Below are 144179 nucleotides of genomic sequence, written 5' to 3' on the forward strand. Positions count from 1 at the left end.
CTTTACACAGCGCTCAATTAGCGCTATGTAATGCAGAGAGATTCTGGACGGCGATCACGTGACCGCCGGTGTTACCTGACCCCCAGCAATCACATGAATGCCGAGTCGGGAGCTTGAAGGCAGAAGTATTACTTCCGCATTCTGCCCGGCGATCATGTGACCGCTGGGTGCCACCTGACCCCAGCGGTCACATGATTGCCGAGTCGGGAGGCAGAAGGGAGAATGCGGAAATATTACTTCCGCATTCCCCCCACGGTGCAGTGAGGACCTGCACCCTCCTGAACTCTGTCAGTTCAGGAGGGTGAAGGGAAAATGTATTTTTTTCTCATCCATTCTCCCCAGCTCCAATTTATTTGGAGCTGGGGACAATGGATGAGAAAAAATAAATGGATTGGAAAGGGTTAAAAAAAATCCGTAGACATAGCCATATGAGGGCTTGTTTTTTGCAGGATGAGTTGTATTTTTTAATGGTACCATTTAACATGCCATATAAGTAAAAAAAGTTAAAAACATTTCTAAGCGAGGTAAAATTTAAAAAAAAGCATCTTTTTGGGGAGGTTTTGTTTTTGAGGCATTCACGGTGCGGTTAGTATGATTATGGCAATACCAAATTTATACAGTTTTTTGGTAAATAATTGTTTAAAAAATAACTTTTGGTTGTCATATTCTGAGACCCTCAGTTAAAAAAAACATTCATTCTATTGGCCTGCATTATTGCTTGTTTTTAACGAGGCGAGCTGTAGTATCTCCTAATTAGAGATGAGCGAACACCAAAATGTTCGGGTGTTCGTTATTCGGAACGAACTTCCCGCGATGCTCGAGGGTTCGTTTCGAACAACGAACCCCATTGAAGTCAATGGGCGACCAGAGCATTTTTGTATTTCGCCGATGCTCGCTAAAGTTTTCATGTGTGAAAATCTGGGCAATTCAAGAAAGTGATGGGAATGACACAGAAACGGATAGGGCAGGCGAGGGGCTACATGTTGGGCTGCATCTCAAGTTCACAGGTCCCACTATTAAGCCACAATACCGGCAAGAGTGCCCCCCCCCTCCCAACAACTTTTACTTCTGAAAAGCCCTCATTAGCATGGTATACCTTTGCTAAGCACCACACTAGCTACAACAAAGCACAATCACTGCCTGGATGACACTCCGCTGCCACTTCTCCTGGGTTACATGCTGACCAACCGCCCCCCCCTCCCCTCCACAGCGCACACCAAAGTGTCCCTGCACAGCCTTCAGCTGCCCTCATGCCACGCCACACTCATGTCTATTTAGAAGTGCGTCTGCCATGAGGAGGAACCGCAGGCACACACTGCAGAGGGTTGGCACGGCTAGGCAGCGACCCTCTTTAAAAGGGGTGGGGCGATAGCCCACAATGCTGTACAGAAGCAATGAGAAATAGAATCCTGTGCCACCGCCATCAGGAGCTGCACACGTAGGCATAGCAATGGGGAACCTATGTGCCACACACTATTCATTCTGTCAAGGTGTCTGCATGCCCCAGTTAGACCGGGCTTTTTAATTCATAGACACAGGCAGGTACAACTCCCTATTGTGAAGTCCCTGTGGACCGACAGCATGGGTGGGTGCCAGGAAGCCACCGGCGGTACATAGAAATATCCCATTGCATTGCCCAACACAGCTGAGGTAGTAATGTCGTGCGTAATACAGGTGGGCTTCGGCCCACACTGCATGCCCCAGTCTGACCGGGGTTCTTTACAAGTGGACACATGTAGGTTACACTCCCTGTGGACCCACTGCCTGGGTGGGTGCCAGAAAGCCACCGGCGGTACATAGAAATATCCCATTGCATTGCCCAACACAGCTGAGGTAGTAATGTCGTGCGTAATGCAGGTGGGCTTCGGCCCACACTGCATGCCCCAGTCAGACTGGGGTTCTTTAGAAGTGGACACATGTAGGTTAAACTCCCTGTGGACCCACTGCCTGGGTGGGTGCCAGGAAGCCACCGGCGGTACATAGAAATATCCCATTGCATTGCCCAACACAGCTGAGGTAGTAATGTTGTGCGTAATGCAGGTGGGCTTCGGCCCACACTGCATGCCCCAGTCAGACTGGGGTTCTTTAGAAGTGTACAGATGTATTAAAAACTCCGTGTGCACCTACAGCATGGGTGGCTCCCTGGAACCCACCGGCGGTACACAAAAATATCCCATTGCATTGCCCAACACAGCTGAGGTAGTAATGTCGTGCGTAATGCAGGTGGGCTTCGGCCCACACTGCATGCCCCAGTCAGACTGGGGTTCTTTAGAAGTGGACACATGTAGGTTAAACTCCCTGTTGACCCACTGCCTGGGTGGGTGCCAGGAAGCCACCGGCGGTACATAGAAATATCCCATTGCATTGCCCAACACAGCTGAGGTAGTAACGTCGTGCGTAATGCAGGTGGGCTTCGGCCCACACTGCATGCCCCAGTCAGACTGGGGTTCTTTAGAAGTGTACAGATGTATTAAAAACTCCGTGTGCACCTACAGCATGGGTGGCTCCCTGGAACCCACCGGCGGTACACAAAAATATCCCATTGCATTGCCCAACACAGCTGAGGTAGTAATGTCGTGCGTAATGCAGGTGGGCTTCGGCCCACACTGCATGCCCCAGTCAGACTGGGGTTCTTTAGAAGTGTACAGATGTATTAAAAACTCTGTGTGCACCTACAGCATGGGTGGCTCCCTGGAACCCACCGGCGGTACACAAAAATATCCCATTGCATTGCCCAACACAGCTGAGGTAACGTCAGCTGGAATGCAGGTGGGCTAAAAATTAATTTGATTACACTGTAGGCGAGGGCCCACAAAAATTGCTGTATCAACAGTACTAATGTACATCCCAAAAATTGGCCATGGCCAGCCAAGAGGGCAGGTGAAACCCATTAATCGCTTTGGTTAATGTGGCTTAAGTGGTAACTAGGCCTGGAAGCAGCCCAGTGTAACGAAAAATTGGTTCAAGTTAAAGTTCCAACGCTTTTAAGCGCATTGAAACTTATAAAAATTGTTCAGAAAAATTATTTGAGTGAGCCTTGTGGCCCTAAGAAAAATTGCCCGTTCAGCGTGATTACGTGAGGTTTCAGGAGGAGGAGCAGGAGGAGGAGGAGGAATATTAGACACAGATTGATGAAGCAGAAATGTCCCCGTTTTGGATGGTGAGAGAGAACGTAGCTTCCATCCGCGGGTGCAGCCTACGTATTGCTTACGTATTGCTGCTGTCCGCTGGTGGAGAACAGAAGTCTGGGGAAATCCAGCCTTTGTTCATCTTGATGAGTGTTAGCCTGTCGGCACTGTCGGTTGACAAGCGGCTACGCTTATCTGTGATGATTCCCCCAGCCGCACTAAACACCCTCTCCGACAAGACGCTAGCCGCAGGACAAGCAAGCACCTCCAGGGCATACAGCGCTAGTTCAGGCCACGTGTCCAGCTTCGACACCCAGTAGTTGTAGGGGACAGAGGCGTCACCAAGGATGGTCGTGCGATCCGCTACGTACTCCCTCACCATCCTTTTACAGTGCTCCCGCCGACTCAGCCGTGACTGGGGAGCGGTGACACAGTCTTGGTGGGGAGCCATAAAGCTGGCCAGGCCCTTAAAGACTGTTGCACTGCCTGGGATGTACATGCTGCTCGATCTACGCACATCCCCTGCTACCTTGCCCTCGGTACTGCGCCTTCTGCCACTAGCGCTGTCGGCTGGGAATTTTACCATCAGCTTGTCCGCAAGGGTCCTGTGGTATAGCAACACTCTCGAACCCCTTTCCTCTTCGGGAATCAGAGTGGGCAGGTTCTCCTTATACCGTGGATCGAGCAGTGTGTACACCCAGTAATCCGTCGTGGCCAGAATGCGTGCAACGCAAGGGTCACGAGAAAGGCATCCTAACATGAAGTCAGCCATGTGTGCCAGGGTACCTGTACGCAACACATGGCTGTCTTCACTAGGAAGATCACTTTCAGGATCCTCCTCCTCCTCCTCCTCCTCAGGCCATACACGCTGAAAGGATGACAGGCAATCAGCCGGTGTACCGTCAGCAGCGGCCCAAGCTGTCTCTTCCCCCTCCTCCTCATGCTCCTCCTCCTCCTCCTGTACGCGCTGAGAAATAGACAGGAGGGTGCCCTGACTATCCAGCGGCATACTGTCTTCCCCCGCCCCCGTTTCCGAGCGCAAAGCAGCTGCCTTTATGGTTTGCAGGGAATTTCTCAAGATGCATAGCAGAGGAATGGTGACGCTAATGATTGTAGCATCGCCGCTCACCACCTGGGTAGACTCCTCAAAATTACCAAGGACATGGCAGATGTCTGCCAACCAGGCCCACTCTTCTGAAAGGAATTGAGGAGGCTGACTCCCACTGCGCCGCCCATGTTGGAGTTGGTATTCGACTATAGCTCTACGTTGTTCATAGAGCCTGGCCAACATGTGGAGCGTAGAGTTCCACCATGTGGGCACGTCGCACAGCAGTCGGTGCACTGGCAGCTTAAAGTGATGTTGCAGGGTGCGCAGGGTGGCAGCGTCCGTGTGGAACTTGCGAAAATGTGCGCAGAGCCGGCGCGCCTTTACGAGCAGGTCTGACAAGCGTGGGTAGCTTTTCAGAAAGCGCTGAACCACCAAATTAAAGACGTGGGCCAGGCATGGCACGTGCGTGAGGCTGCCGAGCTGCAGAGCCGCCACCAGGTTATGGCCGTTGTCACACACGACCATGCCCGGTTGGAGGCTCAGCGGCGCAAGCCAGCGATCGGTCTGCTGTGTCAGACCCTGCAGCAGTTCGTGGGCCGTGTGCCTCTTATCGCCTAAGCTGAGTAGTTTCAGCACGGCCTGCTGACGCTTGCCCACCGCTGTGCTGCCACACCGCGCGACACCGACTGCTGGCGACATGCTGCTGCTAACACATCTTGATTGCGAGACAGAGGAGGAGGAGGAGGAGGAGGAGGGTGCTTTAGTGGAGGAAGCATACACCGCCGCAGATACCACCACAGAGCTGGGGCCCGCAATTCTGGGGGTGGGTAGGACGTGAGCGGTCCCGGGCTCTGACTCTGTCCCAGCCTCCACTAAATTCACCCAATGTGCCGTCAGGGAGATGTAGTGGCCCTGCCCGCCTGTGCTTGTCCACGTGTCCGTAGTTAAGTGGACCGTGGCAGTAACCGCGTTGGTGAGGGCGCGTACAATGTTGCGGGAGACGTGGTCGTGCAGGGCTGGGACGGCACATCGGGAAAAGTAGTGGCGACTGGGAACTGAGTAGCGCGGGGCCGCCGCCTCCATGATACTTTTGAAGGACTCCGTTTCCACAACCCTATACGGCAGCATCTCAAGGCTGATGAATTTTGCTATGCGGACGGTTAACGTTTGAGCGTGCGGGTGCGTGGCGGCGTACTTGCGCTTGCGCTCCAACAGTTGCGCAAGCGACGGCTGGACGGTGCGCTGAGCTACACTGCTGGATGGGGCCGAAGACAGCGGAGGTGAGGGTGTGGGTGCAGGCCAGGAGACGGTAGTGCCTGTGTCCTGAGAGGGGGGTTGCATCTCAGTGGCAGGTTGGGGCACAGGGGGAGAGGCAGGGGTGCAAACCGGAGGCGCTGAACGGCCTTCGTCCCACCTTGCGGGGTGCTTGGCCATCATATGTCTGCGCATGGTGGTGGTGGTGAGGCTGTTGGTGTTGGCTCCCCGGCTGAGCTTTGAGCGACAAAGGTTGCACACCACTGTTCGTCGGTCGTCAGGCGTCTCTGTGAAAAACTGCCAGACCTTAGAGCACCTCGGCCTCTGCAGGGTGGCATGGCGCGAGGGGGCCCTTTGGGAAACACTTGGTGGATTATTCGGTCTGGCCCTGCCTCTACCCCTGGCCACCGCACTGCCTCTTGCAACCTGCCCTGCTGATGCCCTTGACTCCCCCTCTGAAGACCTGTCCTCCTGAGTAAGCGTTGCACACCAGGTGGGGTCAGTCACCTCATCGTCCTGCTGCTCTTCCTCCGAATCCTCTGTGCGCTGCTCCCTCGGACTTACTGCCCTTACTACTACCTCACTGCAAGACAACTGTGTCTGATCGTCATCGTCCTCCTCACCCACAGAAAGTTGTTGAGACAGTTGGCGGAAGTCCCCAGCCTCTTCCCCCGGACCCCGGGAACTTTCGAATGGTTGGGCATCAGTGACGATAAACTCCTCTGGTGGGAGAGGAACCGCTGCTGCCCAATCTAAGCAGGGGCCCGAGAACAGTTCCTGGGAGTGTTCCCGCTCCTGAGCAGGTGTTATTGTAGTGGAGTGAGGAGGCTGGGAGGAAGGAGGAGCAGCAGACAGAGGATTCGGATTGGCAGCAGTGGACGGCGCAGAACTGCGGGTAGACGATAGGTTGCTCGAAGCACTTTCTGCCTTCCAGGACAGGACCTGCTCACACTGCTCATTTTCTAATAACCGTCTCCCGCGTGGACCCATTAATTGGGCGATGAATGTGGGGACGCCAGAAACGTGCCTCTCTCCTAATCGCGCAGCAGTCGGCTGCGACACACCTGGATCAGGAGCTTGGCCTGTGCCCACACCCTGACTTGGCCCTCCGCGTCCTCGGCCGCGTCCACGTCCTCTAGGCCTACCCCTACCCCTCAGCATGCTGTATTACCAGTGATTTGATTTCACAGGCAGGAAATAAATTGGCGCAAGACTGCAGGCCAAATATAATTTTTTCCCTTTTTTGAAAACGAAAGGCCCCACTGCCTCTAGTGAATGAATAATCTAAGTTTAATAACTGTGCTGTTTTCCTGCTAATGTGTCACAGAACGTGAGGGTAGCAGAGTTATTAACTGTGGCAGAGCAGGTATTTTTTTTCCCAATTAAGGAAAGCAAATGGCGAAGCCAGGAGTAAAACGTAGCTGGGTGCGTATGATTTTTACAGGTTGCAGACGCAGCCGACACGTGTCCACCGCCCTTAGGACGGACAGAGGCCGGACAAATAGAATTATTTTCCGTTTTTTGGCACCAAAAGGCAGCACTGCGTATATTCTATGAACATGAGAAGTTTAATAACTGTGCTGTTTTCCTGCTAATGTGTCACAGAACGTGAGGGTAGCAGAGTTATTAACTGTGGCAGAGCAGGTATTTTTTTTCCCAATTAAGGAAAGCAAATGGCGAAGCCAGGAGTAAAACGTAGCTGGGTGCGTATGATTTTTACAGGTTGCAGACGCAGCCGACACGTGTCCACCGCCCTTAGGACGGACAGAGGCCGGACAAATAGAATTATTTTCCGTTTTTTGGCACCAAAAGGCAGCACTGCGTATATTCTATGAACATGAGAAGTTTAATAACTGTGCTGTGTCCCTGCTAATGTGTCACAGAACATGAGGGTAGCAGAGTTATTAACTGTGGCAGAGCAGGTATTTTTTTTCCCAATTAAGGAAAGCAAATGGCGAAGCCAGGAGTAAAACGTAGCTGGGTGCGTATGATTTTTACAGGTTGCAGACACAGCCGACACGTGTCCACCGCCCTTAGGACGGACAGAGGCCGGACAAATAGAATTATTTTCCGTTTTTTGGCACCAAAAGGCAGCACTGCGTATAATCTATGAACATGAGAAGTTTAATAACTGTGCTGTTTTCCTGCTAATGTGTCACAGAACGTGAGGGTAGCAGAGTTATTAACTGTGGCAGAGCAGGTATTTTTTTTCCCAATTAAGGAAAGCAAATGGCGAAGCCAGGAGTAAAACGTAGCTGGGTGCGTATGATTTTTACAGGTTGCAGACGCAGCCGACACGTGTCCACCGCCCTTAGGACGGACAGAGGCCGGACAAATAGAATTATTTTCCGTTTTTTGGCACCAAAAGGCAGCACTGCGTATATTCTATGAACATGAGAAGTTTAATAACTGTGCTGTTTTCCTGCTAATGTGTCACAGAACGTGAGGGTAGCAGAGTTATTAACTGTGGCAGAGCAGGTATTTATTTTCCCAATTAAGGAAAGCAAATGGCGAAGCCAGGAGTATAACGTAGCTGGGTGCGTATGATTTTTACAGGTTGCAGACGCAGCCGACACGTGTCCACCGCCCTTAGGACGGACAGAGGCCGGACAAATAGAATTATTTTCCGTTTTTTGGCACCAAAAGGCAGCACTGCGTATATTCTATGAACATGAGAAGTTTAATAACTGTGCTGTGTCCCTGCTAATGTGTCACAGAACGTGAGGGTAGCAGAGTTATTAACTGTGGCAGAGCAGGTATTTTTTTTCCCAATTAAGGAAAGCAAATGGCGAAGCCAGGAGTAAAACGTAGCTGGGTGCGTATGATTTTTACAGGTTGCAGACACAGCCGACACGTGTCCACCGCCCTTAGGACGGACAGAGGCCGGACAAATAGAATTATTTTCCGTTTTTTGGCACCAAAAGGCAGCACTGCGTATATTCTATGAACATGAGAAGTTTAATAACTGTGCTGTTTTCCTGCTAATGTGTCACAGAACGTGAGGGTAGCAGAGTTATTAACTGTGGCAGAGCAGGTATTTTTTTTCCCAATTAAGGAAAGCAAATGGCGAAGCCAGGAGTAAAACGTAGCTGGGTGCGTATGATTTTTAAAGGTGTCACACGCAGCCGACACGTGTCCACCGCCCTTAGGACGGACAGAGGCCGGACAAATAGAATTATTTTCACTTGTTTTACAAGCAAAAGGCAGCACTGCGTATATTCAATGAATAATAACTGTGTTGTGGCCCTGCCTATACAATTCTTTCCCTGCAGTATCAATGGAGGGTGCAATGCTCTGCAGAAGCGATTTTGAGAAGCAAAAAAAAATGCAGCACAGCTAACAGCAGCCTGGACAGTACTGCACACGGATAAATATGGCCCTAGAAAGGACCGTTGAGGTTCTTGAAGGCTACACTCACTCCTAACACTCTCCCTGCCTATGCAGCACTTCTGTCCCTAATGCCGGGTGCAACGGTCTGCAGAGGCGATTTTGAGAAAAAAAAAATTGCCACTGCTAACAGCAGCCAACACACAGCTATCAGTGGCCCTAATAAGGACCTTTGGGGGGTCTTGAAGCCTACACTAACTACCAATTCTTTCCCTACAGCAGCTCCGGTACAAACAGCACTGTCCCTCATCTAACTCACACCGCATCTGAGGCGAACCGCGGGAGGGGCCGACTTTTATGTTCGGGTGACACCTGATCTTCCCAGCCACTCACAGCAGGGGGGTGGTATAGGGCTTGAACGTCACAGGGGGAAGTTGTAATGCCTTCCCTGTCTTTCAATTGGCCAGAAAAGCGCGCTAACGTCTCAGGGAAGGAAGTGAAAATAACCAGAACACCGCATGGTGTTCGTTACGAATAACGAACATCCCGAACACCCTAATATTCGCACGAATATCAAGCTCGGAAGAACACGTTCGCTCATCTCTACTCCTAATTCAATTTTATTTTAGAGATGGGGTGACCAAGAAAGCCCAATTCTGGCACTGCGTATATTTTTCTGAAAGCATTCACCATGCGGGAAAAATAATGCTAATTTTAATAGATCAGACTTTTACAGATGAGTAAAACCATTTCTACCAGTGTTACATTTTTTTATAGGGGAGTTTCTAAAGTTTTAATTTATATTTAATATTTAACCCGTTAATGATGCGGCCCCTTTTTTTTTTCCCATTTTCGATTTTTCCTAACCCCTTTAAAAATATCGCAACTCCTTTATTTATCAATCGACGTCGCTGCATGAGGGCTTATTTTTTGCGGGCCGAGTTGTATTTTTTAATGGTGCTATTTAATGTACCATATAATGTACTGAAAAAACTTTTAAAATATTCTAAGTGGAGTAAAATGAAAAGAAAATGACATTCCGCCATCTTTCAAGTGCGTCTTGTTTCTACGGCGCACAAACTGCAACAAAAACGACATGCTAACTTTATTCTATGGGTCAGTACGATTGCTACGATACCAAACTTATATAGTTTTTTTTACTGAACTACTCTTTTTTTCAGACATTTAATTTTTTAAAAATTATTTTCTGCCGCCATCTTCTGCGCACAATAACTTTTTTATTTTTCCGCTAATATAGTTGTGCGAGGGCTCATTTCCTGCAGGATGTCCTGTAGTTTACCAATTCATAATACATACGACTTTTTGATCGCTTCTTATTGCATTTTTTCTGGGAGACGGTGCCTGAAAAAGTGCATTTCTGGTGTTCTTTTTTTTTTTTTTTTTTTTTTAAACGATGTTCACCATGCGGGGTAAATAATGCGCTACTTTAATAGATCGGACTTTTACTGACGTGACGATACCAAATATGTATTTTTTTTCAGGATTTAGATTTTTTTTATTATAGTTATGGCAAAAGGGGGGTGACTTAAACTTTTATAACTTTTTTTTTTTTTACAATTAATAAAACTTAATTGCTCTTATTTTCACTTTTTTAAAGCCCCCTTGGGGGACCACAACATGCGATGCTTTGATCGCTCCTGCAGTATGACGTAATAGCATTACCTCATACTGCAATTTGACAGGCAGTCTATCAAGCCACCCCACGGTGACGGCTTGATAGGCAGTCTGCTAAGGCAGACCTAAAGGCCTTTTAGAAGGCCCCCGGCTTTCATGACACCTGTACGGCTCCCTGCGATTTCATGCAGAGGGGCAGTACAGGAACCCTGAACATAGTTCGGGGGATTTAAATGCTGCTGTCAGGAATGACAGCGGCATTTAAAGGGTTAATAGTAGGGATAAGCGAGCGTACTCGGAAAAGCACTACTCGCTCGAGTAATTTGCTTTATCCGAGTATCGCTGTGCTCGTCCCTGAAGATTCAAGTGCCGGCACGGAGCGGGGAGCTGCAGGGCAGAGCGGGGAGGAACGGAGGGGAGATCTTTCTCTCCCTCTCTCCCGCCCGCTCTCCCCTGCTCCCCGCTGCGACTCACCTGTCAGCCGCAGCGGCACCCGAATCTTCAGGGACGAGCACAGCGATACTCGGATGAAGCAAATTACTCGAGCGAGTAGTGCTTTTCCGAGTACGCTCGCTCATCTCTAGTTAATAGCCGTGATCGGCCGCACGGCCGATTGCAGCTATTGCCCGCGGGTGTCAGCTGTAATAAACAGCTGACGCCCGCGCTGTATTAAGAAAGGTTGCCCCGCAATCTTTCTTCATAAGTACCCTGACGCTCCAGGATGTACATTTACGGGAAAGGGGTTAAACATAATTTAACTTTGTTTGTTTCACTAGGGGACTTGAAATTGTGATTATTTAATTACTTGTACAATATACTGCAATACGTTTGTATTGTAGTATATTTAACTTTTTATAAGAACTTCAGTTTGTATTCGCACAGAATATATGCGCTATTCTCACTTGTGCAAATACAGCCCAGTAGGCTGAAATCCATAGCAAGCCTTTGAGCTTTCACGATTCCCCAGGATGCAATGGCAGCCGAATGGCCCCATGCAATCTGGTCATTAGCTTGACTATGTAATTTAAATTGTTGAACAACCAAGATCAGTATTATCTCAGCAGCTTTCCTGTATTTTACAGTTGATATTCACCATGTATGGAGCAGGTTTGGATCCTGAAGCCACTCCGCACCCACCCTGCACACATCTAATGTACAGTAATATTGGATTGCATGAAAGTGTTAATGCATGCAATTTTCTTTTATTTATAAAGGTATGAAAATTCAATGTGTATTAAGTCCAAAAAAAAAATATATATATATATATATATATAGATATACACATTTTTTTAGTATTAGCCTTTGACTAATTTACCTTTTTTTTGTTGTTGAAAAGCACTTCTAAGAAATCGCAAAGATGGTAGCGATCAGAGTGAAGCACTCTGAAGCCCTCTGACAGAACCCACCTGGCAGCGGAGTACCCGTCCCGAAAGAGATGACCCCACTACTTCCACAAGGATTGGCCCAAGGGCAGAGGGGAACGAGAATACCGTGAACCAGGGACAAATAGAGACTGACAATAAATAAAAGATGAGAACACAGAATGCAGGACAAACAGAAACACGGACAAGAGCACTGAGCAAGCTTACACTAAAATATAACCGGCAGCTCCCAGCCAGGAATAGCTAGGTTATATAGGGAGTGGGAAGAAACTGATTGGCTGACAGAACTGTCCATCACCAGCCACTATCTCAGTCTGCGTATTAAAACATGCGCGTGTCCTAATACAATGCCTGCAGAAATACCATATACTGCAATGGTGAAGTAATACAGTATAAAGTATAAGCGATCACATGATCAAAAAATCAAATCCCTTTAGGGGAGTCAAAAAAGTAAAAATAACTGAAAAACGTTGTAACAAATAAAAGTATATTCAAAGTTAAAAATAAACCCTTTTCTCGTATGTATAATAAAAAAAAAATCAAAAACATATTGGTATTGCCACTGCCGTAAATATGTGCTCTGTCATTATTCCAAATAGTAAATATCATCAGAAACAAAAGAAATAACGCCAGAATTGCACTTTTTTGATTACCCAGTCTCCAAGAAAAATGTAATTAAAAAGCAATCAAAAAGTCGTATATGCCCCAAAATGGTACCAATAGAAACCACAGCTTGCTCTGCAAAAAAGGAGCCCTTAACATTATAGAACGTACAGCTACATCCTGCAAGTTCGGGTTTTGTATGGAGGGGGATCGCAGGCTGATCCCGATTCATACAATGCGGGTGTCGGTTGTTTCTTAGAGCCGACACCTGCCCCCAACTGCTCCGATAAGCCGCCCTGCTATTCTGAGTTGTTAACCCTTTAAATGCTGCCATCAATTCTTACAGTGGCATTTAAATGCCTGACCAATTCTTGGGGGTCCCGTACGCCCCCCCAGCGATCAGTTTGCGGGTTGCCGTGCGGTTGTCATGGCAGCCAGGGGCTTTCTGAAAGCTGCAGGGCTACCATTCCAGAGTCCTTATCAAGCCATGCCATTTATCACGTCCCCTATTATCACAAGCTGTGCCAACCCCTGCTTCTTCTATGGCTGCTGCCCCCTTATTACAAGCTGTGCCACCCCCTGCTTCTTCTATGGCTGCTGCCCCCATAATCACAAGCTGTGCTAGCCCCTGCTTCTTCTATGGCTCTCCCCCTTATCAGAAGCTGTACCAGCCCCTGCTTCTTCCATGGCTGTCCCCGCTTATCACAAGCTGTGGCAGCCCCTGCTTCTTCTAAGGCTGTCCCCCTCTTATCACAAGCTGTGCCAGCCCCTGCTTCTTCCATGGCTGTCCCCCCTTATCACAAGCTGTGGCAGCCCCTGCTTCTTCTATGGCTGTCACCCCCCCCCCCCCTCCCTACCCTCCTCTCACAAGCTGTGCCAGCCCTTGCTTTGTCTATTGCTGTCCCCCCCTTATCACAAGCTGTACCAGCCCCTGCTTCTTCTATGGCTGCCCCCCCTTATTACAAGCTGTGGCAGTCCCTGCTTCTTCTGTGGCTGTTCCCCCCTTATCACAAGCTGTGCCAGCCCCTGCTTCTTCCATGGCTTCCCCCCTATCACAAGCTGTGAACCTTTGCCCACATAGTCCTGAAGGCATGAGGAGATTCGCCTTACATCAGTGAAATCAGAATATTAGCAGAAACGGCCGTGATTCTGCTGTACTGTTTGTTCGATAGCTAATAAAGTTATTTGCGGTGATCTCTGTACGCTTCCCAAGAGGCCAGGAAGCGCACAGCATGCTGGTATTTGTAGTTTGTTAGACCTTTGTTCAGCACTATTATTCCAGTGTGCTAAAACTACATTTCCCAGCAGCTATCTTAGATTGATGACATGCATAATAACCTTTTCCACCCCACTTCTGCCCTAATCGGCAATTCCAGCAACCTGATGGGTTGTTTGGGTTGGCTGGATGTGCATGTGAAGCACATGCTGAGCCGTCAGTGGCTGTGATGGGAGCTCGGTGCTCAGTTTATGACTTACATATGGTGCATATTAGCATGTGGTGTGTTATGTGTCGCATATTAGTGTGTGGATATGTGTGTATGCAGGTATGAGTGTTAGGCTACTGCGTGGTGATGTGTTAGCATGTGCTCATGGGTGTATGTAGTTTGAGTGTATGTGTTGTGTTAGTGTTTTTATACAGTACATGTGGTGTGGTCGTGTGTATGTGGTACATATTAGCATGTGGTTCTCTGTGTATGCGGTATGTGTGGTGTACTAGCATGTGATTGTGTGTATTCAGTACGTTGAAGCATGTGTAGACTGTGTATGTGTTGTGCAAGTGCGTGGTCCTGTGTACGCAGTACGTGTGGTGTGTGTTGTGTAAATATGGCACTTATTTGTGTGCGTGTGTGGTGCATATTAGCGCAAGTGTTTGAGCGCACACTACATATTAGCTCATGTGTTTGAGCACGCGCACTTCATATTAGCGCATGTTTGAGCACGTGCACTGCATATTAGTGCATGTGCGCGCGCGGTGAATATTAACACGTGTGATACATAGCGCGTGTGCGTGCAATGCATATTAGCGCGTTTGGGCGCGCATATAAGTGCACGTTTGCATGCGCACATTAGTGCGTGTGTTTGTGCACATACCTTAGCGTGTGTACATTAGCGTGCACATTAGCATGCGTGTTTGTGCACATGTATGTGAGCATGGTGCATATTAGTGTGCAGGGTGCATATTAGGGTGTGTGCGTGAGTGGAGTGCATATTAGCATGTGGTTGTGTGTGTGGCGGGTGCCTGCTAGCGTGTGGTTGTGTGTGGGGGTAATAGACACGCCACACACAACCACAAGCTAACAGGTACCCCCCCCCCACACACACACACGACCACACTCTGATATGCACCCCGCGCACAAACGTATGAAAACACGCACGCTAAAGTGCGCGCTAATGTACAAGCTAAATTGTGCGCACACACGCGCTAATGTGCGCACGCAAATACGCTAATATGCGCACTCAAACGCGCTTATATGCATCGCACGCACTAATATGTACCACACATGCTAATATGCAGTGCGCGCTCAAACACTTGTGCTAATATGCAGTGCATGTGCTCAAACACATGCGCTAATATGCACCGCATGCTCACAAATGTGCCATATTCACACAACACACGCCACACGTACTGCATACACAGGACCATGCACTTGCACAACACATACACAGCCTACACATGCTTCAACGTACTGAATACACAGAATCACATGCTAGTACACCACACATACCGCATACAGAGAACCACACGCTTATATGCTCTGGCTACACCACACACAGCCTACACATGCTAATATGCACTGTATAAAAACACAACACATACACGCAAACTACATACACCCATGAGCACATGCTACCACACCACCATGCAGTAGCCTAACACACATACCTGCATACATATATATCCACACACTAATATGCACCATGTTCACACAACACACTATATGTATGGCATAAACATGAGCACCGAGCACATCTCTGTAACTCTATCCTCGTGCACATCCCAAAAGGGGGCAGTGAAGGGGCGGTGAACCAGCCAAACAACCAATCAGATTGCTGGAATTGCTGAACAGGGCAGAAGTCTGATGGAAAAAGTTAATATGCTTTCCAAGAGATCGGGATGCGCACAGCATGCTGGTATTTGTAGTTCGTTAGACCTTGTTCAACACTATTATTCCGGTGTGCTAAAACTACATTTCCCAGCAGCTATCTTAGATTGACGGCATACACAACAAAGATGGCGGCTCCCAGGTAGCAGATCTAGTACTTGGAATCATTTCTGCCCGCTTGGCCGAGTAACTGACAGGTAAAGCATTGTGCGGTGTAGTCGCGCATCGGTTTTGTATTGTGAGTAGGAGAGTTTTAAATGATTTCATGTATCTATAGAGGCACATGTAGTCGTTGTACTTCCTTTATGTCAGTAGTGCTGTGATTTGCCTGTAGCAATGACTGCTGACCACTACACAGCTTTTTCTATGATCATCTTATCATTCAGCATCATGAAAGTGTATACAGGAAACCCTGCCTTCTGTTCCCCATTGCAACCCATCACAGCGCAGCTTTCATTTTTAATTGGGCTCCTGCAGAGCGAAAGCTGCGCTGTGATTGGCTGCGAAAAGCAAACAAGACAGATTTTCCTACACGCAGTTTCCTAAATCGGCTCCATTGTATCTGTTTTTTTTTCCTCCTTGTCCAATAGTGACAACTTTCTATTATTTCTTGAATATTCCTGTTTACTTCTGGGGCTTCCATTGTCCTAGGCCCCATTCACACCAGCGTGTGTGAGTGCATATTACATGTGTTGTTTTCATGCCAGAGTAGGTTGTCATAAGGGTGGCTGATAACATACTAGCCATGGTTTGATTTACACCGGTGTCACCCGGGTGTAAGCGCATTTTGTGCACGCATTTGTACCACGTATTTGCGCAGCACAGTATAGATATTCCATGACAAATGAAGAGACGTTTAATATAAATATAGTAAATCACGTTTAGAGTTGGGTTACTTGTGTTGATCAAAGTTAATATTCAGAAAATTCACGTTTTTTTCTACCTTGTGACTGCGATCCCCACTTCTCAATACTGTTACTGATAGATAATCAATATTGGGGTGGTCTCACACCTGGGATTCCACTTACCTGCTCTATTCGGGGAATCCCCGTGACTGAACGGCTCTGTCTCAGAATGGAACCGAACAACGCTGAAAGGACTCCATAGGGTCTGTTCGGTTTCCGCTCAGTTGCCCGTCTTTAAGGCTGCCTGTCCATGGGCAAATTTTCATTGCGTTCCCCGTGGCGATAATCCGGCCGCGGGGTACGCAGTGAACGCTTTCCATAGCGTTGCTATGGAAAGCGCCGCCCCCTGTCCATGAGCAGAGAATCATAGCGATTCTCCACTCACGAGCGGCAAATTGCAATAATGTTGGTAATCAACGATAGGCTATCAATAGAGATGAGCGAACGTGCTCGTTTAGGACAATTACTCGATCGAGCATCGCTTTTTTCGAGTAACTGCCTACTCGGGTGAAAAGATTTGGGGGGCGGGGTGGAGCTAGGGGTAGCTCTCTTACTCCCCACCGCAACCCCCCGCTCACCCCAGCGCCCCCCCAAATCTTTTTTGTCCGATTAGGCAGTTACTCGAAAAAAGCGATGCTCGATCGGGTAATTGCTCTAAACAAGTACGTTCGCTTATCTCTAGCTATCAATTGTTTACAACTAGACAACCCCTTTAAGGCAGCCACTGAAAACTGCAGATGCTAGCCATGGTTGCTTTCTCTGATAGGCACTGTGGTGGTAGTCCCCTGCAATCATGGCATGTTATGTCAAATAATGAAACAATCCTATTTGGGTTGTCCTGGCTGTAAAATCCTAAGCGGCGCCCAACGTGAACCCCAACCTGGAGTGTAATGAATGAGGCGGGAGTTGTAATAGCCGGAATGATTACCAATGAATGGATATAGCCTCCTGTCAGTGGTCGCAGAATATCCTCAATGAGATATACAGTGTTGTTCTTTTACATTTTGCAGGCTCACAGTGCTCTATCAGAAATGTTTGGGGATTTGTTTGAAGAAGATGAAGACTTCTCATTCCTATCAAACAGTAAAGCCACTAATGGGAGTAAAACAAAATCCAAAGATTCTGACATCCTGGAACCACGGGGAGAAACCAGATTAAGTGGCCTCAGGAACCAAGGAAGCACCTGCTACCTTAACTCCCTGGTGCAAACTTTACTTTTTACTCCAGAATTCCGAGGTATTTTAGGAATATTATCTATGATTCTGTTAGTAATTCCATGTAGGAAACATTTGTTTTATGGTTTCACTAGGTGATATATCCATGTGGTGCACAACGTTTTTATTAGAGATGAGCGAGTATACTCGTTAAGGCGATTTACTCGAGAAAGCATCGCCTTTTTAGAGTACCTGCTGGCTCGTCCCTGAAGATTCGGAGGGCTGGGGGGGTTGTGGAGGGGATCGGGAGGGAGAGAGAAAGATCTCTCTTACTCTCCACCCCGCTCCCCCCCCCCACTATACAAAGTGGCCACAAAAATGAGCCGACCACCCCACTGTTATGAAAGCTGTCCAAAAGAAAGTATGTGTTGCCCATAGCACAGCTTTCATTTTACCTCAGCAGTATAATATATAACAACCAATCACAGTGCAGCTTTTATTTTACCTCAGCAGTATAAGAAATGAAAACTGAGCTGTGATTGGTTGCTATGGGCAACTAAAATTACAGGTGAGTTTTCGATTTTTAATTATGCCAATAATCATCACTTGGTGCTGAAGAACGCTCATGCAAAATGTCACTCAAATCGGACCAGAACTATGGATTTGTACACGAAACAAACAAACAGATTTTGTGTTTTATACATAGGATGAACGTTAGGCCAGGGCGATGCTGGATATGTCGACTTCCATAGGAGTGTTTCAGGGAAAGGGAACCTGTTGCCTCCTGTTAGCACCATAAATGAAGTTATGATGCTTCTAGGATAGGGCCTGCCGAGTCCGGAGGGGGTGATTATTATACTTACTGGGCTCCCCATTCCCACATGGTCACCCGAAGAGGTTGGTACTTGGTCAGTCAGTTTGGCTGTTTTTCATCCAGTCCGTGCACATGCACCCCCGTAGATAACAGTGGCATGCGTGTGCACAGACTGAATAAAAAGGGTCCCACTGACTGACCAAGCGCCAACTTCCTGGGGTGATCGTGTGGGAATGAGGAGCCCGGTAAGTATAACAATTACACCCTGGACTGAGCTGAAGCTATTCTATAAGCACCATAACTAGTAATGAGCGAGCATACTCGCTAAGGGCAATTGCTCGAGCGAGCATAGCCCTTAGCAAGTACCTGCCCGCTCGAGAGACAAGGTTCGGTTGCCGGAGGCGGGCAGGGAGCTGCGGGGAAGAGCGGGGAGAAACGGAGGGGAGATCTCTCTCTCCCTCCCCCCGCCCCCCCTGCTGACTGCCGCAACTCACCGCTCCCCTGCGCCGGCACCCGAACCTTGTCTCTCGAGCGGGCAGGTACTCGCTAAGGGCACTGCTCGCTCGAGCAATTGCCCTTAGCGAGTATGCTCGCCTATCTCTAACCATAACCTAATTTATTGTGCTTATAAAAGCAGCCAGGTTCCCTTTAACATATCAAACTACTAATGACGACCTGTCTGTCCTTGCGTGAGTGAGTGAGGGGGTTTGTGAGTGACTTGCATGCTCTGCCCCTGATCACATGATGGTGACATCATCAAAGGTCCTTCATCCCCAGTGAGGGAGTTACATGCTCCGCCCCTGATTGCATGACAGTGACATCATCACAGGTCCTGTACGCACACGGCTGCTGTCTGGCTAAGTGTTCCTTAGTATTCCATAGCAACTGAGACCGCAGGGGGTTTGTAGTAGGCCCGTAATCTGCACAAGGAGGCAGGACCTTTGATGACATCACCGTCATGTGATAAGGCGCAGAGCATGTAAGCCATTCACTTGGGATGAGCATCACAGTTATATGGTATTGGGCGGTGCATGACCGTGACGTCATCACAGGTCCTTCATCTCCACTACTGTGCTGCGCCACCAGAAACACTGCTACTATAACTTCCTAATAATAACATATATACTGTTTTACAGACAGAGTACAAGGTGTCATAAATGTCAGTCTATATTCTAATGTAATCACAGCAAATTAAATCAGACTTCCAATGATGAGACATACAGATCACTGATGAACACTTATGTAATGGTAGCAAACCATTAGATCACTGTTTCCAGAGATCTGTATATCAAACTGCTAACGATCACTTCTCTATCAATTTGTGTGTGTATGTGTGTAACGTGTGAGTTACATACAGAGGCTGACAGCACCTGGGATGTCAGTTACCGGCTCTTAGCTCCACCACCCTAATCACATGGCAGTGACATCATCACAGGTCTTTTATCCTCCTGCACTGAATGCGGAATTATGGGCAGACTGCATACCCCACAAACCCCTGTGGCCTCAGTTGCTATGGATACAGCAGTACGCAGTCTGCCAATTTGTACCTGGTTGTTATACAGCTGGACACCTGTGTGGAGACTCCAATAAATGCATCTCACAAATGTACACATACATAGCTGGCGGTGCATACTGACCCAGAACATTGAAGCATAGTCCTTTCACACTATCTTCACATCTCCTGAACGTGATATCATGTCATCCCATATAAAAAAAATAGTAGTCCCACCTTACTCGTTGTCTCTGGCTCTTAATCTGTAGATATAATAATAATAATCTTCATTTGTTTAGCGCCAATTTATTCTGCAGCGCTTTTTAAGCATGGGAGAAATGCAAACAATACATCAATTACAGGTGAAATGCAATCAGTTAGAAACAAATGGGGTGGGGGTGATACAGGAGGTACAAGGGGGGGGGGAGCGAGGCATGGGGAACACAGGCAGTAGGGGATTTCATGTGGAAATCAGTTATTAGAAAGCAAATGGGTGGGACGTTAAGTAGGTGCAGGGGTATAGCTCGTATGTGATAGGCAGGGTGGAAGGTGTGGGGACCCGTAGAGAGGGTCACGAGATTTGTTATGCAACTCTGAAGAGGTTTGCTTTTAAGGCGCGTCTGAAATTTCGTGCATTGAGAATTGTCTGGCTGCCTTGTGGTAGAGCGTTACAAAAGTTGGTTGCTGCTCTGGTGAAGTCCTGTAGGCAAGCATGGGAGGTTCGTGTAGGAGGTGTATTTAGTCTGAGTGTGTTAGCGGATCGGATTGAGCGGGCTGGGTTGTGTACGGACAGGAGAGGCGCAATGCATGGTGGTGCGGGTGAGGAGTTTATATTTAGTTCTGCAGTGAATGGGCAGCCAATGCAGCAACTGGCATTGTGCAGAGGCGTCTGAAAAACGGCTGGATAGAAAACTGATGTCAGTTTTAGGCTGGCTTCACACGAGCATGTATGCACGCACAAAAACACGCTTCTATTAGAAACAATGCATTCCCTATGGTGTGTGCACATGTCTGTGCTTTACAGGCGTGTGCCTGCTAAGATAGGACATGCGTGCGCCATAGGGAATGCACGCATTGTCTTCAATGGAGCCGTGGCTGCTGCTGGTGGCTCCATTGAAGACAATGGTCTGCTGGTACCCTGTAATTGTTTTTCAGGGAAGAGCTTTAAATGTAAGCTCTTCCCTAAAAACAAGAATTTTAGTGTTAAAAAAAACTTACCTGTCTGCCGCTGCCGTGTCCCCGGGGGGGGGGCACATCTGCCATTTCCTTCATCCCCACAAGGAAAAAGAATTTCCTGCTGCACTTGCCACATCTGTGACAGATGCAGTAAAGGAATTCTTCATCCCTGCAGGGAATAAAGAATTCCCTACCACAGCTGTCTCTGGATCGCAATGTTCTCCCATTGCTTTCAATGGGACCGGCACTTCTGCAATCTCATTGAAAGCAATGGGCTGCTGCAAGTCCTGTAGTGATTTTTAGGGAAGGGCTTTAAATATAAGCCCTCCCCTGAGAATCATCCCTAAAATTTGTTAAAAATAAAAAAATATATATACTCCCCTGTCCTCAGCTGTGTCCAGCTTGTCTTTTCCCTGCACTGCTCTGAAGCTCTTTCAGCAGGCTGGGATTTAAAATCCCTGCCTGCTGAAAGAGCTGTATCTGATTGGCTGAGCACTCAGCCAATCACAGGCAGCTCTCAGCTTACCCGAATCCCCGCGCTCCGGCGACTTCTGACTTACCTTGTGAAGATGGCCGCCGGGATCTTCACCCTCGGTGGACCGCAGGTCTGCTGTGCGGTCCATTGCCGATTCCAGCCTCCTGATTGGCTGGAATCGGCACACGTGACGGGGCGGAGCTACGAAGAGCCGCTCTCCGGCACGAGCGGCCCCATTCAGAAGGGAGAAGACCGGACTGCGCAAGCGCGTCTAATCGGGCGATTAGACGCTGAAGATTAGACGGCACCATGGAGACGGGGACGCTAGCAATGGAACAGGTAAGTGAATAACTTCTGTATGGCTCATAATTAATGCACAATGTACATTACAAAGTGCATTAATATGGCCATACAGAAGTGTATACCCCCACTTGCTTTCGCGGGACAACCCCTTTAAGTTAGAGAAAAAGAGAGGACATACTATTAGAGACAGCGGACTGACAGTCAGTGATATTTTGGAGAAATGATTCAAAGATCTCACGGGGTATAGTTGGGTGTCGTCAGCGTAGAGATGGTATTGGAGGCAAAATTTGTGGATGGTTTGTCCAATTGTGGCTGTATAGATAGAGAAGAGGAAGTGGAGAAGAGATAGAGCCAGCAAATGAGACACTGAAGGAGCGGTCAGAGAGGTAGGAGGAGAACCAGGAGAGAGCAGTAACCTTTAGACCGATAGAGCGGAGCATAGTGAGAAGGAGGTTATGGTCGACAGTGTCAAATGCAGCAGACAGGTCAAGGAGGATTAGTAGGGAGTAGTCACCTCTCGGCTTTGCTGTCATCAGGTCATTTGATACTTTTCTGAGGGCAGTTTTGGTCAAGTGTAGAGAGCGGAAACCAGACTGGAGGGGGTCAAGGAATGAGTTGTCGGAGAGAAAGCCTGTGAGACGGGAGTAGACCAGGCGTTCTAGTAATTTGGAGATGAAGGGGAGGCTTTGAGGAAAGATAAATTTACTAATAGTGAAGGAGATAGAGAATTCAACATTAATAGCTTTATAAATTGTAACTCCGTAAATATAATATATGTAATAACGTACTGCATGTGGTATTTATTATGTGGCATGTACCACAAGAAAAATCAGAACGCGCATTGCAGAACATGTTAGACAAATGAAAAGCTCCAATCCTAGTAGTTCAGGAGCGGTCAGATATTTTTTAGAGGTACATTTAGGAGATCTAATTAATTTGGCATTATTTGGTATAGAAAAAGTTAGAAAGTCCAGAAAATATAAAATAAACCAGGAAATGGTTCTCAAAAGAGAAACCTACTGGATCTTGACATTAAACGCTAGCTTTCCAGTAGGAATAAACACTTAAACAGATTTACCATATATACTCGAGTACAAGCCTAGTTTTTCAGCACATTTTTTTAATGCTGAAAAAAAAACCCTCGGCTTATACTCGAGTGAGGTAAAAAAAAAAACGACAACAAAAAACCTGCAATACTCACCTCCCAGCTGGCGTCTGTGTCCCTGGCTCGATGGTCTCCCCGGTGGTGCGGCAAACTGCTTGAGAATTCCCTGCTGTCATCTCCCTGCTCAGCATTGAATTCTCCCACCATCAGTGCTGTGTAGGTAAGCGCTGTGATTGGATTGATCGCCAGCCAATCACAGCCGGCACTCGATCATTCACAACCATTCAGTGAATGACATCACTGAATGACTGTAAGTGGTTTATCGAGCGCCGGCTGTGATTGCCTGGCGCTCAATCCAATCACAGCGCTGATGGCGGGGGAATTCAAAGACGAGCAGGGAGATGACAGCGGGGATAATTCCCAAGCAGCATGTTGCACTGCCGGGGAGACCATCGTTCTGGGGGACACAGAGGCCGGCTGGGGGGTGAGTATTGCATTTTTTCTTTACCTAGTATATACTTGAGTCTAGCTAGGCTTATGCTCGAGTCAATAAGTTTTACCAGTTTTTTGTGATAAAACTTATTGACTCGGTTCAGCTAATACCCGAGTATATACGGTACTTTATATTTATTAGATTCATTATAATAAAAAATAATTAATAGGTAGTTTTAAGGGAATTGTTAAAGTTTATTATAGAGATGAGCGAGCACGCTCAGATAAGGCAGTTACTCAAGCGAGCATCGTTCTTCTCGAGTAACTGCATTCCCGTCCGAGCAGGCTGGGGGGGGGGGGGGCAACGGGGGGAAGAGTGAGAGAGATTTATAAACCCAGTTACCAGGAAGCGAGCTTGTGTCAGTAAGGGAGGACTGCTAACACGTGTGCCGAAGCACCGGAGACAAGCAGGAGGACCAGGACCGTGTCTGTTAGGTACTGTGTGTGTGTATATATATATATATATATATATATATATATATATATATATATATATATATATATATATATATATATAAAATTTCATTCAGCTAGGGGTTATTTTCGGGGTAGGGCTTATATTTTGAGCCTCCCAAAAATTCTGATACATAAGAGTAGAGTTTGTTTGGGGTAGGTCTTACTTTCAGGAAAAATAAGACCTACCCCCAAATCACGGCAAAATGCAGTATCCCCGCAATAAAACTATATCACACAAAATTCCTGGGAACACAGTTGTGATATTGCCGCGATTTTCTTGGGGTAATATCGCTGTCACTCATGTGAAAGAGGTCTAAAGGAATGGTACTGTATCTGGTGGATTGCAGAAATTATTGTAGTAAATGAGCTTCTTTAATTAATAGTCATTTGTATTTGTTTTTCAACAGAAGCCCTTTTTGCCTTGAGCCCTGAAGAGCTGGGATCTCTTGATGAGAAAGATGTCCCCGATTCCAAGGTGCTGTATTTTTTTTTCCTATTTATTTATTCTTCCTTCTTGGGGATTTATGACCTGTTTCAGAATAGGATTGTGTAATTAAGGTGCACTAGATTAAAGGGGTTCTGACATGAATAATTTTTTTATGCTTTAGCAGCCATTGTTCCCTGGTCTGCCTAATGGACACAGGGAACCCATGGGTTAATGGCTGCTAAAGCATAAAAATCTTATACTTACCTGTTCTTCTGTTGTTGTTGACATCAGGGGGTCATCTCCCGGCAGCATATTAGCACTTTCTGCTTAGGTTAAGCAGCCTGACTAGAGCCACCTGATTGGTGCACGCTGTGCAGTCACGTGGTGCCGAAGAGCCAATCAGGTGGCTCTAATCAGCAGCGCTGCTTAACCTAAGCAGAAAGTGCTAGTATGCCTCCCGGCAGGCAGTCTTCTTCCTCCAGCAGCCGCGCCGCTCCGGGATCGCGCGCATGCGCAGTGGAGAGGTGCCCTCTGACAGGAGTCAGGACGGGCTGCGTCTCCACTGCGCATGCGCAGCACTACGGAGTTCAGCCGGACGGACGGGCCGCCCACAGCAAGCACTGCTTGTGACGTGCTTGCTGTGGCGGTCCGTCCGTTGACCTCGGAAGTGCCTGACGGACGGACCAGAGCAGGAAGCGGTCTTTTTGACCGCTCCTGCTCTGCTTTAAAGGCACAGAAGAAGATGCCGGCTGGAGGGGACATGCCTGGCGATCGGGCCAGGCCAGGCAAGGTGAGTACAATTTTTTCTTTTTCATGTCAGAACCCCTTTAAGTATAAAAGTGGAGGTTTAAAGTGTAACCATAGGGACATGTCAAGAGTTTTGATCAAAAGCAAGTGATTCACCATTGGTAGTTTACCACTAACATGTATGGTAATTCATTGCAAAATGATGTAACTTGACTTTAATCAGGGAAACTTGTAAAATTATGGTTCAAAAATATTGCATTATTATTATACCAAACGCCAAAAATCACTGGTTCAATCATACACTTTGTGCAAACATAATGCAATACAAATTAATATAACAACTTGTAAAATTAGTAGATAGAAGATTATGCTGCTACACAGGTCTGGAAATGGAAACGATAGAAATAAGACATTTTACATGTTTTGTCCTTTGATCCATAAATCATTTCACTTAATTTATTATTCTTTTCCAGGTTCGAATCATTCCATTGCAATTACAGCGACTGTTTGCACAACTCCTTCTCGTGGATCAGCAGGCTGCATCAACCTCCGACCTTACAAGCAGCTTTGGCTGGGATAATAATGAGGTCTTTCCTTTTATATATTACTTGTATTTTTTTTATTTCTACTAACCCTTTCCAATCCAATTTGTATCCTGGTTTTCCTAGGGGGCTTACTCTTTTTCTGCCATTATACAACAGCGCTATCTGCTGGGTAAAGCCAGTACTGCATGAGGTGACACGTTTAATAGGCTCCGACAGCAGAGAGGCTGGCAATATACAGTAAGAGAACCCTGACGGAGATCTTCCAACATCAGAGCTGTACAGCCTTAAATCATAATGTCTTCAGAGGTCAGACAGTGGATTGGAAAGGGTTAAATAGAAATCCCTACAATTACTTTTTAAATATACAGAAACCTGTACAGTTTCTCTGTTCATGGCTAAAGAAGGTGAAATGTATGTTTCCAGTGTCCATATGCTTTAAGGACCCAGTAGTAATGCATGCATGGCACTTTTAGTTTAGTTTCTGCTTGATGATACAGTTTTCCTTTCTATTACATGCTGGTATTCTTGCTTACTTTCTTATATATACACATACAGTTTGGAATATAAAACCTTTAGTTTGATCTCGCTGTTATATTTGGGAGGTTTGAGCTGTCCACTTTTGTATTTTAATGGTGATGTGGTCAGTTCTAACAACTGGCTGGCGCCTTATCTTATTATTGATTAAAGTTTGTTTGCTAATTCTGCATCTCTCAAAAGTATTAAAAATAGCGGGTTGAGTTGTAATAAATAAGCAGATTTATGATGTCATTCATTATTTAGAGCATTTTGAATGTTCACATTACTTCTTTGTTATTGATCCTTCTATACCCTTGTTTTACGACTGTGACGCTTACAGGAAACTGGCCAGCAGGATGTCCAGGAGTTAAATCGCATTTTGTTCAGTGCCTTGGAAAGCTCTCTTGAGGGTACTTCTGGCCATGATCTCATCAAGAACTTGTATCATGGAACAATTGTTAACCGTATCCAGTGCCAGCAATGTGGACATGTCAGTGAGAGGCAGGTGAGGTCCTGGAACCCTCTACTTCCAACATGCCCTGTCAAAAATTGCTACTAATGAAAACAAAGAACGATCAGGTTTCAGTATTGACGTATCTTCATACGTGTCAGGCCTCATGTCCACGGGCAAATTCGGATTTTAAATCCACAGCGTTTTTCCTCCACGCGGATCCACGCCCCATAGGGATGCATTAGACACCCGCAGGTAGTTAAATACCTGCGGATGTCATTTTTCCCGTCAGGCGCAGGTCCTGCGTGCAGGAGAAATCCGGACATGCGCCATTTAGGTGCGGGTCTCCCGCGGGGACGGCTCCCGCAGGCTTCTATGGAAGCCGTCCGGATCCGCAGGAGACCCGTGCCTGAATTAAATTAACCTGCTCCGGGCGATGCAGGTCTTCCTTTCTTCGCAGCCGGAAACTTCTCTCTTTGGCCCGGTGGATGTGCCCTGCACATGCGCGCGTCATGCAGCCAGCATGCCGAGCACATCCGCCAGGCCAAAGAAAGAAGATCCGGCCACAAAGGAAGGGAAATACGCACGGCCCACAGCAGGTGAGTTTATTCCTATTTTCAGCCCTCATGTCCGCGGGACAGGAGGGACCCACTACAGATTCTCCATGGAGAATCCGTAGCGGGCCCGATTTTCTCCGTGGACATGAGGCCTCAGAGCTAAAATCCGCGCTAAAGAAAAGGGCTGCTGACCTTGTCACTTGCGTCTGATAGACTCCCTTTTCTATGCACCAGTAGTATGTGCAGTAGTTAACAATATCATGGACAAGGCAATGTGTGCAAACTATGCGGCATGTTCTTTCTTCCTGACTGCTATATTCCTTCTACATTCACACAGGAAGATTTCCTCGATCTTACAGTAGCTGTGAAAGACATGAGTAGTCTGGAGGAATCTTTATGCACTATGTATGTGGAAGAAGAAATCTTTGATGGAGACAATCTGTACCGCTGTGGAGCCTGTGACAAGCTTGTCCCTGCCGCCAAGGTGCCTTACTCTGTTTCTTCTACTTAAGTTTTGTTTACGGGTTCCCTTAAATATAAGAATTTGCTCCCCTTAAAAAGCATCCTACCTGATGATCACAGGGCAGAAAAATCAGGAAAATGTGTCAAGCCTTTCCATCATCGCTGACTCGGGGAGTGGGGGGGGGGGGACAAGAATAAGATTCAATTTTAGATGTGCAATAGGATGAAAGTTTAACTCTTATGCAGTGTTGGCCTTACAGTTAGATGGCACCCTGTGCCTCCTCGTCGTTAGAAAAAAAAAGATATATGATATATAATATATTGCAATGACAGACAATCTGCCTGTATTCTGTTTACGTGGAAAGCAGCAAAATAGAAGCTTATCCACTCCAGAACAGCTCAGTAAATAAATAATGTATGAAAGTAATTTGATAACATAAATACGGCACCAGAACCAAGCTCATAACATAAATACAGCCCTAGAACCAAGCTCATAACATAAATACAATAGCAGCACTAAGTGATTGGGGTGCTGATGGGCTGACAACGGCACCTTGGAATAGCAGAGAAAAGACTAAACTAGGAGGATTCATGTAGCTTCACAAGATGCTGCCCCACAGACGTAGTAGATCATCTGGCCAGGCAGACCTAAGGAGAGTGACTGACCCCAGCCTACAGGCTGGTGGTCGCCCCCCTGTGTGACCACACAGGTTGCACATAGCTAAGGCAGGCCACGTACTCACTAGACACTTTACATACCTACCTCGGAAAAATTGTCTATCAGGGAGTAACTAAATGACTCCTTAGTTCAGTAGTCACACTGCTCCACAAATTGCATTTAGAGTACAGGCTGAACATTACTTCTGTATTTCTGCTATATCTGTCAAGCCGGGCAATGTGCCATGCGGGAAGCGCCAGCCTATTAAATTGCTCCCAACCAATCATCTTTGTAGGGCAATCATTCCAAAATGGCAGTTGTCCAAGAAGAATGTAATTTGCAGGATTTCCTTCAGTTCCACTTTGTGCTTAAAAATTAAATGTTCCTTTTTTGTCTCTACAGTCTGCCAAACTGGGAAAATTGCCACCCTTCCTCACGTTTTCTCTGTTGAGGTTCAACTTTGACTTCACAAAGTGTGAGCGGTATAAAGAGACGTCACGATACACCTTCCCTACACGCCTCAACATCCGCCCATTTTGTGAGCAGGTTTGAGAGGGGTTTACCTTTTTATTTTATAAATGTCTATGTGCAAACACCTGTATACCTTATGCTAAACTGCCAGGGAACATTCCTTAGCATAATTTATTTGATTGCCTGAATTAATACTATTATTTTGTTGGTAGACATTTCACCATGTAAATCGGATACATTATGACTGGAGATGAGCGAGCGTACTCGCTAAGGCAAACTACTCGAGCGAGTAGTGCCTTATAAGAGTACCTGCCCGCTCGTCTCTAAAGATTAGGATGCCGGCGGGGGAGAGCGGTGAGTTGCGGGAGTGAGCAGGGTGTAGCGGGGGCAGAGAGTGAGAGAGAGATCCCCCATTCCTTCCCCGCTCTCCCCCGCCGCTCCCCGCCAGCACCCGAATCTTTAGAGACGAGCGGGCAGGTACTCGCATAAGGCACTACTCGCTCGAGTAGTTTGCCTTAGCGAGTACGCTTGCTCATCTCTAATTGTGACTCAATTGGTCTCTGCCTCCTATTTATTTATTTTTTTGCTCAGAGTGGTTAGTAGTGAAACCGTGTTTTGGTTAAAGGGGTTGTCCCGCGCCGAAACGTTTTTTTTTTTTTTTTTTCAATAGCCCCCCCGTTCGGCGCGAGACAAACCCGATGCAGGGGTTAAAAAAGAAAACTGGATAGTGCTTACCTGAATCCCCGCGCTCCGGTGACTTCTTACTTACCTGGTGAAGATGGCCGCCGGGATCTTCTCCCTCGGTGGACCGCAGGTCTTCTGTGCGGTCCATTGCCGATTCCAGCCTCCTGATTGGCTGGAATCGGCACGTGACGGGGCGGAGCTACAAGGAGCCGCTCTCCGGCACGAGCGGCCCCATTCAGAAAAGAAGAAGACCGGACTGCACAAGCGCGTCTAATCCGGCGATTAGACGCTGAAAATTAGACGGCACCATGGAGACGAGGACGCTGGCAACGGAACAGGTAAGTGAATAACTTCTGTATGGCTCATAATTAATGCACAATGTACATTACAAAGTGCATTAATATGGCCATACAGAAGTGTATACCCCCACTTGCTTTCGCGGGACAACCCCTTTAATATTACTAGAGATCAGTTCCGCTTGTCAAGTAATATCAGAGGAAATGAAATGCAAAGAAAGAAACCTCACCTATCCGACCTCTATAGGATATCTTGTAGATATTTCATAGTTGTTTCAAATTGGAAATATAACTTTTAAACGTTGTGTTTTTTTTTGTTTTTTTTAAAAACCATTTTCTCCGCTTTTTAAAGAATCTGCTTACATTGTGCTTCCTCATGTTTTCCTCTATTTCCATTGTCATTCACTGCTTCTCCTCTCTCTTTTAGAATCACTTGGAGGATTCAGTGCAAATGTATGAGCTCTTTTCAGTTATCATACACAAGGGAGGATGTTATGGAGGCCATTACCATGTATACATCCGGGACGTAGACGAACTGGGGCACTGGAGTTATCAGGTAATTATGCCTACTGCTAATCGGAATTTAATTTAGTTTTTATTTGAAGGTTTAGTCCAATTTTTTTTGTCTAGATGATTATAGACTTTAGATTTTCTGAAGAGCTCATAGACATTAATGGCATCAGCTGCCAATCAAATATTGATGAAGCTGGTAGATGTTTCCCGAATGCAAAGTCTGTCAGAACCTTATTGCCCCCAGGAGATAAGTAGCACCAGAGGTATCTGTCAGCTCTTTATTTCTCCAGCACTTTTTAGCATGAACTGATAACCAAACGTATACATTATATTAGTAAGGAACCGATCTCATTGATTTCTTTGACTATGTCGCAAAAGTGGTGGATGAAGGTGAGGCTGTGGATATCGCCTATCTGGATTTTAGTAAAGCCTTGATACAGTTCAACGGTATTATTGTATCTTGTCACCACCAGGAAATTAGAGGTTTGACAGGGCTTTGGTGCTGGAGCGCCCCTGTCACACCCCTAGCTCCCCATTGGGTGACTTCTGTAAGGTCCTAGCAACAGTGTCTGTATAGATTGTTGCCGGGGCTGGACGGTTAGGGTTAGTGGTTGGTGCTCAGGTGAGGCTTAGATTATTTGCTGTAAAGACTTCCATGTTCCAGGGGTAACATGGAAGTATTTACAGTAAATAATCTAAGCCTAACCTGAACACCAACCTCTAACCCTAACCATGCAGCCCAGGCAACAATCTATACACACGCTGCTGTTAGGAGTTTGGCCGGAGGTGCCGTTTCCCTTGCATGTCCCCTGTAGGCAGAAGCTCTGCGCTGCAGTAATCCCCCTGCGCTGAGGCTCACCCTCAGCTGCCTAACTGCTGCGGCTGTGCTTGCTGCACTCCCACTGTCTCCCATGCCGCCGTTGATCCGTCTCTTGGCGCTAATGTTCCTGGATTACGGATTCTTTGCCTCTCCTGCAGCCTGTGGCTCAGCATGTCCTGGCAGCACTGCCAGCGGTTGCAGGCTTATCGCTCTCCTCCCCTGACGGCTCAGCCTCTGGATCGGCTTGCGCTCCTCCACGCCACCACTCCCAGGTTTGCCGCTGTCCTCCGCTGCACGCTGACTCTGGAAGCTTAGTGTCCTTCCAGGACCTGGACGCCAGGCAGCTGAACAGCCAATCAGCTGCAGGGGGGGCGTAACCAGCCTGTCAGTCTTGTCTCCACTAGTACTTCCTGTTGGTGACAAGATACAATAATACCTAGTTCAACAGCTGTTAAGTTTTTGAAAATTAGACTTAAAGGGGTTGTCCCGCGAAAGCAAGTGGGGGTATACACTTCTGTATGGCCATATTAATGCACTTTGTAATATACATCGTGCATTAAATATGAGCCAAACAGAAGTTATTCACTTACCTGCTCCGTTGCTAGCGTCCTCGTCTCCATGGTGCCGTCTAATTTTCAGCGTCTAATCGCCGGATTAGACGCGCTTGCGCAGTCCGGTCTTCTTCTTTTCTGAATGGGGCCGCTCGTGCCGGAGAGCGGCTCCTTGTAGCTCCGCCCTGTCACGTGCCGATTCCAGCCAATCAGGAGGCTGGAATCGACAATGGACCGCACAGAAGCCCTGCAATCCACCGAGGGTGAAGATCCCGGCGGCCATCTTCACCAGGTAAGTAAGAAGTCACCGGAGCGCGGGGATTCAGGTAAGCACTATCCAGTTTTCTTTTTTAACCCCTGCATCGGGTTTGTCTCGCGCCGAACGGGGGGGCTATTGAAAAAAAAAAAAACCCGTTTCGGCGCGGGACAACCCCTTTAATCCTTTTGATTGTCCATTGGATTCACAATCTGTTAAAAGATAGATGTCAGAATGTTGTTATGAAAGTGTATTATGAAAAGGGACTAGTTACAAGTCTTGACCACAAGGGTCTGATCTGTGTATTCTTTTTATTATGTTGGTAAGTGACATTGAAAGGTTAATGGGTAACGCCTGTCTGTTTGCTGATGATATGACTGTGCACAAGTGTGCAATAGGGTTGATATTCCTGGAGGTGTCTTGAAATGGAGAAAGATTTTGCCTTAATGGTGAAAATAATGGAAACTGCAGTTTGTTTCCAAATGTAAATAGTGCACTTGGAAGAAATTCTTGAAATGAGCATCAAACTATATGTTCTGTGTTATGCAGGGCTTCAGAAGAGAAGGATTTATGTGTTCTGATTTCTGACTGTCTCAAAATGAGTCCACAGTGCAGTCAAATCGCAAAGAAAGCAAGTAGGATGCTCAGCTGCATAGCTTAAGGTATTACCAGTAGAAAGAGGGAGATTGATCCCGCTCTATAGAGCTCTGGTGTGAGACCACATCTGGAATATTGTGTCCAGTTCTGGAGATCTCATCTACAAAAAGACATTCATACGAGAAAACAAGTCCAAAGTCAGGCCACAAAAATGGTGGAATGTCTGAAGAACAAAACTTATCAGGAAAGGCTTAAAGCACTTAATTTCTTTAGCCTGGGGGACATGATTGAAACTTTTAAATATGTTAAAGGGGTTGTCCCGCGAAACAAAGTGGGGTTATACACTTCTGTATGGCCATATTAATGCACTTTGTAATGTACATCGTGCATTAATTATGAGCCATACAGAAGTTATTCACTTACCTGCTCCGTTGCTAGCATCCTCGTCGCCATGGATCCGTCTAATTTTCAGCGTCTAATCGCCTGATTAGACGCGCTTGCGCAGTCCGGTCTTCTCCCTTCTGAATGGGGCCGCTCGTGCCGGAGAGCGGCTCTTCGTAGCTCCGCCCCGTCACGTGTGCCGATTCCAGCCAATCAGGAGGCTGGAATCGGCAATGGACCGCACAGAAGACCTGCGGTCCACCGAGGGTGAAGATCCCGGCGGCCATCTTCGCAAGGTAAGTAAGAAGTCACCGGAGCGCGGGGATTCGGGTAAGTACTATCCGTTTTTTTTTTTTAAACCCCTGCATCGGGTTTGTCTCGCGCCGAACAGGGGGGCTATTGAAAAAAAAAACACCCCATTTCGGCGCGGGACAACCCCTTTAAAGGTTTAAATAAGGTTCAGAAAGTTAAACACTAGAACAAGGGGGTACAATCTGAAATTAGTTGGGAGGGGGGGAGAAATCAGACGCAACGTCAGGAAATATTATTTTACTGAAAGAGTAGTACCATGTTTCTCTGAAAATAAGACCCTGTCTTATATTAATTTTTGCCCCAAAAGAGGCACAGTGTCTTATTTTTAAGGGTGCGTGTGGGGGGTGGGTTATACTCATTTGGTCCATGGCATCCTGGTGCCTCACGCTGCTGACCTCCGATGGCGATGCGGAAGTCTGCAGTGTACTCTGCCCTGAGATATCCTCTTCTTTCTGGTGACGGGGCTTTGAATACCTCGCCTCCAGCAAAGATAACGCTGTGATTGGATTGAGCGCCAGACAATCACAGCTGGCTCTCAATGAGCTAATCACAGCCATTCAGTGATGTCATTCACTGAATGGCTGTGAATGACCGAGCCCCGCTCTGATTGGCTGGCGCTCGATCCAGTCACAGCGCTCACTTTGCTAGAGGCGGGGTATTCAATGCCCCTTCACCAGAAGGAAGAGGGTTTCTCAGCACAGAGGACACGGCAGCTTGCCGCAGCATCGGGAACAATCGCGAGGGACTCGGACGCCATGGGCCAGGTGAGTATTGATGGGTTTTTTTTCCTGTACTTTAGCTAGGGCTTATTTTGGGGGAAGGACTTATATTTCAAGCCTTTCCCGACAATTGGGGTAGATCTTACTTTCAGGGAAAAACTTTAAATGCTTGGAACAAACTTCCAGCAGACGTGGATGGAAAATAACAATAAATTGATTCAAGCTGCCTGGGATAAGTATAGATCTATCCTAAGGGAGACCTAAAAAGGAAATAATATAAGGGTAGACCAGATGGACCATGGGGTCTTTTTCTCCTGTCAATTTCTATATTTCTATGGTAGTAGTTGTCACCTGAAAGAATCTAATTTAAGGGCTAAAATGTATTAGAATTAAAAGTAGAGCAGCACCAGCAGCAGAGGTTTGTTTGCACGTGTAGATGATATACTCCTAATAAAATTACTTCATTTGAATTGTCCCATTGATTTTTATGCAGGAAGAGAAAAAAAACAGAGGACCAGGCGACATCGGGAATGAACAAGACTGCCCTGCGATTATCCTGGCTACTATTATTGCAGAGGTACTAGTTCTTATATAACACAGGAAACTGTGGCTTGTTCCAGTAATATGTACATTTTTTTTTCAGCATGCTGCACTACATTACCTGGGAAATTGCTGGGCGGTATAGCGAATGCTTGACAGACTCGAACAACGGAAATAATAACACGGATCTGGAAGGGGCATTAATTGTATTTAAATTTAACACTCAAGTTAAAAGATTAAAACAAACAAAAAAGAAAGAGAATCCCAATTGTGATCATGAAATATGCAGCTACTTAAACCTGACAGCGATTCAGGGCAAAACCTGGACTGGTTGAGAGTCACATACACATTGGCCTTAATTATAAATGCATTTCTTATAGATTTGTATCTAAAACTAGGCCAGAATTAGGGCACAGAGAGTTCTAGACAAACTTACAAATGGTTTGCACCAAAAAGAAGAAAAAGATCTGATGAGCTCGGCTATTTTTTTTTTCTTCTTCCCATTAAGGCCAGGCTCATAAGGCCATATGTGTAAAAACCCCGAGTGAGTCATGGCAAGCTTTTGTCTACCTGAATGAAAGTTTGTGTAAATGAAGAGGCCTTTTTGGCGTACACTTATTTTGGTGCCTTTATTGTATAAAATAAACCTAAGTAGATAGATCCTTTTTTTTATTTATTTACTTTTTTCTTGATTTTTTTACCCCATGCTTTGTTTTATCATTAGTCTGACTGTTAACTAATTCATATTTAGTAGCTGATGCAGAATAAAATCTTTGGAGTAAAACCTATTTCCAGTTGAAAACTGGTACAATTTTGGCGCATATGGTTGGGTTATGTGGAAATTGCTGCCTTTTTTTGGTGCAAAATAAACTCCATGGATAGGTTGGGGTTTTTCTTCATGCTTTTGCCCCATTTTATGTGTTAAAATTAGTAATTGGACTGGTGCATGCAGCATTACTATGTAAAAATTGGCGCAACCTTGATTCAACCTTATTTTTCCGTTAAAAAAAACAGAAACCTCCCCGGATTGAAAGCAAATAGAAGCCTCTCCGTTTGTTTTCCATTTTTTTTAAACCCCATTGGAATCAATGGGGGAAAAAATTGGCTTTGCTTCCATCTTATTTCAGTTCTGAATTGAGTCCTAACGTAGGTGTGAAAGCAGCCTAATGTATAAAGGACAGCAAAAATGTATCAAAAGCAGTATGGGCGTTAATAAAAAATATTATAAATCAGATTAGAAGTTGAAGCCAGCTGAGTTTCATATTCTCAATTCCAGAAACTAGAAATCCTCCTGAGTAAACCATTTTTTTTACTTCCTCCTCTCTGTGGTTTGTTAACCCATTCAATGGGGGTAACTTGTAAGGAAAAAGAGTCACACTATCACTAGAACATTGCAAAGAATGCTGAGCTACACCAGAGATACTGCATTGAAAGGACTGATCAGTCACTGCTGAAGCAAGATGTTCCGTAAACCTCACCTTTAATTTAAAAAAAATCACAGAAAGCCACTTATTGATATACTAGAGGGTGGGATTGTCCAGCAAAGCAGGCAAAAGTGGACAGGGTGTATACAACTATGCACAAAGTGGGCATTCCCAGGTACAGTAGGGGCATAGCTTAAAGGGCACTTGTCAGCTTCTTTTGAGTTCCATAAACTACATTATAGAGCTCAAAGGTAAGGGAATGAGGAGTACAGGGAGCTGCGGTTTATACTCCCTGGGTCCCCCATTCCAGCGCTGTGTCCCTGAGAAGGGAGTGCGTGCACACTGCGTGACTTTGCTTGGAAGTTTTTATGCACACGCTCCCACATTGATCTCTATGGGAAAGCGCATGCACACAGTCTTCTGAAAAGAGTCACGCAGTGTGCACACCCTGATTTCTTTGGAATGGGGAACTCAGTGAGTGTACGTACAGCTCCCTGGATTTCCTGTTCCCTCTCATTTAAGTTCCATAATGTAGTTTATGGGGCTCTAAGTTGTTGACAGGTTCCCTTTAAAGGTGTTCAGTGAATGTCGATGAAACGTTGGGAGGGATAAGATGGTCATACTGTACACATGGAGGAAGCTCAGTATGCGTCTACGTGGTTTCTGGGGGAGGACAGAGTTTGACTGAAAGAACTCCGAGACTGCACAATCGCAGCGATCTCTCTCTTCCATCACTTTAGGAACTCACACCCTAAGGCCGCCTGCACACGGGCGGAAATCCCGCGGCGGTATTTCCCGCGGTATTTCCGCCACTGAAATTTTGCATAGGAGTGCATTACAATACACACTCCTATGCAGACGGCCGCGGTTTGGCCGCGCAAAATCTCACGCGGCAAACAAACCGCAGCATGTCCTATTTTTGTGCGGGGCATGCACTCACCCGGCCGCCGGCTCCGGTCTGCGCATGCGCCGGCTGCGCGGCAGCCGGCACATGAAAGAGCCGGGGCCGCCAAGCGCGGGTGAGTACGCGCTCGTCCCTGCAGGCTCTCGGGTCGGGTCCCGCGGCGAGAATTCTCGCTGCCGGATCCGACCCGCTCATCTGCAGGCGGCCTTATTACTTGATTTGCAACCCATTATTTTTCTTCCATCCGTAAACTGGGTCCACACCGAGCTGATTTGCAGCAGAATGTCCGCAGCTGGTATTTCGCTGCAGATCAGCCACAGAAAACGTGCCTCCAAACGGGTACCATTGTGTTGCGAGTTTTATCGCCTATTCCTGTACAGAATTCACCACCTCATTGAGGAGAGGTGAATTCCGACGCGGTAACAGATATAAAATTGACAGCTACTGTAAACTCTGCGGCAAATCCGGTCCATGTGAACCCCACCTTTTTGTTTCTTCCTGCCCAGTCGAAGCTTTAAATTGCCTTTACATGGGACGAATGTCAGATTCATAACTGCCCAACAGCCGTCCCAGTGACTATCGCTCCAGTGCTTTTACACACAAGTGATGGCCTATTAGGTAATCTAGGCGGAGCGACCCGAGATCTTTGCTGGTCGTTTGCCTCCATTCACAGTACACAGAAGTCATTCAAATCTTTCAGCGCGCTCAAACAGAATGACTAGTGAGAACTGAGTGATTTCTTGCTCCATGCCCTGTTGGGAGCCGCGTGTACACCGGCTCATAGCCTCACGAATAATCACTTAAACGAGGGGTTACAGGCGACTATCGACCTGTATAAAGGTACCTCTACCATGTTTTGGTATGTAGGAGCAATAAGAGCTCTCTCACCTGGAGCAGACCCTGATCACATATTTGTAACCCTTCTTCTGTACTGTTTTGACCCTTGGTTTTTTTTTTATATCCCATTTGCCTTGCATTTATAACCCAAATAAGCAGTTTACATGATTGTTAGAAATTTCTTTGGGTCTGAAGATAAATAATGTATGTATTCCTTACAAACATGTACGCAAAAACAGACGTAGATATAACATCTTACTGTTCCTTAGGCTGGGATTGATAAAATGGTCCCCATGGATCACCTGAGTCAGAAGCTGCAAGAACACACAGGATCTTCCTGGAATAAGGCCTATAGGAAGCAGCATGGAGCCCTCCGTAAGGTACAACTATTACACAGTCATGGTATAGGCACAATAGGCATTTTTTTGGTTAGATACATCAATTTGTAGAGTATCTGCATTAACAAAGTGTAATAATAGTTATATAAACACTTTTCACATTGTTTTTTCTCCCTGTGGCTTACAAGGTGCTTCACAAATCTCTATGCATAGAGAATAATGGGTCTCATAGTTCCACGGTTTGTAAATTCAATCTCGAAAATCCTCAGACCAGTTGATCTTTCTCTTGCGGAGGTACTTGTAGAGCACCGTGAACACAGCCGTTATGTAGAACTGACATTTTTTGCCACAGTTTTGAGAGAGCTACAGCAAAAAAAAAAACCTCACATGTCCATGAAATACAGTTCAACACTAGATGTGTTGATGCAGGTTTTATGACTGGATCGAATGATGACCATGTAGAGAATGTTATGGGAATGAGGTGACAGTTTACCATTTCCATTTTATGGAGGATTGGGAATCACCCTGCAAATGCAAAATACCATGGGCCTTTATTTTTAAGCAAGACTGTCCTTGTTGCTAATAGCAGCCAACCAGAGCACAGCTTTAACCCCTTGAGTGGCAGGTTTCCTACCACCCTGTCGTGCCCACCAGGGCAGGTTTTTTTAAAATGGTCTAATCATTGAATTTCAACTAGTTTTGCAGTTGCGTCTCAAGAGCCATAACTTTTTCATTTTTCCATTGACATGGCCATATGAGGGCTTGTTTTTTGCGGGACAAGTTGTGATTTTTTAAACAGGGGGAAGGAAAAAAAGAAATGGGGAAAAAAGAAAAAAAGCGGCCATGTCATTAAGGGGTTAAATAATGTATTAACTTTCTTCTCTGGGTCATTACGACGCATGGATACCACATGTGTGATTGTATTTTTGATTTTTTACAAAGTAAAGGGAGACAAGTGTTTTTTTAATTTTTTTAATATTTAACTTTTTGTTTTTTAAATTTAAAAAAAAATTTTTTTTTTGTCCCTTTAGGGGACTTCCACAGGGACCCATCAGGACCCCCTGATCACATTCCGGGGGTTCGATGGTGACAGCCCTTTACATGCTGCAGTGACAGCCCTTTACATGCTGCAGTCACATAGACTGCAGCATGTAAAGGGTTAACACAGCAGAGATCGGAGGTTTTCTCTGATCTCTGCTGTAAGAGCTAGTACCTAGCTGTCCTCTGACAGCTAACAACCAGCTCTCCCTGTCACAGAGACCATGGGCTTGCTTCTGACAAGCCGATGGTCTCTATGGCAACTTGTAAACAAAGCAGGACATTGCTGACATGTCGGCAATATCTTCTGCTGGTTTTTCAAAGCCCTTGCACTGCTCTGTGTGGGACAGTGCAGGCAGAGCACACTGTCACAGCTTGTGGCATTGTGCTCTGCAGCTCCCATAGTGATACATAGCCCGGAAATCTTCCGGGCTATGTTGCTATGAGCAGTGGAGCTCGTCCCGGAAATTTTCCGGGCGTGCCACTCAAGGGGTTAAAGGGGTTTTGTCATTAAAGCAAAACCCAGTCCTCCAGCTTAGGGCCTGCCTAAAATAACAAAGGAGGGTATACTCACTTCTCATGGGGCTCCAGGACGCAGCTAACCACCGGCGCTGGCATTGGCAGTGACTTCTGGATAGATGGGCCGGGCTACGCTCCTGACATCAGTGCTCATATCCTGGCTGCCATGATGCCAGGAGTTTGGAGACCTGATGCTATCGGTCAGCTGAGTATAGTCTAATCTTATTTATTTTGGACATGATCAGCTGTATTTAAAAGAAAAATAAATGGCTTGGAACACTAACAAAAATTGAGTATAAATTAACGCAAAAACTCCACTAGACATATTTCTTTTAGTGGCATCCTAAGACAACTTTTACATGGCTTGATATAAGCCAGATAACCAGCTCAAGGAGAGAGCCATTTACATGAGTGCCAAACATACAGGCCAATGCAGTCTGTATGGGATGAATGATTGGTAATACGATTGTTCATCCCTCATACACTTTCATTGCGGTCAGCAGCACATCCACTTTTTGCAAACTGCACTATTTGTTCCTGTAGAAAAACTGAATCCTAGCAGGACAGAAGCAAATTGAAAGAATTGTTGCTTGTTTTGTAAACCCTTGAAATCAATGCGCGAAGAAATGCGAACATTTTTTTCGGGTTTTAATTCTGTTTCTCTGTTCCAAAAACGGAACAGAGAGCCGGCAGCCCTAAAACACAGATGTGAAGCGGTCCTAAAAGGGTCTTAAGTTGTAATTTGCAAATGACTAATTTAAGCTTTAATCTATTATTTCCAGTTTCTGCAGAAGCATGCCTCCATTTTTCAGTTGAGTTCAGATGGTTCTCTTGTGGGCTTAGCGCATTCAGTAAATGGTACTGATCCTCAGTGTTGTAAGCCAAATAATACAGCAAAAATGGCACCTCAACAAAGAAGTTCTAGTCACTGGTTTGACTTTAATGACTCCAGAGTACAGTGCATCCAGGAAAAGGACATCGAAAAACAGTTCCAGGGAAAAGAGAGTGCGTATATGCTCTTTTACCGCAAAAGTCAACTTAAGAGACCGAAGGAAGGTAATGCTATTTATGACATGTTAGTTGCCCTGACATGTAGTATCATACTAGTAATAAATGTAATACTAATGTATCTCTTTATAGCTAAAGGCAATGCTGTGTATGGAGTCACTGAATACCTCCTACGTCAGATGGATCAAGTTAATGAGGAGCTTCAGCAGAAAAGGCATGTCGCAATTTTCAACTTTCCATTTGCCTTCACTAGTATTGGTGGGGATTAGAGATGAGCGAGCATACTCGCTAAGGACAATTACTCGATCGAGCATTGTCCTTAGCGAGTACCTGCCCACTCGGAAGAAAAGATTCGGCTGCTGGCTCGGGTGAGCGGTGTGTTGCGGGAGTGAGCAGGGGGGAGAGAGAGATCTCCCCTCCATTCCTTCCCACTCTCCCCCGCCCCGGCCCCGCCAGGAACCGAATCTTTTCTTCCGAGCGGGAAAGTACTCGCTAAGGACAATGCTCGCTCGAGGGGGGGGATCTCTAGTGGGGATTTATCTTTTGTGAATGATTCTCTACAGTTTAGGTTGGTAGACGGAGTTTACAATTATATGCATGTAGTACTACCTTCTAAGGGTTTGCTCCCAATCTGATCATTTGCATGGGTATTATTTGAATAGAATATTGTGCAAAAATAATACATATTTTAAAGGGGTTTTCCAGGCAAAATACTATTAATCATCAATAGTTGATCGGCTGAGGTTCCCCCACCTGGAGATCCCGTCCAATCAGCTGAGCAGGTGCCCAATGTCAGCGGCACTACACACAGGGGTCAAAGGGTGCTTGTAACTGCGGCAGCAGCTCTCATTGAAATCAATGGGTGTTGTGTCTGCAGTTACAAGCTCCGACCCCTGTGTGTAGTGCCGCTGACAGCTAGTGCCCACTCAGCTGACCGGCCGTGGTCTGTTGCTCAGGATCCTGATCGATCAACTATTTATGACCTATCTGCACACCTTTTCATGTATTGAGCGCATCCCCGAAACCTCCATGCATCTTCAGAGAAATATATGCCAGTTCCGACCAGGCAAACATCCCTGGCATAATTTATGCCAGTGTTTGTGATGTAAATTATGCATAAATCGGCCGTCCTGGGGCGGCCACAACCAACCTACTTAAAAGAAAAAAAAGTGACGTGGCCAGCGCAGGAGTAAGAGCAGTCCCAAAACATTTGGGTGAGTGGGGCTTAGTTAGTAAATTTACCCCATAGTTTTTTGAGTTATCACAGCAGGACTGGAAAGAAACGAAGAACAGGATGTTCAAGACTCCTGCTTCTGATTATTTTCAGTCAGATATTTTGTAAAACCTAATCTAAAAGTTTCTCCAATTTCGTTTGATGTATTTAATTTATCAATAGATTCAGACAGTGTTCACACAGCAATATTTGCTAAGTTGTGCGATTACATCAGGGGGTTCTGTCACAGCTACCGAAAACAACATGGTGAGGGAACCCCCAAATGGAACCATTCACTTGCATTAGGTGTCCAATTTACATTGGTTCCGCTTGGTATTCTTTACTTCAAATATAACGAAACCTTAGCCCAATATTCTATGCTCCAAATATAGAGGAAACAAATGGAAACCTTGTAAAATGGACATTGAAATGCTGTCCATTTCACTGATGCCAGTGAGTGGTTTCATTTGGGGGTTCCACCACAGTCCTTTTTACAATAGCTGTTACTGAACCCCCTGTTGTAACCACACGGCATAGTTAATAACGCAGTGTGAATGCTGCCTTAGAACTGAAAAGGAAATGTAATAAATTTTTTTTCTTGCTTTCCTACAAAGTCAAATTGCATATAAAGTGATGTGTACTTGGTAACCTTTTCTATCCATTTAGATTGGAGTCTGACAGGAAAGCCAATTGCATGAACCTACGCCTCCACTTATCATCTCGTTACCATTTGGATAATGGTGCTCTACATCCAGTGACTTCCCTAGAAGATGCTACTCTTGAAGTCAGTGTGGACCGACGAGGGACTGTGGGCGACTTGAGACAAACTGTTTTCCAGGTGATATTGTCCTTAAACTTTACCTTCTTCTTTATGATAAATTGTCTACATTTTAAATTCTGTCTTCCTTCTTATCTTGTTTTTTTTTCCTTGTGGATTTTGTGCATTCTTCACTTGGTTTTTGTTGTATATTACTGTATAAAACAATTATCAGCTTACTTTTTACTTGACCATATAGACAGGATTTTGTCTGGTTCCCCTGAATTGTGTTTACAGACTGTGGGCAAAGTTTGCAGGGAAACTCTTTCAAAATCAGACAAGGCACCTGGCAAACCAATATACTATCAGTAGTATGTTTTCTGATCCATTCATTCCCTTTTAATAAGTCTATTATGTATGGATCGCCAGTAAAATACTACGGTGTGTCCACCTATTGTAACAGCTCACAGTTTCTGGCCTCAGGATAAAAATGTTTTCATACATTCATACTAGGGTGAGGTTCATAAGAAGGCAGCTGGCCAACAAATGTACATATTACTGCACATACATAATAATATGTGGGTATGTAAAATATTAATAATGTATTTTGTTTTCTTTTTTCTCCTATATTGGCATTTGTTACAGCTTTTGGATCCATCAGTAGGACGTTTCCTGAGTATTGCGAAGCTTCTTCCTGCAGGGCTGCATATCTTCCAGGACCTATGTGGTGAGTGTTAGAAATTTCTGAATTTTCTGAAATCGGACCGTATCATGGATAACATTTTACAGTAGGCTATAATAGAGAATGCTTTGTAATGTCAATCAGGCTACATATTTGAGAGGATGTACAGTGTGTCTCCAGGTTGTGTTATTGCACTTGTTTATAAACCTACTAGCTAATATACCCGGCTTCGCCCGAGTTAATTTGGTACTGGTGTTTATCTGGTGTTCACACAGAAAATCTTATGAAGCCGTGGTTACTTTAGAGATACCGAGGAAAAAAACATGTTCACCATTTTGCATAGTTCTCTGCGTTACCCAGGAAACACCACATGGAGGTAACCATGCGACGTTTCCTTTATATAAAATGACATCAGGAAGTGAGAGAATTAGATTTCATACGTAAAATTTGGACGCTAATTCTTTTGCGTTTTGAATTGAATAATCGAGTTGGGACCCATTAGCTTTTCCTATATATGGCATAATCAATTCTCGTGCCAAATTTCAAATTTCTACGACATCGGGAAGTGAGAGAATTAGACTTTGTACGTAAAATATGGACGCTAATTCTTTTGAGCTTAGAATTGAATAATCGAGTTGGGACCCATTAACTTTTCCTATTTATGGCATAATCAATACTCCTGCCACATTTCATGTTTCTACGACATCAGGAAGTTGCAGAATTAGTGGCGAGTCAGTCAGTCAGGGCTTTCGTCTTTATATACTTTAAATGTATTCTCCATAAGGCCTCATGTCCACGGGCATACCGATAAAATGCTGCAAGTGTTGCCACAGTGTTTTACCAGTGTTTGTGATGCTGGAAGTGACCATGTATGGGCAGCGAGTGTACTGCTCATGCCCATGTATCATACGGTCATGCGCAATGTGTCTTTTTTTTGTTTAATTCTGTTTCATAACGGGGTTGTGTATGATCCGCCGCCCATAAAAAATGTATTTCACATGGGCAGCTGCCCATACAAAAGTATAATATAATAGTGAAATAGAGCATGCCGCGTTCGATTTCTCACATGTATCTACACACATTGTTTACTCGCACCTGTGCATGGATCAATGAAAGTCCATTGACTTTTATGGACTCCAGTCACCACGTATCACGCGGCAATGCATCACACGTGTAATATGCGTTGAAAAACTGCCTGTGGACATGAGCCCTAAGACAACCAGTCAATCTAGTAGCATCAGTTCAGGCATCTTGCCTACATTTATTTGCACTGTCATACTGTAGTTCAGTTTTTGGAGTATTTTAACATTTTCCGCCTCAATCTTTTTCGCATACACATTTCCTTGAGAGCCAATCAGTTTATCTTCACAATTCTCAGTATTTCCCCTGTGATTTCCTTAGCTAACTTCCTCTGTGAAAGTGTATCTGACAAGAATTGTGCAAACACCAGCATACAGTTACATTTTTTTCTTTTATGTAAACCTTATTCTTTTTATGTTTTATCATGTTGTAGATGCTGAGCAGAATCTTTTGAGTGTTGGGGTCCATGATGGATGTGATATATTTGTTTGGGATGGAAAGCAGGTAAGGCTTAACTTAAAATTTCACTTGATCACAGATCCAGCAGTCAAACTCCCCACACCTTTGCTTTCATAGTCATCTCAGGAAACTAGTTCACCATATGCAGCTTTCTGTGCTGCTCTTACTTTTCCCAAACACTTGTTTGCTTTTGGACGTTTCATGGATTTCACTCCTGCATCTCTGCTTTTGCCAATTTGTCTTCTGGACTGTGTTCTGCATTGTTTGTTTTCAGCATGCTGAAAGACAACAATGAGCCTTATCAGGGATTCACAGCGGGATACAGCTGATACTATTGTTTCAGCTGTATCCTGCTCCCTGATGACAGGCTGGGTATGAAGAACAGAGCGGTCCACTCGAAGCGTTCGGTTGTATAACAGACGGGCACTCTGAGCAGAGAGCAGCTGGATGCAGAAGACAAGCGGGGACACCCCGTTTGTCTTCTGCATCCTCAGCCCGGAGTGCTCGGCTGTATAACTGGCTGGGCACTCAGAGCGGGGAACAGCTGGATGCAGAAGACAAGCGGGGCCACCTCACTTGTCTGCTGCATCTTCCGCTCAGAGCGCTCGGCTGTATAACAGCTGGGCACTCAGAGCGGGGAACAGCTGGATGCCTCGCTTGTCTTCTGCATCCCCCGCTTGGAGCGCAAAGTGATCGCTCAACGTTTGAGCGATCATCTTGCTCTGTAAATGACACAACGATTATCGCCCAAAAGTCGCTCAAAAGACATCTTTTGCGATAATCGTTGTGTCTAAATGGGCCTTTATTCTTGACTATTCTCCCTAGAATGCAAATCTAATTTGATCTAGATGTACAGTATAGCCTGCTTTGAAAAGTTTGTGCCCCTTTAAGATTAGTTGTTGACTTTTTCTGACAACTTATGCTCATCTAATAACTTGTGTTGGCCTCCTCACTTTTGTGATATACATGCAGTCAAAATTTTGTTTTACCACTAAATCACGTTTGAAATAGCTGCCACTAGGGGGTTTCCCTTCCAGCTTCTCTGCAATCCACTGTCTGTCGTTAGGTACAAAGCTTCTGTAGCAACAAGCACACAGGGACATTTCCTTAGCAATCGGGGAAGAAGCTACCTTCACACGAGTAATTAGGGAGTAACTGTTATATTTTAGAAAACTTGATGAAAACTCAGGTACGCTTCAATATCCACTTTATAGTGGTAGGTTATATACCTGTGATTACTATACTCCCTTGTAAATGTACTAAAAATTCCGTTTATTTGCAATGCAGGTTGGAGGTCTGTATGTGCAGAGTGGACCTGACTGTGCTCCTCTTCTTCTAAAAATCATGCGTCCATGTAAAACTGAAAGCAATGGTTGCTCACAGAGATATTCAGAAAGCGAGCAAGTTTTCCCTTCAAACTTTCAGTTGAGAGACCTGCAACAGACATTAGCTGGTAGCCCAACAAAAGAGTCGTTATTGTGCTCCCCTTCCACAGAAACCAGTGAGGGCTGGAGTGTTTTTGCCATGGAAGATATGAGCAAAACCCTCAAAATGTTAGGCCTTCGAGATGGAAGCTCCTTACTTCTGCTAGATTCACAAGAAGAGGGGTAAGAACTTGGACAATTATGTTATATACACTTTTCACATTTATTACACACGGGAAAATACTGTTCACTTACTATGGTTACCATGTATAATTTAATTTCTAATTTGCAAAGACCTATAATAACTTTTCATTCTAGGGAAATGGTTCTTGCTGCGGGAAAAGATGCAGCTGTTGACCTTAGCTTATACTACATTCAAGTCCAAGACTGGTACAATTCGGGATCTGACAAGAGAATTGTTCAAATTGCTGCAGACCCTAACTCTGTGAGTAATTAAGAGTTCATATTCTTCATTACTCTGTCTTCCACATTACAATATAATAATTCAATTAATACAATTAAATTACCCTGTTTACCCAAAAATAAGACAGTGTCTTATATTAATTTTTACTCCCAAATATGCACTGGGTCTTATTTTCAGGGGATGTCTTAGTTTTTCATGAAGAAGAATTCACGTTTATTGTTGAACAAAAAAAATGCACATTTATTATGTACTGTACAGTAGTTGTCATCACAAACCAGCATAACCAGACAGACTGTGAATCCTATCAAGAGTTTGTTGTTACTACCATTATTTCCATGTACACACTGTCTGGATACTGTAACAATCACCCCCTGAAGAATCAAAGTGACACACTGGTTGCCTGACCCACACAGGGCCACAAAAAATAAAGGCTGTAAAGTACCTGGCTCCCACACACTGTCTGGAGACTGTAACGATCACCCACAGCAGTTCCTGGACCACTTGTACAGCAGGGACAGTATTGCAGCTTCCAGCCACCAGGGGGAGCTCATCACAGCAGACTCACACAAAAGAGACAGAGGTTGGTCTTCCTTTCAGAGGAGGCCTTATATTCAGTACTTCAGCAAAACCTCTACTAGGTCTTATTTTCAGGGATGTCATATTTTCGGGGAAACACAGTATATAATTGGAACTTCTCATGTTGTTTAGTACTTTACAATTGTTGGCTGTATATACAAAAAAACCTGTAAATTTAATTTTGCCTACTGTTAGATAGGAGTAAGGTTACCGTTATACATTAGATGAGAAGTAACTGAATCCACCAATTACAGCGCAGGTGAATGACCATCTAAAGTTGGCCTGCACAATGTAGATTTCTCGCGGCCCGTGGACTATGACATGACTGTAATGTCAAGAGTCTAGTCGCCTGTGAGACGATGGAGATGGAGGACCTTACAGCCTCTATTAAAGACACCCAGGATAAGTTCTCAAAAACGTAGCATTATTGGATAGAGTTCAAAAACTCGCAGGAATATAATCCTTTATGGGCAATGAGAACTCTTGACTCCCCAACCAGGTTTTCAAGTGGGATGACCAAACTCTCTGCTCCCACTCCCTTACCCCCTACGCCACCCCCCTTTTTTATTTTATTTTTTTCCTCCCTTCTATCTTTCTTCCTTGCGTGTCTCCCGCTCCTCCTCTACCGTTATTCTTCTCCTCAGTCCCCCTTCTAAGCCTAACCTCTCTACTACTGGTTCCTGGCGCTAGCAGGCAATTCCCACTATAAAGCCTAATGTCCACTTGCACGCAGAGATTCCACTGATGAATTCCCGCAGCAGAATCCCTGCGCACCCGAGGACATGTGGAGGAAAATATTATTATACTCACCTGTCTGGACGCTGCAGGTCTCCGGATCTTCTGTCTTCAGACTGGCAGATGTGCTCGGCATGCTCCGTGCACACCTTTTTTTTTTTAAACTCCTTTCCCGCGTATCCGCGGCACAGCACAAAAACAGCTGCGGCTGTGCTGCGGATATGGACGGCTTCCATTGGCTTCAATGGGAGACGTTTGTGCGGGAGATCTGCAGGAAAATGGAGCATGCTGCGATTTCTTCCCGTGCATGCTACCCGCCACATTGCGCAGCTGATCACATGACTGTCAGGGAAGGTCTTGTAAGTCCCCGGAGTGGCTATTCGGCAGAATCTTTCAACCTGTCCTACAGTATTTGGAGCCGTGTTTATGCTGTAGTAAGTGCGCATTGTAGGATACAAAGTTTTATGTGATTCTACTCGGGCTTTTTCTTAGAGTGGCTTCACACAAGCGTGTTTTTGTGCGTGCATACGCACGCACAAAAACATGCTTGTATTTGCAACATTGCATTCCCTATGGTGCATGCACATGTCCGTGCTTTACAGGCGTGTGCCTGCAAAGATAGGACATGCGTGCACCATTTGGAATGCACACACTGTATCAATGGAGCCGCGGCTGCTGCCGGCGGCTCCATTGAAAACAATGCTCTGCTGGCACCCCTGCATTAAAGTGTAAAAAAAAAAAAAAAAAAAAAAATTTAAACAATAAAAAAAAATATATATATATATATACCTACCTACCTGTCCACTGCTGCCATGACCCCCGTGGGGATGAGGAACACATCTGCCGCATGCAGCAGATGTTTCCTTCATCCCCACTAGTTAAAAGAATTCTCTGCTGCTGCATCTGCCACATCTTTGATAAATGCAGCAGAGGAATTCTTTAATTCTCTACCGCAGCTGTCATACATGTCAGCTGCGGTAGAGGATTCTGCTGCCGGCAATTTCAGGGAAGGGCTTTAAATATAAAAATATAAAATCAAGTAAAAGTGCTCAGGTGCTCAGCCAATCACAGGCAGCTCTCACCCATCATTCATTCAGGAAGAGCTGCCTGTGATTGGCTGAGCACCTCAGCCAATCACATTTAGCTCTTTCAGCAGCCTGGGATTTAAAATCCCCACCTGCTGATAGATCAGCACCACAGTGCAGGGGACAGCAGGAGAAGACGCGGCTGTGCCCTGGCAGCTGAAGCATGCTGAGTATCTATTTTTTGTTTTTTTTTAAACCACTTTTACTTGATTTTCAGGGAAGGGCTTATATTTAAAGCCCTTCCATGAAATCAATTGCCGGCAGCAGAATCCTCTACCGCAGCTGACGTGTGACAGCTGCGGTAGAGAATTGAAGAATTCCTCTGCTGCATCTGTCACAGATGTGGCAGATGCAGCAGCAGAGAATTCTTTTAACTAGTGGGGATGAATGAAACATCTGCCGCATATATTAATATACATTTTTTTTTTTTTCACAATAAAATCTTTCTTTTTTTTATGGAAGGGCTTATATGTAAAGCTCTTCCCTGAAAAAGAATGCAGGGGGCCGGCAGAGCATTGTTTTCAAAGGAGCCGCTGACAGCAGCCGCGGCTCCATTGACAACAGGCACTCAGCTGTGTTCACGCGTGTTTTTGCTCGTACCTAGGTGCACACGTATGTACGCACCTAAGTATGCACAAAAACACGCTCGTGTGAACCCACCCTTAGGGTCTTAAGTATATATAGTGCAGTAGTGTCCACAATAATTTTTTTTCTAAAAAAAGAAAAAAAAATTGTATACGTATTCTGTGTCTAAATGGCAGCTTGAACCAACTGAGGTCCATGATCATATCTATTCGCTAGCAGACAGAGCATCCTGTGGTTTTAAAATGGTTTAACCATTAAACCATAGAATAGGTTTTTAGTGGCTTACTTACCAGGTGAGTCGCTAAAAACCTATCTGCGGCCCCAAGAGGTTTGCCGATCTTTATTTTGCGCCCCTACCTACTGCTAAGTTGTACACACCTGATCTAATATATAGCAGTCATTCGACTCTGCCCTCAGCCCGAAGGAATAGCTGTCAGCCAATCAAGTGTTCGGCTGACGGGGTCTGGGGTGTATGCACAGCTTTAGAATGACTTATTAGACCTTGCATTCAAAAGTTTGGGAAGTTGGAAAGATTAATTGTCTGCCTTTTGTTTCCAGACAATCTCAAGTATCTGCAGAAAAGCAGCTGAACTGTTGGCGCTGCCAAGGGACTGTGGTAAGCATTTCACTTCTGTGTTCACACTTCTGTTTTGCTCTTCTAGTACATAAACCTTGCTTTATACTGCTTTGGTTTTTTTTTTTATTAGGTGACACCTGCCTGAGACCTGTGCATAAAAGTGGAAAGCTGTTTCCACCGGGTAAGATACATGACAAGCGATTGCTAACTCCTCCAAAGTACTTGGAACCTCAAACTGTTTACAACTAGAGATGAGCGAGCATACTCGCTAAGCAAACTACTCAAGCGAGTAGTGCCTTATGCGAGTACCTGCCCGCTCATCTCTAAAGATTCGGCGGGGAAGAGCGGGGAGGAATGGGGGGGAGATCTCTCTCTCACTCTCTTCCCTCCGCTCCTCCCTGCTCACTCCCGCAACTCACCGCTCTCCCCCGCTGGCACCCGAATCTTTAGAGACGAGCGGGCAGGTACTCGCATAAGGCACTACTCGCTCGAGTAGTTTGCCTTAGCGAGTACGCTCGCTCATCTCTATTTACATCCCCAAATTACACAAATGTGATCTGAATAGCAGTGGATGCTAGTCAGAAACGAAGCTGCGTTTTTTTGTGGCTTTATAAAGTTCACAAGAAACGTCTAAGCAAACTTAATGTTTTGCAATAATTACAAATAATGGAAGGAAGGTAATTAACATCGAAATAATCTAGGGAGATGCTGACACTTGGACCAATCTCACATGTAACACTTTTTACAGCGTTTACCACGACATTTGATTTCCATGGGGCTTCTCAACTGCTGTTCGAACACTGTGGTTCGAATGCTGAATTTTTCGAGCTCTGTCTGTTCTATTTTCTCCATTTAAACGTTTTTAAACGTGATGCGTCTCCTATAGAAATCAATAGGGAGCATTTTCAAAGCTGTGCAAAAATTAGTTAGAACGCTGTTTACAGCATTTTACTGCGTTTTTGAATGCAGCGTTCTATGTCACCGGGAGGGAAAGTGAAAGTGGTGATGTCACCGGCTTCCTTGGCCTGAGTTGTTACTGCAGTACAATGTTCTTAGTGAACGTTGTATAAAGCAGCTTTGCCATAGTACAAAATGCTGCGTTTGGGAATGCAGCGTTTTTACTGTCGCCTGTGTGAGAGTGGCATTAAGGGTTATAGAACCCCATTGGGTCATTTGTTTTCTCAAATGTATGTATTTTTGGCTGAAAATAATGTTTGCAATAGGGATTGATTAAAGACTTTGCACTGCTTAGCTTCTGCAGCTTTTATATATTACAGTGTATAGCAAGCTGCAGAAAAAGCTGCTGTTCACTAGCAAATCCATCAGTGAGTTCAGTCACCAGCTCCTACTCTCTCCTCTCCTGAATGGACATCTAAGCTGATTTATGATCAAAACAAAGTTTTACTTCAACTCTATTATAAAATTGCTTTTCACACAAAAATACATGCAGTTAAGTAAAAAATATGTTTCCAAAGTTGTCCATAGCCCTTATGTTGACACATTTTGTCTTAGGCTTCACTAGTAAAACTGTTCCTTGCTACCTTTTAGCTTAATAATTACATGTCTCTTTTTAATTCAGTTTCTGAACATATCGAGGTGCAGGAGGCTAACATTAAAGCTGGGAGCATTTTGGGTCTGTGCAGAGGCAGAGCACCTAGCGCCTCTGAGGTATGTGTTAAAAAAATGATAATATCAAACTAGTATTACGTGTTTTACCTCCAATAATGTATATTGTCTTGAATATAAGTCATATATTAATGTTATGTTCCTATGGGCCATATGGATATTATAGTGTGGGTTCCCTTACAGCTGATCACTGCTGGTTATAGAAGGCAGACCTGCTGACTGATCCCAAAAATGGAAATAGCCAAGTTCAGTCACTGGACTCTTGTTGATTTTAATGCTATATGGTTCTGTTCTTTTCTCAAATATATTGGGCCTCATTTTATTAAAGCTGCCTATAGCAACCAATCACAGCGCAGCTTTCATTTTACCAGAGCCGTTTGAGAAATGAAAGCTGCGCTCTGATTGGTTGATATGAGCAACAAAGACCGTTTTTCTTTGTGCTAGGTTTTTAATAAATGAGACCATTGATTTTACTAGTATGGTTTTGGGAGATAATAATTAGAGGCATGAAGGTAACTTGGCTGTTTTCGTTTAACTCCTATAGCACATGCTTGGCCACTAGTGATGAGCGAGCATACTCGCTAAGGGCAATTGCTCAAGCGAGCATTGCCCTTAGCGAGTACCTTCCCGCTCGAGCGAATAGGTTTGGCTGCCGGCGGCGGGCAGGGAGCTGCGGGGGAGAGCAGGGAGGAACGGAGGGGAGATCTCCCTCTCCCCATCGCCCCCTGCTCACTGCTGCAACTCACCGCTCACCCGTGCCGCCACCCAAACCTTTTCTCTCGAGCAGACAGGTACTCGCTAAGGGCAGTGCTCGCTCGGGCAATTGCCCTTAGCGAGTGTGCTCGCTCATCACTATTGGACACCTTTCCATTCATTGTCTGCTTGGATCTGTTGGCTGGTAGCCATTTTACCAGGAGGGTCAAGGGACCCTTGTTCTCCATGTAGGTGCAGGTTGCAGAGGTGGGAACCACATCTCTCAGTCATTTATGGCATATCTTGTGAACATGCCATAAATGTCTGAGGTGGGAATACTCCTGTAAACAATGTAGAGTCTCTCATAAACTGTATTATTTCTATACATCCACAGATCTTCCTGTCTTTTATTCTCGGCACTGATCTCCAAGAAGGGCAAGAGCAAGACATTATTTTGGATGAAACACTAACCGTGAAGGAGGTAGATTTCCACGCTTAATAAATCCGTAGCAGTTCCGGTTGCTTTACATTGGTTCATGTGCTCTTGGACGTATTTTATTAACGATGCTGTAGATCATGATCATACTGCAGCCCAATAGCTACACACATGAAAGACGAAATTCAGAATAATCGGTCATGATCAGTCATCTGACTATGCTGCCTTATGAAACAGCAGCGTACTGTGAAGACTGGTCCACTCTCCTATTAGTCGAAGTGACAAAAAAAGAATACTGTGCCATTTGGCTAAGCTAATAGGAGTGATCAGAATACACCAGACACGTAGTTATGAGTTGGGTGTTTTCCTGAGGCGATTGCCCGACCCTTCTTAGCGGTAATTGATAACTGGCTGCTGTCTATCTTTATCCATAGCTGACCATTAGTCACTTTGAAAAGGGAGGGGGCAGATGCTCTCCTCATGAATACATCAGACTCCTAAACTATGCATCCAGCATATTCTTTGATCGCTCCTATTAGCCAAACCTCACAATATATTTTTTGTTCCGTTTTGACTAATAAGAGAATGGAGCTGTCCCCATACTTCACTGATCTGCCTTAAATGCTCACAATTCTATATAAAGTGATTTCAAAAAGAATGGTGCAGACGTGAAGCTGATTTCTTCATACCTGAGTTGGTATACAATAGACCGAATGGCATGAAAGCATAGAAGAACGCTTCAAGTTTTAAATGCACCATACAGATATCCAATGTGGGTGCCGGTGGTGATACAGGGCAGATGTCAAGTTGGTAGTCCATTTCTGCCCAGATGCATCCCAGCATAACTCCTCTTATCAATTCCACTGCAGCCGAGATGTGTTGTTTTAGGTTTATTTAGTGTTACCGACGGCGCACACATCGAAAATCTATAAGGTGTCTTAAAAACGTACAGTTCTTCTGTCTTCATGTCATTCTGGCTTGTGTGTTAATTCATGCATGAATAAATCAGCTTGACTCTTACATCATTCTGTATGATTCATCCTGTACATCTCATTTATGTGGCACACGTGGCAATTCATGGCCTAAGCCATTTTTTTCCCAGTGTATTTTTATTTCTTTGACAATTTTCATTGTAAGTATTACTTAAATGTTTGTGTCATTTCAAATGAGATGCTATAGTTCAATGTTGAGTAACTCATTACTAATGCTTTGTTTCAGTGCTTAGATCAAATGCTGCAGAAAGCTGGTTTACCAGGTGAGAAACAAGAACGTTTGTTGAATAAAGGAAAAGGTAACCGTTTCCCTCTGAGCTGGAGGGAAGACTATATTAAATATTTGGGTGTGGTCCTTACTCCAAACCTGAGGAAATTATTCAACTTACATTTTGAACCCATGTACTCCTCTATAGTGGAGGACTTTGAGAGGTGGCGGTCGCTGACCCTCTCCTGGTTCGGTAGAATTTAATACCATTAAAATGAACTCCCTCCCTAAACTCCTTTACCTCTTTCAAACACTGCCCATTCAGATCCCGCAGAATAATTTTGTTTAACTTCAAAAACCATTGACATGCTTTGTATGGGGAGGGTCCAGGTCGTCTCCCAGTTATAGATTACTTACTCAGTGGAAGGAAAAAGGAGGGATGGGATTGCCAGACCTACTCCACTACTATAGATCTGCGAAGGTGGTTTGGGATCTGGTGCAAGGTGGGTCCTCTAAACTGTGAGTCGAATTGGAACAGGATGTTACCATGTGTCGGAACCAGGGACACTTTTGGCTGAAGGGCAGACTGGGTAGGCGGGGCGTTATGGTCTCCCCCTTCATGAATTCTCTCGTAAAAATATGGGATCGTTTCGCGTGTTGGCATGGTCTAATCACTGTTTCAGGACTACGGACACCCCAGGTGGGGAACCCGGATTTCCCCTAGGATGACGCAGGACTACCCTTACTGGATAGACTGGGGACTCGGCTTCATAGAGTCCGTGATGTGATATACAAAGATGGGCTTTTGCCACTAAACACACTCCTGGGAGATGGGGGGCCTTTGATGGGTGCATGGTTCCAATACCTCCAGATAGGCCACTATGTACGGTCTTTGAGTCCAATCTCAGATCTGACATCACCATGCATCCCCCCTGTGTGGGAACCCTCGAAGGTTGAGGGGTGGGATCTCTGCGGTTTATGGTATCTTGGTAGCTGGGGAGGGGCAATATGATTCTTTATTATTGATTCTGCATATATATTACAGCGATGTTGACCTGTGGAGTTGAACTTTATGTATTGTATAAGGTCTCTAATAAAAACACATTTTGAACTAAAGGAAAAAGTAAGTTTACTTAAAGACTTGTTCACGCTGTCATCATTTAGTTTCATTGGTCTGATCTGTCCAAAAGCCAAACCATGGTAATATCAGATGTGCCAGATCTGGCACGTGCCGGACCCGAATGGTGCCAGGCAGGGACCCCTTGACTATAAATCGGTCTGTCTGGATTCTGTTGAACCCTCTGGCATTATCCAGGACAAAATAGGGCTGCGTGTAGTACTACTTCATCTTGGATTTTAATGGAAATCTGTGATTGTTTCCTGTTAAAATCTTTTCATGTTTCTCTATTATGCAGTATCAGGTATAAAGATCTAATCCATAATACAGATCTTACCTTTTTATGTAGAACAATTCTATAGTTAAACTGGAATATTATTTTGTTTCAATTATTTTATTATGCTTTTTCAATAAACAGAAAACAGTGATACATTATATTGGTCTGCAGTTACCATTCTGTCTAAGCGTAACCACGCTGGTCTTCTTATGTCATATATCGTGGGTTTTTTTTCTGCAGAGTACACTTATTTCTTAAAACAGAAAACTAAAAATAAAAAATTGAAGAAAAAATACAACTTTATGATGCATTAATAAAGAAAGGCACGTGTTTGGCTGGGGGTTGGGTAGTAGGTAGGGGGGGGATGTTGGGATAGGGGGGGCAGGGGGAGGGTGGAGGTATTGCTTGTGAGCTTTTTGGGCTTCCGGGAATCCTTAGGGGTCTATAGTACCTGTATTCAACCAGTTTTCAAAGGGTTTAGATGCTCTCATGGCAATCCGCGGGCTCCAAAGATCATAAGACCTTTTGCGGTCTTTTTCTTCCTCTGCTCCCTCCATTTTGTATCTCATAAGAGTATTGAGTTTTTCTGTCCATATAACCCTTGTGGGTGGAGCCGTGGAACACCATAGGCCCGGGACAGACATCCTAACCGCTAGGATGGCTAGTCTCAGGAGCTCGGCTTTGATCTTTGCCATGGACCCCCGGGAGCATTAGAAGTAGGGCCATTTTTGCTGTAAAGGACACCGTCGATCTGGTCATGTTATTGTAGAGGAGTTCTACACTTTTCCATAGTTCCGCTACCAGCGGACATTCCCACCAGATATGCAGCATTGTTCCTATGCTACTCTGGCGTCTCCAACATGTGTCAGGGACTTGTGTGTCCATTTGGTGCAGTCTCGACGGTGTCCTGTACCATCGTGATAGAATTTTGAAATTTTGTTCCTGTATTCTGCCAAATTTGGTACTCTTGTGACACATAAGGAAAGCCCTCTTCCATTCTGTACTGGTGAGCGTTATTCCCATTTCCCTTTCCCACCGTGCCACGTAACTGGGAGGGTCGTCCTCTGTCTCACGGGCCGCCAGCATTCTATATATCAGCGAGATCCCGTGATCCACGGGTGATGACGTCATGCATGCAGTTTCAAACTGGGTCAGCGGTAGGTTACCACACCCTCTGGGCGTCAGGGACTCCACATACCCCCTCACCTGGAAATATTTCAACCAGGCCCCTGGCGGGGGTCTGGTTTCTCCATAGAAGTCTCTCAGGGGTTTCACTCCTGTCTCTGTGGTTACGTCTCTCACTCGTGGAATCGGGGTGTTGGGTAGGGACAAGACCGGGCCCCCCCCTTTCAAAAGCCTGGAACTGGGGGTTGGCTGTCAGTGGGGTCAATGGTCCCGGGACAGAGATCAGACCCATTTTCTGGGCAAATGTGCCCCAAGCTCTGAGCACTTCCCCTAATTGCGGTGAAAGGGAGGTTATCTCCTTCATAAATTGTCTCGGGATCCATGGGACCCCCTGAACTGCCGTAGATGTAATGTTATACTCCAATTCTACCCATTACTTTGTGTTCTTATCCCTCAGGAGTGATAGCACAAAGTTGCTCAGGCTCGCCCTATAGTACAGGGCGAAATCTGGAAGTCCCAGTCCTCCCTGTTCCTTGGAGCGTGTGAGAAGCGTGTACCTGAGTCGGGGTCTACGTCCCCTCCAAACAAAGTTGGTTATTAACGCGCGTATGTTGAGCAGGAATCGTCTGTTAAGGTGAACAGGTAGTGTCTGACACAGGTAGAGGAATTTTGGTAGTGTCCATTTTTACAGCATTTATTCTGCCTGTCCAGGATATATAAAGTGGGCTCCACTTTTCCAGATCCTCTTTAAAGGGGTTGTCTCGCGAAAGCAAGTGGGGTTATACATTTCTGTATGGCCATATTAATGCACTTTGTAATATACATCATGCATTAAATATGAGCCATACAAAAGTTATTCACTTACCTTCCCTGCGCTGGCGTCCCCGTCTCCATGGCTTTGTCTAACTTCAGCGTCTAATCGCCCGATTAGACGCGCTTGCGCAGAAGGGTCTTCTGCCTTCGGCTCTGTCCGGCAGCAGCGGCGTTCTGGCTCCGCCCCCTTCTATGCATCATCGCGTAGCTCCGCCCCGTCACGTGTGCGGACTCCAGCCTCCTGCTGGCAGAAGACCCTTCTGCGCAAGCGCGTCTAATCGGGCGATTAGACGCTGAAGTTAGACGAAGCCATGGAGACGGGGACGCCAGCGCAGGGAAGGTAAGTGAATAACTTCTGTATGGCTCATATTTAATGCACGATGTATATTACAAAGTGCATTAATATGGCCATACAGAAGTGTATAACCCCACTTGCTTTCGTGAGACAACCCCTTTAAGTTTGGCAAGGAAGGGTTGGAAGTTTAAGTCAAAGGTCTGGGCAGGGTTTGCGGGGAGTTGAACTCCAAGATATTTTATAGATGTGGGTTTCCATTTAAACGGGAAAGCCTCTTCCAGATCCAGAGCTTCTCTCTGGGGGATCGTTATGTTTAATATCTCTGATTTTTGTAAATTTACTTTGAAATTGCTTACCCGCCCATACCTTGCAAATTCATTCATCAATACTGGTAGGCCTACTCTGGGGTTTGACACGAACAGGAGAAGGTCGTCCGCAAACAATGCCATTTTATGTTCAGAGGTACCGTCAAGCATGCCTCTGATTGATGTATTACTCCGAATGGCATTGGCTAGGGACTCCATTGACAGGATATATAACAAAGGCGACAGTGGGCAGCCTTGTCTAGTGCCATTATGGATCATTATGGGTTCTGAAAGGGCTCCATTTATTTTAATCTTGGCTGAGGGGCCATTGTACAGAGCCATGATCCGTTCTCTTGTCCTCTGTCTGAGTCCTATTTGTCGTAGGGTCCCCTCCAGGTATCTCCATCTGACCCTGTCAAAAGCCTTTTCTGCGTCTACCGAGAGCAGACACAGTGGTTTGTTTTGTACTCTAGCCAGGTTTATCAAGGATATAGATTTAATGGTGTTGTCCCTGGCTTCTCTTCCAGGGACAAAACCCACTTGTTCTTTATGAATCAGGCCCGGTATATGCTTGCCTAGCCTATTAGCAATCAGCTTGGCGAACATTTTGACGTCAATGTTTATCAGTGATATTGGCCTGAAATTGGAACAGTGTGTTGGGTCCTTTCCCGGTTTCGGGACTACTGCTATGTGCGCTTGGAGAGCTTGGGGAGGGAAAGGGTTTTCCCTCGACACCTCGTTAAATGCTTGTACTAGGAGGGGGGATAGTTCATCTTTGAACTGCTTGTAGAAACGTGCCGAGTAGCCGTCTGGGCCTGGGCTCTTGCCTAATTTTAACTCGCCAATACATTCTAAGACTTCTTCTTGGGTGAAGTCCTGATCTAGGTTTTCTGCTATTTCCTGCTCTATTGGGCCTGGTCCGAATTCTTTTAGGTACTCCTCTTCTTCCTTAATGTTGGTCTCATTTCGTTTCTGTTCCTTTTCTATGTTGTAAAGCCCGTCGTAATAGCTGTGGAACTCATCTAGCATATCCCGTGTCGAGAAAGCTAAGTCCCCCCTGGCTTTGTGGAGTTTTGCAATGAATGTCTGAGGTATTCGTGGATGTAGGGATTGCGCTAACCTTCTACCGCATTTGTCCCCGTGTTCAAAGTCGATTCCTCGCATCCTATCTCTGTAGACTAAAGTTTTCTGGTCTAGGACTCCCTTGATTCGCTGCCGTAGGGTCGATATCTCTGCCTGTAACCCATTATTTGGCGCTCTTTTATTTGCTAATTCTTGTTTCTGAAGGTTTGCCAACAAGTCTCCCAGCTCACGCGCTCTCTCTTTTTTAAGTCTTGCCCCGTGCGAAATTAATATTCCTCTTACTACGCATTTAAGCGCTTCCCACTTCAGCGTAGCCCGGGTTTCGTCGTCCTGGTGATCTATTATGTAGTTTGCTATGGTGGCTTTAATTTCTTGTATGCACAGAGGATCTTTTAAAAGGTTGTCGTTTAACCTCCAATTTTTTTGTCTTGTGTCTCCCTGTGTGTCTGCAAATTCTGCGTATATTGGCGCGTGGTCTGACCATATCAGGGGTCCTATGGAGCTAGACGGCTGGGTGTCTAATAGCGAGTGAGAGACCCACACGTAGTCTATTCTGCTATAGCTGTTATGCGCAGATGAGTGGTATGTGTAATCCCTGCCACCCGGATGCATGACCCTCCATAAGTCAACCAGACGCATCCCTCCCAATTTCTTGAGAAGGGCGCGTGTGGCGGCCCGTGAGACGGGACTTACCCGATGAAGTATCATGTTCTGGGTTGAATGCGAGGTTAAAGTCTCCTCCCAGTATAATGGTTGAGCCCTCTGCGAACCTTGCTAGCTTCTCCAGTGTGGTCAGTCCGAAGGATGTCTGTCCCTGATTTGGGAAATAAACATTGGCAAATGAGATTATTTTACCTAGCACTTCTGCTTTAATAAACAGGAAGCGTCCCTCCGGGTCACGTAATACGTGGAGGGGCTGAACTTGTAGAAGTGTGTCTCCTGAAGCAGAAGGACTTTGATCCCTTTCCTCTGCATGTGGAATAAAATTTGGCCTCTTTTGGATGGTATGTTCAGACCCTTGGCGTTGTATGTACAAATTTTTAAGCTAGCCATGGTGTTTCATAGAGAGACGTTGCCCTGTATTCGCATTTACTTGACCAGAGGAGCGGGAGGGGGTAGGGGACAAAGGGCTGGGGTAGTCTGAGGGGATGGGGGTGGGGAGCGGGATGGGGGGGTGCCAGAGCAGGCCGTTGCAGATAGCAATCCAAAAAGAAAGGAAAAAGAAAAAAAAGGAAAAAAGAAAAAAAAAAAGGAGAAAAGAAAAACAAAAAAAAAAGGGGCACACGGGATCCCCAAAACAGAAGGGGAGAAAAACTTAAGTAAAAACCAATGTGAACCGTAAAGGGCAGAGTTCTGCTGCCCATCCAAGTGTACCTTGGGAAACACATTATGTCTTTTAGTGCAGCTCAAGGCTGCGTGCTCTATGTGGGAGGCGGGGAGGCCAACAACGGAGGTCCTCCCCCGACTTCACCATCGCAGTGGCTCACCCCTTAAAAGGGAGCGAGAGCTGTGTGGGTGGCAGTATGCCACAGGGAGCAGGCGGAAGAAAAGGAAGAGTTTAGAGAAAATGGTGGGGAGTAGCAGAGGGGTGGAGGAGGGGGGGAAAGGGAAGAATGGGATAGAACGGGAGAGATAGGTGGGGGATGGAGGGGAGAGAAGAAAGAAAAAGAAAGAGAATAAAAAAAAAATAATAATTTTGTGCTTCTGAAGACGAATTTCCAGCCCGCCGCAGGGCCATCCCGTTAACGGGGATCTAAGGTGTGACCATATTCGGTCGGTGTGGATGGAGGGGGTTCTTTTTTCAACCCCAGAGCTTCATGTGTCCATTTAACTTGGGTCTTCAGATGGAGGCGACTTTTTAGGTTCCGTTGCTGTCTTGATCCTTGGCTTCGGTACTTCTTGCTTTGCGCCCACCTTTTCCCGCTTTTTGCCATCCTGATCTTGGTGGGAGGACCGGGGGCCCTTTGAAGGAGGGCCAGTCTGGAATCGCAATATGTGGAAGTTCCAGTGTCCCTAGGAACCCTGGAAGATCGCCCAGGTTCTTGAAGGTCGCAGTCTTCCCTCCTCTTCTTGCTTGTAGTTGAAGCGGAAATCCCCATCTATAGGGGATGTTTCTTTCTCGCATGGCATTGAGCAAGGGTTTCAGAGCCTGTCGTAACTGCAGGGTGCGTCTAGATAAATCTGGGAACACCTCAACTGAATGGCCCCTGAACGTTAGGTCTTCTGCTGTTCGCGTTCTTTGGAGTATTTGGTCTTTTTCCTTGAAAAAGTGTATCCGGCAGATGACATCTCTGGGTCTGGATGGATCTGTGGGTTTTGGACCAAGAGCGCGATGAACTCTGTCCAGTTCCAGATGATTCTCTGTGGGTCTGCCCAGGATATGGTTGAAAAATTCAATGACCCAATCTTCCAGCTGGCTATTGTCAACCTCTTCTGAGAGGCCTCTTATGCGGAGGTTATTCCGCCTGTGGCGATTTTCGATGTCATCTATATGGTTGGTTAGGTCGGCGATCTGGTGTACTTGCATTTCTAACAGTTGCTCATGCTCTTTTATGGAGTTCTGGATCGTGTCTTGATTCTCTTCGATTTCTTCTACCCTTTGTCGTACATGTTTGATATCTTCCTGTAAGGCTGCGATGTCTTGCTTGTGAGCTGCGTCTAGTTTTTGTAGGAGCGAGTTCATCTCTGATTTTGTGGGAATCGCCTTCACGTGGGCCTTCCAGTCCCAATCTTCCTCTATAGTCTCGCCTCTCTCACTGTCTGAGGGGCTGGTGCATGTAATAAGCTGAGGTTTTAGGGCGGTTGTTCCCCCCTGGGCTATTGTTTGCGCACTGTCTATGTTTCTCATATAGGTGCTGGCTTTGCTGGGGGTTGTAGTGCTTCTGGGGCGCTCAGCCTCTTCTGTGTGGAAGCGGTCCTGCTGGGCTCGTGACTGTCTCTGTGGGAGGGGGGAGGCTTTGGGATCAACTTTAATTTTCTGTCTTGCCCCCGTCATGGGGTTCATCTGCCCCTCTTCTGCATTTCCCCATGTAGGGTGAGGGGGTTGAGAGTCCCTTATTCTGGCTTTAGTTGTGCCTTTGGGAGTTTCTAGGAGGATCTCTGGGGTTATCTTTTCCCCTGTGTTGCCCTATACCTCAGGGTTACTAGCTGCTGCTGGTTCTGTGGTCAGGGGTGGAGGCGGGGGGGCCGCTCTCTGCCTAATGTGCGGCTGCTTCCCATCCCCCCCTCCGCAGCTCCCACTGCTTCCCGCTTGTACCTGGGGGGTTGCTTGGTCTCCTTCAAGCCTCCCCTGCCTGTCAGCCTCCCGTTCCTCCAGCGCTTCACTGCGGCGAGTGCCCGGGCGCTCTCTCTCCCTGCGCTCAGCTGTTACTGGTCTCCCCTCCTCCTCGTGTGCGGCGCCATCTTGGCTGTACCTCGCGGCGGCTGTGTACCTCCGGGGGAGCGTAGAAAACGTTCCATTGCGGCTGGAGGTAGGATTTTCTGCTGCTCCTGGCTGTCTGCCCCTTTTCTCCTTCCCATGCCCGGTGATTCTTGGGGTTTGCGGCGGCTGGGTCGTCTCTGCAGGCGGTGGATCGGACGGGAGCTGAGATCACATGCTGCTTACTCCATCGGTGGCTAGCTCTGCCTCCCCTGGAATATTATTTTGAAACAACACACAAGTTGCGCTTTAGCCTTGTGAAGTTGTCTTATGTACTTTCCCCAAAATTAATATTAACCCTTTGCAATCCAATTTTGGGTTCAGGATTTTCTAGGGGGCTTTCTCTTTATGCCAATATACAATGGCGCCATCTGCTGGCTAGAGCCAGTACTGCGGTATGTGACATGCTGGAGAGGCCCCCGACAACAGAGCGGCCAGTAATCTACAGTAAGAATACCCTGCCGGATGTCTTCCGACATCAGAGCTGTACAGCATTCAATCAGAATGTCTTTAGACGTCAGACAGTGAATTGGAAAGGGTTAAACATGTTTGAGCTGAATATATTCCATTTCTGTTCTATATAGTGACTGTATATGAAATTGCTTCACAGTATGGTTATACGCAGTTCAGGAAATCCTCAAGTTCAGAAATGGGAATCTTTTTTTATTCATATGAGTCTTTTTATTAGGGGATGCTGGTTGGCACCTAAGAAAGATGGACTGGTGTTATGAAGCTGGAGATGCTCTGACTGAAGAGGTAATTTACACCAAATGATGCTTTAATCTTTATACCCTGGCATCATCTCGCTGTTTGTTCTTATACTTTCTTTTATCCTATTTAGCTCTCAATCTTTCATTCCTTTATATCCTCCATGTACAATAACATGTCAAGAAATGACTGTAATCCTGAACTGAAATGAGAGGTATCATGAAACATTCCAAATGGAAATGCAGAAATAAGAAGTGCATTTAAAGGGAACCTGTCAGCACCTTTGAGCCCCATAAACTGTATTATGAGGCTCAAAGGTGAAGGAACGGAGCTGCTTTTTATTCTCATTCAGTCCCTTGTTCCAGTGCTGTTCCCTAAAGAAATCAGCCGCACACACAACGTGACTCTTTTCAGACAGTTCCCATAGAGATCAATGAGAGAGCATGTGAACCGAGCCTTCTGAAACGGGTCACGCTGTGTGTTCGCTGATTTCTTGGGGGCACAGCGCTGGAGCAGGGGACTTGGTAAATATGAAAGCTGCTCCCTGGACTTCTCGTTCAATCACCTTGTTGAGTCCCAAATCTTATGGCCCATTTACACGTAATAATTGTTGCGCAAAATTTATTTAAACGATTAAAACTGATACCCCGGCTGCCTTGAATGTCCCATAGAAAACTATGGAATCCGTTCTGGCACCAGTTCTAGCATTTCACTACAACGCCATAGGGAAAATATTCAGATGGCCCAGTATATGAGAACACAGCCTTAAAGGGTCATACCCTCAATCTCTAAGAAGGCTACCGGTGGGTCAGGACATGCCTAATGATATATTCACCCTCCTCCTATAATTTGCAGGACTCTTCATTGAAGGATCTAAAAATTCAATCTGGCGACATTTTCGTTATAACAGAAGGAAGACTCCCACCTAAGGTCAGTGTTCGTTAGACATCTAATAAGTCAGACAACTTTATCTTATTGACTTTTCTATGATCCATATTGCTGTTGATAAGAAATGTAATTGTTTCTGCTAACTTTCTTATAGGGCTTCCTGAAGTTACCAATATGGCTGTACTATCCTAAGACACAGCAGAATTCTGTTAATCATGTCACCTCTCATGCAACTACTCTGCAGATAATCCCATCTGGAGGTATGTTCCTTGGGTGTTTTAAATCCATCAGAAACCATGTTCTTTTTCTTTGCTTTGTCTTAGAAAAGTGATATTGTTACAAGTTGCGACGTACCAGCGACACTTAAAAGAATGTCCGCCTTGTCTGTCATCCAGTTTGGTCCAGTGGTCCATTTCAAAGCTTGTGGGGGGAAAAAGTTGTCAATGTAGTGCTTAGGAGACATCTATTTTATCTCCTTTTCTCATATCTAGTATTAGTGCTTATGAATCTGTAATTTTCAGGAAAAAGCGTTTTTAGGCTGCATTGCCTTTGACTGGGAAGCAGATTGTGGCAGCTATGTTTTAAATGGAGAGCGGGCAAATTAAGTCCACCTTATCCTTGGTCTCCGGGCATTGATATATGGGGCTAAAGCCCCATTTATACGCAAAAGTTTGTTCAAAAGATAGGATGATTGACAGTGTGAGGAATCATTTTGCATGAGCAGCTAATGGGCCCTAATGCCCATTAGTAGCTTATTAGCTTCATTTGCATATAAATGAGTCTCCCTTCGCTGTATGCAAGATAACAGCAGGTGGTCTGTTATCTGTATACAGTTTCTTTGTTCTTCCATGGGACTGCCGCCGAATACAATGTTATCGGCACTCTCTGGGGAGAATCACAGCGTGCAGTCCCTGCTATCAGCTCTCCGGCAAATAATGGATTTTAAACTCCACTAAAAATCATCATTCAGACGAAAGCAAACGATGATAGCATTTACACGCAACAATTATTGCTCAAAAGACATTGTTTAAGCAAATTTTGAGAGATAATCATTGCATGTAAATGGGGCTTAAGAGAAGATGGACTTAAATTGTTTCTGGCAGATTTTTACAATTCTGTTTCTTTCAGGAGTTTCTATAAAGTTTTACTGTATTTCAAGTAGGCAGGTGTTAACTTTCCATTGCTTTGTAACTTTCATATTTCCAGATTTAGAGCGTTTAGATTTACATTTGAACTACATAAACACTGAACGCAGGTTTTATTCTGATCAGTTGTCAGGAAAAAATATTCCTGTAATAGGTTTTACACCGTTGTCATGTATTTACACAATTTGGTAGTGAGCGGTCAATGCAGCTGAGCAGGGCAGGTAGAAACTGGCAGGAAGCTGTCTTAGTGACTCCACTACCTTGTCCTGGCTCAGAGTGAAACCTGTCTCTCTATAGTGTAGGTGCCTATTGGGTTTCCATGATGTCCATTCGGACAGCATAAATCTGACAAGTTCCTTTATACAATGAGGGAGATTTATTGTTACTGTCTTAAATTTAGACAGCTTAAACTAAACCAGACAGGCAGAAGATCTGCCAAATGTATCACCATGGTGCATGCTCTTTGACAGACTGCTAGACATGTTAGATACTCTTCCCTTATTCCACCACTTTGTTGGCTTTCTTTAGACCAATATTTTGTGAGACATTTAAGGCACACAACATTAATAAATTCGGCACATTTTATGACTCCTCTTAGCCCCGTCCCCTTGTTTTGGACACTTTTTAAAATTTACTAATGAGGTGCAAAAGGTGCCTAAAACACATAATAAATCTGGCACAAGGAATGTTCCCTGGGTTTTATTTTTTTTGCAAAACTGAGCCAGAACACCCTAATTATTCATTTACAAATCCCCGTATATCTTTCTCTTTCACAGATCATTCTCTGCAGGAAGATGTGGAGTCTGGCCTTTGCTTCGTGTGCCACATAGAGATATCCAAAGATGCTTCACTACAAGACCTTAAATTGCAGGTATCTACATTTCTGTAATTAGCCCCTGCTTGGTGTTTTGTTGCAATAACAAAGCTTGGTATGTCTTCCATGTTTTCTTAGTATTGTCTGCTTTGATGTGCAGATCTTTATCTGTGTTTATTATTTCTTTTTCAGATCATGACATTAACAGTCTTTGACGCCCTTGGGATTCCCTCTCCTGAGTATCTTCGCATCTGGACCTTAGACAACAAACATTTGGGAAAATTGCTGCGGTTAAATCACGTGCAAATCAGGTGACTTATTAGGGCATATGCATGTCATAGGAGGGTGGGTCACAGGTATTAAACAGTGTCTATTGAGTTCACTATGTAATATCGAAATATGATAACTGAGTGGGTATTATGTATTATGGCGGTTGCCGATACTATAGCTAGTGTCATTTCAAGAGGATCTTCATGTTAAGTGGACAGTATACATAAGTGAATGAGATGAAAACGCATAAAACAAACCTGGTAGTCAATCTGCAAGCTTCTTAATAGGGTCGTCTTATAAAGACAATCCATGTTTAGATGCTATATGAGGAGAGGTGAGCCTCCCTCCAAGATCCACCACTATGAGCCAAAACAGAACGTTGCTCTATAGTAGATGGACCAGAGTCATCTATGTACTACACTGATCGTTATTCTTTTGATTGGTAGCCATTTACCTATGGAATACTACATTTCCTGTCTGACTGATTGGCCAAATTCCAATCCAAGAAGGGTTGTCTCTGATGAGACATCCATTTTAGGATATTTAATACAGAAAACTGGGAATCCTTCTTCTTTCTACTAGCTTACTTGGTCACCATTTGCAGAATAAGCATTTGGTAAAATTCCTGCTGCCGCAGATTGGTCTGATTTGAAATGGTGCAGACCAAATAATTATTTACACAGTACAGAGTCAAGAAAAAGGAAGAAACTCTAAAGGTGCATTTACAGACACAGATGATTGCTCAAAATTTGTCAGAAAGTGACAGTTTTGGGCAATCATTTTGCATAGGTACTAATGGGCTAATCAGCCCTTTAGTACTTCATTTGCATGTATTTAGAGAACAGCGGTTGGTCTGTTCTCTAAATACTTCACTACTGTTCTGCAGCAGGACAGCAGCTGTTAACAGCTGTTAAGGAATGTTATCAGCGCTGTCCGTGGAGATCACAGTGTGCCATCCCTCTTATCAGGGACAAGGATTTCATGATGACCTGAAGTCAGTGATGAAAAGTGCATGATGGGCACACATTTACATACAATTATCACTCGAAAGATGGCTTTTGAGCAATGATCGTGTGTAAAAGGGCTCTAAGAATTTTAAACAAAAAGAAATTCTGCAATATTTATCAATGTCCATTTCAAAGGTATTCACATATCTAACAATTTTAGCATATCCACAAGATATGCTATAAATGTCTGTTACGTGTGGGTCTTGCCCCTGGAACCTGCACTGATGTCGAAAACAGGGTTTCTTTGACTCCTGTCCTGCATGATAAAGTAGCTTCTGCATGCATCCAAGAGAAGGAATGGACAGGTAGCCGAATGTGTGTTCTATGGAAGTTATGGAAATGGCCAGGCAAGAATATCTGTTGTTTCCATAACTCATGTAGAACAGAATGACATGATCCTATGAAGGTTAAAATTCTAAGTGCAACACCAATCGGGCCCACCCCACTTGCCCCGTTGCCGGCCGTAAGAAGAGACACCACACACAGGAGTCTGGTCTAGCTCCTCACACGGGAGAAAAAACTGCGCACTTTATTACAGATTACATGAGATCTTATACCCTCTGCCCTCTCACCACTAGGGGGTGATGGGCTCATAACCATATATGGGCAGTCCGGATTTGCGGACTGAGACAGTGAAAATTATGTACATGGTTGAACATCTTGATATGGGCTTCTGGGAAAACAGCCAAGTACATGCGTCCTTGCGTCTGGTTCGGTATCTTCTCTGAATTTCTAGAACATCTTCTTGCAAATCCTTGGGATATCTGATGTAAGGCGACATTTAAGTTTTTTCTCATTTGGAATTGAATAAAACTTGCATATAGGTATAAAAGCATAAAAAACACATATGGCAATATATATATATATATATATACCCTCACAATCCGAGATGGCAGCCACCTCCAAAAGGCAGGATGAGGATCGTGGGACCATTTATCATCGGTCATTGATGTGGTTCCCACCTATGGATCTTGCATCTATCAGACATTATAAGGGCATATGCTTGAGATCAAAATAGTCCTTTAAGTCTTGACCACAGTAATATTTGCTCTATTTATTGCAGTGACTACAAATTGGGTACAAACACAACCCTGTGTGTGGAGCCGCTACAGATGGAGGACATTCTGGGGTGAGTATTGTGCTAAATATTATAACCATGACAGAAATGTAGTCTGAAATTTATATTACGAGGATGCAGCAAATTCTCAGATTTCCTTCTTGATCATTTAGACCTCATGATATGCTTCTGCGGGTTCAACTTTCTGTCCCCGGAGAGTGTCGATATTTTCCGTCTGTAGATATTGCTTGGAATATCTCTCATGGATGCACAGCATCTGCTCTGCGTCAGAAGATTGCCAACCACTGCTCTTTGCCTGTAGACAAAGTTGAGATTGCAAAGTATTTTCCAGATAAACATGAATGGCTTCCAATATCCAGCTGGGTGAGTATATGCGAAAGTATGGGCTTATGATGAGATAAAGAATTTATACAATGGAGACTAGTGCTCAAGTTATTTCTACTACATCCTGACATTCACAGAATTTGGCCACTCAGCTAACTTGTTTAAACTCCTAACACTATAGGACATACAGTTACATCCTTCAGCGTCGAAGTATGTATGAAGAGAGATCGCGGGGCAATCTCCCTTCATACAACGCAGGTGCTGGCTGTTTCTTACAGTTGACATTCACCCACAACAGCTCCGATAAGCTTTGCGGCTCATAGGAGTTGTTAACCCTTTAAATACCTCTGTCAATTCTGACAGCGGCATTTAAATCCCTTGGCCGATTTTCCGGGAGCATATATCTATATTACACTCAAGTTTGGCACTATGGAGCAATTCCAGCAACCTCATTGGTTCTGATTCACAATTTCAGCAAGCTGATTGGTTGTTTGGGTTTTCGGATTCAACCTGATTGGTTGTTTGGGTTCCCTGATTCAATCTGATTGATTGTTAGTGCCGAACTTGAGTGTAATATAGATATATGCGTTCCGGGGTCCCGTTTAGCCCCCAGCAATGAGATCACAGGGAGCCCGTGCGGGTGTAATGGCACCCGTGGGGTGGCTCGATAGAATGCCTGCCCGATCGCAGTATGATGTAATGCAATAGAGCGATCAAGGTATCGCAAGTTTTTGTCCCATCTGGGGACTAATAAAGTTTTACTAATTATTTAAAAGAAAGTAATAAAAGTTTAACACACACCCCCTTCCGCGCTTGCCAGATTTATAAAAAAAAAAAATTAATAAAACAAAAATACATATTTGGTATCGCTGCATTCGTAAAAGTCTGATCCATCAAATAACGCATTATTTACACTGCATGATGAACGTCATCACAATAAAAAAAAAAAAAACGCCAGAAATGTGCTTTTTAGGTCACCCTATCTCCAAGAAAAAATGTAATAAAATGCGATCAAAAAGTAGTATTTATTCAAAAATGGTACCAATAAAAACTACAGGACGTCCCTCAAAAAATAAACCCTCACACAACTATATCAACGGAAAAATAAAAACATCATTACGGTTAGAAGATGGCGGCAGAAAATAATTTAAAGAAATTACATATCTTTGAAAAAAATAAAAGTAGTACAGCAAAAAAAAAAAACTGTATAAGTTTGGTATCCTAGTAATCGCACTGACCCATAGAATAAAGTTATCATGCCATTTTCGTTGCAGTTTGTGCGCCGTAGAAATAAGACGCAACCAAAGATGGCGGAATTCTATTCTTTTATTTTTACTCCACTTACAATTTTTTAAAGGTTTTTCAGTACATTATATGGGACATTATATAGTACCATTGAAAAATAAAACTCGTCCCGCAAAACACAAGCCCTCATACAGCGATGTCAATGGATAAATAAGAGTTATGATTTTTTTTTTTTTTTTTTTTTTTAAGGGGGGAGTAAAAACTGAAACTGGAAAAAAAGAAAGGGCCGTGTCCTTAAGGGGTTAAACTACAGCATAGCCAATGACTGTTTATTTCAATAACGTGATTTTCCTTCTCATTGGATTTATGCACGCTAAAGACAAATCAGTTTGGATGAAATAAATCACATTTACATATCTAAGATGTTTTAATCCACAGACTCAGCAAGTCTCCAAGAAAAAGAAGAAAAAGAAAGCAGATAGCCTGCAGGGGGCTCCCTATTATTTAAAGGATGGAGACATTATTGGGGTCAAGGTGAGTTGTATCTATGTATGATCAAGCTATCTATAATATTGCGGAAAAGTTTCTAAGTATTGACTTAGTGTTTTAATGTTTTTGGCAGAACCTTTTTTTAGATGACAGACTGGACTTCAGATCAGAAGCTGATTTTATTGCTAAGGAAAAGCAAAGACAGATTGCAGAAGGCAAAAAGAAGGGGTAAGAGTCACATTTGTATCTATTTGAATGGGACCTTTAAAAGGATCTAGTAATCCAAAATGTTCACCAAGTCCCAGGATGCCATATATAAAAAAAATTATTTGTTAGATCACATAGGTTGCCATATGACTAAAATAATGCTATTTTTCATCTCCTATCATTTCTCTTTTGCAATGTGTATACATGCAGGCAGAGTTAACAGGTCTAAAGTGTCACAGGAGTCACAAATAGGCAGTTTTATCAATGTATTTCTGCGAGTTTTCTGACATAAACAGATTGAAAAATATGGTGTTTACAACTAACCTCAGCCATACGGCCCCTATGTGTTTTGGAAAGTGGGTGGAGCATGTGAGTCATTTCTGAAGTTTTTCCTCCACTCATCTAATTAGGAAAGTGTTGAGGAAACAATGACAACTTGGCACTGTTAAACTACTGCGCTATATTGCTTAACATGACTTGTGCCCTGTGGCTCAATATAACCCACAATGCACTGGGAGAGTGACTGGTACAGTTCTCAGACAGTAGGCCAATAGTAAATCTTCCCCTATTAAATTTTCTGTGGCGTTGCATAAATTATAGGATAAAAGGCTACATGTACAGATATAGCTGACTTTGGCACTTGATATTTTCAGTAAAGACTGCCGGGCCATCCATCAACATTTTAACTCCAAACTTGCCTCTAGAAAATCACAGCATAGCTCTATAACTTCTTTATCCAGCTACTTTGTCAACAAACAAGCCTGGAACATTATAGGAAGGCTGATGCTTGAGCAATGCATTTATCCTGTTTTGACCGAAATACAGGGCTATTATAATTAATGTATCCCTATTAACCTCTTCTTGCTCCAGGACGTAAATGTACGTCCTGGAGCGTCGGGGTATGTATGAAGAGAGGCGACCTCTCTCCATACAGCGCGGGCGTCAGCTGTTTAATTTAGCTTGCACCCGCGGGCAATAGCCGCAATCGGTCGTTCGCGACTATTAACCGTTTAAGTGCCACTGTTAATTATGACAGTGGCATTTAAATCCCCTGAACGATGTTTGGGGGTCCCATAACCCCCCCTCCCCCCGCGGTGAGATTGGGGGAGCTATGCAGGTGTCATGGCAGTCGGGGGCCTTCTGAAAGGCCCCAGGGCTGCCTTAGGAGACTGCTGATTAAGCCATCCCCATGGGTAGCATTACGTCATAGTGCAGGAGCGATCAAAGCATTGCATGTTATAGTCCCCCCAGGGGGGCTTAAAAGAAAGTGAAAGTGAGATCAATAAAGTCTTATTAATTATTAAAAAAAAAAAGTAATAAAAGTTTAACTTACCCCCCTTTTGTCATATCTATTATTTAAAAATCTAAATAATTATGTAAAAAAACATATTTGGTATCGCCGCGTCCGTAAAAGTCCAAACTATCAAAGTAGTGCATTATTTACCCCGCACGGTGAACATCGTCCGAAAAAAAAATAAAGAAAGAACGCCAGAAATGCACTTTTTCAGTTACCCCGTCTCACAGAAAAAAATGCAATAAAAAGTGATCAAAAAGTCATATGTATTCTGAAGGTACTATCTGAAACTACAGGACATCCTGCAAAAATGATCCCTCGCGCAACTGTCGACGGAAAAATTAAAAAGTTATTGCGTGCAGAAGATGGCGGCAGAAAATAACTTACAAAAATTAAGTGTCTTTGAAAAAAAAAAGTAGTACAGTAAAAAAAAAGAAAAACGATACAAGTTTGGTATGGTAGCAATCATACTGACCCAGTTATTTTTGTTAACCCCTTAGTGAGCAGGCTTTTTTGCTTTTTTCCATTTTTGTTTTTTCCTACTCCCTTTTAAAAAATCGTAGCTCCTTTATTTATCCATCGACGTCGCTGTATGAGGGCTTGTTTTTTGCGGGACGAGTTGTATTTTTCAATGGCACTATTTATTGTACCATATAATGTACTGAAAAATTTTTTCAAAATTCTTAGCGGAGAGAAATGGAAAAAAAAAACGACATTCCACCATCTTTCGGTGCGTCCTGTTTCTACGACGCACAAACTGCAACAAAAACGACCTGATATTTTTATTCTATGGGTCAGTACGATTACTACGATCCCAAACTTATATAGTATTGTTTTTGCTGTAGTACTTGTATTTTTTTTTTTTAAGATATATTAAATTTTTTTCAAATATTTTCTGCGGTCATTTTGTGCGCACGATAACTTTTTTTATTTTTCCGTCGACGTAGTTGAGCAAGGGCTCATTTTTTGCGGGATGTCCTGAAGTTTCTGATAGTATCAATTTGGAATACATACGACTTTTTGATCGCTTTTTATTGCGTTTTTTCTGGGAGACAGGGTAACTAAAAAAATGCATTTCTGGCGTTCTTTTTTTTTTTTTCCGGACGACGTTCACCGTGCAGAAAAAATAATGCACTACTTTGATAGATCGGACTTTTACGGATGCGGCGATATCAAATACATATTTTTATTTTATGATTTTAGATTTTTTACTAATAGATATGGCAAAAGGGGGGTGATTTACTTTTATAACTTTTTTTTTTTTTTTTTTTTTTACAATTTAAAAAACTTTATTGATCTTTTTTTTAACTTTACTTTGAAGTCCCCCTGAGGGACTTTAACATGCGATGCTTTGATCGCTATAGCATTACGTCATACTGTTTTTTTACAGGCAGTCTATGAAGCCACCCTGTGTGGATGGCTTGATTGGCCCCAGGGCTGCCTTAGCAGACTGCCTTTCATTAGGCCCCCGGCTGCCATGACACCTGCACGGATCCCCCGATCTCACCGCGGGGGGGCCGTGCGGGACCCCCAAACAGCGTTCGGGGGATTTAAATGCCGCTGTCAGAATTGACAGCGGCATTTAAAGGGTTAATAGCCGCGATCGGCCGAGCGCGGCTATTGCCCGCGGGTGTCAGCTGTAATAAACAGCTGATGCCCGCGCTGTATGGAGGGAGATAGCGGCGCTACCTCCCTCCATACACGTCCTGCAGCCGCAGGACGTAAAAACACTATGGCCCGGTCGTTAAGGGGTTAAAGTAGAAACAAGACTCACTGAAAGATGGCGGAATGTTTTGTTTTTTTATTTTACTTCACTTTTTTAAAAGCTTTTCAGTACATTATATGGTACGTTAAATAGCACCATTGAAAAATACAACTCGTCCCGCAATAAACAAGACTCCATACAGCGACGTCGATGGATAAATAAAGGAGTTACGATTTTTTTAAAGTGGGGAGGAAAGAACAGAAATGGGACAAAAAGGGGCTGTGTCATTAAGGGGTTAAGAGATGTCAAGAGAGACCTCTACTAAGCATAATTAAACCAAACCTGGTAATAATACTATCCAGGACACGCAGAAGTGATCCATGTGAAAAGAATCTCAACAAACTAAAAATGTTTCTACAGCTGTTGTTGCAAGACAGTTAGACATGGCCCAGTTAACGGTGCTGAAAATCCTGTTTCTGGTGGTGAGATTTGTGACAATTTTGTTTTTCACATGGATCACTTCTGCATGTCCTGAATAGTAGTATTACCAAGTTTAGTTTAATTACGCCCAATAGTTGTCTATCTATACATCACTGAATAGTGATATTTTAATTATGCAAATAAGGGAGGAGGAACAATATCTCTGCAGCGCCACCTATTGGAAGACAGCATTCCTGCAAGTCAATGTTAGACTCTTTATACAAGCCTTGTAACAATGACTGAGAATTGAGAGCCAAGCAAGAATCCATACACAGACAGCTATTTCGGGGTTTTTGCCCCTCATCAGTGTGCAGTTATGATCACGCTGTATATAATTGGCCCCTAATTCTATGATACAATCTTGTTTTATATCAGTAGGTCATCTTTTAATTTCATAATTAATTGCTTCAATCTCTTCTATTCTGTTCCCTTTCTCTGGCACAGTTCCGCGCTTTGCAGTGAAAGAGTTCGTCCCGGTGTGCGGAAGACGGAGACCTCTCTATCCATCCGAGTGGGAGTATTCAGATAACAAATACTTGCTCCAGAAGTTGGAGCATACAGTCTGGGATGATGTGGTTTCCATTTTTCTCAGGGATAAGCATTAACTGTCTCTGGAAGGCAGTGTGATTTGTGGTATCTAGGTCTGTCTCTTCCCCTGGAGGTCCTAATCGGGTTCTGCAGCATCTCGAATTGCTATGTAGCAGTGCTTGTCATTGACCTCTTCTGCAAACTGTCAGGGACTCTCTATGGATGTGCCTTCACTTTTTTTTTCTTATCATCTCCTTAAATCACTTGTAACGGTTCTTGTCCTGTTGCTGCTCTAGAGTTAAAAGAAAAGCACATTGCTGTATTCATCAGCTCACATTTACTATAGCTACTTGTGATGATTCCTTTCATTGTGGGCTTACACAGTTAAGGTTTACATTCCCACTGATTGCCGGGGAGAATAAGCTGCTCTTAAAAATGAGGGAATGATCCTGGTAAAATGCAATCTTTTAATGGATACAATTTTAAGGGCTTGTTAATGCTCATGCAATGTTGGAGTTTGCATCGCAGCGCTGGGTCACAGAGTCATGTGAAATGAGTTCTCTTTTACAGAGTAGCAGATACATTTAGTTTTTATAATTTACCTACAAGAATCTCCTTAATGTGCCTTTATCTGTTCTGCCGTTCCTCCTACCCTGCCGCAGGAATAACTTGTCGCAATGTCCTGGCTTTGTCAAATTGTGATCATGTAAACGCTATTCTGCATTCCAAGGAGAGCCTGAGAAATTACATGCAAATGAAAGAGAGGCCCTCTGATAAACAGTAGTTTCTCTTTAAAGGAGTTGTCTCAAGTTTAAAACTTATCACCTATACACAGGTCAGGGTGAATGTGATCAGTGATGGTCCGACCCCTGGGACTCCCACTGATCATGAGAATTGGGTTCCTGTGGGTCCCTTAATGAATGGAATAGTGGATAAGCATGTGCATTTCCACTCCATTCATCTCTATGGGACTGCTGGAGATTGTGGAGCGCTGTACTCTATCTTCATCAGTCGCACAGACTGGAGTAGTACTGCACATGCTTAACCACTGGCCCATAAATTTGGTGGTACATGGAACCTTTGGTCTTGCGATCTATGGGGTTCCAGCGTTGGACCCCCACCGACCACACTTATCCTATACTCTGTGGATAATTTTAAACTTGGCACAACCCCTTTAAAGGGAACCTCTCACATGCTATAGGCACTATAAACTAAGTTATGATGCTTATAGGATAGGTCCCACTGCGGTCGGGAGAAAAGTTTTTCTACTTACCGTGCTCCTCGTTTCTGCCCTGTCAGCCTGGGAAGTGGGCACTCAGTCAGTCAGTTTGACTATAATCATTCAGTCCACGCGAATGCACTCCGATAGAAAACAGTGGTGTGCGCACGGACTGAATGAAAAGAGTCATACTGACTGACCATGTGTCAACATCCCAGGGTCACAGCGTGGGAACAGGAAGCCTCATAAGCATAAAAACTACGCCCCAGACTCGGCGGACCTATCCTATAAACACCATAACTTAGTTCATGGTGCTTATAGGAGCTGATAGGTTCCCTTTAAAGGATTGATTAAATAAAATAACACTGATGATATGCAGGTACAGCATTTGCTCTTGTAAACTTTATTATAGTTCTGAAATGGTGTCTTTCCGGGCATATTGATGCCCAAAGTAGAGACTGCTAAATTTGTCATGTTTATATGACTTTATGAAATTTCTGCTTTCACTACATTGCAATTTTTTGCACAGGATAACCTAGTAAGCTCCAAAACCCCTGCAGATAACCATTGCGTTAATAACCTTTATCTGCACTGGCCAATAGTTGAAGATCATCCATAAGAGCATCCCTCTCTTTCTGGAGAATCTGTCTGTCCTGAATTACACAGACAACGCATTCATTTGATTGGGATCTAAGTAATGTTTAACTTGCCCTGTGATGGCGGTGCAGCGAAATTGAACACTTGCTGCTAGGTTTCACCATAGATTACAGCGGATCACTGGAGGACGCAGTAGGGGTACTCTTTTTGTAAGTGCTTAGTATCAAGGGACCCTTCTAACAAGTAGTGACAATCGCTTTAAAGGGGTTATCCAGTTACCGGAAAACTTTTTATCAATAAGACCCCAGTATGAAAATAATAAACTGAGATATAGTTACCCATCCTTGGCCGCCAGGATCCAGCTCTGCACTCCACTGTGGTCCCAGTGACTGTTGGGACATATGCTGTCACTGGAAATCGGGGGCCGCTGCAGCCAATAAGTGAGGCTACAGAGTCACTATCTTGACACTGATGCTAGGAGAATGAGCAGCTCTGCTGCAGCACTCATCCGACTTCCTGTAACATAACTGGACTACAGCGTTTGATCCCAGCGGCTACGGAGGGATAGGAATAGCTCTTTTCATACAGGAGGTTTTGTTAACAAGACAGCCCCTTTAACATTGTAACTGGCCACCTAAAATGCTTTGTTTTTTGTACAAGACTATAATTTCCAGTTTGCTAATCATCAGAGAAGTCCTGTACAGACTCTGAATCAGAAGGGAATGCTGAAAAATGTTAGCTTAGCATGTTTTATGGATTCTCATCCAGAGCTGCATTCCCAGCTCTGCAGATACTCATGATCTATACAAGATAAGTTGGGTGTTCGGAATTTGGATGAGCTTGCTAGTTCACTGTTCTTGTCAATAACCAGGTGATATGTTTCTGTGCTTCTTTAAGTAAGTTAAACTTGTCTGTAAACATACAGGATACCAGGACATTGTGATCCATAGAAACACTGAAAACATTAAAAGATTTTCCACCTTTTAGACCACTTTAATTTATTGAAAAGTGCATGCCTGTGTGATCTAAAAATTTAAAGGGGGCTCCCATTATAAGCATTGATAACATATCCACATAGTATGGGACTGCGGTGTAAATCTTGACACAGAAATGGGTGAGCAGCGACTATATTCATTAAAAGATAAGAACGCGCCTCTTGATTCTTGTCAGTATGACATTGACGTTTATGGTGGCAGAACCCCAAAGGAACATAGAGGAGTGTAACCTGAGGAGTCATTGGGTTACTCTGCTCTCTGGATACATTTGTATACCAGTTCCTCTGCCGAGTGTCATATACTGGGACATTAAGAAAACCTATTTATGTTGCTGATGTTAGCAAAAGCCCGTATAGGAAAGCTAGAGCAATAAGTTTGGATATTCTTTTAAAGGGAGAGCAAAACTGTAGATAATTGATATCTGCAAATGGAAATGCTTTTTCCAGTATTATATGGATCAGGAACCATATATTGTATGTCTTGGAGGTTGCAATCCAACTATTTCAGTTAAGAGTTTGAAAAATAAATATTTGCTCTGTGCTAAATTTCATGTGTATGTCATTTTTGTAGCTTAAAAGCTATGGAAACCTTTGTGCATGAATAATCAATACACACATATCTTGCGAAGTCCCTGCAGATAAAAATTATGAACTTTATCTGTCATTTGGATTGAGTTTTCATTCTCAAGCATTTGGAAATCCTCATACTTGGTTTACAGGTTCTCCTATATTCAACTTTATTCCCAGCTCTGATTGGCTACTGGTTGTTCCCCCTCTCTGCTGAAAAGAGCTGAAAATTCCCCCAGAGTGAGTTACAGCCCTCTGTAATAGTAGCCCTCCACCATCACCTTGCACTGTCATACAGCCTTCTGTAACAGCTCAGTGCAAAGGCTGTGAATGCACAAAAGGGACCAGGCTAGGGGAGGAGATAATTTGTTTACTCTAACTAAATACACTATTTGAGAATACTAGGTTAATATAAGAGGTCATTGGTTCATTTAATAGCTAAAGTAGAGAGTTGCTACAACAAGCATCTGTCTCTCGGTACAGTCCTACCTTACAATTAAAGGGTCTATCGGTAGAGGGAAATATTTTCAAAGCTGCTTAGAGTGGTGGAATAGCATATAAGAAACTATTCTCTCCTCCCCAGCTAGTCCTCCCTTTCAGCTGCAAGATGATCATATCCTGACACAGGGACATGTGACCGCTGCAGCTATTCGCCGCTCAAAGCAAGCTGTTAATTGACTGTATGCAGTCAAATGTCCTTGGTGTCGTGATGTCATTACTGGCTCACTAATATAATAAGTGGGGACCCGGTGCTGGTGCAACAGAAGAGGTGAAGGCTTCTTAATAGCTGTCTACAAATATCTGAAGGGCTGCCACAGTGCAGAGGGATCAGCCCTATTCTCATTTACACAAGGAAAGACTAGAAGCAATGGGATGAAACTGAAAGGGAGGAGACATAGATTAGATATTAGAAAAAACTGTCTGACAGTGAGGGTGATCAATGAGTGGAACAGGTTACCATGGGAGGAAGTGGTGAGTTCTCCTTCAATGGAAGTGTTCAAACTAAGGCTGGACAAATATCTGTCTGGGATGATTTAGTGATCCTGCACTGAGCAGGGGGTTGGACCCGATGACCCTGGAGGTCCCTTCCAACTCTACCATTCTATAAAGCAGTTTTTTATTTAGCCAAAACAAATAACAAATAGACAGAGGCAGCTGGCACTGCAGGTGCCCATCATAGTAATACAGCACATTGCATAAATACAAAAACAGGAAAACCATCAAGTCCAAAAAACAAATACAACAAGGAATAAGGAGAAAAAAGATAAACAATAAGAACACCCACAACCACCAAGCCCCCCCAGCGCGACTCTTAAAGGATAGATGTAGCCTAAAAGACAGGTCAAGCGGGTGTTCCTCAACTTATTTTCCCTTTATTACCTAGTCCGGCGCTCTCATTGCTGTTGCAGGACAATTCACCCAGCCACCCCAGATCTTGTCAAATTTCTCTGGGCATCCCCATGCCATATATGTCAGCTTGTACATTAGGATAACAAAATTTACATTCTATGAATTTACCACCTGGACCCATGCAAGTCGTAAACAAAATCCAAGATCAGGTTAAAATCCCCCACAACTACTATTGGGGCTGACTCGAGGAGAACCACCCGCGCCATCACCTCATGGAGAATCTCAATATTAGCAGGCGGCGGTAGATAAACATTAATTACTGTGAGGAGACTGACATGAAAGGTGCCCTGAAGGATCAAGTAACATCCCCCCAGGGTCGATATGGACTTCCCAAAAAACTAATTGGGCCAACACAGCCCCCAAGATACTGACCCCACGAGCATAATTAGAATAAGTAGTGTGGTACGCAGAACCTATAGCAGCCTGCTTAAGCGCCAGTATTTTCGAGCCCTGGAGATGGGTCTCCTGGAACAGTTTTATATGGGGGGAGTGAATTTTGAGGAAATTGAAGACTAGTGCTCTTTTAAATTTAGAATTCAGCCACCTGACATTCCAAGACACCAGCTTGAGATAAATACTAACCATTACTGTAGAGTTGGACCTTATTCACACAGATCACAGCATCCAGAAAAGAATTGCGCCAAGAAAAAAATAGTACAGCAAATAAGAGTCGGCTCACGCTTACCAACCCCCCCCCTCCCATCCCCCCCTAGCCATCCCCCCCTAGCCATCCCCCCCTAGCCATCCCCCCAAATTTAGGACAGGTTTAGATCACATAACTCACAACTTCGTAAGGGGGATGGGGCCATTCCACCACAGATTATACATGCCTGATGTCACCTAAGCCCCACTTTATAAGCTGGTTCCTCAGAGGAAGCTCCCGGCCTCAGGTCTCAAGGTGGGACCATCTGAGTAAGGGACAGTCTGCAGCCCCTCCAAGTCACCAGGGAAAAGCAGTATTGCCCGCAGGCCATGTTGCATCTCAACAATATTATCAGCAGCGGCTGGCCTGAAGACCTAACAAGGAGGGGCAAATGGGGGAGAAAGGGGAGGGAAGATAGGACAAAGGGAGGAGGAAGAGAAGGAGAGAGAGGGGTGGGTGGAAGGGGGGGGGAACCCCTCCCTCAACAATTGCAGTGTAGAAACATTAGCAGGTCGGCCGCAGTAAGAACTTTTCTATCATCTCAAGACCCGATTCAATTTTGTTTGAGTAAGTTTAGGACATCCCAAGAGTCTCAAAGAAATAGGAGCGATTGTCCTTAATCACATTCAGCCTAGCAGGGTATAACATGGTGCAAGCAAGCTGTTTGGAACGCAGCACCTTCTTTGCTTCTGTGAATTTTTGTCTCCTCTGCTGCACCTCTAAGGAAAAGTCCGGAAAAATCTGGATTATTTGCCCTCCAACCTTCAGGGGTTCGGTATTCTTGTATCTTGACGCCACCAGGAAGTCCTGGTGGAGACAAGAGTGACAGGGAGTTGACGCCCCCTGTACCTGATTGGCTCCATAGAAGGTTCCCCTGCAGGTCCTGGCAGCTAAAAATAATTGTCATGTGCTGCCTCCCATCCCGGTTCCAGGCTCTGATTGAACCTCATCGCTGCTGCCGTCAGTCTGCTCTGGCTCCAGGCTCTGATTGAACCTCATCGCTGCTGCCGTCAGTCTGCCCTGGCTCCAGGCCCTGATTGAACATGATTGCTGGTGCTGTGAGTGTGCAAGGCTCCCATCCCGAGCAGTGTGGTTCCCGATGGTACAGTTGTTTGCCACGCCCTTTGCCGCAGCTGCTCCTGATCCCCGAAGGCAGGCAAGTATAGATCACCAGTGCCGGCTCCCGACCCCTCTTCCAGCCTCCCCGCTGCAGTGCGTTCTTCCCTGGCAGCATTAGCGTCACACCTCCACTCCTTGCAGCTAGGCAGCTTTCGGCGTTCCGCCTCCTCATCCTAGGCAGCATAGACAGCCGCCACTTGGCACCTGTCTGTGGTTCTACCGTCCATGCGGTACATTAAGCAGTCTGGGACAAGGCAGGCGATAGACCTGGCGGTTAGCTGTGTGAAAAGAAGGCAGGCGATACACCCCGCGGTCCCCACATGTGAGCGCTTCTGCCACCGGTTGCGACCTCTGTGCGTTGCAACCGTCCGTGTGCCTCGTTACACTGTGTGGAAGAAGGCAGGCGACAGACCCGGCAGTCCCCACATGCGAGAGCTGCTGAGCAACGCTGGGCCACAGACACCGCTCATACCTGCAGCATGGGGGAGCACAGTATTAGGAGCAACAGCGCCCTGTAAGCTAATCATTGTATCTTGACATGCAGCTTCCAGGACCTTTTGGGAAATCACTGAATCTGGAGCTAGGGGTGTGACGGGCATTCCTGCATCAAACCCCTGTCAAACTACTAGCTTCCAGTGGCGTCAAGATACAATAATACCCAGAGTTTTTTTTCATATGGTTAAGTTCCAGGATTTTGTCCCTGTCCCTGTAATTGTGCAGCTTGGCTATAAACGGGGAGCTCTAGATAAGGATACAGTGCCGCAGAATAGAGGTGAAACTGAGTTTGGACCATACGCCTGCTTTAGAAGTGATTCCAGGAAGTCGCAAGGATTTCTGTCTTCAGCTTAGAAATTTGGCATCAGCATTGATTAGGTCCTAAATGGGAAAAGTAAAGGGGTCACAACTCGATTATTCAATGCGAAGTGCAAAAGTATTGGCACCCCTGTGTAATGTACCTAATCTAATTCTCTACCTTCCTGGTGTCATACAAACATGAAATTTGGCAGGAGCATAGTTAAGGCCCTTAATAGGAAAAGTAAAGGGATCACAACTCGATTGTTCATTGCTGAGTGCAAAAGTATTGGCACCCCTGTGTAAGGTACCTAATCTAATGCTCTAACTTCCCGGTGTCGTGCAAACATGAAATTTGGCAGGAGCATAGTTTAGGCCCTAAATAGGAAAAGTAAAGGGATCACAACTCGATTGTTCATTGCTGAGGGCAAAAGTATTGGCACCCATGTGTAATGTACCTAATCTAATTCTCTATCTTTCTGGTGTCGCAAAAATATGATATTTAGCAGGAGCATTGTTTTGGTCCTAAATAGTAAAAGTAAAGGGGTCACAACTCATGCTATGTGCAAAAAGTATTGGCACCCCTGTGTAATGTACCTAATTTAATTCTCTATCTTCCCGATGTCGTACAAAGATGACATTTGGCTGAAGCATTCTTTAGGTCCTACATAGCAAAATTAAAGGGGTCACAACTCAATTAGTCAATGCTACATAAAAAAGTATTGGTACCCCTATGTAATGTACCTAATCTAATTCTCTAACTTCCTGGTGTTGTACAAGCATGAAATTTGGCAGCAGCATTGTTTTGGTTCTAAATTGGAAAAGTAATGGGTCGCAACTTGAATATTCAGTGCTACATGCAAATGTATTAGCACCCCTGTGTAATGTACCTAATCTAATTCTCTAACTTTCCGGTGTTGTATAACATGAAATTTGGCAGGAGCATTCTTTAGGTCCTAAATGGGAAAAGTAAATGGGTCACTACTCGATTATTCAATGCGAAGTGCAAAAGTGACCCCCTATGTAATGTACCTAATCTAATTCTCTAACGTCCCGGAGTCATAGAAATGTGAAAATTTGGCACGATATTTGTTTAGATCCTAAATAGGAAAAGTAAAGGGGTCTCAACTTCAATATTCAATTCTTAGTGTAAAAATCCGTGATACATGAGGTAGTTCTTTTCTCAGCAGCCATAATACCTAGGGAAAGGATTTGTATACTGAGGAGAATCTACCTCACCTCTTTGTGTATATATTGAAGAGAATCTACCTCCCCTCTATGTGTATATACTGAGAAAAATATAACTCACCTCTATGTGTATATACTGAGGAGAATCTAACTCACCTCTATGAGTATATACTGAGGATAATTTACCTCACCTCTGTGTATATACTTAGGGGAATCTACCTCACCTCTGTGTATATACTGAGGAGAATCTACCTCACGTCTATGTGCATATACTGAGGAGAATCTACCTCACCTCTATTTGTATATACTAAGAAGAATCTACCTCACCTTTATGTGTATATACTGAGGATCATATAACTGATCTTTGTGTGTGTATATACTAAGGAGAATATACCTCACCTCTGTGTATATACTGAGGAGAATCTACCTCACCTCTTTGTATATAGTGAGAATTTATCTCACCTCTATGTGTATATACTGAGGACAATCTACCTCACCTCTATGTGTATACACTGAAAATAACTGATCTCTGTGTATATACTGAAAGGCTGTAAGGTACACAAGGAAGCGGCCATGGACTGCAGGGATGGAGCATGCCTTTAAGGCTAAAGGCCCATTTAGAAACAACAATAATCGCTCAAAAGACTTTTGAGTGATCATCCTTGTGTCATTTACAGTGTCCCCGCTTGTCTTCTGCATACAGCTGCTCCCCCACTCCAAGCGCCCGGCTGTTATAGCACGCTGAAAGACGACGAGTGACGGGGTAACGAAAACTGCCAGATGTAAGTGCAGTTACACACAACGATTATCGCTCAAAAGACGGCTTTTGAGTGAATTTTAAGCGATAATCGTTGTGTCAAAATGGGCCTTAAGAAAGCGCTGCAAACTCCAGTCTGGGGGGAAATTTGAATATAAAGGGGTGTTATCTTTAAGGGTATAAAGTGAGTAGAGTTGGAGGGGTGGCACATTTTGCAGAGGGACATTGGTACATGCAGTCTGAGGAGAATCTAATGCTCCTCTATGTCTATACATATTTTATTCCTTAGTTTCTCTGAAGTAACCACGACTTCATTAAATTTTCCATGCAAACAACAGATAAACACCTGTACCAAGTTAACTCGGGCAAAGGCGAGTATATCAGCTAATATCTCAATATTGGGGTCCTGTACTTGGATAACAATAGCGTACTTGAATAGGAAAGTATGGATCCATAAAGAACAATTGCAGACACAGCTGTAGCACCCTCTACTGCCTCTTCTCCTATGCAGTGAGGTGAATACGGATTTCCCTAATAAGCTATTTTCCTAGCTACATAGCAGAATGGGGGTATCGAAGAAAATACGTACAGATTAGGCTACTAAAACATATTGCAAAAATGCTTAGAATCGACTACAATAAGAAAGTAATGAAATTTAACCCCTTAGCAACTGCCCATATGCCTTTTAGCGGCAGACAATAGGGGCTTTATTCTGATGTGTTGTCTTTTAACAGTGGCTATATCAGAGGCCTGGCATGGGTCTCTTGTGCCAGAGAGAGCCGGTGCTCAGCTGTGAACAACTGCCTGGCACCTGTTCAAGCAGTGAAGACCAGAGAAACCTCTGATCCCTGCTGTTTAACCTTTTACATGCCAGGTGAAATGTGGTACTTGCCACCAAGATGTTAAGTTTTTAAAAAACTTTTAATTGCCTTTATTTTTTACAATAACTGCTTTTTTAGCTTAGTTTTCCTTTTTTTTTCAATTAAGAGGACTTGAAATTGCAATCACTCATACAGTTGAATGCAATACCATATTATTGTATTATACAGTTTTCTGACAGGCAGCCTATCAATGCTTGTCATAGGAACGCCTTGATAGGCAATTATTCATAGTAGTCCAGGGTCTTCAGAAGGCTCTGGGCTCAGTGGCGTAGGAAGATTGGTGCGACAGTTGCGCGCCGCCCCGGGGGCCATCACTAAAGGGGGTGACAGCTCAGCTGTGGTCCTGCCTGCCCGGCCGTCCGGTCCTATGAAAGATTTGTACAGGGTGACAGGCTGCCTTCTAGTACCCTCCACCACACAATCACCTCAGCGGGAGACACAGGGACTGTGGAGGGTGTGGGAGGGGATAGGAGGGAGCAGCCCCCAGAAGAAAGCAGTGCTGTGTGGGCACCCAGTAAACGTGCTCACCGCTTACTCTGGTCTCCTCACATCCAGCATTGGGCAGCCCCGCACTATAGCAGCTGCTGTGGAACTGATTGGGAGCTGCAGCAGGAGCAGTGACACCTCCAGTACTAGCAAGGAGGAGATGATGAGGCGGCTCTTCCAGACATGCTGTGGCGACGGCCATATCAGCAGGCAGGGTGATGCGTGGACACAACTTTCCAACTACTAGTTGGCTGCAAGGGGCACTTGTCCCTGTGTGAGGCCGGCTGGGTCCCTAAAGTGAGCCCTGCTGTAGTCAGGGCCCTGAAGGCATGAACTGAAAAGCACATGTCGCAGCAGTTTCCGATGTACTGCCTGCCCTCTATCCTGGAGGGAGTACTGGGACCCCGGGCACTGACTGTGGTTGGCATGCACTGAGGGTAGAGAAGTAGAGGGTACAAGTTGGGTCTATAGGTAATAATTTAGCATTGCTTGTATCCATGTAAGAGTGCATTCACACCGGTGTATGCATAGTTTGGCCCATGTATACCATATTCATGGGTCAAAATACTCTGTTGCTTTGCGTTTTACCACCTATCAGCACTCTTTTTACTTGCAAAGATATGCAGCGTATTTACGTGCATAAAAAAATAACCAAAATCACATGGATTTCATGCATAAATACGTTTCCTGTATATTTCATGTACAATCGCAATCTCACATCGCATGAAAAATTATGCTCATGTGAACGAACCCATTGAAATCGATAATCGCTCATGTGAATGAGTCCTAAGTGGATGGCCTTCTGGGAAATTCACTACACCCATAGCTTGTTGTCGAATATGAACCTTCAGATTCTGTACCAAATCTGACTTTAGCCTTAATGACGAGGCCCTTCAGGGACTGTGAATGGGTATAAAAATTGTATACTCCATATGTATCTGAATAATTTGTATGTGCAGGGGGATGGGAGGGTAGTTGGGCATACAATATGCCTTGGGACTTGTGACCCTCATCTTCTATAAACCGAACAATGCCCTTAGAAGCAGTAGAGTTCAGTGCTGCAGCACTTTGCACACTGCTTCTTGAATTGACCTTATGTGGCAGGGCTGTTGCTAGAATATTTTTGTATTTGGCAACCCACTTGTAAGTTTGGCCAGGGCGACACTGTGTCTAAAGCCAGCCCTGTTAGCTGCATCACTAGCCAATTCAGTGGAAGGAGCAGGGTGCTCTGGCCATAACTTTACGCTGGCTCAAAAGTAGTAAGGTTTCCTGATGAAGCAGTAGGGAGACAGAGAAAATGCACTGGGATTCCCCTCCCCTATTGTGATTGCCAGTTTGAAATCAGAAAGGAATTTTTTCCTTTAAATAGAAAAAATTGGCTTCAACCTCACTGTTTTTTTTTTGCCTTCCTTTGGATCAATAGTGGGGGGTAATAGGCTGAACTAGATGGACATATGTCTTTTTTCGGCCTTACATTCTATGGTGCTGAATTTCTGTTACATAGTACTTTGGTCTGTTAATGGCATAGTTGTGATCCCTGAGAGCACATAATATCAATCTCCTCTATTTGGGGCTACTTGTATGCTTGTATATACCCTGTCTTCTAGTTTTGGACAAGTGATACATTTTTTTTAGATTCGCAGTGGTATGTGTGTTCGTCCTTTTACTTCTGTTTCCCCATAATAATATAATAAAAGTTACATTTTAGCCATTTCTGTAACTGTAACAGTTTAACCAGAGTGGAGCAAACAACAGGATCAGCTTCTCCTTGTATAGAGAAGAACTTTCAAAGGCAAATACTTATATAACACTAAACAATAAGTAGGAGAAATCTGGCAGAGAAGATTTTTTAGGAAGATGCCAGATCCTCATTGCAATCCAAGTAGTAGAAAGTAGGTAGCATCCACAATGCGTGATGTACAAAAATTAACAAACTTTATTCCCCAAGATCTATAACAACGACGTTTTGACTCAACCAGGGGAATAAAGTTTCTTACCGTATATACCGGCGTATAAGACGACTTTTGAACCCCGAAAAATCTGCTCTGAAGTCGGGGGTCGTCTTATATGCCGGTAATACAAAAAAAAAAGTGTAAAAAAAAAAATCATTTCTCACCTCCCCCGGCGTTTTGTCGCGCTCCGGCAGGATGTCTCTCGCTCCTCGTCCCCGGCGCAGCATTGCTTTCTGAATGCGGGGCTTGAAATCTCCGCCTCCAGAAAGCTAATACATACGCCGTCAGCCAGTTACAGCCATTCAATGACATAATTGAATGGCTGTGATTGGCTGAAGGCACATGTGTGTTAGCAATCACACCCATTCAATGATGTCATTGAATAGTGTGATTGGCTGAAGCCACGTGTGTTTTAGCCAATCACAGCCATTCAATGATGTCATTGAATGGCTGTAACTGGCTGACGGCGTGTGTATTAGCTTTCTGGAGGCGGGGATTTCAAGCCCCGCATTCAGAAAGCAATACTGCGCCGGGGACGAGGAGGGAGCGACATCCTGCCGGAGCGCGACAAAACGCCGGGGGAGGTGAGTAATGATTTTTTTTTTCTCCACTGTATTACCGGCGTATAAGGTGAAAGTTGGGGGGGGGGGGGGTCGTCTTATACGCCCCGTCGCCTTATACGCCGGTATATACGGTACTTTCTGTACATTACGCATTGTGGAAGCTACCTACTTTCTATTACTTGGATTGTACCATAAAAATAGGCAGTCATCCATTTATAATCCTCTTCCTGCTCCGCCTCCATTCACTCAGCGATGCTCGTTCCTGTGTAAAAGTGCAGGAACGATCATCACTGGGATGGCTGTAGGGCACCTACACCAGACAGCTCGTCGCATGTACAAGCACCCTCAGCTTCTCCTGGTATAGTTAAGAACTATTAAGTAATAAGAACACAGTGGACTCCAGTGCTTTGGTATAAAAATATAGATTTTATTTACACTATTTACAAATAAAAAAATAAATATATAATTATAAAAATCTTATTTACACTATTTACAAATAAAAAATAATTATAAAAATCGTATTTACACTATCTACACTATTTACAAATACAAAAATAAATATAGAATTATAAAAATCCTATTTATGCTATTTACACTATTTACAAATAAAAAATATAGAACTATAAGCATTTTATTTACACTACAAATAAAAAATATCTAATTATAAAAATCCTTTTTACCCTATCTACACTATTTGTAAATAAAAAAATAAATATCTAATTATAAAAATAAAACTCTTCCACTAGCTACACTATTTAGAAATAAATACAATACATAAATTAATGAACATAAATATTAAGAATATATAACTTTTAAAATAAATACTAAAAAAAGAACTAAATACAAAAATCTAACTAGAACTACATAATATAAATATAAGAAAAAAATCTAAAGGAATAAAACATGGGATAAAAACAGCAGGTGGCACATGGTGGCAGGTAGTGGTGGGCAATGTTTTTTGTTTATAGCTGGTGGCGGTTGGTGGTACTGTAATTGGTGGTGGTTCGAAATAATTAGTATGGGCGGCGGCTGGTGGAGACAGTTGGAAATTTGATGTTGGTTCGGAGTTCTTGTTGATTGCTGATTGTATTTAATTGAAGATGTTTGTGACTGATGGTAATAGCTTTTTATAAAGTTCTTTTTGGTGGATGGCGGTGTTTCATGGCAGTAGTAATGGTGGTATTGATGGTAGTAATTTTTTTTAAATGATCTTGGCAGATGGTGCTGGTAATAGTGATGGGTGGTGACTGGTGACCTTTTTCCCTGGTGTTTTTGGGAAGTCACCACCTGGAACAAGAAAATATTTTAAAGACAATATAGAGAAAACATCATTCACTACAGATACATACTTATGATTCTCTATAACATTTCTGAGCCCTGTGATTTATTGGTTATTGTTACACTGTGTAGCATTAGATGTTATCTTATGTGATACCAAACAGACATGATTTCTCATTAATGCTCAGTCTGGGCTATTTGTGATTGTTTTTGTGTAGTAATGTCACTATATCCCCTATATCTTGCTGGAGTCTGAAATATAATTGTTCAGTGTAAATGCCGGCAGTGACTGAATGATAAATAAATAATAACTCATTCTTCATTCAGTTCCCACAGCCATAAAAATCAAACAACGACCAGTCTGTGTAAACAGGCAGTCCTTCATCTATGAACGACTGCCTGTTTACTGTGAATGGAGGTGGGCAACCAGAAGCGACCTCCAACCCACTCTGCCTCCATTCACTGAGCGATCATTGCTCCTGTGTGAAAGCACAGGAGGGATTATCGCCGGGACGACTGTTGATCGCTAAAGTCGTCTCGTGTAAAGGCACCTTGTACAAGTGGGCAAGTGGGCTAGTACATCTCCCTTTCCCCACATAGAAGTAAAGAGATATTAGTGCTCACCCCATCACTAATCGTCCAGTTTGGATTTCTTCTCGGGGGGCAGCCCATAGATGGTAACGGCTACCTTCCCCATGTCCGGCTCTTCCTCTATTTGGCTTTCAGGCCTAAAAAAAACAAATTTCTGATGTTAAATAGGAACAATGTTATGTTATGTGTGATGTTGGTGTCATTACTAAAAGTGACTCCTTGGTTGGCTTCGCTGGGCTCCTCTTCAATTTTTCTTTTTGTAGGCATTAGCCCAAGCATGGCCATAAACTCTAGCCTGTTTAGATAAGACAATAAATACTCAAAAGTTGGCCAGGTGAGCGAGAAAAAAAATACAACATCCAGCATAATCTGACAATTAGTGTTGAGTGAACCAAACCAGAAGAACCCTGTTTTAGGTCTAACTTTGCAAAAAGTTTAATTTGGCACAAACCTGAACTGAGCTTTTAGGGTTCTGTTGGTTCAGTTTGCGCAATACTAATCCTGAACACGGGTGTTTAACAGTCTCTAAGAGTCTAAGAGTCTCTGGTTCAGTTCAAACTAAATCAGACTGAAGCAAACTTTTTGCAAAAGTTTGGCGAACCAGCCGAACTGAACTTCTCAAAAGTTTGTTCATCACTACTGAGAATTGATCATCATCTGCTTAGTATGTCAGAGATTTACAGTGCGGCAGACATGCTCCATAGTTGTACTGTGTGTCCAATATACTGGAAGACAAGATGCCATTATAAATTTAGAACTCAGACCAGACCATAAATTAACCAAAATTCTTAAATACATTCAGACCCCTTGAGGTACAGTACATAAATATCCTGGATCAAATTCAAGAGCTATTGGCCAGCACTTATTAAACATATACTAATCCTGACTTACTGAGTATGAATGGGGGGCGGGATAATCAGGCTAGGCTCTCCAAGGTCTGGGAGGGTGGCGGCTTGCGCCTCATAATACTGTATTGTTCCCTTTTTCGGTTTTCTAGGTCTTTTCTCAGTAGAACGAGCAGCTAATAATGGAGAAAATGGAGAACATTAGGAATTCATCTGAATATGAGTAGATTTTGGGGAAAAAATCTACGGAAAATAAAAACATTTATTTGAGTGGGTTCATTCATGCAAGTGATTTTTCTCTTGGACTGGTCATTGCAATTTTCATATAAATCATATGTGAAAATTGCAAAACCGTATCGCAGGCACATGGAAATTGTATGAGAAAAACAGTTTCTCACTGACCAAAACTGCACTCACCCATGTAAGCTTTAGGCTAAGGCTAATTTCACATGGGCGATCATGAGGAAATTGTGGTAACATCGCAATTTTGCTCAGTAGATGTCTGATCGTCAGCATTGCTTTTTCTCGCAAAAAAAATCGCTGCCGCTTGCGAAACACGCTGATGACAACGAACCCAATGAAAGCAAATATCAGTGCAAACACGGCCATCTGAATAAGCCTTAGGATGTGTTCACACGTATCTGATTTGTAGCAGATTTCAGCTCTTCAATTTGAGTTCAATTGAAATCCGATGCAAATCCGCAACAAAATCTGCAGCCAATCAGCTCCGTGTAAACGCAGGTTTACAGAAATGTAACAACTCTTCCTCATCCGCACTTTACACTTACGTTTTTCCTCCGGCTCCTTGTATCGGGTGGAAGGAGTCCTTACTCTGGTGGATCTCCGTAGAGACATTTTTCCGGCTTGCGGCGGTTTTAGCTCCTCAGTTCACTAGCTTGTGAATATGAAGTGACGCATTTCTGTGTCGTCGCTGTGTAAGGCCAATGCTTACTGGTGGAAGGTTCCATTGCCATAGCGATAGAATGTTCAGACTGTTACATTATAGAGACGGTTTATGGTGTCATCGCTCACTGGTCAACTAGCTGCTGCACGGCCATACTGACCTCTTATGTAACGAGCACTTGTCATTAAAATGGTGTTATTGGAAGTTTTTACACCAAACATGATATAATAATTCTATTCTGTACTTTGTGAAAAAGGCTCTTGTAACTTTTAGCCATTTGTTAAACAGAATAAATATTTATAGGAAGCCCTGCCCCTTCCTATCCCTAGGAGGTGTGATATATTATCTGTCATTATATGAGGCCCCTAACTGGCTTATTATCTGACCTGCTGAGCAGCAGGAGGTGTGATTGGTTAAAGTCCTGCTTGTAACAGTCCACAAACTTCACTCCACTGACTCATCTGTTGGGGCTTCTATACACGAGCGAAGAGAATAGAACTCATGGATTTCAATGGATTCTCTCACACAATGCGGGGGGGGGGGGGTTGCGCACTCACCCCCACCTTCCAGTGACATGCTCTACTTTGGTGCACACCAAAGGTCCCCATAGGAGTCTATCGGTTTGTGCAAATGCGCACATATATGAATACCGTCACCTCATTTGGCTTAATGGCCATTTAAATCAGGGCGGGGGTGATTCCCCGCACACGCAAAGTAGTGGTGCCTTCGTAAATATGTACATTATTTGCGCATGCAAGTGCACCGAAAAACACTCCTTCACTGCGCAAATATGTTGGGCAGGCATGAGCATTTTTGCACTTGGGCTCATGTGAAGCCTTAAGTCGCGGTGAATGGAGTCAATGTAAGTACAAGTAGTCCCCGACTTGCGAACAGGTTCCGTTCCAGGAGCCTGTTCGCAAGTCCATTTTGTTTGCAAGTCCGAACAAATGGTAGTATGGAGCGGGATTGCGGGTGGATCCCGCTCTATACAACGTCGGGTACCGTCTGTTCTTACAGCAGGCACCCGGCGGCAGCATTTCCGACGAGCCGCGTCGCTCGTCTGAACTGTTAATACTTTAAATACCGCTCTGACAGCAGTATTTAAAGTGTTAACAGTTCTGACGAGCGGCGCGGCTCGTCGGAACTGCTGCCGCCGGGTGCCCGCTGTAAGAAACAGCCGGCACCCAACGTTCAGGGGGCCCGTACAGCGTCCCAAGACAAGATCGCGGGACGCTGTGTGGTTGCTAGGCAGCCGGGGACCTCCTGAAAGGCCCCAGGGCTGCCTATGCAGAGTGCCCATCAAGCACACGGCTTGATAGGCGCTCTGTATAGACAGCCCTGGGGCCTTTCAGAAGGCCCCCGGCTGCCCAGCAACCGCAATCTGACCAGACAGGCTTCTATCAGGCTTGATAGAAGCCTGTCCGGTCCCTGCACAGTATGATGTACTGCGATAGCATCACATCACACTGTGCAGGACAGATAGTTCGTATCTTGCGAAATTCGTAACTCGAATGTTCACAAGTCGGGGACTATCTGTATTTTGATTTTCATTGGTCTATTCACAGTTATTATATTATGTATAATACACACGCAAAAACAACTAAACATGTTCTATTTTACAGCGGATTGGGGCAGCTTTACACAGCCTAATGCTCAACTACACTCGCCATTACGAAGCATAGTTGGGTATGAATGTTTTTTTTTCCCCTTCTTAGGCCGGGGTCAGACAAGCGTTTTTTTGTGCAATAATAGGTGCGTGAAAAAGCGGCTCTATTAGAACCAAGCGTTCACATGTCCGATTTTACAAGTGTGAAAAAAATCGCACCTGCAAAAGATAGGACATGCGAGTGCAAATGCATCCGTTCACATGATTTTTCTACAATATGCGTTTTTTTCACGCAGCTATTCATGCGCAAAAAAACGCTTGTCTGACCGAGCCCTCAGGCTGTTCAAACTAAACTCTGTGCCAAAGAACAGGCGTTTAAGAAAAACAGCGAGAATATATGTCCTGCATATCTTTCCTGCCTATAGTATTGACTGTGTGCGGGAAACATGAGGAAAGTCCTATCCTTTCTCGCCCGTACAGTTAACGAGCGAGAATCGCGCTAGTGAAAACAAAACCATTGAAACCAATGCTTTTGTTTTCTCGCATAACGGGACAAAAACTCGCCCATCTGTTTCAGCCCTTACATGTGATAGATCCCTATTGATCTCTATGGGTTCGTATGAAAACACTGTTCATACGCAGTTAAATTATTTATGTGCGGCTTTTATACGCATGTTGCTAGAAAACAAAACAAGGAAAGGAAAAAAAGTAAAGCAGAGACCATGAAGCCGGTGTGTGACAGCGGGGTGAGATACGTTGTCATGCGCAGGCATATGTGATCACAATCGCAGTGATCGCAGCTTCACACGCTGGTAAACCGCTGTGATTTATATGCAGCATTTCCCCGTACGCTCGTGTGAGTCCGGACTTACTTGCATAAAATTTCTTGAAAAACTTAATTAATTATGAATCCGTAGTTGTCGTCTGGACTCTTTAATATCACCAGAAACAGACGCAGTGGATATAAGTTTTGTTCTGTGGCATAAGTCATGCGGATACAGTATCACTATGTGCTATAAATGTATGATATAGGACTGAGTTATGTCAACTCATTGGGTTCTCATTGTTTACAAAGGAGCAAGCGAAATGACATCTTCAGCTCTGCTACATTTGTATAGTATCACAGTTATCTAAAGTTGAACCCTACGTAACATACAGGGTGTAGTGGAAAAGCCTGACCAGCGCTATATCTCAATATTAGTGTCCTATAGTAAAATAACAATAGCACACTTGAATAGGAAGTATGGATGCATAGAGAACGAGTGCAGACACAGCTGTAGCGCCCTCTGCTGTCTCTTCTGCCATGCAGTGAGGTGAATACGGATTTCCCTAGCAACCTATTCTCCTAGCTACATGGCAGAATGGGGGTTTTAAATGAAATATGTACAGAACAGGCTACTAAAACTTATTGCAAAAATTCTTAGAATCGACTATTCTGTACTTTAGAAAAAAATGTAATGAAATGTGACCCCTTAACGACCGCCCATACGCCTTTTGACTGCAGATGTTAAGGGGCTTAATTTTGATGTGCCGTCTCTTAACAGTGCTACATTAGAAGCCCGGAACTGGTATCCTGAGCCAAGGAGAGCAGGTGTTCAGCTGTTGGATAACAGCCTAGCAACTGATCAAGCAGTAAGGACCAGAGAAACCTCTGATCCCCGCTGTTTAACCGTTCACATGCTGCAGTCAGTGCAACCGCAGCATGTAAAAGGCTGACAGAGGGAGGGGGCTCTCTCATTGGACCCCCACATTTATGATCACTAGGTCTTGATAGGTTGCTCGAAGGCTTGCATATGGCCTCCAGCTCTGCCAGCAATGGTAGTCTACAAGGCTCTGGCTGAGCTTCATAGGCTTTATAACTGCTTTACAGAAATATAATAGTATATTCAAGTGCCCTAGTGGGACAAAAGTTAAAAGTTTGTATTGACCCAGAAAAAGTGCACATCATGGAAAAAAAAAAAAAGAAAAACGTCACAAAAATAGCTAATTTTGCCTATCTCATCTTACAGGAAGTAAATGTCACATGGATAAACAAATGGTGCTATTAAAAAGTACAACTCATTCCACACACAAAAAAAAAACCTTACACACTATCGTTCACAAAAAAAGTTAGGAGTCTTTGAATACAGTGATAAAAAAAAACATTTTTTTTTAAAGTGGGAAAAAGTTGCAAAAAAACTAGATAAATTTGGTATTGATATAATCATACTGGCTTGCAGAATTAATTTAGCATATTATTTATACTACACGGTGAACGCCGTTAAAAATAAAAAAAACATTCCAGAATTGCAGATTTTGGAAATCTTTGCTATAGCAAAAAATAAAATAAACAGCAATCAAAACGTTACATGTTCCGAAAAATTGGATAAATTATGACTGGCGTTCATGCTGCACAAAACAAGCCCCCATTAGAGGAGCATTCTTTAGGCCCTACATAGGAAAAGTAAAGGGGTCACAACTCGATTATTTAATGCTAAGTGCAAAAGTATTGGCACCCCTGTGTGATGTACCTAATCTAATTCTCACACTTCCCGCTGTCATACAAACATGTAATTTGGCAGTAGCATTGATTAGGTCCTAAATAGGAAAAACAAAGTTAAATTCTTTCAGTTGCAGCACTTTGCAGGGATTTTACTTTCACTTTCAGGCTGCATCTCCCAGCGGGGGTTAGCATACTTCATCATTGATGAGGTGCGCTAAAAGCAAAATATAGAAAAGACTCTTTATTAGAGATGAGCGAACGTTCTCGGTAAAGCACTACTCGTCCGAGTAATGTGCTTTATCCGAGTACCTCACCGCTCGTCCTGAAAGATTCGGGACGCGCTGCGGAGCGGGGAGCTGCAGGGGAGAGCGGGGAGGAACGGAGGGGAGATCTCTCTCTCCTTCTCTCCCGCCCGCTCTCCCCTGCTCCCCGCCGCAACTCACCTGTCAGCAGCGGAGCGCCCCGAATCTTTCAGGACGAGCGGCGAGATACTCGGATAAAGCAAATTACTCAGACGAGTAGTGCTTATCCGAGTACATTCGCTCATCTCTACTCTTTATCGAACAGATGTCTGCTGGGCTCACATTGAAAACAATGGGAGCGTTATATCGCGATTAGTGCAGCGCTCAGAACGCCATGCTAATCACGGCAAAAAGCGCCTGTGTGAGAGAGGCTTAACTTTGTTCTCTACAAATTTGGAAATCGTATCCTCAAAATCAATTCCTTTCACTACTGTTTTCAACTGACAAGATGGCTAAGCCAGGGAGCCGCGCCTGACTCATCGTTGACCTAAAGTTACGTGTGCTGCTGAGACATGTTGTTCTACTGTGCTTCCAGCAGCACAGCACTCTCAGGGTTAATGATTGAGCTGGCTGGGTGTGGTTCTTCCTGCTAGCCAATCCCCTGGGTCTGTGCTCACATATAAACCCAGCTCCTGGTCAGTCTGAAGCTGGTCTTGTACTGTTTGGATGTATCTGTGACATGTGTCCTGTTACCTGCTATGTGTTCTGTTGTAGCTTGTTGTGTGATCTGTGCCTTGTGGTTCATGTCCGTTTGTATGTTTATTTTGTGTCAGTTTGGTCTGTTGAGTTTGTTTGCTATGTCTGTGCTAGGTTGGCCCCTAGGGCCCTCTAGTAGATGTGTCTTGCTAGTGTAGGGACTGCAAGATACGAGGGGCCTTGCCGGGTCTTGCAGCTTAAGTTCATTGGCCAATGTACGAACTAACACCTCGCATTTATATTCAGCTTCCTATCTGTTACTAGTGGTTGCATTTTGTTTGCTGTGTATTCTGGCTCTGTGTGTCCTGTTGTTCAGTCCCTGTCATGTGGCATGTGAATGCGTCCTGCTCTGGTGCGTGGCTCCTAGGATCAGCTAGGGCCCATAACCGAAGACCGCTGGGCTGCCCTTATTGGGGCAATCTCCCCGCTTAGGTAGGGCACTGTCATCCCCCGTGTAGCACAGGGACAGTTTGCCAGCAACCCGTGTGCATACCCAGTCCTCCCTTTGGTCGCGATCGTGTGGGCCCCGTGCCTAAGTTGGCCCACACGATCGCAACACCTAAGATCGCTTTTGAATAATTTTAGTTTTGAAAGACTCCTCTCACACGATGCAACTGAAATGGAGCCCCGTACGGCCACCCACGATAAGAGGGCAGTAAGAAGTTTATCGGAGGTAGCGATAAAATGGAAATACTGTCCAGAGGCAGTCTGGTGCCGGATAGAGAAGAAAGCAATGTCATCTCCATACAGCACCATAAACTACGTTCTGGTGCTTTTAGGGCAGGTGACAGGCAGTTGGATGAGGTATTTTTTATACTTAGCAGCTCCCTGGTTTCCACAGTGCCCACTGATGAATTCCATGCACAGCATGAAAATCTGATTCTTTGTAGGGTCCTGGTCACATGCTCTCCCATACAAGTCAATGGTGTATTATAATTTATGTCTAGGGGCACAGTGTATTATAATTTCTGGGGGCACAGTAATACCAGAACTGATTTGATATTCTAAGTGTATTTAAGAATTATTTCAATGATACACACATATATGGTATAAACAAAATTTTAACGACTAGTATAATAAATTCAGCAGATTAACCTTCTAGTAAATGAGGTATAATAAAACCGCAACAGTAGAATGCACTGTTGCAGTTTCACTGCTGCGCGTGTTGTGTGCAATGGGGCCATAAAGAAAGTGCGGTCAAAGTTTTAAGTCTCCATTTGGTGAGTACTGTCTGCTTCTAAGTAAAAATTCAAAACATTAAAAATTTGTGTTTCTAATTTTAATAATTCAGATGGAACAATATTAGGTAAAGATAAAAATGTATAAAAGGCGTGGACTCTTATTCCAGTTACACTCCTACTGGACAAGTAGATATTCTAACAGTAGTAAGTCCATATAAGTATATACCAGATGATGCGCTAAGTTCTAACTCCACAACCACAATGACCCAATCTATATTGTTGGTGCATGGGTCGAGATATATCGCTGCTCATTTTCACACAGCCGTTCAGGCTGTTCGGTTCTATAACCTAGACTCACCATCCTGATGATGCGGTCACTGCATTAAGGACCGCGGAAACGCATAGATGGTGTTAGCCAGCCTAAGATAGCCTTATTGTTGTGCTTGACATGCCACAGATGTCCACATCATTGTATATCGGGCTATCTATGCTTAAATGGTGATAGTGAATGCAGCAGTTACTGACAAAGAGGGTTCATTCATTATATATCTTATTGAACCCTCTTCAGTTTAGCTGCTCGTAGCTGCTGGTGATTATAAAATCTCACAAACAGCGGCATTCATCTCTAGTGAAGCAGAGATCAGCTGTTTTTATTAGCTGCACTCAGCAGTGTTTAGTCCATGTGACAGGGTCTTATGAGTTAATGACCCTGGTCTAAGACTCTCCGCTGTGTCTGTCCCTAATGGGAATGTGGTAAAATAAAAGGAACGTTTGGTGCTGTAATATGACCTTGCACCATTTAACTCCTAGTTACAGACCACTCAGCGCTGCAGTCTATTTGCCAGCTTTTATATAAACTAGATAAACACGCTAAATGACGTCAGTCAAGCGAGTCACTATATAGATGAAATTAGTGACTGTGTTTACTATAGCTGGTTATCGCATCAGGGTATAATCCACCATAATAGGGGATATACCACATAGTATATACCTGATTGATGCTATATTTCCTGGGCATTAATATATGCCTCAATACTCTGCCAGACGGGGGTTACATTTATTATTCTGGCCTTTACCCATTTATCGGCTCCAACGTATAAATACAAAAAATATAACCTACATTGTGCTTTGATAGCCCTTGTGGCCATTTATACACGTGGAGCTGTACACAACCATAATATATATCTCGACCCATGCACCAACAATATAGATGGGGTCATTGTGGTTGTGGAGTTAGAACTTAGCGCATCATCTGGTATATACTTATATGGACTTACTACTGTTAGAATATCTACTTGTCCAGTAGGAGTGTAACTGGAATAAGAGTCCACGCCTTTTATACATTTTTATTTTTATCTTTACCTAATAAAAGTTATATTTTAGTGATTCCCTTGGTGATAGGCTTGTTGACACACAGGGTTTTCCTTTCTGTCACGGTGACAAAAGATGGAACAATACCTCTACAGCGCCACCTATTGGATGGCAGCATTGCTGCAAATCAGTGTCTGACCCTTTATACAGATCTTAACAAAGATTAAGAATTGAAAATAGGTGGCGCTACAGAGGTATTTTACCTTCTTCCTTATTTGCATATAACCCAGAGGAGCATGCAGTTCATCAGAACTGTTAACCCTTTAAATCCCCCAAATGATATTCAGGTGTCCCGTATTGCCCCCCACGATGAGATCGCAGGGAGCCGTGTGTTTGTCATGACAGCCAGGGGCCTTCTGAAAGGCCTCAGAGCTGTTTTAGAAGGATGCCTATCAAGTAGAGATGAGCGAGCATACTCGTTAAGGACAAATACTCGAGCGAGTATCGTCCTTTTCGAGTATCTGCCTGCTAGTCCGCAAAGATTCGGGTGCCAGCGGGGTTGAGTGGTGGGTTGCGAAAGTGAGCAGGTGGGACCGGGGGGGGGAGAGAGAGAGAGAGAGATCCCAGTTCCCCCTACTATCAAGCCATTCCAAGTAGTAAACCAAAAAAAAGCTACATAAGTTTGTTTCTTTTCCCCTCATTTTACTCCACTTACGATTTTTTCAGTACTTTATATGGTACACTAATTAGTACCATTGAAAAGTAAAACTTGTCCTGCAAAAAAGAAGCCCTCATACAGCGACGTTGATGCATAAATAAAGGAGTTATGACCTTTTAAAAGGGGGGAGGAAAAAACGAAAATGGGGAAAAAAACAAAAGGGCCGCATTATTAAGGCTAAAGTCAGACTTGGTAACCTATTTTCCTAGCTATATAGCAGAATGGGGGTATCGAAGAAACTACAGACAGAGTAGGCTACTAAAACATCTTACAAAAATGCTTAGAATCGACTACAGTAAAAAAAAAAGTAATGAAACTTAACCCCTTAACAACTGCCTATATGCCTTTTGACGGCAGACAATAAGGGCTTTATTCTGATGTGTTGACCTTTAACAGTGGCTGTATCAGAAGCCTGGCATGGGTCACTTGTGCCAGATAGAGCAGGTGCTCAGCTGTGAACAACCGCCTGGCACCTACTCAAGCAGTGAGGACCAGAGAAACCTCTGATCCCTGCTGTTTAACCTTTTACATGCCAGGTGAAATGTGGTACTTGCCACCAAGACGTTAAGTTTTAAAAACTTTTAATAGCCTTTATTTTTTACAATAATAAAAACTGCTTTTTTAACTTAGTTTTCCTTTTTTTTTCACCTAAGAGGACTTAAAGGGGTTGTCCCGTGGCAGCAAGTGGGTCTATACACTTCTGTATGGCCATATTAATGCACTTTGTAATGTACATTGTGCATTAATTATGAGCCATACAGAAGTTATAAAAAGTTTTTTACTTACCTGCTCCGTTGCTAGCGTCCTCGTTCCCATGGAGCCGACTAATTTTCGCCCTCCGATGGCCAAATTAGCCGCGCTTGCGCAGTCCGGGTCTTCTGCTCTCTTCAATGGAGCCGCTCGTGCAGAATGCCGACTCCGTGTAGCTCCGCCCCGTCACGTGCCGATTCCAGCCAATCAGGAGGCTGGAATCGGCAATGGACCGCACAGAAGAGCTGCGGTCCACGGAGGAAGAGGATCCCGGCGGCCATCTTCACCGGTAAGTATAGAAGTCACCGGATCGCGGGGATTAAGGTAAGCGCTCCGGTAAGCTTTCTTTAGGTCCCTGCATCGGGGTTGTCTCGCGCCGAACGGGGGGGGGGGGGTTGAAAAAAAAAAAACCCGTTTCGGCGCGGGACAACCCCTTTAAACTTGCAATCGTTTGATCGCTCATACAGTCGAATGCAATACCATATTATTGTATTATACAGTTTTCTGACAGGCAGCCTATCAATGCTTGTCATAGGAACGCCTTGATAGGCAATTATTCATAGCAGACCAGGGTCTTCAGAAGGCTCTGGGCTCGGTGGCGTAGGAAGATTGGTGCGACAGTTGCGCGCCGCCCCGGGGGCCATCACTAAAGGGGGTGACAGCTCAGCTGTGGTCCTGCCTGCCCGGCCGTCCGGTCCTATGAAAGATTTGTACAGGGTGACAGGCTGCCTTCTAGTACCCTCCACCACACAATCACCTCAGCGGGAGACACAGGGACTGTGGAGGGTGTGGGAGGGGATAGGAGGGAGCAGCCCCCGGAAGAGAGCAGTGCTGTGTGGGCACCCAGTAAACGTGCTCACCGCTTACTCTGGTCTCCTCACATCCAGCATTGGGCAGCCCCGCACTATAGCAGCTGCTGTGGAACTGATTGGGAGCTGCAGCAGGAGCAGTGACACCTCCAGTACTAGCAAGGAGGAGATGATGAGGCGGCTCTTCCAGACATGCTGTGGCGACGGCCATATCAGCAGGCAGGGTGATGCGTGGACACAACTTTCCAACTACTAGTTGGCTGCAAGGGGCACTTGTCCCTGTGTGAGGCTGGCTGTGTCCCTAAAGTGAGCCCTGCTGTAGTCAGGGCCCTGAAGGCATGAACTGAAAAGCACATGTCGCAGCAGTTTCCGATGTACTGCCTGCCCTCTATCCTGAAGGGAGTACTGGGTAACCGGGCACTGACTGTGGTTGGCATGCACTGAGGGCAGAGGAGTAGAGGGTACAAGTTGGGTCTATAGGTAATAATTTAGCATCGCTTGTATCCATGTAAGAGTGCATTCACACCGCTGTATGTATAGTTTGGCCCATGTATACCATATTCATGGGTCAAAATACTCTGTTGCTTTGCGTTTTACCACCTATCGACAGTCTTTTTACTTGCAAAGATATGCAGCGTATTTACGTGCATAAAAAATAACCAAAATCACATGGATTTCATGCATAAATACGTTTCCTGTATATTTCATGTACAATCGCAATCTCACATCGCATGAAAAATTATGCTCATGTGAACGAACCCATTGAAATCGATGATCATTCATGTGAATGAGTCCTAAGTGGATGGCCTTCTGGGAAATCCACTACACCCATAGCTTGTTGTCGAATATGAACCTTCAGATTCTGTACCAAATCTGACTTTAGCCTTAATGACGAGGCCCTTCAGGGACTGTGAAGGGATATAAAAATTGTATACTCCATATGTATCTAATAATTTGTATGTGCAGGGGGATGGGGGGTAGTTGGGCATACAGTATGCCTTGGGACTTGTGTCCCTCATCTTCTATAAACCGAACAATGCCCTTGGAAGCAGTAGAGTTCAGTGCTGCAGCACGTTGCACACTGCTTCTTGAATTGACCTAATGTGGCAGGGCTGTTGCTAGAATATTTTTGTATTTGGCACCCCACTTGTAATTTTGGCCAGGGCGGCACTGTGTCTAAAGCCAGCCCTGTTAGCTGCATAACTAACCAATTCAGTGGAAGGAGCAGGGTGCTCTGGCCATAACTTTACGCTGGCTCAAAAGTAGTAAGGGTTCCTAGGGAGACAGAGAAAATGCACTGGGATCCCCCCCCCCCCCCCCCCCCCCCCCATTGCGATTGCCAGTTTGAAATCAGAAAGGAATTTTTTCCTTTAAATAGAAAAAATTGGCTTCAACCTCACTGGTTTTTTTTGCCTTCCTTTGGATCAATAGTGGGGGGTAATAGGCTGAGCTAGATGGACATATGTCTTTTTTCGGCCTTACATTCTATGGTGCTGAATTTCTGTTACATAGTACTTTGGTCTGTTAATGGCATAGTTGTGATCCCTGAGAGCACATAATATCAATCTCCTCTATTTGGGGCTACTTGGATGCTTGTATATACCCTGTCTTCTATTTTTGGACAAGTGATACATTTTTTTAGATTCACAGTGGTATGTGTGTCCGTCCTTTTACTTCTGTTTTCCCATAATAATATAATAAAAGTTACATTTTAGCCATTTCTGTAACTGTAACAGTTTAACCAGAGTGGAGCAAACAACAGGATCAGCTTCTCCTGGGATAGAGAAGAACTTTCAAAGGGAAATACTTATATAACACTAAACAATAAGTAGGAGAAATCTGGCAGAGAGGATTTTTTAGGAAGATGCCAGATCCTCATTGCAATCCAAGTAGTAGAAAGTAGGTAGCATCCACAATGCATGATGCACAAAAATTAACAAACTTTATTCCCCAAGATCTATAACAACGACGTTTTGACTCAACCAGGGGAATAAAGTTTCTTACCGTATATACCGGCGTATAAGACGACTTTTGAACCCCGAAAAATCTGCTCTGAAGTCGGGGGTCGTCTTATACGCCGGTAATACAAAAAAAAAAGTGTAAAAAAAAAAAATCATTACTCACCTCCCCCGGCGTTTTGTCGCGCTCCGGCAGGATGTCGCTCGCTCCTCGTCCCCTGGCGCAGCATTGCTTTCTGAATGCGGGGCTTGAAATCTCCGCCTCCAGAAAGCTAATACATACGCCGTCAGCCAGTTACAGCCATTCAATGACATAATTGAATGGCTGTGATTGGCTGAAGGCACATGTGTGTTAGCAATCACACCCATTCAATGATGTCATTGAATAGTGTGATTGGCTGAAGCCACATGTGTTTTAGCCAATCACAGCCATTCAATGATGTCATTGAATGGCTGTAACTGGCTGACGGCGTGTGTATTAGCTTTCTGGAGGAGGGGATTTCAAGCCCCGCATTCAGAAAGCAATGCTGCGCCGCGGACGAGGAGGGAGCGACATCCTGCCGGAGCGCGACAAAACGCCGGGGGAGGTGAGTAATGATTTTTTTTTTTCTCCACTGTATTACCGGCGTATAAGGTGAAAGTTGGGGGGGGGTCGTCTTATACGCCCCGTCGCCTTATACGCCGGTATATACGGTACTTTCTGTACATTACGCATTGTGGAAGCTACCTACTTTCTATTACTTGGATTGTACCATAAAAATAGGCAGTCATCCATTTATAATCCTCTTCCTGCTCCGCCTCCATTCACTCAGCGATGCTCGTTCCTGTGTAAAAGTGCAGGAACGATCATCACTGGGATGGCTGTAGGGCACCTACGCCAGACAGCTCGTCGCATGTACAAGCACCCTCAGCTTCTCCTGGTATAGTTAAGAACTATTAAGTAATAAGAACACAGTGGACTCCAGTGCTTTGGTATAAAAATATAGATTTTATTTACACTATTTACAAATAAAAAAATAAATATATAATTATAAAAATCTTATTTACACTATTTACAAATAAAAAAATAATTAGGCCTCATGTCCACGGGGAAAATCAGGCCCGCTCCGGATTCTCCATGGAGAATCTGCAGCGGGTCCCTCCTGCCCCGCGGACATGAGGGCTGAAAATAAGAATAAATGAGAATAAACTCACCTCCCATCCGCTCCGTTTCTTCTCTTCGCCGCGGCGTCATATTCTCTGCGTCGCGGCCGGATCTTCTTTCTTCGGCTCGGCGGATGTGCACGATGACGTCGGTGACGTGCCCCGCGCATGCGCCGTCCCGAAGAAAAAAGATCCGGCCGCGACGGAGAGAAGATGGCGCCGCGGCGAAGAGAAGAAACGGAGCGTGTGAGTAAGTTCCGAATTTTGTCTCCCGCGGATCCGGACGGCTTCCATAGGCTTCAATAGAAGCCCGCGGGAGCCGTCCCCGCGGGAGACCCGCATGAAAATGGAGCATGGTCCAGATTTCTTCATGCTCCATTTTTTTAAAAATCCCTTTTATTGACGATCCGCGGGTATTTATCTACCCCGCGGGTGGTCAATGCATCCCTATGGGGTGCGGATCCGCGGGCAGGAGAAGAGTTAAAATCTGCTGCGGATTTTAATTCTTATTTTGCCCGTGGACATGAGCCCTTATAAAAATCGTATTTACACTATCTACACTATTTACAAATACAAAAATAAATATAGAATTATAAAAATCCTATTTATGCTATTTACACTATTTACAAATAAAAAATATAGAACTATAAACATTTTATTTACACTACAAATAAAAAAACCTATCTAATTATAAAAATCCGAATTACCCTATCTACACTATTTGTAAATAAAAAAATAAATATCTAATTATAAAAATAAAACTCTTCCACTAGCTATACTATTTAGAAATAAATACAATACATAAATTAATAAACATAAATATTAAGAATATATAACTTTTAAAATAAATACTAAAAAATGAACTAAATACAAAAATCTAACTAGAACTACATAATAAATATAAATATAAGAAAAAAATATAAAGGAATAAAACATGGGATAAAAAACAGCAGGTGGCACATGGCGGCAGGTAGTGGTGGGCAATGTTTTTTTGTTTATAGCTGGTGGCGGCTGGTGGTACTGTAATTGGGGGCGGTTCGAAATAGTTAGTATGGGCGGCGGCTGGTGGAGACAGTTGGAAATCTGATGTTGGTTCAGAGTTCTTGTTGATTGCTGATGGCATTTAATTGAAGATGTTTGTGACTGATGGTAATAGCTTTTTATAAAGTTCTTTTTGGTGGATGGCGGTGTTTCATGGCAGTAGTAATGGTGGTATTGATGGTAGTAATTTTTTTATATGATCTTGGCAGATGGTGCTGGTAATAGTGATGGGTGGTGACTGGTGACCTTTTTCCCTGGTGTTTTTGGGAAGTCACCACCTGGAACAAGAAAATATTTTAAAGACAATTTAGAGAAAACATCATTCACTACAGATACATACTTATGATTCTCTATAACATTTCTGAGCCCTGTGATTTATTGGTTATTGTTACACTGTGTAGCATTAGATGTTATCTTATGTGATTCCAAACAGACATGATTTCTCATTAATGCTCGATCTGGGCTATTTGTGATTGTTTTTGTGTAGTAATGTCACTATATCCCCTATATCTTGCTGGAGTCTGAAATATAATTGTTCAGTGTAAATGCCGGCAGTGACTGAATGATAAATAAATAATAACTCGTTCTTCATTCAGTTCCCACAGCCATAAAAATCAAACAACGACCAGTCTGTGTAAACAGGGAGTCCTTCATCTATGATCGACTGCCTGTTTACTGTGAATGGAGGTGGGCAACCAGAATCGGCCTCGGACCCACTCCGCCTCCATTCACTGAGCGATCATTGCTCCTGTGTGAAAGCACAGGAGGGATTATAACCGGGACGACTGTTGGACGCTGAAGTCTTCTTGTGTAAAGGCACCTTGTACAAGTGGGCAAGTGGGCTAGTACATCTCCCTTTCCCCACATAGAAGTGAAGATATATTAGTGCTCACCCCATCACTAATAGTCCAGTTTGGGTTTCTTCTCGGGGGGCAGCCAATAGATAGTAATTGCTACCTTCCCCAAGTCTTGCTCTTCCTCTATTTGGCTTTCAGGCCTAAAAAAGGAAATTTCTGATGTTAAATAGGAACAATGTTATGTTATGTGTGATGTTGGGGTCATTACTAAAAGTGACTCACTGGTTGGCTTCGCTGGGCTCCTCCTCAATTTTTCTTTTTGTAGGCATTAGCCCAAGCATGGCCATAAACTCTAGCCTGTTTAGATAAGACAGTAAATACTCAAAAGTTAGCCAGGTGAGCGGAAAAAAAAATACAACATCCAGCATAATCTGACAATTAGTGTTGCGTGAACCAAACCAGAAGAACCCTGTTTTAGGTCTAACTTTGCAAAAGGGTTAAATTTGGCACATACCTGAGCTTTTAGCAAAGTTCTACTTGAAACAGGGTTCTGTTGGTTCAGTTTCCGCAATACTAATTCTGAACACGGGTATTTAACAGTGACTAAGAGCCATAAAGGTCTTGTACAATACTAGTGTTATGCGGGGCTCTAATGGCTCTCGGACCCTGTTATAAATCAGTTTTAGGAGTTTTAATGAATCTCTGGTTCAGTTCAAGCTAATTTAGACTGAAGCAAACTTTTTGCAAAAGTTTGGCAAACCAGCCGAACTGAACTTTTCAAAAGTTCGTTCATCACTACTGAGAATTGATCATCATCTGCTTAGTATGTCAGAGATTTACAGTGCTGCAGCAGTGCTTCCATAGTTGTACTGTGTGTCCAATATACTGGAAGAGACGATGCCAAATTTAGAACTCAGACCAGACCATAAATTAACCAAAACCCTTAAATACATTCAGACCCCTTGAGGCACAGTACATACATATTCTGGATCAAATTCAAGAGCTATTGGCCAGCACTTATTAAACATATACTAATCCTGACTTACTGAGTATAGATGGTGGTCTGGATAATCAGGCTAGGCTCTCCAAGGTCTGGGAGGGTGGCGGCTTGCGCCTCATAATATTGAATTGTTCCCTTTCTTGGTTTTCTAGGTCTTTTCTCAGTAGAACAAGCAGCTAATAATGGAGAAAATGGAGAGCATTAGGAATTCATCAGAATATCAGTAGATTTTGGGGAAAAAATCTATGTAAAATAAAAACATTTATTTGAGTGGGTTCATTCACGCAAGTGATTTTTCTCTTGGACTGGTCATTGCAATTTTCATATAAATCATATGTGAAAATTGCAAAACCGTATCGCAGGCACATGGAAATTGTATGAGAAAAACAGTTTCTCACTGACCAAAACTGCACTCATCCATGTAAGCTTTAGGCTAAGGCTAATTTCACATGGGCGATCATGAGGAAATTGTGGTAACATCGCAATTTTGCTCAACAGATGTCTGATCGTCAGCATTGCTTTTTCTCGCAAAAAAAATCGCTGCCGCTTGCGAAACACGCTGATGACAACAAACCCAATGAAAGCAAATATCAGTGCAAACACGGCCGTCTGAATAAGCCTTAGGATGTGTTCACACGTATCTGATTTGTAGCAGATTTCAGCTCTTCAATTTGAGTTCAATTGAAATCCGATGCAAATCCGCAACAAAATCTGCAGCCAATCAGCTCTGTGTAAACGCAGGTTTACAGAAATGTAACAACTCTTCCTCATCCGCACTTTACACTTACGTTTTTCCTCCGGCTCCTTGTATCTGGTGGAAGGAGTCCTTACTCTGGTGGATCTCCGTAGAGACATTTTTCCGGCTTGCGGCGGTTTTAGTTCCTCAGTTCACTAACTTGTGAATATGAAGTGACGCGTTTCTGTGTCGTCGCTGTGTACGGCCACTGCTTACTGGTGGAAGGTTCCATTGCCATAGCGAAAGAATGGTCAGACTGTTACATTATAGAGACGGTTTATGATGTCATCGCTCACTGGTCAACTAGCTGCTGCACGGCCATAATGACCTCTTATATAACAAGCACTTGTCATTAAAATGGTATTATTGGAAGTTTTTACACCAAACATGATATAATAATTCTATTCTGTACTTTGTGAAAAAGGCTCTTGGAACTTTTAGCCATTTGTTAAACAGAATAAATATTTATAGGAAGCCCTGCCCCTTCCTATCCCTAGGAGGTGTGATATATTATCTGTCATTATATGAGGCCCCTAACTGGCTTATTATCTGACCTGCTGAGCAGCAGGAGGTGTGATTGGTTAAAGTCCTGCTTGTAGCAGTCCACAAACCCCACTCCACTGACTCATCTGTTGGGGCTTCTATACACAAGCGAAGAGAATAGAACTCATGGATTTCAATGGATTCTCTCACACAATGCGGGGGGGGGGGGTTGCGCACTCACCCCCACCTTCCAGTGACTTGCTCTACTTTGGTGCACCCCAAAGGTCCCCATGTTATTGGAAGTTTTTACACCAAACATGATATAATAATTCTATTCTGTACTTTGTGAGAAAGACTCTCTAGACTTTTACCGATTTGTTAATCAGAATATATATTTATGGGAACCCCCGCCCCTTCCTATCCCTAGGAGGTGTAATATATATTCTGTCATTATATGAGGCCCCTAACTGGCTTATTATCTGACTTGTTGAGCAGCAGGAGGTGTGATTGGTTAAAGTCCTGCTTGAAACAGTCTACACTGATTCAACTGTTGTGGCTTCTTCACGAGAGCGCAGAGAATAGAACTCATGGATTTCAATGGGTTCTCTCATACTATGCGGGTTTTTTTTTTTTTTGCACACTCACCCCCCCTTCCCATGCTCTATTTTGGTGCACACCAAAGGTCCCCATAGGAGTCTATGGTGGTGTGCAAATGCGCACATATGTGAATACTGTCACCTCATTTGGCTTAATAGCCATTTAAATCAGGGCGGGAATGATTCCCCAGCACATGCAAAGTAGTGGTGCCTGCGTAAATATGTACAGTATTTGCGCCGGCAAGTGCACCAAAAAACGCTCCTTCGCTGTGCAAATATGTTGGGCAGGCATGAGCGTTTTTGCACTTAGGCTCATGTGAAGCCTTAGGGCAGGCGCGGTGAATGGAGTCAATGTAAGTATATGGAGTTTCATTGGTCCATTCACAGTTGCCTATATTCATTATGTATAAGGGCTCCTTGTGTTGTTCTTGCACGCTTTTTTCACAGAGCCCCACACAGAAATGTCATTCCCGGGCCGCCGACTCCACTCTGCGCATGTGCCGTCTGGCCGGCAGCCAGCACATCAGAGAGCCGGAGCTGCGGGAGAGGTGAGTGCCACACTGGTCCCTACAGGGGCTTGGGTCGGGTCCCGCTGTGAGAATTCTCGCAGTGGGATCCGACCCGGCCGTCTGCAGGAGACCTTTCCAATGTTAAAACGCATCGCGAGTTTGTGTTTTGCAATCTTAGTGCTATGCATTTTTAACGTTAGAAAGTCCCATTGACAATCACGTGAAAAAAAACCTGCAAGAAAAATGCAAGTGTGCAGGAGCCCTAATACACACGCAAAAACAACGAAACATCTATTTTACGGCATATTGGGGCGGCTTTACATGGCCCTATGCTCAACTACGCTCACAGATATGGAGCATAGTTGTGTATGAATAGGGTTTTTTTTTTACCCTTCTTAGGCTAGGGTCAGGCAATCATTTTTTCGTGCATGAAAAGGTGCGTGAAAAAGCGACTCTATTAGAACCAAACATTCACATATCCAATCATTCACATATCCAATCATTCACATATCGCACCTGCAAAAGATAGGAAATGCAAGTGCAAATGCACCCGTTCACACGATTTTTGTCCATGCGATGTGCGTTTTTTTCACGCGGCTATTCACGCCCTCAGGCTGTTCAAACTCCGTGCCAAAGAACAGGAGTTTTGGAAAAACAGGAGGAAGATATGTCCTGCCATATCTTTCCTGCCTATAGTATTGACTGTGTGTGGGAAACATGAGGAAAGTCCTATCCTTTCTCGCCCGTACAGTTAACGAGCAAGAATTGCACTAGTCGAAACAAAGCCATTGAAACCAATGGTTTTGTTTTCTCGCATAACGGGACAAAAACACGCCCATCTGTTTAAGCCCTTACATGTGATAGAGCCCTATTGATCTCTATGGGTTTGTATGAAAACGCTGTACATTATTATTATTATTATTTTTTTAATACTGTAAATTTTTATTTGGAGTTTTCAAATTTTACAATATTGTAATAAACATTTAATTGAAATGCATCACAGTCTCATTAATATATCACAGAAGCTGTTTGTAATGGTATGGATCGGGAGAAAGAGAGAAGAGAGCACAACTAGTAGGCATGTTTGAGCAATCCTCCCTCCCAGTATCCCGGCCCAATCTGGAAATTAGACTGTTGATTAACGGTAACAGAATACTAACGGCCTGGCTAGGGCCTAACCTGAGTTTAGGGGGAATAGGGAAAGATAGGGAAGGGGGAGGGGTGACATCTGAGACAGAAGGAGTTTTTGTTCCCATGGGGTGGATGCTGTAGAGGGCGGTTTCGGGCTGTAAAATGATAGTGTAACAGAGGTTGATCATTATTATTTTAGTTCTCGTATACGTTTACAGGGAGGTTAGGAATCTATTGTTTTGCGATGGGTAGGAGTAATCTAGCCATGGGGATCATATGTTTAAGAATTTCTTATGTCTGTCGGCTAGAATAGAGGTCAGCTTTTCATTTATTAGGTACCAGTCCATCCTACGCTTAACCTCAGTGAAGTCCAAGAAAGCTTTGCGCCACGAATGGGCAATAGCTTGTTTTGTGGCCAGAAAAAGAAAGGATATTAGCTTTCTTGAGTCAGGAGGGATATTGTTTATGTGTTTATTTAACAGTGCTTCCCAAGGGTTTTTACATATGTTGTGGCCTGTGACTGAATATATTAGGGAGTAAACTCGAAACCATAGCCTCTTAACCCGAGGACAGGACCACCATATGTGGAGCATATCTCCCGAAGCTAGACATCCGCGAAAGCAGTTGGGGGAGCGTCCGGATATTGCATGGGCTACTCTATCTGGGGTTAAATACCAGCGAAATAAAATTTTTCTAGCGTTAATATGTTTCTGGCGCTACTGTTGGTAGACTCCCATATCTGAGTCCACTTCTCTTTGGATAGAGTTTCGCCGAGGTCCCTTTCCCAACGTGTTATGTACGGCAATTGAGAACGATAGGAGGAATGCACCAAGTCCGAGTAAATCTGCAAAATGAGGCCTCTTGTATGCGGGTATTTATGAAAATATCTCTCAAATGGGGTTAAGGTCAGTGGAGAACTCGTGTTCTTAAGGAGAGAGGATATAATATGTTTTAACTGCAGGTATCGGAATACTTCCGAAGGTGGTAAGTTATATTTTTCCTGTAGAGTAGGAAAAGGGATGAGCCCATTTATTGAGAGCAAATGGTTTAATTTGATGAGGCCTGACTTCGTCCAATTCTTAAACAACTGAAGCGATTCCATTCCTGGTATAAACAGAGGGTTTCGCAAGAGTGGCGATAGAGGTAGCTGGGGAGATATTAGTTTTCCTGAGTGCTTTATAGAATCCCAGATATGAAGGGAATGGTTAATAACAGGGTTGCTGACAAGGGGTCTATGTTTAGGTGGTATCCATAAAATGGAATCGATAGTAAGGGGATGTATTTTCTGTTGCTTCCAATGATACCCAAAGAGGGGTGTTAGAGAAGGAGTGTAAGAGGGCTAGTTGAGCCACCTGGGCCGCCTGGTAATATTTCGAGTAATTAGGAACTCCCAAACCTCCCTTTCGTCTATGTCTATATAAGGTGGATCGTGGGACCCTGGGAATACTGCCAGCCCACACAAATCGGAGGGACATTTGCTGAAGAGTTTTCAGCATGTATCCGGGCACCCGTACCGGGAGAGCTCTGAAATAGTATAATAGTTTAGGGAGAAATGACATCTTTAAGGCGTTAGCTCTCCCAATCCAGGAAATATGATATAGGCTCCAACTTTCCAGGAGTAACCTTGTTTTGCAAAGAAAGAGAATGTAGTTTTGATTATATAAAGATGTATAGGAGTTTGTCAGTTGGATGCCCAGGTAGCTTAAAGAGCCCGTCACCCACTGAAAGGGGAAGTTCGTTTGGAGCAAATCTACCGACTCAGGTAATAGTGTGAGGTTGAATGCTTTGGATTTTGTATGGTTAATTGTTAAGCCAGAGATTGACCCGAATCTGGATAGCTCCGCCATGAGGTTGGGTATGGTAGTGTGTGGGGAAGATATAAGCAGTAATAAATCATCTGCAAACATTAAGAGTTTGTGGTGAACTGAAGCGATTTCGATTCCTTTTATATTGGAATTGTTACGAATTTTAATAGCCAGGGGTTCCCAGGCCAGGATGAAAAGTAGTGGGGATAGTGGGCAACTCTGTTGTGTCCCCCGATGGATCGGAAATGTATCGGAGCAGAAGCCCCTATAGCATACAAAGGCCTTAGGGTGGGCATATAGTATCCGTAGCCATGTGAGGAACTCGTCAGGAAACCCCCACCTGTTGAGGATCAAGAATAAGTATTCCCAGTTGTCGAACGCTTTATGTATGTCTAGGGATAGAAGCATAGCTTGGATCCTTCTGGTTCTACAGAGGTGGGTGAGGTGGATTATTCTTCGAATACTATCAGGGGCCTGACGGCCTGGGACAAATCCTACTTCATCTTTATCAACTAGTGAAGGAAGGGCCATATTTAATTGCGTTGCTAGGATTGTGGTGAGAAGCTTTATGTCTACATTTATTAGGGAAATGGGGTGGTAGTTTAGTTTGTCTAACAAGTCTCTGTCTGGCTTGGGTATCATTGATATCGAGGCCTGAAGGGCTGTCAGGCATACCTGGTGACCATCTCTCATTGCATTGAAGTAATCAGCCAGATAGGAGCACAGGATTGGTGAAAATGTTTTGTAATATGGGGCTGAAAAGCCATCTGGGCCAGGTCTTTTATTGGGTTTTAATGCTTTAATGGCATAAGTCCCCTCTTAATGGGTAATTTTAGATGCTAGATTGTCAAGGAATGTTTCTTCAAGTGTTGGTAGTGGTATTTCTTGGAGATAAGAGTGTCAGGACAGTGTCCGGGATATGGGGATCCCTGAGATATCCCGCAACCCCTGTCCCTGCCTACTTGCCCCCCTGGGCTAACCCCCAGGGCGACAACTGGGCGGCGGTCCCTACCCTCACTAGGGAAGCGGGACACGGGAAGACAAACAGACACTGAGACAAAACAACGGTAGAATGGTCAGACAATCCGGGTTGGCAACAAGAGGGTACGCAGTACGGAGGGGTCAGGCAAAACGTAGTCAAGTCCAAAAGCAGGTGTCAGAAAAGCCGAGGTCACAAGAGTAGTCAGGATAAACGCGGGTGCAGCTGGAGAACCAAACTAACACTGGCAACGCCTGACAGGAAAACACACATATTTAAATGCTGTCAGTGCTCCCGCCCCAGAAGCTGATTGGGGCGGGGAGCCTGACAGCAGCAGGGCTAATCAGGGAGGTGCTGGGGGCACGCCCCCAGTCTTGCAGCACAGACCGTTACTAGGGAAGCCAGCCTGGTAGTCAAGTGACTAGAAGCACCAGCTGCCTCCCTAGCAACCCGGCGGCGACCAGTCTTACAGCGGCCCGGGGAGATCACAAGAACCGGGGCTCCCCTCCGCCGCACTCCTGTAGCCCGGGTGGCAGGACCGGTGGTGCGGGCACGGCGGCCCCGATCGTTGCAGGTTCTGACAGTACCCCCCCTTCTACGGGGGGACACCGGACCCCCATGGCCCGGTGCGGGCTTAAGCGGGAAAGCCCTGTGGAATGACTGGACTAGGCGTGGCGCATGAACGTCCCTGGCAGGGACCCACGTCCTATCCTCAGGCCCAAATCCTCTCCAGTGGACCAGGTACTGCAGCACACCTCTAACCCGTCGGGCATCCACAAGCCTTTCTACTTCATACTCCAGTTCCCCCTGTACCAGAGAAGGCGGAGGCGGGTTCTGGGTGGGTAGAACTGGAGTCACATATTTCTTAAGCAAGTTTTTGTGAAAAACCTTGTGGATCTTCCAGGGGTCAGGAAGTGCCAACTTATATGACACTGGGTTGATAACCTGAGAAACAGTAAATGGGCCAATGAACCGAGGAGCAAGTTTCAGGGAGGGAACCTTAAGTCTCAGATTCTTGGATGATAATAAAACTTGCTCCCCGACCACAAAAGGTGCAGAGATAGTACGTCTTTTATTTGCGTATTTACGCAGTTTCTCTTGGGAACCCTGAAGGTTCTTACGAACCTTGGCCCAAACTGTGCACAGTTCTTCAGCGGATATGTCAGCGGCCGGATTGTTCGAGACAACAGGAGTAGAAAGCGAGAACCGGGGATGGAACCCATAGTTACAAAAAAAAGGTGACAGTTGGGTCGACGAGTTAACATGGTTGTTAATAGCAAATTCGGCGAGAGGTAAGTAGTTGGCCCACAGATACTGGTTATCAGAGACAAACAGTCGCAGATACTGGATAAGTTCTTGATTCATCCGTTCCGTTTGTCCGTTACTCTCGGGATGGAAGGCGGAGGAAAAGGACAAATTAACGTTTAGATTTTTACAGAAGGCTCGCCAGAAGCGAGCGACGAACTGAACCCCTCTATCTGACACAATATCCTCGGGGATCCCATGTAACCGAACAATCTCCTTGATGAACATTTCGGACAGAAGTTTGGCGTTAGGCAACTTGCCAAGCGGAACAAAATGAGACATTTTAGAGAAACGGTCAACTATTACCCAAATGACCGTATTCCCCAGCGAGGATGGCAGATCAGTAATAAAATCCATGGACAAATGGGACCATGGCCTGGACGGAATGGGCAAGGGAAGAAGAGGACCCTCAGGACGTCTCCTGAGATTCTTCCCCCTTGCGCAAACCGGGCACGCGGACACAAATACCCGTACATCCTTGGCCATGTGCGGCCACCAATAGAGTCTGGCCACTAACTCCAGAGTGCCCCTGATGCCGGGGTGTCCAGCTAGGACTGAAGCATGTGTCTCCTCTAACACTTTCAATCTCAGTGACAACGGGACAAATAATTTGCCTTCCGGAAGGGCTTCAGGAGCAGATTGTTGAGCGGCGTGTATGAGAGGTGAAAGGTCGGAGGAGACAGCAGCGAGGACCACCCCAGGGGAGAGAATGCTCTCAGGCTCCGACTCGGAAGGTTCCGGAGAACCAAAACTCCTGGACAGGGCATCAGCCTTGACATTCTTAGAACCGGGTCTATAGGTAACAACAAAATTGAACCGAGAGAAAAACAAGGCCCAGCGGGCTTGCCGAGCATTTAACCTCTTAGCGGAATCTAGATAGGTGAGGTTCTTATGGTCTGTGAGTACCGTGATCTGGTGATGGGCACCTTCCAAAAAATGCCTCCACTCTTCGAAAGCCCACTTAATCGCCAGCAATTCCCGGTTGCCTATATCATAGTTCCGTTCAGTGGAAGAAAACTTCCTAGAAAAATAGGCACACGGTCTAAGGTTGGTGAGAGTGGAGGGACCTTGGGACAGTACAGCTCCCACACCGAACTCCGAGGCATCTACCTCCACCACAAAAGGGCAGGACAGATCCGGTTGTACTAGGACAGGTGCAGAAGAGAACGCCGCCTTTAGGGTATCGAAGGCCCTCAGAGCCTCAGAAGACCAGGTCCTCACATCTGCCCCCTTTCTGGTGAGGTCCGTTAGAGGTTTAGCCACCACGGAGAAGTCTTTAATGAACTTGCGATAGTAGTTGGCGAAGCCGAGGAAGCGTTGAAGGGCTTTCAATGAACCTGGCTGGGCCCACTCCGTGATGGCTTTCACCTTCTCAGGATCCATCTGGAAGTCGCATGGCGTGATGATATACCCTAAGAATGATATCTTTTGTACCCCGAACACACATTTCTCGAGTTTGGCAAACAGCTTGTTATGTCTGAGTCGAGCTAGCACAGTCTGAACATGAGTATGGTGACTCGACAAGTCGGAGGAAAAGACCAGAATGTCGTCTAGATATACAACAACGAACACCCCCATGATATCCTGAAACACTGAATTCATGTACCCCTGAAAAATGGCGGGGGCGTTACACAATCCAAAAGGCATAACTAGGTATTCAAAATGACCGAGGGGCGTATTGAAAGCGGTTTTCCACTCATCCCCCTCCCGAATGCGGATGAGGTTGTATGCTCCCCTGAGATCAAGTTTAGAAAACCATCGGGCCCCAGCAACCTGGTTGAGGAGGTCAGGAATGAGTGGAAGAGCATACTGGTTTCGGACTGTGATTTTATTTAGCTCTCTATAGTCAATACAGGGCCGGAGACCCCCATCCTTTTTCTCAACGAAGAAAAACCCGGCACCCACCGGGGATTCTGAGGGCCGGATGTGTCCCTTGGCCAGGCTGTCCTGGATATAGTCCCTCATGGATTCTCTCTCTGGAACCGTAACATTATAGATGCGGCCCTTAGGAAGTTTGGCCCCAGGAATCAAGTCGATTTTACAGTCCCATTCCCTGTGAGGGGGCAGAGCTTCAGATAACTGTTTGGAGAACACGTCAGAAAACTCAGAGAGGTAATCTGGTAGGGGGCTCCCCTCGCAGGTGGAGATTCCCACCTTCACCGAACAAAGGTGGTTGGCACAGCGGGGACCCCACTTTACCAGTTCCAGCGTGTCCCAATTTACTACCGGGTTGTGCTCCCGGAGCCAGGGGAGACCTAGGACGACGTCCACAGACAGATCTCTCATCACTAGAAAGGTGCAGGTTTCCACGTGTAAGGCTCCTATCGTAAACCTTACTTCAGGGGTAACCAGATTAACAACCCCTGCTTGCAATGGAGTGGAGTCCACTCCTGAAACCAAAATCGGAGTCTCTAAACGTAACAAAACCCCGGACAGTTGAGCAACGAAATTAAAGTTAACGAAATTAGCCGCAGCCCCAGAATCAACGAAGGCTTGCCCAGTACGGTGGAAAGCATGAAATTCTAGGGTGCAAGGCAATAACATTTTGGACAACACAGGGAGTACCTTGGCTCCTAGACAGTCCCCCCGACAACTGCCTAGGAGCGGAAGTTTTTCCTGCCGTGGCTTCTTAGCGCAGGTAGCAATGCGGTGACCCGGCTCCCCACAGTAGAAGCAGAGGTTCTTCTTCAGGCGGTATTCCCGTCGTTGCTTGGGGTTCATGGCTCCCAGCTCCATGGCCTCGGTGGTGGGAGGTAAAAAGGTCGGGTCAGTCGAAGAAGTAGGCGTGGGGAGTGGGGTGGTCCGAGCGGCGTGTCTGGCCCTCAAACGTCGGTCGGCTCGAATAGCCAGCGACATGGCTTGCTCTAGGGTTCTAGGCTCCGGGTGGGCCACGAGTAGGTCCTTAAGACCCTCAGACAGACCGGTCAAAAATAGGTCTTTTAGGGCGGCATCATTCCACCCGGATTCTGTACAATGTTGGCGGAATAGAGCGCAGTAGTCCTCCGCCATCTTGCGACCCTGTCGTAGGGCCAGAAGCTTGGAGACTGCGTAGCCGGCCCGGTCGGGTTCGTCATAAATCTGACCCAAGGCGGAAAAAAAGGCGTCAAGGGATAGTCGGGGGGGAGAGCCAGCCGGTAACGAGAAAGCCCAATTTTGGGGCTCTCCCCTCAGGCGGGTAATTACGATTCCCACTTTCTGGTATTCAGTACCAGAGGAGTGGGGGCGGAGATCAAAGTAGAGCTTGCAGCTCTCTCTAAATGCAAAAAACTGATCTCTCTCTCCGGAGAAGCAATCCGGAAGCGTGGCTCGAGGTTCTGACATTGTTCCTGGAGCGGACGAGGGCTGCATGGGACCTGCAGCTGCCACTTGTTCCTGTGGCTGCAAGCGGGCTGTTAGGTCCTGGGCAAGGGTCGTAAGGACCTGGACCTGGTCCGCTAACGCCGCCACGGCCTCCATCGAGGGGCTCAAAGTTGCCGGGCGGATGCAAGGGTCTGACCTTCGTTCGGCCAGTGTTACTGTCAGGACAGTGTCCGGGATATGGGGATCCCTGAGATATCCCGCAACCCCTGTCCCTGCCTACTTGCCCCCCTGGGCTAACCCCCAGGGCGACAACTGGGCGGCGGTCCCTACCCTCACTAGGGAAGCGGGACACGGGAAGACAAACAGACACTGAGACAAAACAACGGTAGAATGGTCAGACAATCCGGGTTGGCAACAAGAGGGTACGCAGTACGGAGGGGTCAGGCAAAACGTAGTCAAGTCCAAAAGCAGGTGTCAGAAAAGCCGAGGTCACAAGAGTAGTCAGGATAAACGCGGGTGCAGCTGGAGAACCAAACTAACACTGGCAACGCCTGACAGGAAAACACACATATTTAAATGCTGTCAGTGCTCCCGCCCCAGAAGCTGATTGGGGCGGGGAGCCTGACAGCAGCAGGGCTAATCAGGGAGGTGCTGGGGGCACGCCCCCAGTCTTGCAGCACAGACCGTTACTAGGGAAGCCAGCCTGGTAGTCAAGTGACTAGAAGCACCAGCTGCCTCCCTAGCAACCCGGCGGCGACCAGTCTTACAGCGGCCCGGGGAGATCACAAGAACCGGGGCTCCCCTCCGCCGCACTCCTGTAGCCCGGGTGGCAGGACCGGTGGTGCGGGCACGGCGGCCCCGATCGTTGCAGGTTCTGACAAAGAGGTGATTTCATTTCTTGGGAGGGCACGTTGTTGTGAGTACAATTTGACTAGGAACTTTTGGAATTCCCGCGTTATTGTGTTTGGATTTGCCGTAATTCCATTTTGGTTTGTGCGTAATTTGTAAAAGGAGTTTGTATTGGGGTGCGAGCGACGTCTACGGGCTAGAGACGTGGAAGGTTTATTGTTGAGTACATAAAAACGCTGTCGGAACCAACGCATTTTCTGTTCTATTTAATCTGTAAGGCAAAGATCTAGTTCCGTTTTAGCTCGAGATAGTGCTTGGAGAATATTTTTAGATGGATATTTTTTGGCTACTTCAAGTTGAGAGACTTGTTGTTCTAATTTTAGTTGCTGCAACATGCATTCCCGTTTACGTCGGGCTGCTATTTGTATTAAATGACCTTGAATCACTACTTTGTGTGCTTCCCAAAGAGAAATGGGGGAGGAGGCAGACAGGCAATTCATTTGAAAGTATTCTTCCAATTGTGGAGTTAGTAAGGATATAACCTCAGGGATCGATAAAAGAGAGTCATTAAGGACCCAAGATGTGTTTGTAGGTTTAGACATCAAAGAGATACAGGTGATGTATAACAGGCTATGGTCAGACCATGGTACTGATAGGATTTTAGACTGTAGTATTTGAGGTGTGAAAGTATCGGGGACTAGAATGTGGTCTATTCTCCTGTATAGAGAGCGTGGGGCTGAAAAGTGTGTATAGTCTATGGTGGTTGGGTTTAATTCCCGCCAGGTATCTACTAAATGGTATTGTTGAAGGAGGGATTTAAAGTTGTGTGAGATCGAGTGTTGGGGCAATGGGGAATGGGCTGGAAGAGAGGTTGAGTTCCTATTCAGACTCGGGTCAAGAATGCAGTTTGAGTCACTGCAAAGAATTATAGTGCCTGTTTTGTTGGTCTCAACCAGTTCAAAAAGTCTCGTGAAAAACTGGATTTGTCTTGAATTTGGAGCGTAGTAGGAGACGATAGTTACTGGGACATCTTGAATGGAGCCTGTTAGCAATAGGTAGCGACCCTCTGGGTCTGCAATGCTGGAAACGTGTGTGAAAGGAACAGATTTACTGAAGCAGATGGTGACTTTCTTAGTTTTGGTTGGAGCGTTTGCTGAATAGAATGTGGGGTATTGGGGGGAAAGGTAACGTGGGGTAGAGTTACTGGAGAAATGGGTTTCTTGCAGGCACACTATATCTGCGTGTCTGCTCTTGTGGTATCTGAATTATTTTGAGCGTTTTTGTGGGGAATTAAAGCCCTGTACGTTATGAGAAATTATTTTTAGGTCCATGGGCGGTGGCAGGGAATATAAAGAATGGAAACCGTCTCAGGACCTCCACCCCATGGGAGGGGAGGTTGGGGGGGACGAGAAGAGGGAAGAAGCAGGGGAAAGGAGGGTGTGGCCAACATATACTATTAGTACTAGGAGCAATGTGTGAGATTGTCTTAGTGGTAACAAGTAATAAACTCTTCAAAGTTACAAGGTGGTTTACAAGTAGGAAGCCACATCAGCTCCGAATTGGGGTGGCTTATAGTATTTGTAGCTGAGAATAAAAGAAGGTCGGGAAGACCCTAAGAAGGGAGGGAATGGTGAGGGGGGAGGTGGGGGGGGAGAGGGAAAGCAGAGAGGATGCGGGAGGGGGGGAGTAGATCTAAGTAGAGGAACAAAACATAAAACAGGTCAAAAGCTGACTGTAATTCTTGATCGATATTTCGTTAGAAAGTAGCGATCTATTTAGGAGGAGAGTAATTCCGATCTCCCGAAGATCCACCACCCAGAGAAGGTGAGTCGTGTTTCTGTCATCTTATTCTTCGGATAGAAACTCGTGTATAGTCTTGAGTAGAGATGAGCGAACGTACTCGGTAAAGCACTACTCGTCCGAGTAATGTGCTTTATCCGAGTATCTCCCCGCTCGTCCTGAAAGATTCGGGGAGCGCCGCGGAGCGGGGAGAGCGGGGAGGAACGGAGGGGAGATCTCTCTCTCCTTCTCTCCCGCCCGCTCTGCCCCGCTCCCCGCCGCAACTCACCTGTCAGCAGCGGCGCGCCCCGAATCTTTCAGGACGAGCGGGGAGATACTCGGATAAAGCACATTACTCGGACAAGTAGTGCTTTACCGAGTACGTTCGCTCATCTCTAGTCTTGAGGTGAATTTAACTCACAGTAATACAAAAAGATGTTCACGACTGGTGAAAGAAAAAGTCTGGAAGAATAAATCTGACGGCTTGCTGACTCAAAAGTCTTTCATAGATATTACTCCAGGGGGTTGTGAATTCATTCAGGAGGCTGTGGCGTTTTTCTTCCTGACTCCAGGTGTGGATTTTGGAGGTGAGGGGGATGTGGGAGATGAGGCTGTGGAGCCCGGCTTTGGTGGGGGCCGTTGTAGGTTTAATTCTTTGAAGAAGCGCCAGGCACCCTCAGGTGATAAAATAGTGTGTACTTTATCTTGGAATGAAAAAGTCAGCTTAAATGGAAAGCCCCATCTGTATTGTATCTTTTCTTGTTGCACGATAGACAGATACGGCTTAAGGGCTCTCCTCTTGGACAGTGTAGATGGTGCCAGATTGGCGCAATTAAATTATTTATGTGCGGCGTTTTATACGCATGTTGCTAGGAAGCAAAACAAGGTAAGAAAAAAAATAAAGCAGAGACCATGAAGCTAGAGAGTGACAGCGGGGTGCGATACGTTGTCATGTGCAGGCATATGTGATCACAATCGCAGTGATCGCAGCTTCACATGCTGGTAAACCGCTGCGATTTATATGCAGCATTTTCCCGTACGCTCGTGTGAGTCTGGACTTACTTGCATAAAATTTATTGAAAAACGTAATTAATTATGAATCAGAAGTTGTCATCTGGACTTTTTAATATCACCAGAAACAGTCGCAGCGGAGATAAGTTTTGTTCTGTGGCATAAGTCATGCGGATACTGTATCACTATGTGCTATAAATGATATAGGTGCTATATGATATAGGACTGAGATACGTCAACTCATTGGGTTCTCATTGTTTACAAAGGAGCAAGTGAAATGACATCTTCAGCTCTGCTACATTTGTGTAGTATCACAGTTATCTGAAGTTGAACCCTACGTAACATACAGGATGTAGTGGAAAAGCTTGACCAGCGCTATATCTCAATATTAGTGTCCTATAGTAAAATAATAATAGCACACTTGAATAGGAAGTATGGATCCATAGAGAACGAGTGCAGACACAGCTGTTGCAGAATTAATTTAGCATATTATTTATACTGAACGGTGAACGACGTTAAAAATAAAAAAACATTCCAGAATTTCATGTTTGGGAAAACTTCCCTTTAGCAAAAAATGAAATAAACAGTAATCAAAACATTATATGTTCCCAAAAATTGGATAAATGATGACTGGCGTTCATGCTGCACAAAAGCAAGCCCCTTTTAGAGGAGCATTCTTTAGGTCCTAAATAGGAAAAGTAAAGGGGTAAAAACTCGATTATTCAATGCTAAGTGCCATTGTTTTTGCATCCCTATGTAATGTATCTAATCTAATTCTCTAACTTCCCAATGTCGAGCAAACATAAAATTTGGCAGGAGCATTCTTTTGGTCCTAAATAGGAAAAGTAAAGGGGTCAAAACTCGATTATTCAATGCTCCGTGCAAAAGTATTGGCGCCCCTGTGTAATGTACCTAATCTAATTCTCACACTTCCCGCTGTAGTACAAACATGAAATTTGGCAGGAGCATTCTTTTGGTCCTAATAGGAAAAGTAAAGGGGTCAAAACTTGATTATTCAATGCTCCATGCAAAAGTATTGGCGCCCCTGTGTAATGTACCTAATCTAATTCTCACACTTCCCGCTGTCGTACAAACATGTCATTTGGCAAGAGCATTGATTAGGTCCTAAATGGGAAAAACTAAATTAAATTCTTTCAATTGCAGCACTTTGCAAGGATTTTACTTTCGCTTTAAGCCGCAGCAGCCGACAGCGGGGTTTAGCATACTTAATCATTGATGAGGTGCGCTAAAAGCAAAATATAGAACAGACTCCCTATCGAACAGATGTCTGCTAGGCTCCCATTGAAAACAATGGGAGCGTTATATCACTATTAGTGCGGCTCTCAGAATGCCATGCTAATCACGGCAAAAAGCGCCTGTGTGAGAGCGGCTTAACTTTGTTTTCTACAAACTTGGAAATCGTATCCTCAAAATCAATTCCTTTCGCTACTCTGTTTTCAACTGACAAGATGGCTAACCCAGGGAGCCGCACCTGACTCATTGTTGACCTAAGATCGCTTTTGAATAATTTTAGTTTTGAAAAACTCCTCTCACACGATGCAACTGTAATGGGGCCCCGTACGGCCCCCCCATGATAGAAGGGCAGTAAGAGGTTTATAGGAGGTAGTGATAAAATGGGAATAGTGTCCAGATTCAGTCTAGCGCCGGATAGAGAAGATAGCAATGTTAATGGCACCTGTCATCTCCATACAGCACCATAAACTACGTTCTGGTGCTTTTAGGGCAGGTGACAGGCAGTTGGATGAGGTATTTTTTATACTTAGCAGCTCCCTGGTTTCCACAGTGCCCACTGATGAATTCCACGCACAGCACGCAAATCTGATTCTTTGTAGGGTCCCGATCACATGCTCTCCCATACAAGTCAATGGTGTATTATAATTTATATCTAAGGGCACAGTGTATTATAATTTCTGGGGGCACAGTAATACCAGAACTGATTTGATATTCTAAGTGTATTTAAGAATTATTTCAATGATACACACATATATGGTATAAACAAAATTTTAACGACTGGTATAATAAATTCAGCACATTAACCTTCTAGTAAATGAGGTATAATAAAACTAGCATGCACTGTTGCAGTTTCACTGCTGCGCCTGTTGTGTGCAATGGGGCCATAAAGAAAATGCGGTCAAAGTTTTACTTCTCCATTTGGTGAGTACTGTCTGCTTCTAAGGAAAAATTCAAAACATTAAAAATTTGTGTTTCTAATTTTAATAAGGAAGATGGAACAAGACCTCTACAGCGCCACCTATTGGATGGCAGCATTGCTGCAAATCAGTGTCTGACCCTTTATACAGATCTTAACAAAGATTAAGAATTGAAAATAGGTGGCGCTACAGAGGTATTTTACCTTCTTCCTTATTTGCATATTTGCTCTCAGAGGAGCATGCAGTTCATCAGAACTGTTAACCCTTTAAATCCCCCAAATGATATTCAGGTGTCCCGTATTGCCCCTTCTGAAAGGCCCCAGAGCTGTTTTAGCAGGATGCCTATCAAGTAGAGATGAGCGAGCATACTCGTTAAGGACAAATACTCAAGCGAGTATCGTCCTTTTCGAGTATCTGCCTGCTAGTCCGCAAAGATTCGGGTGTCGGCGGGGGAGAGTGGTGGGTTGCGGAAGTGAGCAGGTGGGAGCGGGGGGGGGAGAGAGAGAGAGAGAGATCCCAGTTCCCCCTACTATCAAGCCATTCCAAGTAGTAAACCAAAAAAAAAAAAACTACATAAGTTTGGTATCGTAGTATATTTGTGTGCTATAGAAACACTGAAAAGTTGCGGAATTTGTTTTTTTTCCCCTCATTTTACTCCACTTACAATTTTTAAAATGTTTTTCAGTACATTATATGGTACACTAAATAGTACCATTGAAAAATAAAACTTGTCCAGCAAAAAATGCACAACTTTCCAACTACTAGTTGGCTGCAGGGGGGCACTTGTCCCTGTGTGAGTGTAAGCCGTGTACCGGGGTGGGCTCCCCAGGATACAGCGAAGTCACAAACAAGAAAAACGACTCTGACACCAGTTCAGGTGCAAACCGAATTTTACTAAAGCCGTGTGACCACAAACAATGGGAAACCCAACAAAACTCACATACACTCAGCCAGATGACTGAGGCCCTTGTGCTGTACAGCGCTGTACTCCCCAAAGGGCGCTACTATAATAGACTATGCTTTTACCTAACGGGCAGGCCTAAATAATCCTGCCCCTTGTTACCTATTAATACCGGTACTAAGGAACAAAGGAAAGGGAGAGTGATCTGAGTACCGGCGGTGCAGCACAACAGCTTACAGACTTACCTACACTGACTCTATCCCCCCAGCCCAATACAATAAGGGACGTGTATAAAGAACAGCGGCTCTATAGCCAGGTGAATGTTCTCCAGAAGCTTCTTACTGACGGCTGAAGTGTGGCCTGACACGGTCCATAACCCTACCTAATCTAACTACAGGCCAAAACGCAGTCCCAAGTAACTTGGCGCCAAAATATGGTGTCTCGCGTGCACGTAGACTGGTCTGCTATATGATCAGCCAAAGAGTCCAGACGGATGAGGGGCTCCTCCAGAAAAGTGTGCGGTACCGCAGAGAGCCGTTACTTCCTCAGCGGCATCCAGTATTGTCCACACAATATCCAGTCTCGCTCTGGTTGTTCAGCAACATCCCCGGCAGCAAGTCTTCTCCCATCCAGCGGACATCTGGTCAAAATCTGAATCCACTGCAGCTCCGGTCCCTTCCGGATACGACCTCCTTCCCTCTTCCGTAGCTCCACTCAGATCGCTCTTTCGACCAACTGTCCCCTCACAGTGTACGCACGCTTTTTAATTTTCTCTTCTTCAGTGCGCATGCTGTAACCAGGCAACGGGTGCTCCAATCACAGGCTACCATGGTCCTGTCACCTCACAGCTTGACCAAAATCTTTTCTGCAGAACAGCGACCTCTTGTGGACAAATAATAAACACACAGTAGTGGACTATTTACAGTAACAAGAACAATGTACACATATTGGAGGCTGTCTCACCCTCTCACATCAGGATGGCTGGGTCCCTAAAGCGAGCCCTGCTGTAGTCAGAGCCCTGAAGGCATGAACTGAAAAGCACATGGCGCAGCAGTTTCCAATGTACTGCTTGCCTTCTATCCTGAAGGGAGTACTGGGTAACAAGGCACTGACTTTGGCTAGGATGCACTGGGGGCAGAGAAGTAGAGGGTACAAGTTGGGTCTATAGGTAATAATTTAGCATCACTTGTATCCATGTAAGAGTGCATTCACACTGATGTATGTATAGTTTGGCCCATGTATACCATATTTATGGGTCACAATACTCTGTTGCTTTGCGTTTTACCACCTATCGACAGTCTTTTTACTTGCAAAGATATGCAGCGTATTTACGTGTATAAAAAATAACCAAATCACATGGATTTTGTGCATAAATACGTTACCTGTATATTTCATGTACAATCGCAATCTCACATCGCATGAAAAATTATGCTCATGTGAACGAACCCATTGAAATCGATGATCATTCATGTGAATGAGTCCTAAGTGGATGGCCTTCTGGGAAATCCACTACACCCATAGCTTGTTGTCGAATATGAACTTTCAGATTCTGTACCAAATCTGACTTTAGCCTTAATGACGAGGCCCTTCAGGGAATGTGAAGGGGTATAAAAATTGTATACTCCATATGTATCTGAATAATTTGTATGTGCAGGGGGATGGGAGGGTAGTTGGGCATACAGTATGCCTCGGGACTTGTGACCCTCATCTTCTATAAACCAAACAATGCCCTTGGAAGCAGTAGAGTTCAGTGCTGCAGCACTAATTGGAAAAATTGGCTTCTACCTCATTGGGGTTTTTTTGCCTTCCTTTGGATCAACATTGGGGGATAACAGGCTGAACTAGATGGACATATGTCTTTTTTCGGCCTTACATACTATGTTACTATTGTTAGTTTTTGCTGCTGAATTTCTGTTACATAGTACTTTGGTCTGTTAATGGCATAGTTGTGATCCCTGAGAGCACATAATATCAGTCTCCTCTATTTGGGGCTACTTGGATGCTTGTATATACCCGGTCTTCTAGTTTTGGACAAGTGATACATTTTTTTTAGATTCGCAGTGGTATGTGTGTTCGTCCTTTTACTTCTGTTTCCTCATAATAATATAATAAAAGTTACATTTTAGCCATTTCTGTAACTGTAACAGTTTAACCAGAGTGGAGCAAACAACAGGATCAGCTTCTCCTGGGATAGAGAAGAACTTTAAAGGGGAAATACTTATAAAACACTAAACAATAAGTAGGAGAAACAATACTTTTATTCCAAATTTATGATAAACACGATTTTCTAATGTGTTTTTAGATCAAGTAAAAGAATCAGGGCCCTTTTACACAGGCCGATAAATCATTTCAGATTTCTGCATCCATTAATTTGCTTCCCGTTTGTCATTCAGTTTAAGCATGCAGAAAACTGAATGGTGGATTGTATCATAAATCACAGCAAACAGCGGCACTCACCAATGAACCAAAATCTGGCAGAGAGGATTTTTTGGGAAGATGCCAGCCTTTAATAGGATCGGACCCGGATCCTCAGTGCAATCCAAGTAGAAATGTACAAAAAGTAAGAAACTTTATTCTCCAAAATCCAGGGGTCTGGTGGGGTCAAAACGTCGCTGCTATGGACATTAAGGAATAAAGTTTCTTACTTTTTGTACATTACGCATTGTGGAAGCTACCTACTTTCTATTACTTGGATTGTACCATAAAAATAGGCAGTCATCCATTTATAATCCTCTTCCTGCTCCGCCTCCATTCACTCAGCGATGCTCGTTCCTGTGTAAAAGTGCAGGAACGATCATCACTGGGATTGCTGTAGGGCACCTACACCAGACCGGTCGTTGCATGTACAAGCACCCTCAGCTTCTCCTGGTATAGTTAAGAACTATTAAGTAATAAGAACACAGTGGACTCCAGTGCTTTGGTATAAAAATATAGATTTTATTTACACTATTTACAAATAAAAAAATAAATATATAATTATAAAAATCATATTTACACTATTTACAAATAAAAAAATAAATATATAATTATAAAAATCTTATTTACACTATTTACAAATAAAAAAATAAATATATAATTATAAAAATCCTCTTTATGCTGTCTACACTATTTACAAATAAAAATATATAATTATAGAAATAAAAACATCTTATTTACAAATAAAAAAATATATAACCATAAAAATTTTATTTACACTACAAATAAAAAAAATCTAATTGTAAAAATCCTTTTTACCCTATCTACACTATTTGCAAATAAAAAACTAAATATCTAATTATAAAAATAAAACTCTTCCACTAGCTACACTATTTAGAAATAAATACAATACATAAATTAATAAACATAAATATTAAGAATATATAACTTTTAAAATAAATACTAAAAAATGAACTAAATACAAAAATCTAACTAGAACTACATAATAAATATAAATATAAGAAAAAAATATAAATGAATAAAACAGGATAAAAACAGCAGGTGGCACATGGCGGCAGGTAGTGGTGGGCAATGTTTTTTTGTTTATATCTGGTGGCGGCTGGTGGTACTGTAATTGGTGGCGGTTCGTAATAGTTAGTATGGGCGGCGGCTGGTGGAGACAGTTGGAAATCTGATGTTGGTTCGCAGTTTTTGTTGATTGTTGATGGCATTTAATTGAAGATGTTTGTGACTGATGGTAATAGCTTTTCATAAAGTTCTTTTTGGTGGATGGCGGTGTTTCATGGCAGTAGTAATGGTGGTATTGATGGTAGTAATTTTTATTAAATGATCTTGGCAGATGGTGCTGGTAATAGTGATGGGTGGTGACTGGTGACCTTTTTCCCTGGTGTTTTTGGGAAGTCACCACCTGGAACAAGAAAATATTTTAAAGACAATTTAGAGAAAACATCATTCACTACAGATACATACTTATGATTCTCTATAACATTTCTGAGCCCTGTGATTTATTGGTTATTGTTACACTGTGTAGCATTAGATGTTATCTTATGTGATACCAAACAGACATGATTTCTCATTAACGCTCAATCTGGGCTATTTGTGATTGTTTTGTGTAGTAATGTCACTATATCCCCTATATCTTGCTGGAGTCTGAAATATAATTGTTCAGTGTAAATGCCGGCAGTGACTGAATGATAAATAAATAATAACTCATTCTTCATTCAGTTCCCACAGCCATAAAAATCAAACAACGACCAGTCTGTGTAAACAGGGAGTCCTTCATCTATGATCGACTGCCTGTTTACTGTGAATGGAGGTGGGCAACCAGAAGTGACCTCTGACCCACTCCGCCTCCATTCACTGAGCGATCATTGCTCCTGTGTGAAAGCACAGGAGGGATTATCGCCGGGACGACTGTTGGTCGCTGAAGTCATCTCGTGTAAAGGCACCTTGTACAAGTGGGCAAGTGGGCTAGTACATCTCCCTTTCCCCACATAGAAGTGAAGATATATTAGTGCTCACCCCATCACTAATAGTCCAGTTTGGATTTCTTCTCGGGGGGCAGCCCATAGATAGTAACTGCTACCTTCCCCAAGTCTTGCTCTTCCTCTATTTGGCTTTCAGGTCTGAAAAAGCAAATTTCTGATGTTAAATAGGAACAATGTTATGTTATGTGTGATGTTGGGGTCATTACTAAAAGTGACTCACTGGTTGGCTTCGCTGGGCTCCTCCTCAATTTTTCTTTTTGTAGGCATTAGCCCAAGCATGGCCATAAACTCTAGCCTATTAAGATAAGACAGTAAATACTCAAAAGTTGGCCAGGTGAGTGATATAACAACATCCAGCATAATCTGACAATTAGTGTTGAGTGAACCAAACCAGAAGAACCCTGTTTTAGGTCTAACTTTGCAAAAGGGTTAAATTTGGCACATACCTGAGCTTTTAGCAAAGTTCTACTTGAAACAGGGTTCTGTTGGTTCAGTTTCCGCAATACTAATCCTGAACACAGGTAGTTAACAGTGTCTAAGAGCCATAAAGGTCTTGTACAATACTAGTGTTACGCGGGGCTCTAATGGCTCTTGGACCCTGTTATAAATCAGTTTTAGGAGTTTTAATGAATCTCTGGTTCAGTTCAAACTAATTTAGACTGAAGCAAACTTTTTGCAAAAGTTTGGCGAACCAGCCGAACTGAACTTTTCAAAAGTTCGTTCATCACTACTGAGAAGTGATCATCATCTGCTTAGTATGTCACAGAGATTTACAGTGCTGCAGCAGTGCTTCCATAGTTGTACTGTGTGTCCAATATACTGGAAGAGACGATGCCATTATAAATTTAGAACTCAGACCAGACCATAAATTAACCAAAACCCTTAAATACATTCAGACCCCTTGAGATACAGTACATACATATTCTGGATGAAATTCAAGAGCTATTGGCCAGCACTTATTAAACATATACTAATCCTGACTTACTGAGTATAGATGGCGGTCGGGATAATGAGGCTAGGCTCCCCAAGGTCTGGGAGGGTGGCGGCTTGCGCCTCATAATACTGTATTGTTCCCTTTTTCGGTTTTCTAGGTCTTTTCTCAGTAGAACGAGCAGCTAATAATGGAGAAAATGGAGAATATTAGGAATTCATCTGAATATGAGTAGATTTTGGGGAAAAAAATCTACGGAAAATAAAAACATTTATTTGACCGGGTTCATTCACGCAAGTGATTTTTCTCTTGGACTGGTCATTGCAATTTTCATATAAATCATATGTGAAAATTGCAAAACCGTATCGCAGGCACATGGAAATTGTATGAGAAAAACAGTTTGCGAAACACGCTGATGACAACGAATCCAATGAAAGCAAATATCAGCGCCAACACGGCCGTCTGAATAAGCCTTAGGATGTGTTCACACATATCTGATTTGTAGCAGATTTCAGCTCTTCAATTTGAGTTCAATTGAAATCCGATGCAAATCCGCAACAAAATCTGCAGCCAATCAGCTCCGTGTAAACGCAGGTTTACAGAAATGTAACTGCGCAACTCTTCCTCATCCGCACTTTATACTTACGTTTTTCCTCCGGCTCCTTGTATCTGGTGGAAGGAGTCCTTACTCTGGTGGATCTCCGTAGAGACATTTTTCCGGCTTGCGGCGGTTTTAGCTCCTCAATTCACTAACTTGTGAATATGAAGTGACGCGTTTCTGTGTCGTCGCTGTGTACGGCCACTGCTTACTGGTGGAAGGTTCCATTGCCATAGCGAAAGAATGGTCAGACTGTTACATTATAGAGACGGTTTATGATGTCATCGCTCACTGGTCAACTAGCTGCTGCACGGCCATACTGACCTCTTATGTAACGAGCACTTGTCATTAAAATGGTGTTATTGGAAGTTTTTACACCAAACATGATATAATAATTCTATTCTGTACTTTGTGAAAAAGGCTCTTAGAACTTTTAGCCATTTGTTAAACAGAATATATATTTATAGGAAGCCCCGCCCCTTCCTATCCCTAGGAGGTGTAATATATTATCTGTCATTATATGAGGCCCCTAACTGGCTTATTATCTGACCTGCTGAGCAGCAGGAGGTGTGATTGGTTAAAGTCCTGCTTGTAACAGTCCACAAACCCCACTCCACTGACTCATCTGTTGGGGCTTCTATACACAAGCGAAGAGAATAGAACTCATGGATTTCAATGGATTCTCTCACACAATGCGGGGGGGGGGGGGGGGGGTTGCGCACTCACCCGCACCTTCCAGTGACATGCTCTACTTTGGTGCACCCCAAAGGTCCCCATAGGAGTCTATTAGTGTGTGCAAATGCGCACATATATGAATACCGTCACCTCATTTGGCTTAATGGCCATTTAAATCAGGGCGGGGGTGATTCCCCGCACACGCAAAGTAGTGGTGCCTGCGTAAATATGTACACTACTTGCGCAGGCAAGTGCACCGAAAAACACTCCTTCACTGCGCAAATATGTTGGGCAGGCATGAGCATTTTTGCACTTGTGCTCATGTGAAGCCTTAAGTCGCGGTGAATGGAGTCAATGTAAGTATATTGATTTTCATTTGTCTATTCACAGTTGCGTATATTCATTACGGATAATACACACGCAAAAACAACTAAACATGTTCTATTTTACAGCGGATTGGGGCGGCTTTACACGGTCCAATGCTCAACAACGCTCGCCGATATGGAGCATAGTTGTGTATGAATGGGGGTTTTTTTCCCCTTCTTAGGCCGGGGTCAGACAAGCGTTTTTTCGTGCAATAATAGGTGCGTGAAAAAGCGGCTCTACTAGAACCAAGCGTTCACATGTCCGATTTTTAAAAGGATGAAAAAAATCGCACCTGCAAAAGATAGGACATGCGAGTGCAAATATACCCGGTCACACGATTTTTCTACAATATGCGTTTTTTTTCACGCAGCTATTCCTGCGCAAAAAACTGCTCGTTTGATCGAGCCCTCAGGCTGTTCAAACTAAACTCTGTGCCAAAGAACAAGAGTTTGAGAAAAACAGCGAGAATATAAGTCCTGCCATATCTTTCCTGCATGTAGTATTGACTGTGTGTGGAAAACATGAGGAAAGTCCTATCCTTTTCGCCCGTACAGTTAATTAGCGAGAATCGCACTAGTGAAAACAAAATCTTTGTTTTCTCGCATAATGGGACAAAAACACGCCCATCCGTTTCAGCCCTTGCATGTGATAGATCCCTATTGATCTCTATGGGTTCGTATGAAAACGCTGTACATAAGCAATTAAATTATTATACAAGGAAAGAAAAAAAATAAAGCAGAGACCATGAAGCCAGTGCGTGACAGCGGGGTGAGATACGTTGTCATGTGCAGGCATATGTGATCACAATCGCAGTGATCGCAGCTTCACACGCTGGTAAACCGCGGCGATTTATATGCAGCATTTCCCCGAACGTGCATAAAATTTCTTGAAAAACGTAATTAGTTATGAATCAGAAGTTGTCGTCTGGACTCCTTAATATCACCAGAAACAGACGCAGCAGGTATAAGTTTTGTTCTGTGGCATAAGTCATGCGGATATAGTATCACTATGTGCTATAAATGTATGATATAGGACTGACATACGTCAACTCATTGGGTTCTCATTGTTTACGAAGGAGCAAGTGAAATGACATCTTCAGCTCTGCTACATTTGTATAGTATCACAGTTATGTAAAGTTGAACCCTATGTTACATACAGGGTGTAGTGGAAAAGCCTGACCAGCGCTATATCTCAATATTAGTGTCCTATAGTGAAATAACAATAGCACATTTGAATAGGAAGTATGGATGCATAGAGAACGAGTGCAGACACAGCTGTAGCGCCCTCTGCTGCCTCTTCTGCTATGCAGTGAGGTGAATACGGATGTCCCTAGCAACTAGAGATGCGCGAGCATACTCGCTAAGGCTAGCTACTCGAGCGAGTAGTGCCTTAGTCGAGTATCTGCCCGCTCGTCTCTAAAGATTCGGCTTCCGGCGGGGGAGAGCGGGGAGGAACGGAGGGGAAATCCCTCTCTCCCTCTCTCCCCTCTGCTCCCCCCTGTTCACCGCCGCAACTCACCTGTCACCCGCGCCGGCAGCCGAATCTTTAGAGACGAGTGGGCAGATACTCGTCTAAGGCACTACTCGCTCGAGTAGTTAGCCTTAGAGAGTATGCTCGCTCATCTCTACTAGCAACCTATTCTCCTAGCTACATGGCAGAATGGGGGTTTTGAATGAAATATATACAGAACAGGCTACTAAAACGTATTGCAAAAATGCTTAGCTGTACTTTAAAAAAATGTCATGAAATGTAAGCCCTTAACGACCGCCCATACGTCTTTTGACTGCGGCCGTTAAGGGGCTTAATTCTGATGTGCTGTATTTTACCAGTGCTACATTAGAAGCCCGGAACGGGTATCCTGAGCCAAGGAGAGCAGAGTTCAGCTGTTGGATAACAGCCTAGCAACTGCTCAAGCAGCAAGGACCAGAGAAACCTCTGATCCCCACTGTTTAACCTTTCACATGCTGCAGTCAGTGCAACCGCAGCATGTAAAAGGCTGACAGAGGGAGGGGGCTCTCTCATTGGAGCCCACATTTATGATCACTAGGTCTTGATAGGTTGCTCGAAGGCTTGCATATGGTCTCCAGCTCTGCCAGTAACGGTGGTCTACAAGGCTCTGGCTGAGCTTCATAGGCTTTATGACTGTTTTACTGAAATATAATAGTATATTCAAGTGCCCTAGTGGGACAAAAGTAAAAAGTTTGTAATGACCCAGAAAAAGTACACATCATGAAATAAAAAACGTGTCAAAAATAGCTAATTTTGCCTATCTCGTCTTACAAAAAAACAGAATAGAAAGTGATCAAAATGTCACTTGGATAAACAAATGTTGCTATTAAAAAGGACAACTCATTCCGCAAAAAAATAAAAACCTTTACACGGCATCGTTCACAAAAAAAGTTAGGGGTCTTTGAATACAGTGATAAAAAAAACCATTTATTTTAAAGTGTGAAAAAGTTGCAAAAAAAACTATATAAATTTGGTATTGATTAGAGATGAGCGAGCAACAAAATGCTCTGATGCTCGTTGCTCGAGTCAAACTTTCCGCGATGCTCGAGAGTTCGTTTCGAGTAACGAACCCCATTGAAGTCAATGGGCGACTCGAGCATTTTTGTATATGACCCATGCTCTGCTAAGGTTTTCATTTGTGAAAATCTAGAAAACCCAAGAAAGTGATGGAAACGACACAGAAACGGATAGGGCAGGCGAGGGGCAACATGCTGGGCTGTATCTCAGGTTCCCAGGTCCCACTATTAAGCCACAATAGCGGCAAGAGTGAGCCCCCCCCCCCCCCCCCAACAATTTTTATTTCGGACAAACCCTCATTAGCAAGGCACACCTTAGCTAAGCACCACACTACCTCCAACCAAGCACAAGCACTGCCTGCGGGACACACCGCTGCCTCTTCTCCTGGGTTACATGCTGCCCAACCCCCCCCTTCCCGCACGAACCTGCATCCGCAGCGCACACAAAAGTGTCCCTGCGCAGCCTTCAGCTGCCCTCATGCCACACGCTGGCCTCATAGCCACACCACCCTCATGTCTATTTATAAGTGCGTCTGCCATGAGGAGGAACCGGAGGCACACACTGCAGAGGGTTGGCAGGGCCAGGCAGCGACCCTCTTTAAAAGGGGCGGGGCGATAGCCCACAATGCTGTAGAGAATCGATGAGAAATTGACGTTCGATCTTCATTCCAATCCCATGCCACCTCCGTCAGGAGCTGCAAACGTGGGCATGAGTTACATAGCAATAGAATTCACTGCGACAACCAAGGCTCTTATAAGCTGTTAGACTATTTCTCACTGAAAAAGGCCCGAAAATAAAATATAATCTTTATTAATTTAAAGGATAAAAAACCCCTCTAGATTCCGGGGGTAATTGAGACCCGAAACAGACACAAAGAGACAAACACACAAAAAACCTATGGGAATTTAAGCAATTGGCTTAGATACATCAATTCATACCGACCTCATTGGTTTTAGAGGTAGGTAATACTGTGAGGGCGTAAAATGAATTAGTGAAAGCGATGGCCGTTTCCTGTGAAAGGGGGCCAGAAAGGTGGTCACTAAATAATTAGCTTGTGGTTATTATCCACTGGTGGAAACGTGCGCGTTATGTTAAAGGGCCTCGTTCACACCAGGATATATTGCCACTCCACAGTATTAAGTAAGGGGTGCTGATACTCAGCAATCCATTACACAAAAAAATATTATTGTATTCATGTCCAATTGTGACAACAATGCCCTGTGTCCATATGTCACAATTGCTACAATTGCTATTCCGATAGGGGCAACGGTCCGTCAAGACCCTAAAATGTGATATAATCCCAACCTATGTTGGGTCTGACAGCGATCTAAATGTTTTAATAAAAAGCTGGACTAAAGTGGTGTTGACAATTCCTTATGCCAATTATATCAGAAGGAGTCAACAACGTTTATAGTATAAATAGTACACGACAGACATACACTTGATTCATGTGTGTGTCAAACGCTGTAGTCTAATAACGACTAAAGCCAACAGAAGTCGTCCGTAATCGTACGGACGACTTCTGTTGGCTTTAGTCGTTATTAGACTACAGCGTTTGACACACACATGAATCAAGTGTATGTCTGTCGTGTACTATTTATACTATAAACGTTGTTGACTCCTTCTGATATAATTGGCATAAGGAATTGTCAACACCACTTTAGTCCAGCTTTTTATTAAAACATTTAGATCGCTGTCAGACCCAACATAGGTTGGGATTATATCACATTTTAGGGTCTTGACGGACCGTTGCCCCTATCGGAATAGCAATTGTAGCAATTGTGACATATGGACACAGGGCATTGTTGTCACAATTGGACATGAATACAATAATATTTTTTTGTGTAATGGATTGCTGAGTATCAGCACCCCTTACTTAATACTGTGGAGTGGCAATATATCCTGGTGTGAACGAGGCCCTTTAACATAACGCGCACGTTTCCACCAGTGGATAATAACCACAAGCTAATTATTTAGTGACCACCTTTCTGGCCCCCTTTCACAGGAAACGGCCATCGCTTTCACTAATTCATTTTACGCCCTCACAGTATTACCTACCTCTAAAACCAATGAGGTCGGTATGAATTGATGTATCTAAGCCAATTGCTTAAATTCCCATAGGTTTTTTGTGTGTTTGTCTCTTTGTGTCTGTTTCGGGTCTCAATTACCCCCGGAATCTAGAGGGGTTTTTTATCCTTTAAATTAATAAAGATTATATTTTATTTTCGGGCCTTTTTCAGTGAGAAATGAGTTACATAGCAATGGGGAATCCATGTGCCCACACAGTATTCATTTTGTCTAGGTGTCGCATAGCTCAATCGACACTGCAAGGGGAAAGCCATCTGACCCCTACCCAAGTCAGTCAGTGTCTTTGTGCCAGACAGGTCAAACACCGCGATGGGAACTACGTGTGCACCAACAGCATAGGTGGGTCCTAGGCAATCCAAGACATGAACAATAAATAAATCAGAGCCGCCAAACATGGCAGACTTGCACCACGCCGACGACATATGCCTTGGCCCACAGCCTCAGCAATCGTAGGCAGGAAGTGGACTTTCACTGCACCCAGGACATAGGCCTCTGCACAAACCCTCAGCAATCGCGGGCCTACTGCGGACTCCAATGCTAGCGTAGCTGTGAACGTCTCATTAGCGCTGTATTGCTCCTCTAGTTTGTCCCAATGCAGTGCCCTGGATAGCTGAGCTAACGTGAGATAAATAACAGGTTGGCTTCGGCCTACACTCCATGCCCTAGTCAGTCTGGCCTTTTTTCATAGTCACAAGCAGGTACAACTCCGCTCTGGGAAGTCTGTATGGACCCACAGCATGGGTGGGTCCCAGGAAGCCACCAAAGGAACATAAATAAATCCCATTGCAGTGCCCCGGATAGCAGAGCTAACGTGACATAAAGTACAGGTGGGCTTCGGCCCACACTGCATGCCCGAGTCAGACTTGGTTTATTTAAATTAATAGTCACAAGCAGGTACAACTCTGCTATGGGAAGTCTGTGTGGAGTGGACCCACAGCATGGGTGGCTTTCTGGAACCCACCGACGGTACATTAATAAATCCCATTGCAGTCCCCCGGATAGCTGAGCTAACGTCAGATAAAGTACAAGTGGGCTTCGGCCAACACTGCATGCCCCAGTCAGACTGTTTTTTTTAATATAAATAGTCACAGGCCGGTACAACTCCGCCATTGGAATTCCATGTGCACCCGCAGCATGGGTGGGTCCCAGGAAGCCACCGGCGGTACATAAATACATCCCATTGCAGTGCCCTGCACAGCTTCGCTAACGTCCAATTAAATACAGGTGGGCTTCGGCCCACACTGCATGCCCCAGTCTGACTGGGGTTTTTTATTAAAAAAAAAAGCTGGTACAACTCCCCTATGTGAATTCCGTGTGCACCCGCAGCATGGTTGGCTCCCTGGAACCCACCGGTGGTACATAAATGAATCCCATTGCAGTGCCCTGCACAGCTGAGCTAACATCAGATTAAATACAGGTGGGCTTTGGCCCACACTGCATGCCCCAGTCAGACTGGGGTTTTTTTAGAAATAGTCACAGGCAGGTACAACTCCGCCATGGGAATTCCGTGTGCACGCACAGCATGGGTGGCTCCCTGGAACCCACCGGTGGTACATAAATAAATCCCATTGCAGTGCCCTGCACAACTGAGCTTACGTCAGATTAAATACAGGTAGGCTTCGGCCCACACTGCATGCCCCAGTCAGACTGGGGTTTTTTATAAATAGACACAGGCCAGTACAACTCCGCCATGGGAATTCCATGTGCACCCACAGCATGGATGGGTCCCAGGAAGCCACCGGCGGTACATAAATACATCTCATTGCAGTGCCCTGCACAGCTGAGCTTACGTCAGATTAAATACAGGTGGGCTTTGGCCCGCACTGCATGCCCCAGTCAGACTGGGGTTTTTTATAAATAGACACAGGCAGGTACAACTCCGCAATGGGAATTCCGTGTGCACCCGCAGCCTGGGTGGCTCCCTGGAACCCACAGACGGTACATAAATTAATCCCATTGCAGTGCCTCCCTTAAAGCTGAGGTAACGCGAGAAGAAATGCAGGTTGGCTTTGGCCCACACTGCATGCTCCAGTCAGTCTGAGTAATTTACATAGTCACAGGTCGGTACAACTCCGCTATGGGAAGTCTGTGTGCATCCACAGCAGGGGTGTTTCCCAGGAAGCCACCGACATTACATAAAAATATCCCATTGCAGTGTCGCTCTTAAAGCTAAGGTAACGTGAGAAGAAATGCAGGTTGGCTTTGGCCCACACTGCATGCTCCAGTCAGTATGTGTAATTTACATTGTCACAGGTACGTAGAACTCCGCTATGGGAAGTCTGTGTGCACCCACAGTATGGGTGGCTCCCTAGGAACCCACCGACGGGGTTGGTTGAGTGAGTGACAGCATATTAGCCTGCCATGGACAAGTTTGTCCTCCACAGCATTGTCTGGCTGCCGGCATATTTGTAGTGCTTACGGCGGTTGCGCCTGTCCTACTGCGATTTTGCCGATGGCAATTGTGCCTGCCTTGTGGCGATACTGCCTATGGTGAAAGTGTCTGCTTTGAAGAGTAAGGGGTATTGGATTTCTGGCTTTTTCTGTGAATTATTCATAACATTTCAGTGCCCCGAATAACTAAGGTAACGTGAGATAAAATGCAGGTAGGCTTCGGCCCACACTGCATGCCCTAGTCAGTCTGGGTAATTTTTTTTTGGGCTATGTACGTTGAACACTGCGATAGGAACACTTACTGCACCGATAGTATGCACAGACCCCTGTAATACTCCTGTAGCAAAGGTATAAGCTGACCCTACTAACAGTTATGTTGCAGAAGTCTAGGGAGCCCCTATTAACACTTCTATAGTAACAGTATAGACGGACCCCAGTAACATTTCAGTAGCTCCAGTATAGGCAGAGCCCAGTATCAGTTACATTTCAGTAGTAACAGCATAGGCAGACCCCAGTAACATTTCCGTAACCGCAGTATAGGCAGAGCTCAGTATTAGTGGGATTTCAGTAGTAACAGTATAGACAGATAGACAACACCTATGTGGAAAAGCTAGTATTTTCTGAGACAAGAGAGGGGCATTTGATTGCACTCCTCCTCATTTCAAGCTGAAATATGGAAAGGCTTCATTCATATGTTTTCTGTTGTCCATTTCAAAGTGTTAGCAAATAGCAATCAAAGTTTCTGGCTACTACCATGCATCTTTCTTAGGAATTACCAAAGATGATTACAAATAAAGGCCTCGTCATCAGTCAGTCCAAAATCATTCAGGGAGTATGTGGTTCTCAGCTGGCCTGCTTCCACCAAGGATCAGTGCCTGCTGCTACTCTGTCCCTTGCCCTGCAGGGATGCTGTGTTCTATAGTCACCTGTATTCCGACCTCAGCTGTATGCTTATCTTTGGATTTAGCAGTACCAACAAGTTGGAAGCCACCATTGCTCTACCAGTCGGCTAAAAGCTTCAGCTAGGGATAACGGACTAGTACTGCGGTTTTATTTAGTTGGTTTTCGGAATGTGGCCAGGATGTAGTTGTGGAGTGTGGACATAGTAGCGCTGTTATATTTAGTTGGTTTTCGGAATGTGGCCAGGATGAAGTTGTGGAGTGTCGACCTAATAGCGCGGCTTTATTTAGTTGGTTTTCGGAATGTGGACATAGTAGCGCAGTTGTATTTTCAGTTGGTTTTCGGAATGTGGCCAGGATGAAGTTGTGGAGTGTGGACATAGTAGCGCGGTTGTATTTAGTTGGTTTTTGGAATGTGGCCAGGACGAAGTTGTGGAGTGTGGACATAGTAGCGCGGTTGTATTTAGTTAGTTTTCCGAATGTGGCTAGGATGATGTTGTGGAGTGTCGACCTAGTAGCTCGGTTGTATTTAGTTGGTTTTCGGAATGTAGCTAGGATGAAGTTGTGGAGTGTGGACATAGTAGCGCGGTTGTATTTAGTTGGTTTTCAGAATGTGGCCAGGATTAAGTGGGCCGTGGCGGGGGGGTGGTGGGGGGCTTTCTTATTGTGTCGTTTTAGGTGAAATTCTTGGACTGCCGCCAGACGGCCCACTGCGAAAGCATTTGCCAAGAATGTTTTCATTGTTGGAGTAGGAGGAGGAGGGGAATGTTTTTGAGGCAGTACGTGTCCTGTCCACTTGTCCGTGGTTATATGCACCTTTCCAGTAACCGCATTGTTGTAAAAATTATCGCGACTGTGGACCTAGTAGCGTGGCCTCGCGGCCATCATGTCTTAGGAAAGCCTCTGTTTCCACAAGCCTGTAACATTGCAGTAGCAGCAGTATAGGCAGAGCCCAGAATTAGTAACATTTCAGTGGTAGGCAGCGTAGGCAGAGCCCAGTAACATTTCGGTTGCAGCAGTATAGACAGACCCCTGTAACATTTCATTTACAGCAGTATAGCCAGAACTCCGTAACATTTGAGTAGTAACAGCATAGGCAGACCCCAGTAACATTTCATTTACAGCAGTATAGACAGACCCCGGTAACATTTCATTTACAGCAGTATAGACAGACACCAGTAACATTTCATTTGCAGCAGTAAAGACAGACCCCAGTAACATTTCATTGGCAGCAATATAGACAGACCCCAGTAACATTTCATTGGCAGCAGTATAGACAGACCCCAGTAACATTTCAGTAGTTACAGTATAGACGGACCCCCTGTAACATTTCATTGACAGCAGTATAGACAGAACCCAGTAACATTTCGGTACTAACAGTAAAGACAGACCCCTGTAACATTTCATTTGCAGCAGTATAGACAGACCCCAGTAACATTTTATTTACAGCAGTATAGACAGACCGTAGTAACATTTCATTTGCAGCAGTATAGACAGACCCCAGTAATATTTCATTAGCAGCAGTATAGACAGACCCCAGTAACATTTCAGTAGTAACAGTATAGATAGACCCCTGTAACATTTTAGTAGCAGCAGCGAAGGCAAAGCCCAGTAACATTTCGGTACTAACAATATAGACAGACCGCTGTAACATTTCATTTACAGCAGTATAGACAGACCCCAGTAACATTTCATTTGCAGCAGTATAGGCAGACCCCAGTAACATTTCAGTAGTAACAGTATAGATAGACCCCTGTAACATTTTAGTAGCAGCAGCGTAGCAGAGCCCAGTAACATTTCGGTAGTAACAGTATATACAGACCCCTGTAACATTTCATTTACAGCAGTACAGCCAGAACCCAGTAACATTTGAGTAGTAACAGCATAGACAGACCCCAGTAACATTTCATTTGCAGCAGTATAGACCGACCCCAGTAACATTTGAGTAGTATTAGTAACAGTATAGACAGACTATTGTAACATTTCCGTAGCAACAGCATTGGCATAGCCCGGCATTAGTAACATTTCATTTGCAGCAGTATACACAGACCCAGTAACATTTCAGTAGCAACAGTATACACAGACCCACTAACATTTCAGTAGTAACAGTATAGACAGACCCAGTAACATTTCATTTGCAGCAGTATACTCAGACCCCAGTAACATTTCAGTAGCAGCAGTGTAGGCAGACCCCTGTAAAATTTCAGGAGCAGAAGTATAGGCAGTCCGAAGTAACATTTCTGTCGCAGAAGTATAGCAGACCCCTGTAGCATTACTGTGGCACAAGTATAGGCAGGCAGACCCGAGTGACATTTCTGTCGCAAGAGTGTAGGCCAACCCCTGACACATTGGTGTACCATGAGTGCAGGCGAAGGCCAGAAAAATTACTTGGATTACAGTGTAGGCGAGGGCCCAAAAAATTGCTGTACCAACAGTACAAATGTACCCCAGAAAAATTGCTCAACCAAGAGGGCAGGTGAAACCTGTTAATATTTTAGCTTACTGTGTCTTAATTTGTAACTGAGCCTGCAGGCAGCCCTGTTAAAAAAAATTGGTTCCTGTCGAAGTTTCAATGCTTCAGTTAGAAAAGTCGAAATATTGTTAGACAAAAGTTATATGAGCCCTTTGGGCCGTAGAAAAAATTGGTAGTTCAGCGTGCTGACAGGATATTTTAGGAGGAGGAGCAGGAGGAGGAGGACTAATATCATAGCCAGATTGACAAAGGTAAATGTCCTTTTTTTTTACGGTGATAGAGAAAAGTGCTTTTATCTGCGGTTGCAGCGAAAAGATTGTTTAGGTACTGCTGCTCTCCACTGGTGGAGAAGAGAAGTCTGGGGAAATCCAGGCTTTGTTCATCTTTATGAGTGTAAGCATGTCGGCACTGTCAGTTGACAGGCGGGTACGGTTATCCGTGATGATTCCCCCAGCTGCACTAAACACCCTCTCTGACAAGACGCTAGCCGCAGGGCAAGCCAGTACCTCCAGGGCATACAGCGCGAGTTTGTGCCACGTGTCCAGTTTTGACACCCAGTAGTTGTACGGAGCAGAGGCGTCACGGAGGACGGTGGTACGATCGGCTACGTACTCCCTCACCATCTTCTTACAGTGCTCCGTCCGACTCAGCCTTGACTGGGGAGTGGTGACACAGTCTTGCTGGGGAGCCAAAAAGCTGGCAAAGGCCTTGGAGAGTGTTCCCCTGCCTGCACCATGACCATGCTGCCTGATCTCCGCGTCTCCCCTGCTACTTGGCCCTCGGAACTGCGCCTTCTGCCGCTAGCGCTGTCAGATGGGAAGTTTACCATCAGTTTGTCCACCAGGGCCCTGTAGTATAGCATCACTCTCGAACCCCTTTCCTCTTTGGGAATGAGAGTGGAAAGGTTCTCCTTACACTGTGGGTCGAGCAGTGTGTACACCCAGTAATCTGTAGTGGCCAGAATGCGTCTAACGCAAGCGTCACGAGAAAGGCATCCTAACATGAAGTCAGCCATGTGTGCCAGGGTACCTGTATGCAACACATCGCTGTCCTCACTGGGAAGATCACTTTCTGGATCCTCCTTCTCCACAGGCCATACACGCTGAACAGATGAGAGGCAAGCAGGATGGGTACCCTCTGCAGTGGGCCCAGCTGTCTCTTCCCCCTTCTCCTCCTGAGGCTACTCCCCCTCCTCCTCCGCCTCCAAAACGCGCTGAGATATAGACATGAGGGGGCTCTGACTATCAAGCGACATACTGTCTTCCCCCGTCTCCTGTTCCGACCGCAAAGCGTCAGCCTTTATGCTTTGCAGGGCACTTCTCAACAGGCATAGCAGAGGAATGGTGACGCTAATAATTGCTGCATCGCCGCTCACCATCTGGGTAGACTCCTCAAAGTTTCCAAGTCCGTGTTGGACTTGCGGAAATGTGCGCTTACCCGGCGCACCTTGCCGAGGAGGTCTGACAAGTGTGGGTAGCTTTTCAGAAACCGCTGCACCACCAAATTAAAGACGTTGGCCAGATATGGCACATGTGTGAGGCTGCCGAGCTGCAGAGCCGCCACCTGGTAACGGCCGTTGTCACACACGACCATGCCCGGTTGGGGGCTCAGCGGCGAAAGCCAGCGGTCGGTCTGCTCTGTCAGACCATGCAACAGTTCATGAGCCGTGTGCCTCTTCTCTCCTAAGCTGATTAGTTCCAGCACGGCCTGCTGACATTTGCCCACCGCTGTGCTGCCACGCCGCGCGACACCGACTGCTGGCGACGTGCTGCTGACACGTCTTGATTGCGAGGTAGAGGTTGCGTTGGAGGAGGAGGAAGGTTTAGTGGAGGTGGCAAATACCGCTGCAGATACCCGCACCGAGCTGGGGCCCGCAATTCTGGGGGTGGGTAGGACGTGAGTGGTCTCAGGCTCTGACTTGGTCCCAGCCTCCACTAAATTCACCCAATGTGCCGTCAGGGAGATATAGTGGCCCTGCCCGCCTGTGCTTGTCCATGTGTCCGTTGTTAAGTGGACCTTGTCAGTAACCGCGTTGGTGAGGGCGCGTACAATGTTGCGGGAGACGTGGTCATGCAGGGCTGG

The 144179-nt window shown here is 44.6% G+C and overlaps 1 protein-coding gene across 1 annotated transcript; it reads left to right on the forward strand.

Annotated features, from left to right (window-relative positions):
- The first annotated feature begins 15584 nt into the window (after positions 1–15584).
- Positions 15585–77938, forward strand: USP40 (ubiquitin specific peptidase 40). Its single transcript, XM_066575709.1, has 32 exons — positions 15585–15678; positions 17397–17622; positions 24261–24328; positions 25501–25614; positions 26429–26593; positions 27434–27580; positions 28619–28762; positions 30095–30223; positions 34310–34393; positions 37791–37901; positions 40199–40472; positions 40557–40638; positions 42304–42475; positions 43040–43121; positions 44590–44660; positions 45903–46222; positions 46358–46484; positions 50003–50060; positions 50152–50202; positions 51601–51689; positions 52735–52821; positions 53995–54031; positions 63098–63165; positions 63973–64047; positions 64160–64265; positions 65927–66021; positions 66157–66275; positions 68305–68370; positions 68472–68682; positions 70327–70422; positions 70511–70605; positions 74508–77938. The coding sequence occupies exons 2-32, from the start codon at positions 17418–17420 to the stop codon at positions 74590–74592; spliced, it is 3633 nt and encodes a 1210-aa protein (XP_066431806.1). The 5' UTR covers positions 15585–15678; positions 17397–17417; the 3' UTR covers positions 74593–77938.
- The last annotated feature ends 66241 nt before the right edge of the window (positions 77939–144179 follow it).

Source organism: Eleutherodactylus coqui, chromosome 8, assembly GCF_035609145.1.
Source record: "Eleutherodactylus coqui strain aEleCoq1 chromosome 8, aEleCoq1.hap1, whole genome shotgun sequence".
NCBI lineage: Eukaryota > Metazoa > Chordata > Amphibia > Anura > Eleutherodactylidae > Eleutherodactylus > Eleutherodactylus coqui.

What these genes read in the sequence shown, in the direction of transcription:
- USP40 (XM_066575709.1), top strand. Translation starts at nt 17,418, where the DNA reads ATGTTTGGGGATTTGTTTGAAGAAGATGAAGACTTCTCATTCCTATCA. An exon ending in ACTTAAGAGACCGAAGGAAG is followed by an intron (nt 40,473 to 40,556) that starts GTAATGCTATTT and finishes ATCTCTTTATAG; the next exon opens with CTAAAGGCAATGCTGTGTAT. An exon ending in TTAAATCACGTGCAAATCAG is followed by an intron (nt 66,276 to 68,304) that starts GTGACTTATTAG and finishes TATTTATTGCAG; the next exon opens with TGACTACAAATTGGGTACAA.